Consider the following 144,179-nt stretch of genomic DNA (forward strand, 5'->3'; position numbering starts at 1 on the left):
CATAAAACTTTTAACACACACAGAAAAATAATATTTGAATAGCAAATAACAAGGTTCACACAGACAATTTATATAAGATACAAAGAGGTTCACAAAGGCGATCAACTCAGTGTATCCTTTATAAATCATTTGTGATGAGAAAATAAACACAGAATAGTTAAATACATATTTTCCATATATAAGTTTACAAAGAAGTTCACAAAGGCGATCAATTCTTTGTGCTCTTATATACTTTGATATGTATATAACTTTGAAAATAATATATAATCATATAAGTATGATATATTTGAGAATAATAAGTAAGTACACAAAGGCGTTCGATTCCTCATATTCCAAAATATATGACAATTATATGATCATACAAAACAATTTGTCACACCACACAATAATAAAAGATTTTAAAAATTTTTGAAAAGAAAAAAAATTCTAAGTATAGAAAACCAGAACGATCTAAATTAGATCGTTCTAGATTAGACTCAGTTGAAGAAATGAAACGGTCTAAATTTAGATCGTTTTGAAAACTTTAAAAAATAAAGTATGGAAAACTGAAAGTGAAACGATCTAAAAGAGATCGTGTTAAATCTTTATTTGAGAAAAAGTTTAAGTATAGGAAAAAGGAAGTAAAACGATCTAAAAGAGATCGTTTTAAGTTTCTCATGTGAGAGAGAGAAAAAAAATGTTAAGTATGGGAAAGAAAAAAAATAAAATAAAACGATCTAAAAGAGATCGTTTTAGGTTTTGTTGAAAACTTTTGAAGTAAAGAAAAATGAAACGATCTAAATTTAGATCGTTTTGGAAAATTTTGAGAAAAACTTCACTTCTATTTGAAAGGTTTTCTAATACTTAAAAGATATAAAGTGAAATCAAATTCATGATTTCTCCTTACACTTAAAAGTATCAGATTTAAGCAAACCGAATTTATAAGAATTCAGTTACCCATTACTCGAATTCCAAACTTCATTCTCAAACCACACAGCGTTCAGACCCAAGAACGATCCAAATTAGATCGTTTTAGTCTCAGTCTCAAGGGTTTAACAAATAACTATCACGAACAGAACATAAAAGGTGAATGGTAAACTTATTTTACTTCAAGTCGTTTTAGAAATCAAAACGATCTAAATTTAGATCGTTTTAGAATCAGAACAACTATAAAGTAGAATATTTTTTCCAAACACTTTTCAGTTAACCAAACACGCATCAATATTCACATTCAAAGGATCAAACTGCAACTCGAGCATGGCATAACATTCATCCCTAGTCAAACTAACAATATCATTACACAACTTATTTGAACAGAAACGTATCAATCCATTTAAACACTCTCTGATCAACTTTATTTTCAAGAACAGGGTGGGAAGGGTTTTTGAATTTTCAAAAACATTAAACAAAGCATTTAAACATGTAGTAATTATTTACACCTATCCTGAACATGCTTCTAATTCACACACTTAACACAGAAGCACTAGCAGAATCGAGAAATTCAAGAAAAATTGTAAAACTAAAATCTACATTTAAACCGAGATAGTACCTGTGGATGTGATTGAAAGATGATGATGTTATAGAAAGAAATGATCACAGAATGATTTGGAACAAGACCCTTAATTTCTTTTGATGATCAGAAACAAAAATTTTTATGATGATTTTCGGTGAGAGAGTTAGAATTTTACTGGTAAATGTGAATAGGATAAGAAATAAAAAATCTTTCCCTCCTTAAAGAAAAAGAAAAGAAAGTGGGTCGGGTATGGTTGATTGGATCGGGTTTGGCTATCTGGGTCATCTATGGTTTGATTGGTATTGGGCTTGACTTGTTTTGGGTTTTTTCAATAACAGAATTCTAAACAAACAAAAATATTTTTCCTTGTGAATTTTCAAATTTTCTATTTTTATATTTTGTTTTTCTAAAATAACAATGAGTTTCTAATCAAATAGTGCAAATATACAAACTCCCCCTTACTTCATGAATTATCCTTTCTCTCCCCCTCAAACATTGCATGGTATAAAACATATTGCACGTAAACATAACATCAATGTTTGACAGATAATGAATAAAATTAGAGAGATAGAGGATTTGTACAAAACATGCAGAGGCAAGTTAGCGTATTGGAAATGAGCACTTATTTGAGATGGTTTCTTTGATCAGAAATTCATTCCAGGATCATGTGTTGAATATCTTCAAAGTGGAAATACGTAACACAGACCTTTATTTCCTACAAGAAAAATTAAGTTGTTTTTGGTACCCACTTTTGTATGGGTCCTGTTGGGTTAGAAAAATTGATCATGGTATTTTTTGAAGATTTGGGATTCTGTTTCTTTGGAGTTTTGACAGTGAACCATCCATATTGATCCCTATAAATAATTATACCCTTAGATGTGTCTTTTGTGAGAAAAACTTGACTAGTTTTTGACATCTTGGATATTGAACTATTTTTGGAGATAGTTTTAAAAGCAGAGGTTCTAGAAACAGATGAAGCATGAACCTTAATGGTGTCTTTTCCTTTGAAGTCATCTTTTCCTTTGACAATTGGTGTAAGCTGACTTTTGGGTGAGTAAAATGACGTTGGAGCAACCTTAGATTTAGATTCCTTCTTTGATTCAACTTTAGGCTTTTTGAAAGAAAGTTTTTTAACTCCTTTTTCAATTTTTGATTGACTTTTTGGTTGAGAACCAGTTTTGATAGTCATCTTTTCAACCAATGTTTTTGCTTTAGCCTTAAAATTTTCAGGAATCTCAATTTTATGCTCTAAAATCACTTTACTTTTGTCATTTGGTGTTATCACAGGGGTTTCAAAAGAAAGTACCTTTTTGACAGAAGCAAGACGTTTAGTCTTCAAAGCTTGAATTTTTTCTTCAATCTTGAAAAATGATGATAGCATTGTTGTGGACATATCTTGAATTTGTTTAGAAGAGATGCAATCATCCTGCAATAATTTTGTAGAATTCTCACCCCATTGGATGGAGTGGAGTAATCATCAGAATTATGATTAATCATCATATGGGTAGGGGTGGTCTCACTTACCTTTGGGGAATAATCTTGAGTTTTCAGATGTTCAATGACCTTTTGTTGAGACTCAACTTTTTGTTTTAGGTTTTCAATTTCTTTTTCCAATATGGTAGTTGGAATATAAGCTTTGTGAGAAATTGATTTGGAAGACTCTTGTTGAGACTTATTTTGTTTCACTGAAATGTTGTCTATTTCTTCTAACTCATAAATTGATATGTTATGAGTTTTCTTGTAAGAATCATTAAGAGCAACATAATCAATGTTTATTTGAGTTAGTTTTGGTCTTTCAACATCATCTGACTCAAAATCATCCTCAGATGGTCTGATGAATTCTTGTATCATGCCAAGGCGAAGAAATTTTTCATCATACAATGCACTAAGATCTTCTTTTTGAATTTTCTCTAAATGTGCTGGATTCTCACAACCTAAACCAAAAAGAAGTTCTGATTTATCAATCTTTGATTTGTTGTAATAAGCAGTGAAATCTAAGAAAGGATTTTGTTCTATTTTGTAAATTTTCTCTTGATAGAACAAATGTTTGCTTTCAAATCTTCAACTTGATTTTGAAGAGTTTCAATTTCAACTCCTTTGAGAAAACAAGAACTGTTTAAGTCAGAAATCTGTCTTTCATGTTTTTCACAATTTGGTCTCATATCTTTCATTTTGTTTGTGAGAAACTCAACATCTGCTTGTCTTGCATTTGCTCTTATCCATTCATTGGTTTTCTCAAGCTGTAAGGTCTCAATGGTTTGCTTGAGTGAATGGACAGTTTTTTCAAGGTCATGACATTTATTGGTTAAATGTGCATTGGGTGAAACAACTTGAGAACTGTTACTTGACAAATGCATTTCTTTTAAAGAGTCATAGTTAACTTTGAGAGCATCATGAGCTATTGAGAGTTGAGAAAAAGCTTCATTAAGTTTATTAAACTCTTGTTTAGCTATAGTCAAATTTGTCTTCAAAGTATGGTTTTGCATTGTCAAAGTATCAGCTGTTGTTTGAAGAGACAAGTAATCAGTTTGAGTGAACGCTTGTACCTCTCTTGATGAAATGTCTGAATTGATGTTGATTATTGTCATTTAAAATGATTGAATTAAAAATTTATTTAGAAAATGAAGTTAGAAATTTAGATCTTTTTAGTTTTTTGAAAAAAAATTCTAAGTAGAAAACAGAACGATCTAAATTAGATCGTTTTAGAACAGAAATTTTCTAAGTAATGAAGAATAAAGACGAAATAAAAAAGAAAAGAGAACAAATGAAAATGTTTTAAAAGAGATCGTTTTAAGGAATTGTAATGAAAAGTTAGAACGATCTAAATTTAGATCGTTTTAACAACTTGGGAGAAAAATTTTCTAAGTATGAAAACTTTGAAAATTTGGGCAGAGTAGCACAATGATTTGGATGTTTTTGAGCAAAACCAATCTCAAAGAGATCAGTTACCCAAGAAATTATGTGATTCCCAAACACTACAACTTCAGAATCACGATCCACACACCACACAATTCACACAGAATTATATAAGCTAGAACGATCTAAATTTAGATCGTTTTAGCTTCAAAATGGCCCAAAAACTAGAACGATCTAAAAGAGATCGTTTTAGTTCCTCCAACAAAGATCGTTTTGTAATACCTGCACATATAAACAGAACAGATAAAACTTATGGTTTTTGATACAAAATTGATCAATTCTCACTCAGTTTTGAGAATTAGAATGTGATCCAAACATCAAAATGCTCAGAAAATGATCGCGCACAATCCTAAAAACAATTCCATATCTAAAATCAACTTATTTGTGAAAATCAAATTTTGATCAAATTTTCGAAAATTTTGATTTTTACTCAAAACTTTGAATTTGATTCTGAAACTTAACAGAATGTTTTGAAATATGATTTGGAATGTATTAGTGAACAAAAACTTGAAAATTGAACAAAAATTGAATGTCTATTGTTGAAGAACAGAAATGGCGGCAAAAGCTTCTTAGAACACGAAGAAGAATAATTTGAACAGAATTCAATGAATATGTAATGAATCTGTTATGGATCGTCAACAGAACGTTGTTTTTGCTCTGATACCACATGTAATAAACCAGAAATCGTTCGTGTTCGGGTGCGGAAGTAAGGTGATTAACAATGGTGGATGTGTGTGTTTTAGTGTGTGTATTGAGAGAGACAGGGAAGTGTGTGTGGAAAGCTTGGAATTATATTTTGCAATTATGATCAAAGGGTTACAAAATGTTAAGGCTTTGAGGGGTATTTATACTCTAAGTAAATACATAAGCTCCGCCTCAACCTTATATTACATATACACATTTACAAAGATAATGAAATACAACTAAGCACTATTTTGAATTTCTAACACAAAATTATAATACCTGTTGCAGGAGGTGCCTGAACAACACTTGTGGTGGCTCCGGAAGCACTAACAACGGTTGTAGTTGCACCAGTCTCATCAACAACGGTTTGGTTTACAACCGTTGTAGTGGCACAAGTCTCATCAACTGGTTCTTTCCCAGGTATCCGTCCAGGGTCAGAAGTCCCAACTATAGACATACAAAAATAACATGTCAACAAAAGAGGAGGCATGTGAGAAGGAACAACAAAAAAAAAACCAAGAAGACACACCTTCGTGGGCACCAGCAGGTTAACGGACAAGGGGTGCATCAACATCATCCTGTAAAGGCGAATCCAGGATTATCACAGGGGTCTCATCACCCACAGAAACTCCCGCAGCAGAAGGGCCCTCGCCAACCCTTCGTCTTTTTGGAGATGGGCATATCTGGAAAACCTTCCCATGATGATATAATCCCGGCGAGATATAAGATTACGTCGGGATACGCAATCAAGGAGAAGGGAGTGACAAGAACTTAGCGGATCAACTCATTATCTAAAGAACGCCACGCTAGATCATTGTCTCCAAACGACACCCTTAGCACCAACCTATTCCTATCCAATATACCCCTAAACATCGGATGGACATACTCCTCACTAAAAAACAAAAACCCAGGCCTCCAGTTTAGCATGTCAGAATCCCCTATATCAAAAAATAGCCTACCGGGTCTCTCCTCCACCATAACCTACCCATCACGAATACCAAACTAAAAGAAGTAACCGAACAAACTTATTCGAGGCTCTAGATCGAACGCTCGACAAACAATAAAAAACGACACCATCACGGTGATCGCTAAAGGGTGCACCACAGATACATGCAGTTCATGGTAATCAAGTAGCCCTAATAACCAAGGGGAAAAGGGAAACCTAAGATTACCACCGAAAAAAGGAGCGGTGTACATACCAAAAAAGCCAGGGGTGCGTCGAGAATGGATTCTGATCGGTCCGGAACCCTAATTTCAGGATCATCAGGACGGCATAAACATTGACGAAACTAGGCGAGATAGCCCTCCGTTGCTTCAGAATAAATAGTACTGATGATGCGAAAATGGTTGGGATCCATAACAACAGAAAGGTGATATTAAGAAACAAAAAAGGAGAAAAAGATGATGATGATGTTTGATCAAAAAGGAAACGGAGAAGAGAATAATGATAGACGAAACCCTTGGGAAAGCAAAAAGAATAAGTAGGGGATATGACCAACGGTTTGAAAAAAACGGCGCACAAGTAACCCTAGCCGTCGATTAAGTCCCCCCTCGGGATATGCGTGTCCGTATTAAACCATCGAAGGGACAGTTACGCGGCAAGGTGTAAAGAACAATGTTACCCTCCGCTATAGGAGCTCGGAAGGAACAATTTATAGAACTAGCAAGTTCGGGAGCCCTCAACGAAGCCTCGAAGGTACGATTATATAATTTTCTTTTTTGAAGTCTAATGCAATGTTTTACAAATAAAACCTCCCATCAGACTGGGGGCTTAATGATATACCCATACGGAGCTCTAGCTCCGTACCCGAAGCAGAAGCAGAATACGAAGTTATCTTCGTACAAGTAAACCCATAACGGAGCCTAACCTCCGATTTATATGATCATCCCGGAGCTTCGAAGGTAATAAATACCGAGCTCCGAGGAGATATACAATAAAGGACGGATATAATCTATTACGCAATTAATCTTATTAAAGATATATACTAAAGCTCCGATATACTCGGACATAATTAGGTAACAAGATTACCACAAATCTCCTCAAGAAGGAAACAAGATATTTACAAAGGAGGAAGAGATTTACCCTAAATTCTTTTACCCTCCTCTCCAAGTTATCCACCTCTATATAAATAGAGGAGGAACCTCACGTCATATTCATTCTAATCATCCTTAAACCCTTAAGTCGAGCACAAATATAAACCCTAACAACTTATTCAACTTCCGAATAAGTCTTTTACATAATTCCAAAATCCTAACATACGGTTTATTCATCCTCCGAGTAAATCCTAAGTCGAACGAATCGACTTAGCCATCAAAACATCTGGCGTAAAGCGGTCTCTCGGACCCTCTGACCGTAAGGGAATCGCCGTTCAACACCCACAACCCATCTCACACCTCCGGTTGAGTCATAGTGCGATTATTTGATCAAACATCCATTTTAGCATTCAGGGTCCATTTTAAAGTTCATTTACAATGAGGGTCCTTTTTATGTTGTGTGAAAAGACGATTTTGCCCTTGTACGTGATGACCATGTGCAGACTTGACGACGCCCACTAACGGTCCTGTTAAAATAGGAGCAATCTGGCAAAAAATTCTCAAAATAGAGACTTCCATTGCACGATACTCGAAAAGGACCCCATTGCTAAAGTGCGTGGAAAGTTTTCTTTTACAATCAGCTCATATTTGGAATGGAAAACTTTTTACATTCTCAAATTTTAAATAGCAATAAGATAAAGTGAAAAAATATATAAAACAAAAAAAGTTATTTTAAGTCAAAGAAAAAAATTAAAGAAAGGAAAATTGAAAGAAGAAAAGATTAAACTCATATAGTTTTATAGTTATATTCGTATTATTGCCCCGTATTGAGTTTACAATGATATATTAATAAAAAATACAAGTTTTTTCTGCTTAATCCCTTCATATTTGGAAGGAAATTTTGGTATTACAAATTATCTTTTCTTTTAAATCTCTTTTCTTTTAAATAAAACTCAAGAATGTCTTTAAACATTTTTTTTCTTTGCTTTTCAATTAAAAACCAACTCAGAAACGCAATATAATGCATAAGTAGATATAACACACCTTTCAATGCTTTTGAGTCTGAACAAAAAATCTGATTTCTAAAATATTGTTAAACTTTACATACCTTATTATTTTTTGGGAAAAGATTCCCTAAAGGTATCTCAACTTAACTAGTCAAGTTGGGAAAATCAAGGGTCAATATTTAATATTAACCCTTGATTTTTATTCAAGGGTCAAGATCTTCCCAACTTGACTTTAGGGATAACTTTAGGGAACCCCCTCTCACATTTTTATGCATACGTCACTAAGTGGGTCTACCATAAATGTGAGCCACTAATTTTTTTATACTATTAATTAATTTTAAGTAACTAATGGTTGGGTAATAGGCATAATAATTATCTTTATTTATCCTTAATAAAGTAAACATCAATTTTTTTTTTCTTTTAACCCTTTGAAATATCTAAATTATCTTTACTTTTCCAAAAGCTTTATTTAATAATTAACCTATATACTTAGAATATTTTTAATAAAATAATTTTCAACATCTATCTATCAACTCTTAAAATAATCGTAATATCGTTTTTATATAAGTTGTCTTTATAACAATAAGCACTAAAGCACACCACCACCACCACCACCACCCGTCGCCGTCATTACCACATCATTCCCATTATTGCCATCACGGCCGCCGCAATGCGCGAGATTTATTTGGTTACAATATATAAAGCAAAGATATTATTAACAATTTGATAGAATATTGATGCATAAAAACTAAAGATGAGGATTCCCTCGAGTTAAGATCAAATTAGAATAACTTTAACTTTTGTATTAAACTCGGCCACAATTTAATGATAAATTTTGAATCTTAACCCCAGATTATAATACGAAGGTTATGATTATTTTAACTTTACCAATCAAATTATTTTTCAATTTAAGTGAATCAAGCGCCGGAAACCAATTTTGGCCCGGTTAAATCTTTCAATCCCAAATTGGCAAATTCCCACCAACAAAACCCCTCACCTCCCAAACCTTAAACCCTAATAAAACTACCTTTATTAAATAAAACAAATTACTAAAACATGTCACTAGTCCTTCCTAATCTCCGGCGAGCCATAACTATAATAAAACCACCTTTCTTTATCCCCTACAATCTCGTTCATACAGAAAACCTTGTCAATACTAAATCAGAAAAAGATCAAAACAAAAATGGGAAATGGTTTACTCTACCCCCTTTTAATGTCACAGTTAACGGTGCTTCATTAGGGAAACATATTGCCGGAAAACGGGAATTAGGTGACGTAAGCGATGATGTTACGGCGATCAAATGGGTGACGAAATGCTGCCCGGAGCTTCCGCGGTCTCTCGTGCAGAAGCTGTTTCGTTTGCGGCAGGTATTATGCTTGATTTTGTGAATTTAACTAAATTTGTGTAATATATAATATATAAATTTGTATATATATGCTGCAAAAGTAGCACATTTTTGAAGATGTATTAGAATAGTATTTTCATGTGATTTGGAAGGCGAAGAATAGTCAATGGTAGTTTAGAAAAGTTTAAATGAAATATCGAAACAAGAAATTGGGTCGAGTGGAGTTCGGATTATCCAATTAATGGTTGACCATGATTCGAGACGACCTATGCACCATAGTGAGAAAATCAAGATACCTCGAAATATGTTTTTTTTGCCAACTTTACCGTATTGGGTGTGCTATTAGTAAATTTGGTGCAAGACTTTATGTGATGAAAAAGATTGTATGATGCTCAGTTTGTACGAGCGACATCTTACATCTTAATTTTGCTTACTCGTTCATGCTTGATTTCTATAGCTTTAAATGTAAAGCTTTACATCTATCTTAGCAAATGCTCTAATGTCCATACCAGAGACATGTTTATAGTAATTAATTTGTTTTGCCATTCATCTGTGACATAATAAGACAGTGTCTATGTTTTTTGTCGGAATTTTATGTTCTGAGTGTGATACTTAGTCTCTGATGTAGTTGACTACATATTTAACTCAAACATGTGCTATTTACTTTGAATCTTTGATCTTGAGTACTTAATAGTGGATATTATAATTATAGGGATTATTACATGTGGATGTAACTAACTATGGCCAAATGTTTATGTAAAACTCTCCCAAAATGTCTATGTCATGTAATGAACTTCAAATTCCGGTTATTGAATGTAGCCGACCAATTTCAAACTTACAAGTGGCAGCTTATATGGTTGCCACATATGCCTAACACTTTTGATTACACCACAACCTTTACATCAAGCTAATAATCTAAAGATTTTCTTAGGTCATAAATGTAAAACAAGGTCTAATTGATCTAGAGCACTTTCTTACCTTTTGGACTCTTGACCTTCACATCTCCAGTCAGATATATGACAACATAGTTTACTTATGATAATAAGTGTTGGCTGATACAAATATGACTGTATTGCACACAAATCGTAAAAACTGTTATTGCTTTACATAAACAGATAATGTAAAACTGTTTAATAACCTTGATAAGTACCTATCAGTAGACTTTTCATTCAATAATTTGTGGATTTATACATCTCTCTTTCCATCATGATGCTGCTGCTATGCATCATGTAAATTGATACCTTACTCTAAGTTTGATTTCTTTTTTTGACAACTTGTTTGCCAACTCTACTGGTATCTTGATCTATATTGTGAAAGCATATAACAATATCATGCAACTCTTTTTGAATTGTTCCTACTTGAAATTTGGTAAGAAAATGTATGTATCATTATTTGCATAACATAAGCAAAAGCTTGCAGAACATGTATGTACGTACATAGGAATGTATGATCACAGGAAACTTACATTTCTGTGACCGTGCAAGTCTTTCAGATTAGTTTGCAACTCTTGCCTTCATAACTCACTATCACCGTTGGAAGTTATCTGGTTAAAAATTTTGTACTTTCCGGATGAGCTCATGATGAGCTCTTAAAATCTTAGGTGCATTACCCATCTAAGTAGTGAGCTCTGTTATTCAGTTAACCTTCTCATGGAGTCCTGTTGTAATGTTACATATCCAAATAATTCCGACATTGTGCCCTCGAGGAGGGTTGAAGAACACAAGGATAGGGAAAAAAGTTTGTTATTTTATTATGTGTTCTTGAGTTGAAAGGAAAGGGATTGGAGATTTAAAGAACGAGAGATTCTCTCTAAAGAATGGAGGAATGATGTATAAATATATAATATAAGTATTCTATGTGTTCTTTACCTTGGCCTTCCCTTTACCAAAACTTGTGTAGAGTATTTTTTTTTCCCCTGGATATCCCCTCACTTACTCTCCAATAACGAACTAAGAACACGATGTAAGGGTTGTATACTTGTTAATCACTTCATACTATCTGTTTAATTATTCAAATATATATTGTTCATGCAATGGGGGTTGATGACTCAGGTGTGAAATATTAGTTTGGATTAAATATCAATATCTCAATTCGAACCGACACACGTTGTGGTTTTTAGTTCCATTACAATAGAAGCGTTTAACGAAATTAAAGGATCAATGGATGTGATATGACGTTGTGTTTTAGGTTCGACGGAAAACTTTTGAAGGTTCAAATTCTGATCAAGATGTTCAAGCTCCAGAAAGCAAAGTGAAAAGAGTAAGTTTATCTGCATGTTTGCTATTGGAGTCAGTGGTGTCTGTTTGTAAGGGCTTGTCATGTCTTGAAACCATGCACATGTTCATACTTGATAGTCTGCCAGGTGTCAGCCAAAGACTCGATGAGATTGGGTGATACGATTTATCTTCCTATCACAGTACAAGCTTTACCAACTGAGAAATCAGAGTGCCTTTGCAGTGAAGATGAACTTAAGTTTCTTCATGATCTTGAGATATACAAGGTAATATTCATGACTTGTTAAGATAGTTTATTCATATTTTTTGACTTTTTTGTTCTGCAATTTATTTTCACTTTTTCTAGATAGGTGATCATGTTTCTCTTTATGTTCAGGATTCGGCAATTATTGTCCTCAATAAACCTCCTGGAATGCCCGTTCAGGTGAGCTATTCACATCTTGGTGAAGTTTCTCTATACACTCGATCATTTTCAGAACGCTGATTGTATTTTTATATTTCAGGGTGGTATTGGGATAAAAAGAAGCTTAGATGAATTAGCAGGAACTTATTTGAGACATGACTTCTCTGAACCACCCAGGCTGGTGAGTTTTTCCTACTTTACCATGACCTCTACATGGCTCCATCATTCTGTAATCCGTATTACTACAATTAGTTTGATAATATTCAGTTTGGAAGCATTAAATTACCAAAAACAATATTTTAGGAAATTTTTCACAGGTTTTGAAGAGAGTGGGTATGGTAGATTGATTAAAGGGCAAATTACATAAAAGCCAACGGATTTCTGAGTCATATTTGGAATAATCATTTAATCTTACCTTAAATATGTAACCAACATTTAAAAGTTTTTGAAAAAAACGTCAAGCTTTTTCCATTTCTCTTTAGGATGGTCTGAGCATTTTACCTAGAGTCCTAGATGAAATGCTTATTTGACAGTTCTGTGTCGGTAACTTTGGGTTTATTGTTTCAAGATTTTTTCTAGAAGCTTTAGTCAATAGTTTTTTTTGGTTAACCTAGGTTTATGACCCGCTCTCTGAGCCAACTATTCCCAGTGTAACCACCCCGTTTTGCGTGAAGCCCGGATTCGTCGCGGGTGAACCTCTGTGGCCACAAAAGGGATATATGTTTTTGCTTCTAGGATTCGAACTTGGGACCTCTAGGGTTTTTCACCCTTAGAAATCAAGCCTGTACTCACTAGGCCACCACCCTTTTGATTGTTTGTGCTAATAAAGCGATCTAACCAGAACGAAATTTGTTACCTTTGTGTCCATAGCATAGGAAGTCTTTATGTACACTACTGGATATGTTTATGTTATACGAGTATCATAAAGAAGAATGGTTAATCAGTTTTTTACTTTTATAATCATAAGTTATAAGGCTGGATAAAGAAACATGACCCATATTGATTACTTCCATGGCTTAATCTCATTTTTTCTCTATCTTGTGGTCAAACAAGCTTGTAATTTATTAGGTGCACAGACTTGATAGAGATAGTAGTGGCATATTGGTCTTGGGGAGATCACAGCTCAGTGCTACTGTTCTGCACTCTGTCTTTCGCGAGAAAACTTCTGGTGCTTCCAATATTGTGAGTAAATTTATTCTTTGATGACAACCTATAAAATAATGCATAGTAATGTTTAGTTTTACTGATACCAGTAACAAACCTATTACCATTTAATGCAACATACTTTACAATAACAAACATCATTTAAGGGAACATAATTACTGTTTCCTTACCGTCTAGTATAACAAAGTCATACTTTGGTAAGAAATGGTATGTGTCAGAAAGTGACAAAAACAAAGCATGTCACATTGTCAGTACACGTGAATATACATTTTTTTTTTCTTGCAGTTTTTCTTTTTGACAGGGCAAGTTGTTTTTATCAATCAAATGGATGATCCTAGCATTATCTATTGGCTGGAAACTCGGAATAGTTTGTGTTTTCTTACATAGTCTTTTTCCCTGTTTTCCAATAGGATTTAAAGAGTGAGAAAAAAATTCTACAAAGAAAGTATTGGGCACTTGTACTTGGATCACCAAGGCGTCCACAAGGGCTAATTTCTGTTCCGCTTGGAAAGGTAGAATTTATATAACTTGTTAACACTAGGATTTCTTCATTTTCCATGTTCTTATGGAGTATTTGAAAAATACTATTTACATTGTTTAATGTGAAGGTGGTCATGGATGATGGAAAATCAGAACGGATCACAGTTGTTGAAAATGTCTCAACGATGCCATCACAACACGCTATAACAGAATATCGAGTTCTTGATTCTTCTATTCATGGTCTGTACTTAACTTGCTGCAACATTTACCTCCATATTGTTTAAGCCAAATGAGCCTTTGGCTGGTAAAATGGGGAAAGCATGGCTATCTCAAATCATTTACTCATGAATGGGTTGATTATGTTTTGACACCAACTGCTCAAGCGGGATAAAAAAATGGAACGGACATTGGATAAAGTGTATGTTATTGCATAAAACCTCATAAATTTTTCTCTGTAACTGTCTAGAATCTTATTGAATTTAGATATATTTTTGTAGTTAAGTTATATGAAAGACACTAGTTATTTACTGATGATTAGAAGCTTGAACAGAAGTTTTTGGGAACCCATCTCAATATATCATGACCTGCACATCAAATATCCATCTCGACTTATTGAGCCTACTTGCATCTTGCCCCCACCCCATTTTGCCACCCTTAGGACGTGAAAAAAGATATAAACTAAGCATTATACTAATTCATCTCATTTTTTATTCTAGTTTAAGCCTATTACTCGATGAATATTTTGGCCATTGAATTTTAACTTGGTGTTCATAAATACGAACTGATATGAAGCTGGTGTTATTTATAATTATTTGAGCATTCCTTAAGCATCGTCTTAAATGTTGCAGGTCTCACATGGTTAGAGCTTTCTCCACTAACTGGTAGAAAACACCAGGTATTCATTATTATATCATATTCCTACAACTTTTATTTCTCTTGGGGTTCCTTGTAAATATGTACTCTTTTACTTTTCACATCAAACCTATTAGTAGAGGGTGGCAAAGTGGGCTGGTCTATCAGATTAAGTAATTGATCAGAACGAGTTTTGGTCAAAACATAGTTTTGTAAGGATTGAAGCGACACTTTTTGGTAGGTTTTCTATCATAAAAAGTTGGTGTGTCATGGATGCAATTGTTGTGTATTGCCATAAGTTCTGTATCTATCATCTCCTAATATCTATATAGATTCTGGATTTCTGGTATTTCATGTAATTTATCATGTTCCTCAGATTTGCCCAATTTGTTTGAGGTTGAAATATTTTGTTTGACCTCAAAAGTCAGAACAATACCCCTTCCTTTTACCATTTTATTTATGTACTCTTAATATCACCTTTCTCGTTGCAATTCTGTATAAACGCAGCTCCGAGTTCATTGTGCTGAGGTATTGGGAACACCAATAGTTGGAGACTACAAATACGGTTGGCAAGCTCACAAGAAATGGAATCAAATAGTTTCTTCTAATCTTGAAGAGAAAGTTGAGGCGAGTAACAGAAAGTCCCTTCCCTTTGGCCTTGATTTAGAGAGTGGGAGCATTACCGATAAGCAACCTAAACTTCATTTACATTGTAAGAAGATGGTGTTGCCCGACATTTCATCTGCTTTAAAGCAGGCCCGTATTTCTACTTCGGATTATGATTTTGAAGACATCAAAAGCCTTAAATTTTCAGCTCCATTGCCTCCCCACATGCAAAGGAGTTGGGACATCTTGTCCACTTGATTTGCTTTTAATGCAATATGCAGAGCTTCATCTTATTTGATTCTATAATATAGAATCTTTTAAAATGGGTTTCCGGCCTTGGAAGCGTTACCAGATATAGAGACATCTCGCTTATTTGCTTACAATAGTGTAATAGACTATTGTCGAAGGTAAAAAGCTAGATTCCCAAATTATTTCTGATCCTTTATTATTAAGTGGGATTATATTAGTCCGTAAGAAGATGTGGTCCACCACTCCGCAAGCCCATCTTCTAATCATCCAGGATTTAAAACATTAGCTGAATTGTTGTTTTTAAAAAAACTTTTTAAATTTTGAATCGCATACAATAAGTTATCGTTTAAAATTATATTTTATATCCGTAGTTAATCTAACATTATTTTGTGGTCACAATTTTTGTTACCATATTATTGGCTTATTGGCACATTATTTTCTATAATATTTGTGTTTCGAACATTACGTTTCATTAGTTTTGTTCGAAGATTAAATTACCATACAAGTTCACTTATTACTATTCCTCTTTATTGTCAAGTAATGCATGATTGATTAGAATGTTTTCATATATCATTTTTCGGGTTTTATTAATTATGCCTTTAAAAGCTACCTTTCTTACTACTTGGTATATACCCAATTTATTTTATTATTTATTTTTTCACTTTATTACTTTGCTAGTTAATCAATTCGGGTTTTACCTGGACATGTTAATCAAAATTTTAAAATTATAAAATATATTAAAAAAAATATATGTAATGTTTGTCATTAAAACATTATAACTTGATATAAATCTAATAATTCAACTAACACACTAAATATATAATAAATTAACTAAAACAATATTAATTTTTAAAATAAAAATGAATACTGCATTAAATTAATAAAAAAAGACATTTTATTTGTAATCTTATATAAGAGAGAATTTTTTTTCTATTTGTAATATTATATAAGAGAGAATTTATTTTCTTTAAATAAATAATTAATATTTTTGTTAAACATGTAAAGGGTTATTTCTATTTTATTTATATATGATATCATAATTAAATAAATTAAATTTAAAGTAAAATATAAATTTGCCACATTAAAAGCTTTCTAAAAATTCTTATAGAAAACAATCTTTTTTTATTATATATAAAGATACTTCTTCCGTCCCACTAAACTTGTCCACTTTTATATTTTCAAAGTCAAACTTTATGAACTTTGACCATAAATATTTTTGTTTGTATTATATAACATTTGATGAAAGTTATATGAATTGATTATGTTTTAGATGTGTGTTTCATTGGTATAACTTTCATCAACTATTATATAACACAAATAAAAATATTTATGGTCAAAGTTCGTAAAGTTTAACTTTGAAAATCAAAAAGTGGACAAATTTAGTGGAACGGAAGGAATATTAGAAATATGAGTTATCGACACGGATCGTACTTGTGGTTTACCCAGATATCCAAGTTTCGTCCCTAAGGATTAATAACCTTAAGAACGGTCCTTTATAGGAGGATAAGATTCACGTTTCGTCCTTTGACTGGTTGACCATCATCTCTCCTCCATTAACACCCTCACATGCCTCCCATGTGAAGGGTATTTCAATCTTTTCACCCCTTTCTTCAACCTCCAAACAAAAACGAAGAAAAAATTCCTTAACAAGAGCAACATAGCAATTAAAATCCAACTAATATCTTTTATCAAGATTTTTTGTTTTATCTTAAACTCAAATCAAACTGATACGATTCAAATCCAAATTCATCAAAACACAACAATAGCAAAACATGTGAAAATACCAACAACAAAAAAAACCCAAAATATAAAGGACTGTCTTTGATGATATGAAAAGTACCAAAATACCTTTCAGGTGGGAGGCACGTGAGGGTGTTAACGGAAGAGAGATGATTATTAACAAGTCAAAAGACGAAACGCGAACCTTATCCTCCTATAAAAGACTCTCCTTGAGGTTAGTAATCTTTAGGGACAAAACTTGACTATTTGGGTAAACCACAAGGACGATCCGTATCGATAACTCTTATCTATACCCCTTTATAAAACAAACTCCCTCTCCCCTCTTTAATTTTATGAACCTGAAATGACACATTTACCATTTATCTTAATATATCTTTAAATCTATAGACTACCTAAAATGCCTTTAAAAAACATCAACCTCTATCTCTCCCTCACGCAGAAACACATAGCAGAAACCTTAACTCAAAAATCGTCAACCTCCTCCCTCCCTTTCATATCTCACGCAACCAATCATCATAAAATTACACCGTCATCGTTACCGTCGCTGCATTGCGCGGACACCAATCTAGTAAATATTAATACGCTTCTAGTAAATTTTACTCCGTAATACATTGCTAATTTATGAATAGATTAAACATAAGAAAAAGAAAAACCAAAACATTAATAAAATAAAAAATAAAAAAAAGATTTAATGTGAGAACTCAAGGGCAGTATGTTTTATCCATGAGCCCATGTCGGTAGCATGTGGCGGTACCACTGGTTTCAGTTATCAGTGTATCTCACCTTTCTGTGCTTGGAAGAGTCGAAGATCTATACATCTACATATATACTCATAAAACCTTTCATACCAATTTAAATCCTTAAAAAAAACCCGATCAGCCATTTGTTTTTCCGAACAAATATTTTCAGTTATAGAAAAAGAAGAAGCATCAGCAGCTCATCAGATCCGCGGACCCTTTATAAAAAATCTATACGTGTAAATTCAGTATCTGTAATTATATTCAAGTAAAGATTTGTGGGTTGTGGAGAGTTGGTGGAAGCCATTGAATTTTATTTTTTTTTTGAAAGGTATTTGGCATAAAACAGAACATAGAAGCTAAGGGAGCTAAAAGGTTTGATCTCTTTTTTTTTTTTTTATTTGGGTCGTTGATATATTTCGAACATGAATTAATAAAGGTCTATATATAGATATTTATGCAACTAGAAAATAAAAAGTGTGTTAAGGCAGTAAAAAAATGAGCTCCAGTTAATGGATTGAACACATTAGAATAGTAGCACCCTTTTCTTTTCTGGTTTTTCCTTTTTTTTATTTTTAACTAAGAAATCAGTGCAGCTGTTGTTGCAGGAATTTAATTGTGAATTGCTTGAAAATGTTGAATCCAAGGATAAAAAAAATTTTACAAGAGTAATTGGTGTTGATAATGTGTTACAAACTTGAATTTATAACCAACAACAATATAAAATGAAGAAGGGGGAATAGACAAGTATTCTTATTTAGTAGCCATTACAATCAGTAGTGGCATGCTTATATGTAACTGATAATGAGGTGTAATATCATGAATATAGGATAAACGGAGGGAGTCTAGGTCTAGGATAAATTTGGTAATTACATATATATTTGTATATAACATGTCTTATATTGTATTTTACAATGAGTACTAATAATAAGCATAGTTGGTTTTGAAAATTGAAGATTACCCACTCACTCGTATAATGAATTGAATTGAGGGAAGAAAAAAAATCAATGAATCATAAATCGTGGGTCGATAGTGTAAAAGGAAGGGAAGTGGAGATGAAGAAGGGAGGACATCCAGGGGGCTTTAGTATTGACAACATTAGCAGGTATGTGTATACCTACATCTATATCTATATACTTAGCAAGAGGAGATCCCTACCCACCACTTCACTTTAATTTATGTAATAACCTTACTCCCATCCATTTTCTTTCTTTCATTTTTTTTTCCCTTCCTTTAATCATTTTTTTTAATTATTTTTGAACGGCAAACTATCCTACTTCTAAACTAACTTGAACGCAGAGGATTAAACCCAGGCAAACTACCTCAACTCATGACTTGAACCCTGGTTGGGTAGCCTAAGATACAAGTACCTTTCATCATGTGTGTGTGTGTGTCCACAACAAGTACCTTTCATCATAAACAGCATATGTGTGTGTGTGTGTGTGTGTGTGTCCACAACAAGTACCCTTCATATAATTAGATTAGATTAGATAAAGTTTGATTAGATAGTTATAATTGGATTTGATTGATTTGGTATTGGTAGCAGTAACAACAAGAGGAAAATCCATGATGAAATACTGGAGGAGGGTCTCCCCGTCCCAAAACATGTTTGTTTGGATAACAAAGATCATCGTCCACTCTTCCAAATCCAAGATACCACCACCACCACCTGCTTCATGTCCCAATCTTATGATTCGAAACATGATCATGATGTTTCTTCCTCCTCATCTGTTAATTGGAGTGGTGCCACAACACTACCAGATTCTGTTTATCAATTTGATTACCCCTCTCCAAGTTTTGACCAAGAGTCACCATTGGATTGTGTGATGAGTATCCCCGAATACTACAAAACCAGCCACCAAATACAGGATCATGGAGATGGAGATGGAGGTTTGATGTTTTGCTCAAATGCTGGTGAAGAAGCCTCTTCAACTAATTATGTACTTTCTTCAGGAAGATGGAATGTCGTCAACAACCAAGGTAACATCATCTTCCAATTTCTTTTTCTTTGTATAACTCTGAAAATACAATCGGTATTTCCCCCGACTTTCTTATCAAAGTAATAATATGATAATAAAAAGTAAAAGAATAAAAACTCACACAAGATTATACATTTAAAAATTGACAAATCACAACTCTCTTACACCGCCGCCACCACCACTTGCCATCTCAGCAGTACGTCGCTACAACAGCATCACAAAACACTACTCTGGTAGTAAATAATTTGGACTCCACAAGTGATGACAGTATCATGTTATGACTTAGATATATTACTATGTAATTATCATCCTCACATACTTCAATATACTACCCACTTGCACAGTGGGCAAATTTTGCACACCATCATCTTATATTTGGTTTTGTTTTCTTATACTAGGTTGTGGTTTCTAATAATCTAACTTAATGCCAATGAATGAATACAGATACTGAACAAATAGGTGAGAAGCTGACGATTGATAAAGAGTTTGAGCAATATTTTTCGATGCTTATGCTATAGCATAGTTGATCAAGTACGAACCAGCGATAATAAATGTATATAAGTGTTGCCTTTGTCATATGTAAAATCTTGCAAACAATGAACAAATTTATCTTTGGGTTATGATTGTTTCCTGAAAGCAATCTATGTGAAAGGTATATATAACTTGATGGATGATGGAAATATCAGAACGGATCACAGTTGTTTAAAATGTCTCAATGATGCCATCACAGCGCTTTATAACATAAATATCGAGTTTTTGATTCTTCTATTCTTGGTCTGTACTTAGCTTGCTGCAACATTTACTTCTATCTCGTTTAAGCAAAATGAGCCTTTGATTGATTATAGAGAAAGCACGGGTATTAGGACATAGTAGAGATGACAATTTCAAATTATTTACTCATTAACACTAAATGCTCAACTGGGCAAAACAAAAAAAATAAGAAAAAAAATGGAACGAACGTTGCATAAAGTGTTTGCTATAGCAGAAAACCTCGTAAATATTTCTTTTAACTGTTTAAAATCTTATTCAAATTAGATAAACATTTGTAGTTATATTAGAGACACTAGTTATTTACTGAAGATTAAAATCTTAAATAGAGATCTTCGGGTCAACCCGACTCAATATATTATGACCATTCATCTCATTTTTCAATCTATAAGCCTATAACTCAATGAATGATTTTGGCCATTGGATTTTAACTTGGTTGATTTTAATAAATCTGAAATGATATTGATACGGATTCAAGCCCAATAGAAGAACCCCCGGGAAGCTCGGCAAGCCCTAAAGGGCCGATTGAAAGTGGCTAGCTCGACGCCAATATTAAAAGACCCAATCCAACCTATTTTGATTAAGTTGTTTAATATTTCTTGAAGTTATTATGGAACGAACGTTGCATAAAGTGTTTGCTATAGCAGAAAACCTCGTAAATATTTCTCTTTTAACTGTTTAAAATCTTATTCAAATTAGATAAACCTTTGTAGTTATATTAGAGACACTAGTTATTTACTGAAGATTAAAATCTTAAATAGAGATCTTTGGGTCAACCCGACTCAATATATTATGACCATTCATCTCATTTTTCAATCTATAAGCCTATAACTCAATGAATGATTTTGGCCATTGGATTTTAACTTGGTTGATTTTAATAAATCTGAAATGATATTGATACGGATTCAAGCCCAATAGAAGAACCCCCGGAAGCTTGGCAAGCCCTAAAGGGCCGATTAAAAGTGGCTAGCTCGACGCCAATATTAAAAGACCCAATCCAACCTATTTTGATTAAGTTGTTTAATATTTCTTGAAGTTATTATGGAACGAACGTTGCATAAAGTGTTTGCTATAGCAGAAAACCTCGTAAATATTTCTCTTTTAACTATTTAAAATCTTATTCAAATTAGATAAACCTTTGTAGTTATATTAGAGACACTAGTTATTTACTGAAGATTAAAATCTTAAATAGAGATCTTTGGGTCAACCCGACTCAATATATTATGACCATTCATCTCATTTTTCAATCTATAAGCCTATAACTCAATGAATGATTTTGGCCATTGGATTTTAACTTGGTTGATTTTAATAAATCTGAAATGATATTGATACGGATTCAAGCCCAATAGAAGAACCCCCGGGAAGCTTGGCAAGCCCTAAAGGGCCGATTAAAAGTGGCTAGCTCGACGCCAATATTAAAAGACCCAATCCAACCTATTTTGATTAAGTTGTTTAATATTTCTTGAAGTTATTATGGAACGAACGTTGCATAAAGTGTTTGCTATAGCAGAAAACCTCGTAAATATTTCTCTTTTAACTGTTTAAAATCTTATTCAAATTAGATAAACCTTTGTAGTTATATTAGAGACACTAGTTATTTACTGAAGATTAAAATCTTAAATAGAGATCTTTGGGTCAACCCGACTCAATATATTATGACCATTCATCTCATTTTTCAATCTATAAGCCTATAACTCAATGAATGATTTTGGCCATTGGATTTTAACTTGGTTGATTTTAATAAATCTGAAATGATATTGATACGGATTCAAGCCCAATAGAAGAACCCCCGGGAAGCTCGACAAGCCCTAAAGGGCCGATTGAAAGTGGCTAGCTCGACGCCAATATTAAAAGACCCAATCCAACCTATTTTGATTAAGTTGTTTAATATTTCTTGAAGTTATTATGGAACGAACGTTGCATAAAGTGTTTGCTATAGCAGAAAACCTCGTAAATATTTCTCTTTTAACTGTTTAAAATCTTATTCAAATTAGATAAACCTTTGTAGTTATATTAGAGACACTAGTTATTTACTGAAGATTAAAATCTTAAATAGAGATCTTTGGGTCAACCCGACTCAATATATTATGACCATTCATCTCATTTTTCAATCTATAAGCCTATAACTCAATGAATGATTTTGGCCATTGGATTTTAACTTGGTTGATTTTAATAAATCTGAAATGATATTGATACGGATTCAAGCCCAATAGAAGAACCCCGGGAAGCTTGGCAAGCCCTAAAGGGCCGATTAAAAGTGGCTAGCTCGACGCCAATATTAAAAGACCCAATCCAACCTATTTTGATTAAGTTGTTTAATATTTCTTGAAGTTATTATGGAACGAACGTTGCATAAAGTGTTTGCTATAGCAGAAAACCTCGTAAATATTTCTCTTTTAACTGTTTAAAATCTTATTCAAATTAGATAAACCTTTGTAGTTATATTAGAGACACTAGTTATTTACTGAAGATTAAAATCTTAAATAGAGATCTTTGGGTCAACCCGACTCAATATATTATGACCATTCATCTCATTTTTCAATCTATAAGCCTATAACTCAATGAATGATTTTGGCCATTGGATTTTAACTTGGTTGATTTTAATAAATCTGAAATGATATTGATACGGATTCAAGCCCAATAGAAGAACCCCCGGGAAGCTTGGCAAGCCCTAAAGGGCCGATTAAAAGTGGCTAGCTCGACGCCAATATTAAAAGACCCAATCCAACCTATTTTGATTAAGTTGTTTAATATTTCTTGAAGTTATTATGGAACGAACGTTGCATAAAGTGTTTGCTATAGCAGAAAACCTCGTAAATATTTCTCTTTTAACTGTTTAAAATCTTATTCAAATTAGATAAACCTTTGTAGTTATATTAGAGACACTAGTTATTTACTGAAGATTAAAATCTTAAATAGAGATCTTTGGGTCAACCCGACTCAATATATTATGACCATTCATCTCATTTTTCAATCTATAAGCCTATAACTCAATGAATGATTTTGGCCATTGGATTTTAACTTGGTTGATTTTAATAAATCTGAAATGATATTGATACGGATTCAAGCCCAATAGAAGAACCTCCGGGAAGCTTGGCAAGCCCTAAAGGGCCGATTAAAAGTGGCTAGCTCGACGCCAATATTAAAAGACCCAATCCAACCTATTTTGATTAAGTTGTTTAATATTTCTTGAAGTTATTTGTTTCCTTATTTTGTGGCATGTTTCCTGTTTGTCGTTTCTTTCTTTACAAGTTGTTTGTTTATTTAAACTCATTGTGATCAGAGGTTGGATTGTTAAGTTTTTGAAATAAAGAAAATATCTTTTATTTTGTTAGACTCCAATTTGAGTTTAACAGAACATTCCGGTTGGCCGGAGTTCAACCGTCGATCGACGACTTGGTTGGCCAAGCGTCATCGCCGCTAGGTTTTACCCTAGGATATCCTGTACGCCCCATACGAATCCGTATCAGATATGAAACTGTTTCAATAATTGTTTGAGCATTCCATAATCATCGCTGCATTGTCTTAAATTGTTGCAGGTCTATCATGGAGTCATGGTTAGAACTTTCTCCACTATTACATCATACTCCTACAACTTATATTTTTTCCTGGGGTTCCTTATGGTCAGGCATTCACCTTCTTTCTTTAGTTACAGCATCGGATTGTAAATAGGTACTCTTCCACTTTTTTGTCAAAACCTATTAGTAGAGGGTGGCAAAATGGGCTGGTCTATCAGATTAAGTAATAGATTGGAACGAGTTTTATTCAAAACTTTTTTGTATGCAAGGATCGGAACAACAGTACAACACTTTTTTGTATGTAAAAAGTTGGTATTTCAACGATACAATTTTTGTGTATTTTCATAAGTTGTGCACAGATCATCCTTTTACTAATATTATTTTATGGGAGCTGATAATCGTACCATTGATTTTAGTACTTTTACCATAATATATAAGTATCACAATATACCGTACAAGTAGTCACTACACATGTGTAATTAAAAATATTGGTATGAATATCAATGGATTGAGATCCTTTCAAGTTAAGATTAACTTGAGGGGTAAAGTTAGATAATCTCGACCATTGATTTAAAATTAATGGGCAAAATCCAAAAATGATAAATGAATTTTGATCATTAATTTTAATCCAATAATCAATGACCATTCAACTTTACCTCTCAAATTATTTCTAACTTGAGAAAATCCCCACCTAATATTAATTCCCTTCTTTTATACAATCTACATATCATATTTCTTGTTGCAATTCTTTATATATGCAGCTCCAAGTTCATTGTGCATAGTTCAATAAATTGATAATAAGGTAATGGAACTGAGAATAGAATATAATGATTTAGTGTTGTAAAAATTGGTTGTATCGGGCGATATCTCGAGATCGGCCGGCAAAGGATACGATTCAGCTCAAATCAGCCAAGAAATCGGTCAATGGTATGGAATCGGGCCGGTCAACCATGGTAAAATCGCTTGCGGATCAGTCAAATCGGAAAATTTGGTCAATATCGGTTGGATCCGTCAAATACCGGTCAATGTCAACATAAGTCAAACTTTGTTAATTTTTAAAAAAGTTTAAATTGTTTTTAAACAATTATGTTTTCTTTTGAAAAACTTTGTTAATGTTTTCAGACAATTATGATTAAGTATTAAGTTTTTTAGATATTTTTAATTTGCTATTATTTTTATTTCCATAAATTTTTATCTTCATATATACATTACCCAATCCGAGATCTCTCTGAATTTTAAAAGATATTGTGTTTTCCCTACAAACCGATCCGATACCGATCCACAACTTCTACAACCTTGATTACATATTCCTTTGTTTGTTTGTTATATCATTGGTTCTATTAGGCCAATCCTTATAGGGCGTCTTTTCCCGCGTCCGACGCCAAGGATGGGGAAGACGCTATTAGCACGTGGTGTGTCTTCGACGACGTCTAGGGGGTTTCTTCTAACTTTAGACGCACGTCTGAAATGTTTGTGAGGGGAAGAATAAGAGGTTATAAAGAGGGGGTGTTTTAAGAGAGAGAAAAAAGGTGATGAATAGTGGAAGAATAGGAGAAGAAGTGGGTTCCTATAAGGAGAGGCCTTAGGATTGACTGAAATATTTTTATAAAAAGACTTCTTTGACCTTACCATTTTATAACTTATAACACAATGATAGGGGTTTTAGGTAATTTTGATTCCGGTTCATAATAGAATGAAAGATTAATAGTCATTTATATGGAATGTTTTTAAAGAGATTCCTAAAGTAATATGTCATTCTATTTTAATCTGCTAACTAAACACATTACTCGCCGCCTTCAATAACCTACACTTACCACCAATCATTGTCGCTACCGCCACACCACCAATTGCCGCTACCACCATCGTCGCACGCCAACACCACTGTCACCGTCATTACATCGTTGTATCACGCGAGTACTGTTCTATTTATATTTAATAAATGGTCACTTAAACTATTAATAAATGGTCACCTAAACTATTGTACGCCGGACCTCCTCGGCCATAAAGGAGCCTCTTAATTATTGGACTAAAGAGCTAATGTGTTATTATATTTTTTTCGTTTAATACATATATTTTTCTAATTATGTTTTTATTTTAATTATTTAAAAAGAATCCATTTTTTTCCGATCCGGTTCAATAATATGTGTCATCATCACTACCAACCCCCATCTACGCCACCACCGTATCAATAAAGGGTTCTTCCACGACATATTTGGATAGGAGTCCATTTTTTTCCGACCCGCCCAACAATCTGTGTGATCGTTACCACCAACCCCCATCTATGCCACCACCATATGAAATGATTTTAAGGGTTCTTCCACGACATATTTGAAGCCGTTACATTGTTCGAGTTCTCTTTTAAAATAACTAAAAAATCTGCTAACATGATTTTTCAATGAATGGATAAGCAAAACTTGAATTGCCCATTTCTTGTGATAATAAATGATGGAGTTGTCCATTCGTTGTTTGGCTTCTTTTGTAAAAAGTCATTTCAAACTTTATGATTTATATAAGAAAAATGAAAATTGGGAACTCAAAACTATATGGGCATCAATATATAAGACCATATCAATATTCAACTTCAATATTATCTTGAATTGGTACTAATATCACAACGTACATGTGATATGGCATTGATATATAAAAAAGGAGGTGATATTCATACCATGATTTTTGATAAATATACCATAACGTACAGATTTTACTGCTAACTGTACAAACCAATAATGCACAGTTGTGATAAAATTATAAAAAAATGTGATACTAATATCAATTCCTATATAAAAACTTAGAGTTTTGATATGTGTAAAATAGGTGGGTTGTTTACAACATTTACAAAATAAAATTTATATATATATATATTTAGAAATGTCTGTATCATTTGAAAGATCTAAGACATTGACCATTTGTAACTTAAGTTATTGGTACCTGTGAGTTGCTAATTAATAATAGTGAACGAGGACATAATTAGGTGGGTTCATTGCATAAAACGTTGCCACTTTGCCATCTTTCTCTTTTTGTAGAATAAATTATAATTAATCAATTTCATACCTACAAAAACGTGGCCTACTTTAACTTAATAAGCTTAATCATCAAAGATTTAATGTACAATACTTATATAACTTTAGAACAAAAGAAATAAAAATCTCCAAGCTTCACCAACTATTTTTTTTTTGTCATCTTTTCTTTGGTCACTTTCATCATACTTCCACTCTTTCTAATATAGCAATTAATATCTCACTATATATAGATAGTTTGCATTGTGTGCATACATATAATAAGATTAACATATAAGTGTGAGTTGTAGAAGATATATAGTTGTATTATTTAGAAAAATGGGAAGTTTTAAAGAAGAGAGGAAAACTACAGGATGGGCTGCAAGAGATACTTCTGGCCTTCTTTCCCCTTATACCTTCACACTCAGGCATATATTCCTTTCTCTCTTATTTTTTTTGTTACATTTATGATAGATTCATAATATGTGACTTTTTCTTTTTTTTTATCAATTTGGAAACAAATTTAACAGGAAAACTGAGGCGGAAGACGTGTTTATTAAGGTCATATGTTGCGGCGTTTGCCATACTGATTATCATCAGATTAAAAACGACTTAGGGATGTCGAATTACCCCATGGTTCCAGGGTTAGTCACTCATTCTCATTCTATTCTTAAAGACCAAAACTGCCCAAAAAGAAATTATTGTACCCTTTTTTCAATAGGGAAATGATATAGGTACACTAAAATTTGAAAATCTACAACACCTGCATCATTCAGTTGTATAATGTGCTTTAATTTTATAAATTTTGTTGTAAATGGCTAATTTATGTTGTATAAATATCATCCTTCTTTTCAATATTTAACATGCCCTTATTACTCTTAGTATTTTAGTAAGTTAGGCCCCGAAATATAATACTCGTAACACGTGAAAAAGTTGTCTACGATAATCAGGAAAACGTTAAATTAATTTGCTTAAGGCCGCTCACTAAGCGGGTCGTCGACCACTCTTCGACCTCTCATCGACGAAGACTCCATAGGGAGCAAGGTCGCCGACGGCTCCTTCTTTCAATTCCTTTCGATCGATCGATGAGTGTTGACGAGGGGATTGGTCCGCAAAACGCCAAAAACAAAAAAAAAACAAACTTAAAAAAAAAAATGCCCAGTCCAATGTTTTTTTTTGTTTTTTTTTAATCCTCCTTCTATATATACCATCTTCACACTTCATTCAATACATCATTCATCAAACTATTTCAAAAAACCATTCCATAACCATTCCATAAAGCCATTCCATAAAACCATTCCATTTCAAAATGCCGAGGCAATTGTGGACTGAAGCCGAACTTCATTTGGTGGTCATGTGTTGGATATGGACGATTGAAATGCCTAACCTAAGCGAGTCCAATGTGTCCATGTGGACCTTAATATGTGAAAGGTTCAATGCGAACACGTCTGAACCTCTAAGGTCCAAAAGTCAACTAGTAGGTAAATTCAACAAAATTCGCACCGAATGTAAGCAGTTTGAGGCAATCTATTCGAGGTTGAAGGCACAGGGGACTTTATCGGCTGAGATGGTTTATGTAATGGCCCATTAAGAGTACCGGGAGAATTATGGGAGGGACTTCAAATACGAGCGGTGTTTCTAGGAGCTTATGAATGTTCCCAACTTTTATAATAATTGAGTGTGTTTTCGTATTTTATTTGTGTTTTAGCACTTTGAATTGTGTATTGTCTTTTACTATTGTAATGTTTTTAAGTATTTGAATAAAATAAGTCTACTTAAAGAACATAAGTTTATTCATAATTTTAAAATATTAGAAACTTAATAAAGAAAAACATACAACATAATATTAAAAGAGGCTACTTATTTCTTTTGGGCATAAACTGCTTTGGCATTGTTGATCAACTCATTCAAGGTGATGACCGCACAAGCAATTTCTTCCACAGTTTCTTGAATCTTGTCAAACTTCCCCTGCAAATAAGTAAAGTATTGACACTCAAGCTCAGTACAATAGCCCGTTTGTATATATTTGATTTGTTCTTGACACCATTTCTTTTTCGCTTGAAGTTTTTGACCAATTTGAACAAGGTTGTCTTTGCACATTTGGTGGTTGAGGATATTAGCCAAATACTGTCATTCGACAGTCATTCGTGGTTTTTGGTTAGGTGCATTTGATGAAGAAGCCATTGCAGATGTATAAAAGTGTGAGTTTTGAAATGAAATATCTGGTAATGAGACAGTCTTTATAGCTGAAGTCACAGACACTCCTCCAACGTTCAAAGTTCAAAAATATTTACATTTACAGTCCCTCAAACAGCCAAAAAATAGTTACATTTACAGTCCCTCAAACGGCCAAAATATATTTACATTTACAGTCCCTTAACGGCTAGCTACATTATCACTCTATAAATAACTACCCAGAACCTTAACCAGTTTCATCACCATTTCACTTGTTTCTAATCTTCAAACTTGTTTCATCTACTAACTCACTTACCATTCCAAATGGCTTCATCATCATCATCATTATCATCATCAAATAAGAACGTTCACCGACTTTGTCTCACCGAAGATGAGATGAAAGCACGAATCATGGAAGATGTCAAAGAGGACACCCTCCTTCAAAATGAACTCTTTGGGGTTTTGCTTTACCTAAGGAAGAAGAGACACCAATGCGACCAACACGTTCAGGAAATAGAAGCACCAGGCTGAAAGGTCTCGAAACACGAAGAGACATATTCTTATTTTCTGTAGGATGAGAGCAAAAGAGTGAAGAGGGTGATCGAAAATGTTTTTAAGGTCGGTCACACGTTAACCGACCAATGCACTTGGGCCGAATCGTAGCACGACAACTGCGGAGAAGGCAAATCAACGTGGGAAGTCAAATGCCCAAAACACGACAAGTGGTGGGCAAACGAAACTGCTAACCGGGTTTAGGAAAAATGTCAATAAAAGATGATGAAGAGTAATCGTAGCTTTATTATCTATTTCGTGTTTTAATCATGTACTGTATTTTTTAATTATGTATTGTAATGTTTAATTTTAAATAAATGTTGAATTATTTATATTTTGTTTAAATATAAAATAAAATAAATAAAAAGTGTGGAAGAGGGGTTATAGGGAGTGATTGTGGAAGAGGTGGATGAAGAGAGAGAAAATCTGAAGTGACAGTGTGGAAGATGTGTAGAAGAGGTGGATAAAGTTTTAGCTTAAGGAGAGGCCTAAGAAAAAAAAAAGAAAGTGCTAATAGTAATATAATTGCCACACTACCTCACATGACCCATGTTTGGTCGGTTAGCATAATTAGTTTGTAGAAAACAAGTAATGTGTGCCCTTAAGCGTTATGTACTGTTTTTGATACTCAAAGTGCATACCGTTAAAAGTTATGTTTGGTAGTGCATACCGTTAAAAGTTCTGTTTGGTAAGTCATCATCTGTATACATTGATAACAAAATATAGTTTCTTCATTTGCTTTTGTCAAGTTTTGAACCTGTACTTCTGGTTTTTATGCATGATCCCTATAGTCATATGATAGCGAGGATCGCCCTCACAGCAAAACCAATAGCCGAAATAATAAAACCAGAACACCCGACGATATCATTATAAGATGCATATATTTTTGTTTATGCAGAAATATTTTATATAAGGATCATTATCTTATATTATTATGTTGATATAACTTTATAAACAAATGAAAAGGAATTATATATGTTAGATTCTCTGACACTTGGTACAATTACAAAATGAGATTACTTGACCTTTTTGTATATTCTGATATAGATATACTAATTTGGTTCCATTTTGTTGGTGAATGTAGGCATGAAGTAGTTGGTGAAGTGGTAGAATTGGGAACAAATGTTAGTAAATTTAATGTTGGTGACATCGTCGGAGTTGGGCTTCTAGTCGGGTGCTGCAACCAGTGTCGTCCTTGTCAGGCGGAGGTGGAGCAGTATTGCAATAAAAAGATATGGACTTACAACGACGTTTACACCGATGGTAAACCCACTCAAGGCGGATTTTCTAGCTCCATGGTCGTCCATCAAAAGTAATATACGTACCTTTCTCATTGCATCACACACCATATTTTTTAACACGGCACTCCTAAATTACACGAATATCTGGGATGTAATACAAGATTTCTTGAAAAACCCCTTATTAATCCACCCTACAAATGTGGAAATTGGGACTCGAACACACGCGGATCCCCAAAGATTAAAGACTTTACCAGTGGGCCACCAACCCGTCAACCCGGCCATTTGTGCATCACATACAGTTTTGCTATTCGTTGTGCCAACTTATACATTTAAAGATGAATTTATAAGTTATGTGTTTATGTTTTTGTTAATTGATAGATTTGTTGTCAAGATACCGGATGGGATGTCACCAGAGCAAGCAGCCCCATTACTATGTGCTGGAGTAACTGTCTACAGTCCATTGAGCCACTTTGGTCTCAAAGGTAGCGGGTTGAAAGGAGGTATACTTGGGCTAGGTGGAGTTGGACATATGGGTGTTTTATTTGCGAAAGCAATGGGTCATCATGTGACCGTTATTAGCTCTTCTGACAAGAAGAGAGAAGAGGCTATAAACGTTCTTGGAGCTGACGAGTATCTCATCAGCTCTGATATAGATAAACTTAAAGAAGCCGTTGACTCACTTGACTATATTATAGACACAGTCCCAGCACCCCACCCTCTTGATGAATACCTTTCATTGCTTAAACTCGATGGGAAATTAATTATATTGGGTGTCATCAATGCCCCTTTACAGTTTATCTCTCCTTTGCTTATGTCTGGTTAGTCTTCTTTTTTTTTCTAAGAAAAACTTTTGTGCCTTGACTTGTAACATATAAGATAATTGTTATCAGATATTGCTAAAATATGACTTGCATTTCTGTTGTTTATTTTGAAGGAAGGAAAACGATCACGGGAACATTTATAGGAAGTATGAAAGAAATCGAAGAGATGTTGGAGTTTTGCAGGGATAACGAGGTAAAATCGACAATCGAGATGGTTAAGATGGAGTATATAAACACCGCAATGGAAAGGCTAGCCAAGAATGATGTTCGATATCGATTTGTGGTAGATGTGGCTGGTAGCAAACTTGAAGATGAGTAAGTGAAAATTGATGTATATAGGGTGTATTTGGTTTATAGGCGTGAGAATAAAAGAATGCATTGAAAGTGTTTGGTTGATTGTTTTAGGATTAGACATTGGAGATCAAATCCGTTAAATAGTTATAGTTATATTATATAAACCCACCAAGAGTGGTACGTTTCAAAATCCATTCTCATTCACACTCTACAACCTATAGTATTCCATGTTAAAAACCGAACCACCCTTTGAATCTTTCATGATCACTAAATTTTATAGGTAGAAAAATAAGATGGATTTATATATGTGTTTTATTTTGGGGGCATAAACGAGAAAGTGTTATGTAGTCACGAAATCTTAATTTATGAGTAGTTTTTGAGTATGAAATGGTGAACGATATTTTTATAGAACGAAACCATTTGCAATTGTCTTAACTTTAATAAAATTGCTAGACAAAGTCAGAATATGTATCCAGGCATATATCCATTGTGATGTGACATAGAGTCAATGAGTCATACACTCGATGACTCGAATTACGTAGAAAGTTTTTATGAGGAAAAGTCATTAAGCAATCATATTGAGCAAGACCATTTTTTTAAAATGTCAAAAAAAAAAAAAAAATTAAGGCCCCGCTCGATCGAGAATAAAAATGACCTTCGAAAATATTAAGTCAATGATAAGATATATAAACATAATAATATTATGGCGATAAATGTTTTCTAACATTATATATATATAACAATTCAAAAGGGGCGGCCATGTGAGGAGAGCTACAGTAAATAGCCCTTCCAATCATGGTTTGCCACATCTGCTTTTCTTAATATATATATATAGTAACTAAAAGTACACTGTTTAATGCCACAACTCCTCCAGCAACAATTCTATATAATACTGGTAAAGGTAAAAATCAGTCAACAAACATCTCTCACACACATATACAAACAAGATTCAATCGGCATAATATATAAATACTAAAAATCATCTTACATCTTCATTAATTAACATCATTCAGGAGTAGTTCAACGCTTGAACCGGATAAACAGTGTTTGGCCGGGAAAATTTTTTGGAAAACCTCACAAGTCTTCATCAACCACCATCGGGTGCTACAGTACCGGGTCGGGTTGCCGGGTACTGTTGCAACTCGCTGTACCAACTCGCTACTGTTGTAACTCACTGAACCAACTCGCTACTGTTGTAACTCACTGAACCAACTCGCTGCTGTTGTAACTTGTACTATAATAACTTTACAGTTTCTAATGCACAAAGTACAACTTCTAAATCATATAATATACCCTCAAAATATACGCATACATAAACAAATCTTCCGTCACCACCGCCGGTAACAACCACCTCCGGCAACACCTAACGCACCGACGGCTGCGGATCTGATGAACCACTTTTATAACAGCATCATTATAATGAGCATCCCACAAAGCATGTAGATATAGAAAGAGAGAATGAGATTCTTTTGAATTTCATTTCCCGATTATTGATGCTTGTGCAAAAAAGATTACTAAAAAAAATGTGGTGACATAGAGTTAGAGAAACCTGCCCATAGTATTTGCATTGATGTAGAATTGATCTAGCCTCTAAGCACGTGGAACACTTACAAAAAGTTCTCTTTTTGTTAAAAGGCTGCACAACTCTTTTTCTTTTAAAACTTTGCTACAAAATAATTTATCTTTCCTTTTACATTTTAAACGAAAAATTATATATTCTATTCATAAACTACAAATAAAACTAAAAAAAAAATAATAAATTCTTCTAACAAAATAACTTAATAATCTTCTTAATGTATTAAGAAGGTGACATGTGGTATCTGTTAATTCTCTTTTCTAATCTTGTCTTCTAATTTTCCACATATCATCATCCTATAGTTAGGAGGATAATTAGACAATTTAATTAGGAAGATTAATCATTTCCCCTAAATTAAATTATCCCAATACTAGATTTTATAATTTCTATTAAAGATTACAATTTCATCTATACTACAAGAGTCAATAGCCTAATTAATTGAGCTATACCTACATTAAGCTCCATCGCAACATAAATTAGCTATACTCCCTTATAAAACACATTGGACATCTATTTTAGGAAATTAAACACTTTTTACAGTATTTCCATAATACCCCTTACACCCCTACTTAAACATAAAATCTATACACGCTCTCATAAACCTTCTATCACTCTGCACCGCTCTCTTTTTCCGCCGCTCTCCCTTTTATGTTGCCATTTAGCCGCTGCAACGCACGGGGTATTCCAAAAGCATATGTACATTGCAACCCCGGGCAAAGCCGGGGGTATCGAACTAGTTAGTTTACATTTATAAACAATAAATTGTGCGGATGGCCCAATGATTGAAATTGGTTATTTTCTTTTAGACCTTGTGATACAATGTTGTACAAAAATAAAAATTAGTCCAAATATTAAGATGTTTTAAGAAGGCTAGCTTTAAGTCCAAACAACTAGAGGACACTGGACACCACAATACCACATTGTATATCTTGGATAAGTAACCCAATACAATTTCCATTCGTTGTGTCTTCGTATGTTGAATACGGGTATGGGTTTGGGCGATTTTTAAGATCGACCAAATGTTTGCTTATGATTTTCAAGATCGACCCAATACATTCCATATGAATTCAATGTCCAAATTTGTTTTACTTATGATTGTGACCTATTTAGAGTCTGTATTAGATACCTGGTATTGGAACCTACACTGTAAGAAAAATCATCCAGTTTTTTCTTTTTCAAACTATATATGAGGCAAATCTTAATTTTATACAACCTTTTTCTGTTCCATGAGCTCTTGATCTTCACATGAAACCTTCAAAATCTATGATCAAGCCAGATTCGATGTATCCAGAGCTCTAAACTTGTGGCAAATTTGGCACAGTAAATGGCTTCAGATTAAGCTTCATTTGCTATAAAAGACGGTTCAGACTGTGCATGGCATTTAAAGAACAACGGTCTTTCTTAGATATTAATTACCTAAAAAATTGTTCGTCTTTGATTTTGGCAGTTTAACCTTGTAAGCTATTTTTGTGGACAGTTGGGCACAAAGGTCAAGTCTTCGTGCTAGAGGTGGGATATATCATCATCGCTTAGCGCATGTTGAAAACAATTCAGAGATAAAATAATGAATCGTTGATAAGACGAATAGGTCCAAAGTCCCCGATATAAATCTATAAATCCTCTTGGTGCACCACTTTCCCCGGCCACTAAGAAATTTTCCAATGTTTATGCTGCCTTTTGACTTCAAATCCCTGCTATGATTCTCATGGTGCACCACTTTCAACCTTGTATATAAACCCAATTGTCCCAACCCCACATAAAACATAAGCAACATTACTACAAAATGGCTAACAATATATCTTCAATAGTCCCCTTTCTTGCAATTCTAGCAATCCTGCAAATAACCGCAGCAGTGGACTACAAGGTCACCAACTCGGCTGCAACCACCCCCGGCGGTGTCAGGTTCAACAATGACATCGGGGCTGCATACACCACCCAAACTGTAGCTTCTGCTACAAGATTTATATGGAGGACATTTCGACAAAACACGAACAGTGACAGAAAGAGCGTGGCACGAGTAAGTGTGTTCATTGATGACATGGATGGCGTTGCCTATGCGTCCAGCAATGAGATACATGTTAGTGCAAGGTACATTCAAGGGTACTCTCGTAATGTCAAGACTGAGATCACTGGAGTACTTTATCATGAAATGGCACATATATGGCAATGGAACGGTAATGGTGAAGCTCCAGGGGGACTAATTGAAGGAATTGCGGATTACGTGAGGTTGAAGGCTGGTTATGCACCTAGCCATTGGGTTCAGCCTGGGGCCGGTGATAGATGGGATCAAGGATATGATGTGACGGCTCGGTTCCTAGACTATTGTAATGGTCTTAGAAATGGATTCGTAGCCGAACTCAATAAGAAGATGAGGGGTGGTTATAACGATAGCTTTTTTGTGGACTTGCTAGGAAAGACTGTTGATCAACTGTGGGCTGAATACAAAGGTTAACAATACTGTTCAGCTACAGTATTTGATTCATACACAATGTAAATAGCTATAATAATCGACCATACCCAATCCCGTCTTCCATACGTGAAATATAGATGGTCTTACTCTACATGGAGATTAAAAGGCTACTTTCCAAAAAAACTATGGCCATTATTACACAGAATAAAGCTGAACCCAGTTGATATCAAATCCAACTTGTTTAATATAAATGGCTCTAAGCATTGTATACCAAAATAAAATTAGAACAAGAATAAAATAAATAATAGTAAATGTTCCTGAAATCGGTTTTGGATGAAAGTTGGCTCATCTTAGTGGTTCAGCAGTGAATAAGGATGCGTCCATCATATTGAAAATATGAATGACAGTAACTTATTGTTACGTTTTAGCTTTTACTTTTAACCCGAAATCACGAAAATAGCAAAACCTTATAAAATTTAGAGGGATATTCGCATAATGCGGCGGTGGTGGCGGAAGTGTGGTGGCGGTGGCGGATTTGAAAGGTTGCATATCCATATGAAATCTTAACTATGAACATTTATGACCATAAACCTTCTATACAAACTCCAACCGGGTAAAGTTTTTAAGTAAATTGGGTATGAAGTATGAACTTACAATGGACAATCACACCATTCAAAGATAAAACTGTTGACTCATATTATCTGCTATTAAGTAGTTACAACTCATCAAACTCTACAGATTTTTTTAACCAAGATATCAGACTCTACTATTTGTTACAGGATAACCGCATCACTAACTTTGCTCAATTTCAGCAATTGACTCTGTGTAAACTACCTGCTATTCTCTCATTTTATGCAAAGTTTATCATAATCTAAACTGTCTCCAGTATTGTAGTCTCTATGCAAATGGAACACATCCTAACTTGATATATGTTCAACCCCTTAGAAGAAGATTCCTAATATGAAATATGATGGATCAGTGACTTCAACGTGGCGAGTGACGTCAATCACATACAAGTATACAACTATAAAGTTGTATCTTAATCACTTAATCAGATAATCTAAAAACTAAATAAGACAATATATTAGCCATAAGAAGCTGATAATCACCTTTTGGTTGTGTAAATCTACCAGTTGCATTACAATCAAAAGTATGCTTTCATAAGCACAAGATAAATTGATGTGCAAGGTGTTCTAAAAATTTAACTACATGCCACATTGATCTCTTAGACAGCTTGATTCTAAACGCCCCAAACAACATCAATTCAAAGTTCACGGGTAACTAACTAAGCATTTCTAAACATTACAGGGAGTTAATGAAGCCAGGCAAATAAGGTTTACCCTATAAACCGAGGGAATTTTATCTTTTGCCGCAAATTTGAACTGTCACATGCAGTCATGAAACATCATAGTTACTTACATTTATGATCCCTGACTACAATGTGAACTTTATTCCATAACAAACTAATGCTATTACCCTCTCTGTCCAGGAAGAAGTACAATACTTTTTATATTAGCAGAGCTTTTACCCCAAATGTACTCATTAACAACGGCTTTACTTTATTAGACAACTTGGCACATCATTTCCTTAGCAATCAATATCTTACACTAAATATAGTTTCGTGTGAACATAGACATGAAAACTAGAAAAAAAAAAAAAAATGTTCACAACAACAAAGTCATACCTTCCCGCAACTACAGCAGCGTCATCATCTTCTCTTTATGATTCTCCAAAATCTCCATCACAGCTTCACGATACGCAGCCTCTTCTTCTTCAAAACCATCAACATCACCGTTGACAAAACCATCATTTTTTCCGTTTCCACTCATATGCATTACAACAAACGTCACCCCCTTCATCACATACCCAGAAACCGGCAGTTCCAAAGTCGGCAAAAAACACTGACTCACACTAACAGGAACCTCAATACGACTCAAATGCGGTTTCACATCCGAATTCACCCATTCCCTAACATCACTAACTTTCCTCCCACTCAAACACAACTTCCCCCGTTTTCCAGAATCCGTAATACAAACGTTTTCCAACAACGGAAAATCCTTAATGAAATATAACATCATCCTATGTCTCACAATCACATCTTTTAAACATTGAAACGCTATGTGAACTTTTTTCTTAAACATATCATTACTTATTTCATTATTATCATTATTTCCTAATTCATGATTATTACTAACGAAATTCGGGGATAAAAACATAAAAGATTGAATCCGATTACTAAAAACGACATTCCATTTAAATAAAAGATTTTCAATACCTTTATGGCTTGAATACGGAAGCTCAATTTGTAACGATTTCACCGTTTTGAAATTGGTTAAAAACGAAACGGCGGAGCGAAAGGAATCGCCGTAAAATGAGGAGATGATGGGTGGCAGGGGTCTGGTAGCTGGGAGGAAAAAGAAGAAACGGCGGAGGAGATTAAGGGGTTTGAAAACGACACCGTTTAAGAATGTTTGGAAGAGGTTGTTTTGAGGTGATGTGTCGGTAACAGGAGTGTTTGAAAGAAGACGAGGGGCAGTAAAGGAAATAGTGTGGATTTGAAGGACGATTAGTGAAAAACGTTTGGAAACTTGGTGGCAGAAAAATAAGGTTTTTAGATCGTTGGTTAATTTGTTAAATATTTGGAGAATGATGTCGTCTGGTAAATCATTGAATGAAGAAGAAGAATTCTGGATGGTGTTCATTTTTTTTAGTGAGAGAGAGAGAGATGGGAATTTGATGATTGTTAAAAGAATGGAAATATGAAATGGTCATTAGAGTCGTGAATTGACTTTTCAACCCGTTGACTTCAACAAATATAGTTGACTTTTCCCCTTCCTTTCTTGAGAAGCTCTGCTAAAATAATCCTATCATTTTTTTTTACTCACCAGACTACTAGCAGTAACTTTGTTTTTCTAACAACCACCTTTAGCAGCCACATCTTTACAGCGATGTCGATGCTACAAAGTTGCCGGAAAATAAAGGCCAACTTAACATTTTTGATGGCGGAATCAAATTTTAAGGTCTTTATTTGAAAGTCTCTAACAAAGTTACCTGATATCAATAAATTATTATTATAAAATAGAATATTTACAAGTTACCTTTAAATTTCAAACTGAAAGACTGCCTTTTCGATTTCTTAAGAGAAAAAATGTATAATACTCTAAAAGCCTAGTTATATTTTATTAGATAGTTTATAAGCCTAGAACAAGTATAAGATGCCTAATGAAAGAGTATTTTATTGATATTAAAAGCAATGATAAGTCCAAACATAAGCCCAAGGCTAATTATATTTAAGCATAAAAGTTCAAAAATTTTGAGGACATTCACATTTGGTGGCCTCAAGTCATTGTCTAGTCCAGTATATATATATTGTAACATTTAAAAATTTGACTTTTGTTGACCCGTTAGTTTTGTGTACATTTGATTAATGATGATCGTTTACTTAATATATGATCGAGTTTGGCTATGATTTAATTGTGTTCAAGGTGAATATGCATTTATATATATATATATATATATATATAATGATCGTTTTTAGTCAAGTTGTGTTTGCATGATATTCAAGGTGTTTTATGAGATCGAATGGTCGTTAATGTAATGGTCGATTGCTAACTTGTGGTGTAACTAGATTGATTAAGTAAATGAACTATCCATAGGTCAACCCATATCCTAGACCCATACCCATGACCCAACCCTATCCCAACCAAAGTCTTACACCTCTCTACCACCCATTCATTCATTTTCCTTATCTCTCTCCCTCTCTCTATTTTAAATGCAAGAGCAATTAACTCTCTTGCACTCTTACTCTCTCTCTAAAAATTAATACACTAAATTGAATGTTCAAGTAAGATTTTGTTAGGGCTTTACATCATCAACATCATTTTAACAACATAGCAAGGGTTGGAGTTTCATAGTGCAAGAAATCTTCCAAATTGGGTCAAATTCGGATTTAGCCTTTGGTGGAAGATTTGGTATGTGAACCTCATCCTTTATTCATCATTTCATACTTATAAACATGTTTCTAGTTGTAACCAAGTGTTTTCGGGTCACAAATTGAGCCAAACTAGATTTGATGTTTTGAAGTGAAATCTTGGAATGGCTTGTGTTCATTTGAGTTTGTTTATGTCAAAATGTGTGCATTTAAGCTTGAAATCAGGTCCTAGATCCTCCTAAGTCGTCTATGGAGTCAAAATGAGTGTTTTGGGGGTGTTTGGCTCGTGCCGGTGCTGAACTGGGTGGGTTGCGGCGCAACTATACAAGTTGCGGCACAGCTAAAGTGTTCTGTTTTTGGGCTGCGGCGCAATTGGGGTCTTTAATCACCTAACTTTTTCCTAGCTTTGGTTCTAGAATCCTAGGATCGTCCCAACCCTTCCGGAATGTCCTTTTATGACCTTATTGGTGCCCTACAAAAGACAAACCATTCGTTCAAAGTCGTGGGTCACTTTTGAAACCAAACTTGAGACATTAACTCAAACTATGCATACATATATACATATAACTTTTGATCCGTAGGTCCGTTTTAGACGTGTGACCTATCGATGGAATTATGAGAGAGTCTACTTTCTCATGGTATCATCCTTTCTAAGTCAATCCTTTCCCATTTCTAAAAATTCCTTGTCAAAGTGTCTTGTTTATACTCAGGAGGGTTGTTTAAGCGTTAGTGGGTTTGTGGCTCGACTTAAACTTGCTAGACCAACTTGTTAGGGTTATTAGAGTTGAATTTGATTCTATTGAGATGTACATTGATAGGTTGCGATCGTATGGCTTGTAGATTAATCTAAACTTTTTGTAGCCGCTCAAGGTGAGTTCGTAGCCCCTTTTCTTTACATGATTTTGGGGTGAAAAGTGTACAACTTGTTTCATTGGTTCGTTTGATCGTTATGTGTTCGTTTATGTAAGTAATCGAGGTTATGTGTTCGTTTGCTTTGTGAATCAAGGTTTTATGATTGTTTGCCTAGTTTATCAAGGTTATATGTTCGTTTGCTTTATGAATGAAGGTTGAATGGTTGTTTGACTAGTTTATCAAGGTTATGTGTTCGTTGGCTTTGTGAATCAAGGTTGAATGATTGTTTGGCTATGTTATCAAGGTTATGTGTTCGATTAATTTGTAAATCAAGTTGTATGATTGTTATGCGTTCATATCAAGGTTATGAGGTTCATTAAATGATCCAATCAAGGTTTCAAGGCTTGGTGATCGTTTAACGATCCCAATTATGAGATCATTTAATGACCCAATCAAGGTTTCAAGATTATATGATCATTTAATGATCTAATTATGTTCGTATCAAGATTAAACGGTTGTTATCCCGACACTTGTTTCTTATAGTCAAAACCTACGAACTCACCAACTTTATGTTGACGCATTTTAGTACACTTTTCAGGTAATCAAGTGAATCAAAGACGTGATGGATGATTATATTGCATGTGATGGGATTGGGCTTGGACTTTTGTGAATCCGTGATTCATTGCACCCGTTTATGGGTTATGCCTAGGATCGTTAGCTATCATTTGGACTATCTCTTTTGAAAACTATTGATGGTGTTGTGTTCATTGTGCATTATTTGATCCGTAACTTGTAATTGCACTTGAATTATGTATGGATTGCTCAATCCTTGAATGCATTTAGCACCTCTACTTAATTTTCATGTCACGCTGAGCTTTTTTATTAATGCCCTAAATTTCCGCCTTTTTGGGGTGTTACATATATATATATATATATATATATTAGGCCGGTTCTGCGGAAAAGTGGTCGTAAATGAACGTGAATATAAAGAGAGGTGATTTGCTTAAAGAATGTGTGGCTGGTAAACAAAGATTGGTTTTTTCGGATGGTACAAAATGTATCGTCAAATATCCAATATGATTCCACATTATTGAGTTTTGTTCAAGTGATTTTAGCGACTTTTTATGAAATCGAGATAACCCTTTAATAGTGATATTGTTGTTAAAGGTGGGATTTAAAGTCAAAAAGCATTTTAGTACATGTTAGTTGTGTCGTTACGTACTAAATTTTTAGCAGTAATATCATTACTAAAAGGTAAGTGGTCGGATAAGTATAAATAAATGGTGGGATTAGAATTCCCATTTTCCAATTATGCTAATCAAATAGTGTAATTGATACAAACATATTATTTCATTATTAATTATATAATGTTTCTGTAAAATTTATTATTTTTTATATGATTGTATAAAATGAACGTTATATCTCTTGAAATCTTCAAATTCTTTGACAACACGAAACAAAACAAAAGAACAACCCGTACACGAAGTTCGTAATTGGATACCAAATTGTTTAGTAAACGTCCAAATGATACAACACAACTAGTTTTTTATTTAATTTTTTTTTATATAGTTGCGGATCTAATATCACTATCTTAAATGTTTTTGAAAAGGGAAATGATTAATCCTCCTAATTAAATAACTTAAAAATGCTCTTAACGATGAGATGGTAATATGTGAAAAAATCAGAAGATAATATCAGAAAAGAAAATTAGTGGATTCTTATAATTTTTTTTGAGAAATTTTAGGCAATCTTTAGGAGGTTTTATAAAATTACTAATGGGCTGGGTTGGCCCAATAATCTAAATGAGCCAATTGGACAAATTCATTTAAATTCACCGTAAATTTCTTCCGGTACCGTAATCCGGCTTGTATACATACACACTGACTAATATACCTATACATTATCTAGGGTTTTATAATTTCCGTCCAAAAAAATGTCCAGTTCAGGACGCCCGTCGACGGCAACTGGAAGAGAGTTACAGATTGTATCTTCAGCCACTGCGCCGGCAGCGTCAGATAGGACGGCGATTTCCGCACTTCCGCCACGTCATCCGAATAATTCGTCTGCAATCGTTGAATATACAGCTCCTGTAGCTAGTCAAGAAGATGAAGATCTAGAAGTGAAACTACGTCGTATTATAGATTTGGTACCTGTTCGTGTTAACAATACTTCCGGCAGTTCCGCTGGTTCTGGCTCCGGTGACTTCCATCAGGTATTTATTTCTATTTTATCATTATTTTAATTGAAAATCTGAAATTTATTTACTTGTATGTTGTAAGAATTAGAAAGCTGCCCTGAGTGAAATGTATATATAGTACATATATGGTTGGTTGCATTTAGGATTTGTTCGCCTGAATTTAGGTCTCGACTGCCTGTATATTGAGTAGTTCACTCGAAAGTGCCCACTTTTCGTCCAAGGGTTGCCTTATCTTAATGTGTTTGAATTAGGGTTTGATTAACCAATCCTCAACTCTCCAGGGCCTGATTGTTATGCAAATATTGTTTTCAGTTTGAAATGTGGGCCACATGGCCGATAAAGAAATTGGAAAATAAAAAGATTATAAGGCTGATATCTCTAATTCGCTATGGCATAGTTCAATAATGTCGTTGGTCCCAAAACATTGTGGTTTATGTATCTTTTCACAAAATGATTTTATCTTATGTCGTTCTAGATATGGTTAGTGGCTTTGCTGGCAGTTGGTCAGAAATTCCAAATGTGTATCTCATATAGTCGTATCATTCTTATAAACCAGATTTTGAACGTCGATGTTCAAGATCCTTGTGTTAATTTGGTTATGTTTGGCCGGATTTTAATCAAAATATGCATGTCTTTTTCTTGTGTTACTTCTATAAACCAATTTTAATACATACATGTAATGTAGGGGAAACCACATACAAGGGATCAAGAATACGTAACTTTTTTATTGTAGGATTACTAATAATGTTTGTACTACAATAATTTGTGCAGAGACTGCTTGCTATCTTTTAGATTGAGATGATAATTTTATAGGTTTAAGTGCTATAAAATGTGTCGAACTATTGCCTGAAAGCTAGAGTATATTTCCAACTGAAATGTTGCTATTATGTGTATTCAAATTTCAACTACTGCTTTTCTGTGTATCAAGTGGTACTTTTGGAGTTTTGGTGACATTTGGAGTTTTGGTGACGTAATAACTTATATGGATGTCATGTGGCAACTTATATGAATGCCATATCACAAAAGTTCCATTGGATACCCACGACATTAGTATCTGAAATTTGGATACACACAATAGATAAATTTTAAGCTGGATACAAACAAGACTTTAGAATAAAAGATAAATACATTCCCAAACACATATATTGTTCATTACAAACCTCACGTGCTTCTGCAATCTGCATTCACTATAAACTTGTACGTACGCCTCCTTTTAGGATAACTATAACTTCACATGCAGTCACCAGTTTTTCTTCACAAAGTGGTTAATTTTGAATCAAGGAGAGCAAACAAAATTTCTTCTTTGAAGTCATTGGTTTGTTGTTTTGAGATTCCTTTCAATTTCAAATATATAATGTAGCCATAGAATGATTACTCATTGTAGTTGTATCTGTGTCACATGCTTTACCTATTATGTTCGATATTTGGTGTCACGAGATGCATTTATATTTCATTAACATTACCATCTGAAAACATTATTTTGAACAGTATCGACAAATGAGACGGAAAGAGCAAGATCGGCTTGCAAGAATGGACGTTGATTACCAAAAAAGGAAAGAAGCGGCAGAGTTCAATAAGAGGAGAGAAGAAAGATTAAAAGCAACAGAAGAGCGCACTGCTAAGAAGCGATTGAAACGCCAAAAGAAGAAGCAAAAGAAACAAGAAAAGAAAATGAAGTTGGAAGCAGGCAACCAGGAAGAAGATAGAAAAGAAGTTAAAACTTCAGATGAAGATCAAGATTCGGGCAATGATGAATGATCCAGAGTACATGTATCTGAATGCAGGTAGGATGTTTGTTTGTTGGCATCAGGTAGATTTAGAATGGTGGAAATGTTACTGAAAATAGTCATGGCCTGTGCTTATATGTTGTTTTGATTGGTCATTCTGAATACCACTGATGGTCTCTTCATGATGTGGTCATCAGTCTCTGAATTATAATTTTGTATTATGATAGAGATTTTGTAACATGTATTGGGCATATGTTAACAATTTTTAATGAAATTCAGTTTCATTTTCAGAAGATAATTCAATGGTGTTCTATGCTTCTATTTAATCATGAATCTAATAAATAGATGGTTCACAATATTCAGACGAGACTTGATCAAAGACCCTGGAAGCTAACCAGTAATCAAAGGTTTTGCACATTTGTATCCAGAGTCGATTTGCACACATACAAGTAGATCTGTGGATTTTGTTTCAGTTTGATCCGATTGGTTGATTTGGGTTAATTTAATGTAAAATATGTCAATTAGTAAAATGAATAGAGTTGGCTCAAAGTTTGCATCTTGCAACATGTAGTAAACCGACCTGTTTAACCACTACAGATGTAAATTGTACGCTAAAGCAAAGTGGTATTATTAAACCCCTTCAAAATGAAGTTGCAGTGACTGAAAAAGCTTTACACAACCAGATAACCAGTGATAATTGGTATGAGTTTTAGAGACTCAGATTATCGTCTCAGTAATTTAAATTTAATTCGTATACATTGACTTCAAAGCAGAACTCTACAATTTCAATGGTATTGTAAATCTCTACAAAAAAAAAAAAAGAAAGAGTTGCACATGGCTAACTAAAATATGATGTTGGTAGCTGAGAACAAATTTTCTAAAACCTGATTAACCAGAGTAGGTTAACAATGAAACAACGAACTTCACTCATACAAACTGTATGCTTTCTTTTCTCCAAACAAGTAACCCTGCTTGAAACACACCACACAGACCCAGAATGCGCCTTTCATGAAACAAGCTCTGGAATGTTTGACCATCTACGAAACAGCTTTTTTCTCAAAGTGGTAATGTGACTGAGCGTAGTAGTTCCAGTGAGAGAGCAAGTCCTACGAAATGTGATAGGATGATGTTTGTTGATGCCTACATGATTAACAAAATACAGTTCACAACAAGGAAATCAACAATAAACAATTTCCTCAGTTGAGGTAACCACAATGAATTATTATTAACTTAAAAATGGGGAACTCGCTAGAACAAAAAGCAATATTCGCAACTGTGAGTCCATTCATCTCATGAAAATTGCATTTATTTTGATTTCAGAATGTCCCAAAGAAGTTGCGAAACACCTACCAAAAGATTTCATGTCTGTTTGTCAATTGTCAATGAAAAAGTTAAAGATAATTGATTTCAGTCCTCAAGATACATAGTCTTACTGTTTTTAGATGGATATTCTCCACACTCTACATTTGACACAAGGTGCAACATTTTAATGAAACCATGTGCAAAGTTTAACAATGCATTTTTCATGAGATGCAAATAAGAATTTACGTGACCAATAGACATTTCTTATAACCAAGTGGCAATTCTGACCCATTTACAAACAAATGGGTGGATTTGGGTTATGTCTGAATCATTAACAGATCGAATGGGCTGAGCAGGTCAAAAGCGTCAAAAGTAATCTGATATGAATATAAAAGCAATAAAGCATACAAGCTTCTAAACCAATTTATTAAACAAGTTCAGATTATTATATTACTTGTATACTTTCTGTAAGCATATTCAACACATTATCAATAAACATAAACAATGATTAAAAAAGTGTTTGTGGGTCAGCACAACCCAACCCATACCTGTCAAATACATCCAAATTTTGCCACCCTAATGTAGATTTTGAACGTAGTAAATAGAATACCTGTACTAAGAAAACATCCAATGCAAGGACGGGGTTGCTCCCACTCCGGTAATATGAATTGGCTGATGAAGTAAGAGCCTTAGCCACTAGTGTTCCTACAGTGGCTTGCATCCCAAGTATAGCAGCACCCATGCCCAAAACGTTTAAGGTTATACAATTTTTCAAGCTCTTCTCAACATCAGCTCGAGGAGGTGCCTAAAAATAAGAGCATATTAATTAAGGTTGTGGATGAATTCTCTTCCAGAGAAAAATAAACATTTCAAGAGTATAAAACACCACGGATATTCCTGACAACCTGGCGATTCCAAGAAAAATGATCGAACCAAATCAATTATCTTTAACAATATTATTTAGCTGATAAGGAAGAACTTGCTTCTATCCTAATCTTTTGTATTTGCAAACAATGGAATTGTGCACAAGGTTAATCGAGCAGGAATGTATGAATAGTATTCAACTATTCTGAACTAATGAGTCAGTCTAATCAATAATTTAACATTTCATTATATAACTTCAAATTTTCAAAATGGTAAAATTGACTTCAGGGTAATTATTTAGTAATTTCTTTGAGGCTGTCTGTTTAGAGAATGTTCATGTGTGTAATGAGCTAGAATTTTCTTTAACAAAACGGATAAAATCAATGAGCAATTAATAACCCTGTTAGTTTTTTCAAAGTATGTGTTTATTTACTTTTATTGTACTTTTACCTTTTTTGTCCTCTTTAAAGACATATTTCATACAAGGTAACATAATCCCTAAATTTCCCATGCGGGGAACTATAGATGTTTCAACTGTATAAGGGATGGTCAGTTATATATATACTTATGTTTGGTCAATACTAAAAAACCTGGTTTTGGGGTGTCTGTTTAATTTCCTTCAGGTTTACTATGCTTAAGGTGTACATGTATGTTTTTGAGGGGGGGGGGGGGGGGGGGTGAGCTGTAGACAGTCTTATCTCTACAGCTCACCTCCCCCATACCCCACCCAGGGATTGGGTCTTGTTGTTTTTGTTGTTGTTGACTTTTACCAGGTAATATTCCAATCAGTTTGTCAGAGCACTATCAAATCAACTAATCAAGTAATTCCCAGCTGTTTCGGCCGCTTTACATATTCATAATTTTAAATAAATACCATTGGTATTGTGACATGTGTTCCCCTTAATTATGCCCCAAAACAGAACATTATGTTTGGAAAAAGAAGTTATAAAACCTTTGATGGGTTGTTGGCAGTTTTCCGAAGCGTATCAGAAAGGCGAATATGACCAAATGACCAAAACGCTGAGAGGAAAGCAGCTGCAATACCACCAGATGTGGCATAAAACGTAGCCGGTGAAGAGATCTTTCCGGTTATAACAACAGAAAATGAAAGTATGACTGCAGATGTAATGGTCAACACCAGCTGTATCCAAAATCCTAAGCCACCAAGCCTCTTGAAATACCTTGAAGTACTCTCTAATCTCTTTGAAACCTACAACATAATTCAAGCTAAACCATGAGTCGGAAAATCTGAAATACACGGAGAGACCAGGTCTTGTATTCTAAACCAAAATGATCATTGTCCCTTGGTTATACTAGTGATTTCAGAAAACTTACAAAGGTCCAATGGTCGGATAAATGCATATATGCTTTATTAAAATATATGCAAGATAAAGAGAAGCACATTTTCATAAATTTTCTAGACTAAACAAATAAATTATCTAGACTAAACTAAGAAAAAACTTTCATAACTCGCACTCAAGGACTAGTTGACTGATCCGACAGAGGACAAACATTCTTGACATTCTTAGGTGGCTGTCGCTCACATGGTGCATGCTGCCCAGTGAGAAGCAAAGCCTTGAAATATTACGAATCCCTTAAACTGTTCCGCAAACCACAATCCTCTTTCACATGTGGCCAGTGAGAGAAATTTGTAATTTACTAAAAACTATCAAACCAATAAAGTTGCTCACTTTAAATAAAACAATATGCTTCCATTTTGCAAAATGTTCGTTCTAATCAGCCATTATCAAAAAGAGACAAACATTGCATACACACTATACGATATCGTCTATTCAAGATGCATAACTAAAGGAAGCCAGTTAAGGAAATACACAGTTTCAGCATTCAAAAGTTTGGTGCTTTTCATGACTTACACTAACATTACCTAAAACAGTTTCACCGGTTTCAGCTATTCGCACTATACAATTTCAAATTCAAACTACAAATACACATATTCAAACATTTCATTCTTTTAAACACTCCAACGTGTAAAGCAAGTGAGATAACATTCGAATTTCCAAATGGTATACTTCACACCTAAAAACATCACTTGGTAACGCAGAAACAGCCGTTATATACATTTAATGACAATATACAAAAAGTTGTGCTCTTTCTTATATTTTGAATGGCCAATTTTGATCTTTTAGCCTAAAAAACGATACCCGTCTCAACTTAGCTCAATTACAACCCTAATATAAAAAATGTGATAGACCCTAAGACATACTAACAAAGCAAAAACCAAGCAAACAAATGACTAATATATAGTCAAAAATAAAATAATTAATTAAAAAATTCAAAAGTGAGTGCTTAGCAATTGGGAATACCTGGGCAAGATTGGAATTATTATTATAACTTGAATAAGTGGCAGAAGATATAAAATGTTTATTTGGGTTTTTGATTTGATAAGTTTGAAAATTATTATTATTACGACAATATAATGTTGAAAAAGATAGAGATTTGTGGGTTGAGAGTAATGGGTGATTTAAGTGTGAAAATGAGGGTTTTGCAACCGTCAATGACGGTGGTGCGATGGTTGTACGACCTGCCGGTAACAGTAGCGTTTGCATATTTTGGTTAGTTGGTAGGTAATACAAGTGTTCTGTTTGTTATCTCAAAGTGTGTCTCCGAGACTCCGATAATCTTTGTTGCAATGTGGCGGTAGTTGCGGGGTTATTGATGTAAAATAATTTAATTATATTTTTGATAAATTTTTCATGACTTTAAAAGAGATGGTTGTTTTATTTATTAAATAATATATAAGTATAAATTATGTATATAAGAGAATTAAGATTAAGAAATAAAGGTATTTTTGGTATAAAAAAGTTGTTGAATTTTAATAAAATAAGAGAGATCAATATATTTTATAAGGATTTATAGATAAATTTCAAATTTTTTCTTATGAAAAGTCAAATATATCACTTCAGAAAATACGAGTAGTCTAGTAATCTTTGTACCAACATTAATCATGACACGATCTAGAAGCAGATTAGTCGCAACACGATTTTTTAAAAATCTTTTTTAACGTGGTTCAACGGTTCTACTGTAAGTCAGGTTTTTTAATTCGCATTCGAGCAGCCAGAGCATGTAAGCCATAACATGTACTAAGGGTTCTACGGATTCTAAAATGTCGTTTTTCGCGGGTTTTGAACCCTAATATCTCGACGGTGTGTGGGAGAGGTTAAGATGTAGGCAGACCTTAACTTTATCTAAGTAGAGAGACTGCTTTCATTTTCTACCTAAATGGTAGAAAAGTCTCTCCAACCTTTGCATGAGATGAGGATTAAACACATAACCTCTGTTTCTAAAAGTCAGAGTGTTTACCGCTGATCCAACCATGCAGCTTATATATATTGATGATTGAAAGTATATAGTTGATGAAATGAATGTTGTTTGTTAATGTATTAATTTACAGGGATATAAAATTATAAATAGATTAAAAATGAAAATTTTCAATAGCCATTTGTTTCTAGCCTTTCGGAACCAAAATTAAAGCGTTTCTTTTTTGTTTTTTCTTCTTTTTATGTAATGTTAAAGTATATAAAGCACGACATCAACGATCTCGATTTCAATCCGGCAATGTCAGTATAGCGACCTCAATCTTATTTAGTTATAAACTCTGATCAACTTACAATTATAAGCGCAAATTTAAGCTTGATACATAGTTTTGTTATCAACATTAATTTCACAAATTCGCTAATTCCTAAATGGTGCGTAGATCCATGTGCATTACAATGATATTATTATATTAAAATCATTCGTCTATGAACGATAAAGACGGTATCAATTACGATGACCATAAACTAATAATATCATCAATAGTGTATATCAATTGCAGCGGATAAAATGACAATATATCATGATATTTGACATAAGTTCAATCCGACGACGTCAAGCTGGAATCCCAATCTTGTTTAATTAAACTAAAAGAGAATGATTAAAAAAAATAATATAAATGAGATTGGTATTTGTTTGATATCATTTTGTATCATTAGTAAAGAAAGGGACTTGAAGATCACTTACGTATAACACAAGGGTTTTTCCTCAAACAAGTTACAAAAAGTTTTCCTTTTGAGAACACAAATAGATAGATAGATATTGAGAGGTGAAACGAACTTCTTCAACTGTAACACACACACACACACACACACACTTTCTCAAACACACAAATGGCGGTAGCTCAAGTTTCTTTCTCTCCCTGTATCTCTACAGCCGGTAATCTCTCTTACATATATATACATATCTGTGTGTGTCAGGCCCTGTATAAGTATTACATTTAGGCTGTAAAATTCTTGAACAGTACTTATTTGTCATTCAAATATTTTACACTGTCCTTATATCCACAAGGGTATACAAATAAGAAATCTTGGAGACCCTTTACACAATTGCACATCTTGCATAGTTAAAATGTGTTTTTTTGGTGTAAATTTCAGCTAGAATCACTGATGTTACTCGGTTCAAATCGTCGAATTTGCCTCGGATTGGGACAACGTTTGTTTGCGGATCGCCCTTAGGTAAGTCTGTTCATTGTTATTGCTTCATTATGTTTACATAAGCAAATTTGTTAAAAAAATATGTTAGTTTCATAATTTGTGTATTTAAGCTGTTAAATGATGTGTTCAGATTCAATGTACATACTAGTTAAATGATGTGTATTTAAGGGTACGTGGGAGTAGATACCAATTAAATTATTGTTGTTGCAAAAGTTTATAGGTATACACTATATTGAAATATCTAACAATTTGTGTAGAGTTTGAGCACGAAGGGACTGAGTATAATGAATAAATCGTAGGTAATATGTATTTTATCATTAACTATGTATTAAGTACACGTTGTACAATTAGAAAATCTATTGGAGCTGTAGCCTATCTATGCAATCAGCCAATCAGGCTGAACCAATATGTGAGGACCTATTCTAATAATATATTCTCTAATACGCCTCTGCAATTGGAGAGAAATGAACTTGGATACTTAAAGTAGAGTGTAGATACATAAAAGGAATGTGGAAAAAAACATAGAGGTAAAATAGGGCCCTACGAAAGGGCTGCAAGGGAGAGAAGGAAAGCAAACCAAAAAAAAAAGTTACGACTATGGAGGCAATGGCGTATGGCCGGAGCACAATGGGTACGGGAACTACAATATTCAGTTTCCGTTAAAGGCTAACTTAGTCTTTTTGTATGACATCTATGGTAAGGACAGGAAGGAAAAAGGGGGGGGTGGGGGGTGGTTAAATGAATACAAACCACGGTGGCTTAGGAAAGAGGGCGGCAACATAAAATGGAGAAGGAAGGCTGGAGAGAGAAGGAAACAAGTACTTGAGGAAGGTGAAGGGCTTGGTAGGGGTTAGGTAACTCCATATGACCAATATTAATCATTGGAATAGATGAACCATTACCAAACAATAAGAGATGAAATGTTTCTCTTAATAATATGTGAGAGGTTTCCTTAGTGTCCATTCTGCATACACAATCCACTGTCATTAGAACCATCAATGAGTATAGTGATGATTTTCTGCAGAAGAATGAGGTCATGATCATTACAAATCAAAGGGTACCAAGTCCAAGGAGGGTAATTAAAACCACCAATACCTGCTGTAAATGCTTTCAAAGTGAGAAAGAACAGTGGCCCAAGGATCCCAGGTTACCCACCTGGATGGGGGTGCTGGTTTCTGGAGGCTGTATGACTGCCCACGATGACGAATAAAACTAACGGCTGTTGGAACGACCATTCATAGGCTTGCAGGCCAAACCTGAGAGGGTCTCGCAGGCTTGTGGTGGGTTTGCTTTATTCTGGCTGTTTAGGTCCTGAACCACAACCTCAACCACAATTCAATGACCCGCAACCTAGATTTTTCAGGTGGTCTTGGATTGCTAGGATATCCTGTATGCAAAATTGTTCGTAAAAAAGGATTATCACTATGTGCATTGTTTGGTTGATGAGGAGGGTGTTCATGCGATTTTCGTTAATATGGAGCATAGAATGGGTTTCAAAATAGATACGGAGAGGGCTATATGATGCTTGCAATGTGTTCATACTTTTCAAAGCGACCATTCATTGATCACTAGATGGATGCCCGCACGATCCTGCAGCGATGTGGTAATGGCGGCGGCGCTGCGGCAACAGGTGGTAGTGGTGATTTGTCGGTGGTGTGAGTAGTGTGCATAATTGATGTAAGAGGGTGTAACGTAGTTATTTAGGAGTTGAGGGATAGATATTTAATATTAATTCATTAAGGGTATTGTGGCAGACCATGTGTTTTAGTTGTTAGGAATGTAGAAAGTCTAGGGGCATTTTTGGGTTATCAAAATGTTAGTTGAAAAAGGGGGGTAAATGCTTTATAATTAGTATAGATATAAGTCATAGGATGCTTCTCGTCAATAGGAGAGTGAAAGTTGGCAAGAAAATACGATGTAGTTTTGACCATTGATCTTCTGATTGGTAATTAAAAGAGCACGATGACAGTGTTTCAAAGCTCGTTGCTCCACTTAATTACTTGTGCATCTTCATCTTTCAAAAAAGAAAGGTTTCAAGACTACCTGTACACTTCTGGCAACACTTTTATTCAAGAACATCAAGAAGGGACCTTTAGTTGATCCAGTAGATCCAGAACTTGTGAGAGAGTCAATGTAATCCCATACAGTATCATCAGTTCCTATGCGGATGAAGGTGCCATCAAGATGACTGACAAGCCCAAAATTCATGCAAGGAGGTTAAAGTATTGGAGTAGGGAGGGGAGGCTCTCTGATACCATGTGAAATATTGAATTAAATTTGTATGTGAGATATAGAATCCCTCCGATACTAATTCTTTGATATTTTTTATATAATGAATAAATGATCGGGCTCTCATGTTTTTATGGATTAAAATATTAAGATGTGAGGGTTTTCTATACCTAAGCTTAAGTAGAGAACAACAACATAGTCCCATTCCTCTCAGAAAAGTTAACATGTGGCTTTCATGTACCTTAACTTAGGTATAAAACCCCTCACATACTAATTTCTACTATTTATTATGTAATATATAATTGATTGGGCCCTCATGTTTTTTATGGATTAAAATATTAAGATGTGAGTGGTTCTATACCTAAGCTTAGGATACAATTATATATCCTAATGGACTTCCAAGTGTACAAATTTTGCTAGGTCACTAAAACATAATCTATATTCTTTAAATTATGGGGCTATATGGGGGTACAAATCGTGCTAGATATATTTGATCATACCAAAATTTAGGAAGGTGAGTAACAAGTACTTAAATTTTTCAGTGAGATGTGGAACTTATCCTCAGAAAGCTATAGCTCGTAAGCCAGCCGCATTTTCCGTAAGATGTGAGCAAAGTAGCAAGGATGGAAGTGGTTTAGATGTGTGGCTTGGTCGCACAGCAATGATGGGCTTTGCAGCGGCAATCACTGTTGAAGTATCAACAGGCAAGGGGCTTCTTGAGGTATGGCAGATTATATTTTACTTCTTTTGATTTTACTTAGGGCCCTGCTCTTGTACAATATTACACTATGTGTTGGTACTGAAGAAATATAACTTTACTTTGTTCATTTACCTAACTTTTGTGCTTACAAATGTCTATTTAGTTTTCTATGGTACACCCTTCTTCCCGAAACACATACACACGCAGACACACCCCTTTTCCCACCTTAGAGTGTAGAAACTTTAACATCAATATACAAACATTCTGGAGATTAAAAAGCTCATTAAGTGGTTCATAAATAATGTATCTCTATTCAAATAGTTATCTGCCAAGTCAATGAATAAACTTAAAATCTAAGGTGGCCTAGTGGTCATCCGATCAGGTGTCCTCAGAGGAGATCCCAGGTTCGAACCTCCCTAGGTAAGATCTTTGGGGTGGCCAGAGAAATGGTTCTGGAACAGCTACGTAGATATCTCGGTTAGGCAGTGTACATATGATCCAAGAGACCCGCCCTCACTGGGTAATCTGAACGGGGAAAACCAACTCCTTTCGTTTGATTTTAATCCTAAAAGTTACCCATTAGGCCGTGGAAGTGAAAATGTATATGCATTGTGCTTTAGAAAGAGGAAGAAGATGATTCTGTATTGACTGTTTGTATTAACTTCATTTAACCCATATTTGTGAATTGTGACAATCTAACCCAAGCCTGACACTCATCTACAATTTCATAACTCTTTGTACTCTTTGTACATTATTTATGGTTGTTACTTTAAATGATATTTAAGTTCCTGGATTAACATCCTGCATCATGTTGGTTTTGCAGAACTTTGGGCTCACATCACCCTTGCCAACAGTGGCCTTGGCAGTAACTGCACTCGTTGGCGTGCTTACAGCAATTTTCATCTTCCAGTCTGCTTCTGAAAGTTGATCATACTCAAACATAACTCGGTGTTTGTAAAGCTTGTGTATTTATTTATAAAGAATAACATTTATTTGTTTTCTGTAACGTAGTTTTCAATTTTTGATTCTAAAAACAATGAAGCACTTGAGAATCAATAAGTAATGAGAACTTTCTTCACCATGAGAGCATAATAGGAGTTCAACTAGCGTTTATTTGGTTGGTAATCAAATTCTAAGTTATGTAAGTGTGGATTTATGAGCTCAGACAGACAGAATATATACCTTGGTGTTTAAAGCTTTGTCATAGTTAACTTCCTGAAGACATTTAATCACTGGTTGAAAGTTTCCAGTTACGTACAGAATTTTAAGAGAAGGTCCAGAAAGCGATTTCCTTTATGATTGTCTACTCATGGCAAGATTCTTATTCTGCATTACCTTTTACTCCAGTCTGTGTAATAGCTTGAAGAACAATATCTTTTGTTCCTTTTTGACATACCTTTGCGAGCCCTTACTCGTTCATACAGAGAAAGAATCTTTTTACTATTACCAGATTGGCAATACCATGTGTGTATTTTCCCTGAATAAATACAAGACTTCTTTGTAGTTTCTTCTGCTAAGTTCTAATTATATATCCACATGGGTTCAAAAATTTCTCGAGTCAAGCAATTTGCAAAACGTGACATGAAGATTCTAATGTTAGGTCTTGATGATTCTGGAAAGACAATGATTCTGTATAAGCTAAAGTTGGGGGATTTTGTTGCAACTGTGCCCACCATAGGTATTTTCTTAACTTTCACTCTCTATTTTTCTTCCACTTATCTACACCCTAATTTGTGCACTGATTGAAGTTTCATAGACTTATATTTTTGAAGGTTTTAACGTGGAAGCTCTGGAGTACAAGAACATCAGATTCACTGTGTGGGATGTAGGAGGGCAAGATAAGGTATGAACATGCAATGCATTACTTTTTGCTTTAATCTATATATGCAAGTATTGATTTTTTTTTTAATAATATTACTGGTTTTTTTTAAAAGGTGGGTATGTCTATGCTAGAAAATTAATAGTCCAACAATAAAGTGAGCATAGAATGTAGAGGTGTTACTTTTACCAATCTCAAAGGCGTCCTTGGGTTCGAGTTAGGAATTAACTAATGACTATGCCAGTGGAAATATGGAATAATATTGAAGTTCGACTGAGCACCAAGTTAACATTTCAACACTTCGTAGTAATTGTGAAGTGTAATGTTTATTATGAAGGGTCAAAGAGTAAACTAATTTCTTTTAGTTAAAAGGAAGAACAGGTTAATGAGTCAGGCTGAAAGTTCCCCAACATTTTCATTGGATACAACATCTTAATTCACCTTTTTAAAAAAAATTAGATTACTTTTTAAATGACGTGGTTTTTAAAAGTAAAACAAGTGGGGGATTATTGTTTGTGGGTGAACCCAACCCGGCCCAGTTTTACCCGCACAAAAATCTACCTGTTTCAACTCGTTACCCAACCCGTCCACTTTGTCACACATAATAGAAATATTCCTCTGGTTTTTGGATACTGAATTTTGGATTTCGTATGTAAACAGATACGGCCTCTATGGAGACATTACTACCAGAATACGCAGGCACTTATCTTTGTAGTGGATAGCAATAACAAACGAAGAATTTACCAAGCCCGGAATGAATTGCATCGCCTCTTAAATGAGGTTTGTGAAACTCTGAGTGTTACAAGAGCCTTCACGTATCTGTTCTCCTAAATATATCCCCGTAATATCTTTTCTTGCAGGATGAACTGAGTGATGCGACAATACTTATTTTTGCCAATAAGAAAGACTTGCCAAATGCTATGCATGTTTCTGAGGTTGCTGACAAACTAAAGTTGCACACTATCTCTAAATGCCATTGGTAAATGATAATACTCTTGTAAATTACTCGCATTTATCTTTCTTTTGGAGTCAAAGCATCAACCAAGTGCTTTTATATAGCATCATCGAGCCCCCCAGCTGCCTCTTTTAGTACTTTCTATAAATAAGTGCTATTTATGATTGCAAAACAAAGTAGGGCTAAGTTGAATCCTTGAAAGTTTTTTGGAGTTTGCATACATTAGAGAGAAACTTTGGAGTTTGGACTACTTTTAACCCTGTTGATCCATTACCCTATTGACTAAATATTTTGCTGTAATCATTTGACCTGTTTGAGATAAAACATTTGACTGAATCGATTCCTTCTTAAGCAAATGCTTCAAATTTGCCACACCTCTATTTATAACATTGGTTCAAACAACAATTGTAGTTATTCAACATGCAATGACCTTTTGTTAACGTCATAACATGCAACACCTGATTCTAACCGAGCAACCCCTAGATGCTGGAAGTCCATTTCCATGTTTAAATGATGGTTTCTCAATCTTGTAATATATTTCTTATCAAAAGTTTTGCTGAATGTGTACAAAGCTAATTAGAATCTCACATTCTATATAAATAGTAGTTCATCTGATATTTGTACAGGCTGCAATCTCGCTTAATTATTTGCATGCTGTTTGCATAGTTGAATGACACGACACTTCTTAGAGTACCTCAAAACCTAGAACTTTGATACTTGGTCAATGACATTAATTATATATCAGGCACATACAGAGTACTTCTGCAACCACCGGTGAAGGACTATATGAAGGTCAACCTGGCTGAGCAAGAATATTCCCATCAAAGTAGCACAAGCCGGCTCATGCATCTCTATGCCAACCTGTAGAATCAGGGAGCCTAGGCTCACATAACTTCCAAGAAGAGACGGGTGGGGTGGCGGATGGGCTCCTCGCTCTTAGTCAGGCAGAAATCTATACAAGAGCTTGATGCGTGATTTTTAATGAGCTTAGAGAACTATTCTCTATTATTTAATCTTCATTTTTAGTTATAAACTTGAGTAAGTTGAGCCTACACCATCTCCATTAAAATCTATTAGCTAATGCCCACATTGCAAAATAGCTAGGACAAAAATGGAACAAATGGTCTGATAAATGTTAAAGATTGTTAAAGTTTTTTCAAGGACGGAATGAAATTATAATCAACACCCTAGCAAGGAGGAAGAGGAAATAGAATATAGAATATAACAATGGTTCCAAGCAAGCCAAGCTTGGCTTACCTGACCGTCTGTTTCGACTTTCAATATAGATTCTTATTCTTTCTCCTACTCAGAAATCCGCATAACTAAACACTTTACTTTCATCAACAGATCTGTCTTCCCAATCCATCGTTAAAAGAAAAACTAATAAGAATTATTATTCTAGTAAGCTCTTAAAAACATTAGAGTTAATTACAGAAATCGTCCCTATCGTGGACTGCCACTTGTAGCTTTCGTCCCTAAGTTTATTAAATTACAGTTTTAGTCCAAAAAACTTTATTCCATCAACACTTTTGGTCCTGACTAGTAACCTCCGTTAAAAAACCCATCACGTGCCAGCCACGTGATGGGTAGTTTCGTCATTTTCTTTTTCATAACCCATGTCTAGATCACCATCCTCTTGAACATCACGTTGTCTAAATTTCTTATTATAAAACTTAGATCATCATCATCATCAAATATCATCCAACTAAAACATCAGGATCCATTTTTTTTAAGATGAAATTAAGATTAAAATACAAAATCAAAACTACAACCAACTAAATCCAAAGAACAACAAATCTCATCCAAAAGTTTTATAATCATATATTAATCCAAATCTAAATCAATATCTAATATAAAAATCACCTTTCTTTAACACCAATTAAACCAAAGAGATCCTATATTCATAAAAGGGAGATGAAACATTTGAAGATGAAGATCCGAGAGATGGTTCCGGTGGTCAAACACGTCATCAGTCAACGGCGGTCAACAGAGGTATCTAACAATCCAACCACCACCCACGTCTACCTCTGAAATCCTAAAATCCGACCACAACCCACGGCCACCTCTGAAACCCTTAGATCTAGACACCACCTACCATGAAAACCTTAAGATCCGGCTAGCCGCCACCCATACCCACCATCTGAAACCCTAATATCTTGACTCTCGCCGTTCACGATCTTGACCGGTATTTTAGAAATCTCTACTGCTAGTGTTTTCCAAATATCAGTTTAGTAATGATGATGTAACTAAAAGAACAAATTTTATGGACTCAGAGCACATTCTGATGATGATGATGATGTTAGATGACGATGTTTAGTTTTTAGTGGTGAATATGATGTTCATTTGTTTTCTGATGATGTAACTTTATTGGTCAGTGTTTTGTTAGGAGCATATATGTGATAGGTTTTAGATGATGATGATGATGATGGTTGCAGTTATAAGAAAGGGAAAGATTTGGGAAAGAAAAAGAAGTAGGGCTATTAAGATGTGTTTTTCCCTTTAATATATTTGTTGGGAGTTAATTATGAAAATATCCATCACGTGGCTAGCACATGATGGGTTTTTAACGGAAGTTACTACCCAGGACCAAAAGTGTTGAGGGTGTAAAGTTTTTTGGACTAAAACTGTAATTTATTAAACTTATGGATGAAAGTTGCAAGTCAGTGTCCACAACAAGGACGATTTCTGTAATTAACTCAAAACATTATGATATTTTATAATTTAGTACTCTTCTATCTTATTAGATTAAATATTCTTGAAAACGCACACTTTTTGAAAAATGGCAGATTCTACCTTTGTCACTGTTTGATCAAATTTTGCTTACCAAAAAATTATTCGATTTTCGGTTACCAAACTACTCAGTTTATTATATTGTAATTGTAATTTAATCTGTCCAGCTCCAAAACACATATATTCTTTCAGTGTACTAATTATTTGAATATATATTCTCTATACAGTTGTATATAGAACCATTGTCAAATGTACTTTAAATATTGTTTTCCAAACTATATCCAAGGCATCTCGATATATTGTTGGTAGCAATGGCTTTGATAGTTATCTAATTAAACAACTATATGCTCACTTATCGACCAAATATTCGGCCATTTTATAATTTATAAGATAATAATATGCATACAACCCATTTTTATCATACATAATAAGTATATAATTGTTATATAAATTATTATTTTTTAACACCAAAAGAATTTTATGAAAATGTAACAAACGCCGGTTGAAAATACTTGAAGCATATGAAAATGAGCTTACATAAAAAGTAGTGGGTTTTTTAACCACTACGGAAAAGAATGGAAAGTAATAATTATTAGTCATTTACAACAAATGTACATGTTTTTTTTTTCAGAACAGCATTCTAATCTATTCCTACTGCTAAATTACACGCATGTCTGGGATGAAACTCGGGTTTCTTGAAAAATTCCTATTAATCCACTCACAAATGTTTTGTTGTACAGTATACAACTGTATAAAACAGACATTGTTGTAGATACCTAAAACTTGTTGTAGCTTTATCATTTCTCAAAAAGAATACACATCAATGATCAATGGAATATAAAATGACAATATTGTTTATACAATACAATCACTTATATGTCTATATTGTGTATGATAGAAATTATGTTGTGTTATTATACCCAATTAATGACAGAATCGGATATCTAGTATAAACATATGTTGTGTTCTAATTACTTGAATATTTTTGTTTTATAGACTATTTTTAATAGGGTGTCGTTGGCTGTCCTTAGTTGTTTATGGATATTTTTTGCCGTTGAACTTTGTTCAAAGATATTTTTGATATATGTCATTACCTAAGGGTATGTCATTACCTAAGGGCATGCCCTTAGGCCATCTTCAATACTATTTTTTTTGTTTGTATATAGATATAAGGATATGTAGGATGTTTGTATGATTGGAGATAAAACTAAAAGATTTTAAAGATGTGTAAGGATTTTAAGGATTTGTAAGGATATGATGTGACAACTCAAGTACGCCTAAAAACGTCATTAGTATTGGAGATAGTCTTATGTTACCAAAGTTATTGATGTGAAATAACATATATTGATTTGACTATTCGATCTCTTTTTTCAAATGGAGATTTAGGGATCTGTCTTGTTCAAATGAAGAACCAACACTTAAAGGGTGTAAGCAACAGAAGGTCTCACGTTATCCCCGACATTGTTCTCCGACGATGCCCCCTGGGTGAAGGGGACACCATTCTCTTTCTTCTTCAATCGTTCCGATCAGGACAAGTGGGTTGGTTCATTTCGTCCTCCTATCTACGCAATTATCTGTCTTCATTCGTGATCATGTTAGGCGAAACCTTGATTAGATAAACTTCTTTTTGTGTCAAAGAGTGGTTTCTCGATCAACTAGCTCATAGTTGGGGAGTGATAGGCCAAGCTCTACACATAGATATCAAAACTATTGATTCAATTCATCTACACCCTCGTACGAAGACAAAAGACAGACCTAGAAGCCAGAAAGCTGTATTTCTGAAAATTCTCTCGAGGCTTCAAACCCATCCAAACAATTAGACTAAAAGGAGTGGGAAGAAAGGGAGTTTGAGACGACTTGCGCCATGTGTCATGTGGTGTAAGAAGAGTTGCCCTTTAAAAAAAGGTGAAAATGAGTGAATTTTGGAGAGTGGGGCGAGTTACGCCATGTGACATGTGGGGTAAGAAAGTGTTGTATACATATAGAGGGGAAGAGAAAAATAATAATAATAAAAAAGCAATATTCCTTGTCCTTTTCTTGATCCACGCAAAAGTCAAAGAAGGAAGGAGCGACTTGTAGGAGTCGGTAAGGGGGTGGTGTTCATGGCGACTTTTGGCAAGGAATGGTGTAGGAGTCGCCCACTTTTTTTAGTCTTAGTATCCAATTCAAGTATAAATATAGAGTCCTGACACTTACTTGCTGAAAGCACAATTGAAATGGCCGATGAATTCAATGAAGTTTAAACAAACATTCAAAGTAGCTTATTATGTTTTTTTTGTTTTTTTGTTTTTGTATTATATTTTTTCCATTTTTAAAATAGTTGTCTACTATTATTTATTTTGGAACAAAAGTAGATGTTTGGATCACGATTTGATGAGGAAAAAAACTAGCATCTAAATAAGAATCAATATTGTTCAAAGGAAGATAACAATGTAGTACTAACTATATGATCGATTGATCATGGTGGACCTAAGTAACCAACTAACCATGATTGTTGAGTGTTAACTTAGTGACTGACCTCATTATTGAAATGACCATTAAATGGGATGAAAATGAGATCTTCCTTTTACATCATGCAAACTTGAATCATAAAAGGTTTGTTAAACGTTTGGAATGCAAGTTCTTATTTAGGTGCCGTTTGTAATTGGGTTGTAAGTTAATTATTTGATTATTCCGTTTGTAAAACGCAGATGATAAAAAAAAATATTTGACAAAATAATTAATTATTCACGTCTATATAGAGTGAAGACCCGGTTTTTAAAAAACAAGTTAGTACATGCTTTTCCAAAATACATTTTTTTAAAAATGCATGATCTATTTTCCAAATGAGATACCAAACACAGTTTAATAAGTAGAGTCAAATAAGCTTATATTGAAATGCATCAAAAGCTCAATGAGGCAAATAAAATATCGAATTTATCACTGAATAAAGACTAAAATGTCTTTTTGACAACTTCGGATAAAGCTCTAAAGATGAGAAAAAGAAAAAGACAGAAACAAACACGTAGCTACCAAAATGCTTGTTTATCCAATAGATTTAATTTATTTAATTATTAACTTTTGAAATATAAATAAGATATTTTCAAAGCTTTGGAAATTTTTTATTTTAATTTAATTTATAAACAAGATAGAAACTGCACATTGTTGCGGGGTTTTCATATGATATTACATATCTATTTCATTTTAGTTTTATTGAAAAATTAATTTATATATATCAAATGTGCGATTTTCAACCATATAATGAAATGAGGAAAAATTTATTAATAATAGAGTAGTGATATATATATATGCCTATAAAATATCTATACTATATTCTAAAGTAAATTTTCTCTGTTTAAATTTTAAGTTTCAACATTTACTTTCTAAAAATGTCTCATATCTATTCAATTATTACCTAAAATAATTATATTACCCTTTATATATATCTCTTCTCAAATCTCAACTAATCATTTTTTTTTCTTTCCTCCATAAATCATTTATTCCTCCAATTCATTCAAAATCTTTTATCTCAAAAACCGTACATCGATAAATTATAAAAATCATATGGGTGTTCTTAAAATTTCATTTTCTTTCATTAGATCATTCGATATACTTTCGACGAATTTTTAAATCCGATGGCGAACCCGTACGGTTAAGGCATTTGGTTATCACCCTTTATGACCTATCATACTTTATGACCTATCACCCTTACCATCTCACCGTCGTAATGCAAGTGTACTTGCTCTCGTGCTTAATAACATGCGTAGTCCATTCATCTTTTGACATATGGATGGTACTTTTTTTCTTTCTTAATCTTCACCATTTATTTTGACATGTGTCTACTCCTCCTCATTAGGCACACTCTAAACCCGTGCTTTTGATCTGAGCATCAGGTTTCCTAATTTGTTATGCTGAGTTTGCAAATACTTTTTTTTTTTTTGAACATCAATTTTATAAACTAACGCACTTTCGGCGAATTACCGAAATGACACTAAAATTACATGAAATATTTGGGGCAGATTTGCCATAAGTTCCAGACTATACTATATTTTCTACTACGACATTTAATCCAAAAATAAGAAAAAGAAACAATTTCACGAAAAATCTCTATGCTGGGCATAGTCACTCCTTTGAAAACAATATTGTTCCGATACTTCCATATTACCCACCACCAAATAGATAAAATGGCTTCAACAATATTCTTGGCTTTCTTTGTTAGTTGCGTCCCCAATATTTTGTCCAAACACTCACTTGGGTCCCCATCTGGTATTGCGATTTGAAGCCATGTCGACATCATTATACGTATCTCGGTTGACACAATGCAATCTTTGAAAATATGACTCACTGTTTCTGCACCCATATTACAAAGAGGATACTTTTATTGATAACGCTTTCTACAAAAGTGTGTTGAGAGCATACTAGTTCTTCGTAAATATTTCTTATAAATTCAGTCGATCGAAGTTCAAGAAAAGTAAACTAGCATCGTTACATTGATCTAAATCGATCTTTTCTAATAAAGGAACATTGATGTGTCATATTTTATACCATTTCCCACGTGATTTTAGAACCAATTATTCGTTACTTTTAATATTTTTATCCAACTTTCGATGCTTTGAAGGTGTGTTAAGTGTTTTCAGGTTGGAAATTGATTAGACGAATGAATTGGTCGATTTTGATGAGTTATGGAAGAAATGAGAGAAGGATTCGGTTGAAATCAAGCGAAAGACGAAGGAAATGAAATCTGGAAGTTGTAACTGCCGTTACTAGAGTAACGGCCGTTATAGAGGGAGTTTGTGGTTTCTCCTATAACTGGCAGTTACTTCACAAATGGCCGTTAGTAATTAACTAGCGAGTAACGGCCGTTACTGGGGTAACGCCCGTTAGTGATCTAGTACAAATGTAACGACAGTTAGCCCACTAACGGGCGTTACACGCGTATTTTGTATAAAGGTTCAGTTAGGGTTCTGCACTTGTGACGAATCGTGGATATAATTTTCATAGTTCTCATACAGTTTTTAACTTTTTGGAGCAAACAATTGGTTAGGGTTTTACATCTTTTTAGCCTTGGATTGTAATCATCATTGCTACCGGATTTTCGTCAATCATTTGGTATAATATGATTTCTTCTCTATTTGTTTGTTCTTTTGTTCTTAATATGAGTAGCTAAATCCTTAGCACCCGCTTGGGTAGTAATCATGTCATAGGGTCGAATTAATATTGCTTGTGAATGTTGGACAAGGTTTATATGTTTAATCGAAGATCCACATTTATTTGGATTTAAATATTGTTTTCAACTTTTATATTAATTGATTGATAAATGTAATTAGAAGTTCGGGAGAAATCTCTGTCATTGTCAATTGATTTAGAAATGGTTAATCGGTCTATAATTAACCTAAAATCGTTGGAGTTCGGGAGAAATCAACGATAAAGATTAAGAACAATTAAATTCATTTTTGAATGTGTAAATGCTTATGATAGAGGGATCTGATTAGGCGAATAAGCAGTTCGAGAGAAAGCTTTCAAAAGATTAAATCATAAAATCAACTCAGGTATTTAATGCTTAACTGTTTAGAGTAGAAATTAAGTGCGGGAGCAATAATTATGTTTTGAGCAGTTAAAGTTTCAAGGGTAATGGGAGTTCATCTTGTCTATATTTTGAGTCGTTCAACAAATGCAAGTAATATTTAGATCCGGTGATTGGCATGTGAGCTGATCCAAGTAGGTGTTCCTTTTAAATCAGTGTTAAGATTCAACCATCAAATATTCTTTTGCGATTAATCCTACGGGATTACTAACTTTCTTCACTAACTTTTGCAACGTGACAATTCGGTCACAAAACCCCCCCTTTTAATCTGAATCATTTTATTGTAACAATTGCTTATTAAGTCCTTGTGTTCGACCTCGGTTTACCAAGTCAACTATACTACATACGAACGGGTTCACTACCCGCAAGTGTGTAGTAGTCGGTAGCTAGGTATTTCGTGTTTATAAATTTAAGACTAGAAAATACACATCAAACATCGATGATGTTAACAATCAGAAAACTTTGTATATAATAAATTAAGAAATCTCTATATTAAATAAAAAATGATTGTTTTGATATCATATTTTTCAAAAAATAACTTAGTTGTCATCTCTTTTTTTTCTTAAAGTTTATTTCTTTTTTATTTAATTTATTTATGATGTTATAAACAATTTCCTTTTAAAAACTTATTTCATTTTTATTTTTATTATTTATGATGTTGTTTTTAAAAAAAAATGTATTTATCCAAACTTTAATAATATATACATGTTTTTAAAAAAATTCATCATTTAAATAATTTTATCATAACAGATTTTTAAATTACCCGCATATTATGTTGTTAATAAGCTAATAATATTATTTGAAACATAAAATATATTGTTCCGAGATCACGAGTAATATATTTATGTTTGTTTATGCACATTAAGAATATTTGATAAATAAAAACTTGAAGATAGCTATATGTATCTTGTTTATCAAAAGTAAAAAATGTTTAATAAATTATCACATAGATATTTTGGGAATAGGCTCAATCTTGTGTGACGAAAATACGTTTTTATAAAACTTTTGTTAATATCTCTGGGTTGAATTCAGGTTAATTAGCTATTTATTAATTAATAAATAAAAGGAAAATAATAAAATGCTAGGATATTAAATCCTTATACGCTTAAAACTACGTGTGTAGCCGTTTAATTCCATCGACAAAAAGAATAAAATACTAGCATTGCTATAAAATAATAAGGTTATGCTATCTTAGTCCAAGATACCACAAATAAAAATATACGATCTGAAATATGATTCTATTAATATGATATACGTACAAAATAACGTCCACTTAAAGTAAAAATATACTATACAATACATTAAAACCTATTACTAAAAAAATTAATAAAAAAAATATTATATAGCTATATCATATATGTTACAAAAAAAATTAAAATTTAACAAACTAACATTTCATATTTTCATGACTTTGGTTTCTGTTTCCCACGATATGCTTGTTGGCAAATAGACCAAGGTTTCTGTGATTTCAAGCAAAGTCCCGAAGATATCGGACAACTTTTTAAACAATTGTCTCCTAGGCTGCCGGAAATTATATTCTTGCCGGAAAAAAATTCTTTTGGTGGCAATCCAATTAAAAAGTTTCCATCAAGAAACAATCTACTTAACGTTGTTGTTTTTGTGTACTCCCATGGGATTCTGCCACGTAGCTTGTTGTACCTTAAAGTCAAAGATGCCAACATTGGGTATATCGAAAAGTTGACCGGCGGGTAGCCGGAAATTTTGTTGTATCCAAGGTCAACGGCGATGAGGTTGGAGTTGACCGAGGGTTTTGACACTTGGATGGATGTGAATGTGTTGTTTGATAGATTTATTTGTTGTATAGATGGAATGAGGAAAACCCAGGCAGGAATCGTTCCGGTGAGTGAGTTTTCGCTTAGTTCGAGAACTTCTAACTGAGTTAACTCGGTGAATGATGGTTTTTGGAGATACCCAGATAAGGAATTTGATTTAAGAGCTAGTTGGATGATGTTTTTAGGTAGTTTTGGAATGGGTCCAGTGAGTTTGTTGTAGCTTAAATCGAGTCGAGTTAACTCAGTGAGTTGGGTTAGTGAGTTGGGTGGAAGTGACCCGGATAGTGAATTGTGTGAAATGTCTAAAGTTTGTAGCTTTTTGAGGTTTTGGATTGATGGTGGAATTGTTCCTGAAAATGAATTTGATCCAAGAATTAGTGTTTGGAGATTAGGAAGTGAAAAGATAGAATTTGGAATTGGGCCAAAAAATTTGTTATCGGAAAGATCAATTGTAATGAGTTGAGTGAGTTGTGAAACGAGGGGAGAGAGTGTGCCAGTGTAACCAGCTGGATCAAGGGTGAGTTGAGTGACTCGGTTTTTAGTACATGTTAATCCACAAAGGAAATGTGTGACATGAGGTGGTGAACACGGATCAGAAGTGAAGTCCCAAGAATGTAGACAAGTATAGGAAGGGATTGTTTTCGGGTTAATATACGATTTTAGCGATTTTAAGGCCGTGATATCGGACGAGACGGTCGTGATCGCGGTAGTGATGGTGGTGGAGAGGAGGAGGAAGAGGGAAATGATGGTGGTGGTTTTAGACATTTTGGTGATCAAATGGTGAAAGTGTGTGTTTGATTTTGTTGTGTGTATTTTGGGGGGTTTTATTGGAGGGGTTTTGGTTTGTGACAGCAGGAAGGCATTAGGAGGAGATATGAAGGAATATTATGTAAAAGCATGCTTGGTTTGTTTTTGTTTTAGGTAGCTAAAATGTCTCTATATCAGCCTTATAGTTTCCAGTTGGAAGTTTGGTACTGTCTAATATTTGTATTTATATGTATTTTATACAACTCAAACATAGACTAAAACTAATATATTGACAAAATTTTGTTGATATGGTGGCCTAGAATGGCAAAGGATAGGAAGGATAGAATACCAACAAACCTATATTATATTCTCAGTGTTTTTTCTTAAGAGCTCGAAACTAGAAAATTTTAAAATCTGTATAAAGTATAACTTCTTCTTAAACATAGCCGTATACTCTAAGGACATAGCGTTGTTTAAAGTTAAGTTTTGTTTCTAAGATGGTTAATTTGTAAAAAGGAAGAATTGAATTTGCAGTTAAACTCACTACATAACTATGTTTTTAGTTTGTTAAACACTCATCTTATTAATGTGCCGTTGAATTAGTTTAAACATCGTATTTCACTTACGTTATTGTGACAAGACATGTAGGCCAATTACTAGTGTTATTAATTACCAACATTTTATGAATAACTACGTTTTACATAACTATTTTTGTAGGCCAACTGATGAACACAAAAAGGAAACATGATGCGACATTTTTAACCAAACTTCCTTTTCCCCACTCTTGAACATGTGAACTAATTGTTACTCTGTAATCTGTATTTTTATTTTATTTTTTTGGGTCCATTTTCATTTTTCTTTACAGTGAACCACCAATACGATATATAAAAAAATTAGAAGATGGACGTATAGAGTTGAAAAAACTCGCACATAAAATTAGGATTGGGGTCTACTCACAAATTTACAATAATGATTAGAGTTGACAGTTGATATATCGCATTCTACCTTTTCATCCACAACTTGGTTATTTTCCCAAAGGCGCAAGTTCCCTTATTTACATGACATATTACAAGGGCAAATACAACATCGACGAATGAATTTTCTGATTTTTGGATATTCGGGCACCGGCCCAATGAACCAAATTATATATGTCTACGTGAAAAAATTACTATCTAAGAGAAAACAAACCTTAAAAGCTCAAAATTGAAAAACGAAACCAAATTTTTGAATGTAGTGATTAAGTAAAAAGGTAAATAGTAAAATATTTTTCTTTATATAAATCTGTAAGATTGAATTAAGCGTAACACTCTTGTCTTTGGAAACAGAGGTTAAGAGTTCCATGATTACCTTTTGCAAAGTCGCAAGTCTTTTTATCTTAAATAGAACCTGAAAGTACCATCTTTATCTTAAGCAGAGATAATACTCTGTCTACATCGAATCTCAACCATCCTCATACATTTTTGTGGTGTTCGGACCCAAAACTCATGTAAGATGACATTGGATGTTACTTATTAAATTACCTTTTCTTTCTTCATAATCTTAGAAAGTTCACAACACATGATCCATTAAAACTAAAAAAATCATATTTTTTTATTTTATGCATTCATTTTTTTTAACCACTGCATCCATTTTTAATGCTTGTGTTAATAGAAAAGTTTAAATCTTTTTTAAAAATATAGAAGTTTGAAATAAAATTAAATATAAATATTTTAAAACCAATATACCTATGAGGTGAGGGTTCGATTTTCATTAATTTCATTTGATAGTAGTTTTTGTGAAGATTTTTCTTGTATGTCTATCCTGTAACAGCATAACGAAATCCCGATATTACAACTATTATTATGATCTGAGCGACCCACATCCTTATATAATAAGGGAAGAGATCCCCTCAAGTTGTTTTCAACTTGATAGATTAAGTTGAAAACATCTTGGCATTTAAATGAAAATCAAAAGTCAATATTCAAAGATGAACTTTGAATCTTGATCTTTGATTAAAATCTGAGGGTGAAGATGTTCTCTATTGACTATCTACTGTTTAGAAAAATTACTCTGCTTCTTTAATTTGGATAAAAAATCATAAAAATAGTTGTTTCACGTAACTAAATATTTGCACTCTTTTTACGTGGATGAAGATGATATCGGGCTTAAAATTATTTGATATCAACTTCATTAACCCTGCTGGCTACGATGTGACTCATATCCAAATATATGTTTTTACATGACTGCATGGGTGTATATTTTCGGCCACAAAACCCTTTTTGTGGCTCACAATTTTCCGTACTCTCAAGCGTCGGTATCAAACCCAAAGCACCCGATCGACCATTCGACCCATCCATCTCACACAAAGTCAAAAGTTGACTACGTTTCGCTGCGACCCTGCCTCTCATATAAATGGCTAAAAGGAAATTAAGACACAACTTTTGATGTAGTTTTTGGATTTTAATATCGTCTCAACAATAATACAATGTTTGAATAATAACAAATCAAATTTTAATCTTAATAGATAATGACGTCAGATTATTTATTTTTATAATAATATTTGAATTTATAAAGAATTGTAGTAATTGGTCATCTCTCTATATATAACAACCATCATCAATTGATGTATGATACTTGATGTGGAAGCTTGAGAATGAAAGCTTTGGGTTTTAAATTTTAGTATGAACAAAATGTTAACAATAACGGAGACGGTGTTTTATTTAACTAATACTCGTAGTAACTATCGAACGAATATATTATTGAACGTTACATAAATTAAATGAACGAATAGTAATTATATATATTCATGTTGATTTATTTAACTAAGCAAATAATTTCTTGTGTTCATGTTTGCTTAATTAACTAAACAAAAAAACACGAGTGAACTTCAATTCCAGTCAAACAAGTTCATCAACTATTCACTAAACGTCCAATTCGTTTACAACCCTTTATAGATAAGTTCCAACTTAGGTAACGTAGCTTTAAGTAAAACGCAAAATTAATCATTGTCATGTATATATGCGCTTATTCTGTAAAGTAATGGCACTTGCTTTATGACATGCTTCCATTGTCAATGGTAGGAGTTGATTACATATCTCTGGCAGTAGGTCCAAAGGCATTGAGATAATGAATTGTTATTTTATACACCAAATTCTCTTGTAGTGGCAGTGTAAAGTTTTATGCCTTCTATTGTTATGTATATATATACATACTTTCTACTTTGGGACAAAATGTTTATATCCCTTAATGTATTAGAGTCTCCAATCAAAGACCAAAAGATACTAGTACTAGTGACATTCAATAGGTTTATACGTGTCGTTCTAAGAACAAGATGGTATATGCCTGTATGGATTCGACATGCTCAAATATGCGTTGTTCATAGAAAGAACTTCCAAAATTGAAGGTTATATAAAATCGGTCTATTTTTAGATATATTTTACTTTGAGCAGAATATTTAACTTCTCCTCTTTATCGTATTTTAAATAAGTAATATAGGATCATGGTTTGCTGTTAAAAAAATGACAGAGAGCTGCTAAATGGATCTTAATTATTATCATGGTTTCATCAAAGCAGACTTTTTGAAGCTCAAAGAACCTATTGGCGCGTTTGATTATAGAAAATGTTTCTAGTTTTTCATTTCTAATTTTTCTATAGAATGAACAGAGTTTTTATTTTCTAAAATACAAATAAAAATTTTGAAAACGCGTTCTAATTAAAAAACTAGAAAACATGTTAGAGATGTGAGGGGAGGGGCATGAATGAAATGGAAAATGAAAATGAATAATGGAAAACAAGAAAAAGATGTTTTCAAGTTATCTATGCAAAAATGGAAAACATTGTTTATGTTTCCTTGGAAAACATTCTTATAAAACTATTATTAGAATGCGTTTTCTGTTTTTTATATTTTTTTAGAAAACAGAAATGGAAAACATGGGGTATTTTCTGCAACCAAACGCCCCCTAATTCTCTCAAAAGTTTCAGATAACATATTGTCAAAAGATGCTATATGTGAATAAAACTCCAGAAGCATGGCAAATTTAGGCCACTTGCCTTGTCCATTTGGTCACCATGCATGCCTCATTAGGCAGGTCACTAAGGATTCGTCAACAGCCCCTTCGAAGATCCGTCGACGAACGATGCCATTGGTAGCATTCCGTCGACCAGCTTCTTCATCCGGTGTTTTCGTTGGGTCAATGGGATTTGTAAAAATGCTACCTCGATTGATTATTGAGAATAAGACCTAAGATCTATTACAACTCGATGACAATGATCTGTCCACAAATGTGTGCAGATCTAAAGTTGGGTTGTCTACAAATGTGTGCAACCCTAAACAATAAAGTAAACTTACAGACTCACAATGAAAAGAAGAATAATAACCACAATATTGTGATGAAGAACGAATTCAGAAAGAATGGAACATACAGAACCGAATACAGATAAAGACTCGAAGACATAAACCCTAAATCACATATGTCTTGTATTTATACTGATCATCTTCCCAGGCTTGACATTATTGGTACCTGCAGAATACAAAGATAATAGAAAATACCCTCGGTCTTACCTTCTTACCTGTAGTAGCAGAATGAGTCCCTAAAGAATATCAAACTTAGAAGTTTGACACTCGGCATGATAGTAAAAATAACATCCTCCCTCAAACTTATAAGTTTGAAAAGAACAAAAAGATTAAACCTTTTTAAACATGTCATGCATATTGAGTTTTTTGTATAGATCACGAAAGTGAGCATCACCTAAACCTTTTGTAAAGATATCTGCTACTTGATCATAAGAATCAATTTTGATAGTAGAGATCATACCTGAACTTACCTTCTCTCTTACAACATGAAGGTCTATCTCAAAATGTTTTGATTTCTCATGAAACACGGGATTGACAGCTAGTTGAATGGCAGAATTATTATCACAGTACAAGCTTACAGGAAGTAAGTTTGTCACACCCAATTCAGACAAAATATTTGAAATCCAAATAATTTCACAAGTAGCAGATGCCATGCATCTATATTCAGCTTCTGTAGAAGATCTGGATATAGTAGCTTGCTTCTTGATTTTCCATGACACTAAAGATTTTCCAAAGTAAACACAAAAACCAGAGACAGATTTTCCAGTACTAGGACATTTTGCCCAGTCTGCATCAGCATACACACTAAGCTTCAAATCACAATTTTTTTCAAACTGAATACCGAAACCAGGACTGTTTTTTAAATATCTAAGAACTCTTAAAGCAACTTTGACATGAGACTGCAAGGGTGCATGCATATGTTGGCTAAGACAGTGAACTGAATAAGATATATTAGGCCTAGTGTTGGTGAAGTAAATAAGTTTTCCAACCAACTTCTGATATTGAGTGACATCTTTAATATACTTATCATCGTGTCTTTCTTTATCATTTAAAACAACATTTGCAGGCAAAGGGGTAGCCACAGGTTTGGCTGCCAATAACCCAAACTCATGCAAAAGTTCCAAACAATACTTTCTTTGAATCATACAAACACCTTTATCATTCTCCAAAACTTCAATCCCCAAAAAATATTTTAAAAAACCTAAATCTTTAATTAAGAATTTATTGCTCAAAAACTGTTTAAATTTTTCAATTTCACCAGTGTTATCTCTAGTTATAACAACGTCATCTACATAAACTAATAAAGCAATAAATCCAAAATCACTCCTTTTAGTATAGAGAGAATAATCATACTTACTTTGAATGAAGCCATGTTCAGTTAAAGCACAAGTAAGCTTAGCATTCCATGGTCTAGGAGCTTGTTTGAAACCATAAAGAAACTTGACAAGTTTGCAAACTTTGTTAGATCCATACTCAGAACAACCAAGAGGAAGATCCATATAAACATCTTCTTCCAAATCACCATACAAAAAGGCATTGTTAACATCAAGTTGAAACAATTTCCAACCTTTATTAATAGCTAAACTAATCAAACATCTCACAGTAACCATTTTAACTACAGGACTAAAAGTCTGCTCATAATCAAAGCCCACTCTTTGACTGTAACCTTTAGCAACTAACCTAGCTTTATATCTTTCAACCTCCCCTGAAGCTTTATATTTGATTTTGTAAATCCATTTGCATCCAATAGTTTTTCTGTCACTAGGTAAATCAGTAATTTCCCAGGTATTGTTTCTATATAAAGCTTCAAGTTCATTATTCATAGCCTCAATCCATTTTGGGTCTTGAATAGCTTGATTATAGGTTTTTGGTTCAACAGATTTATTGAGGTTGGTAGCAAAACAGTAATTAATATTGCTCAACTTGGAATAACAAACAAACTTATCTAACCCATATTTAATACTGGACCCCACAATATAGTCATTCAGTCTAATAGAAGGTTTTGAAGATCTTTCAGATCGTCTTAGACTAGTACTAATCTCATTAAGTCTTGAAGAGTCATCCATATGAACTTGACCTTGATTTAAAGCCTGAACATGAATACCCTCAGGGATCACATTGTCATCTATCGGTGTTGCAGTGTCATTAGGTAACTGTGGTGCACCCTGGCCACCGTTAGAACCAAGATGACTATTGCCGTCACCATAAGATGTACTAGTGCCAGAACTAAAAGTGTCTTTCCCTTCATCATTGGGTTTATTTTGACTGTCATCATTAATAATATTAAAAAAATTAAGTTGATCATTTTCAGTAGACATATCAAAACCAGAAATAACCTCAGTTTGAGAAGAAGTATTTTCATTTTAAAAGGATAAATTGTCTCATAAAACTTTACATCCCTAGAAAAAATAATAATTTTGGTTTCAAGACTGAATAATTTGTAAGCTTTTTTGACACTAGAAAAACCAATTAAGACACATTTTTCACTTCTTGGAGTGAATTTATCAGAATTATTTAAGACAGCGAAAAAACATAGACAGCCAAAATTTCTTATATGGGAAAGACTTGGTTTTTTATTGTAGACAAGTTTATATGGAGATTTGCCTTTTAAGACAGAGGAGGGCAACCTGTTCACAAGATAAGTAGCAGTTAGCACACATTCAGACCAAAAACTAAGAGGAAATCCTCCCTGAAACATTAAACTTCTGGCAACATTAAGTAAATGCCTGTGTTTTCTCTCAGCAATACCATTCTGCTGTGGAGTGTAAGCCACATTAGTTTGGTGAATAATACCATTTGAATCCAGAAAGATACTTAGTTTGTTGTTTACAAATTCTGTTCCATTATCCGTTCTAATTATTTTTACTTTTATATCAAACTGATTTTGTATTAGGTTTACAAAGGAAACAATCATATCAGTTACTTCGTCTTTGGTTTTTATTAAGTAAACTCATACAGCCCTTGAATAATCATCAACTATAGTTAAAAAATATTTAAAACCATCCCTGCTATTAACTTTATAGGGTCCCCATAAGTCTAAATGAACAAGTTCACCAATTCTATATGTTTTATGATCACTTAATGGAAATGGTTCTCTTGTTTGTTTAGCTTTGTGACAGATTTCACAAGGTGAGATATAAGAATTTCTCCCTAGACTTAAATCATCTTTTAAAACAGCAAGAACAGGGTCAGCAGGATGACCAAACCTACTATGCCACAAAGACTTGGAAACATGGTAAGACTGACTAATCACAAAATTATTAGACTTACCAACAATATTAGTATCATGATCAAGCAAGTATAATCCACCTTTTTCACTACTAGTCCCCAATACTTTCTCCTTTTTCAAATCTTGTATATAACATTTATTCTCATCAAAACCAACAAAGAATTTGTTATCTTTAATCAACTTATGGACAGACAGTAGACTGACACGGTATTCTGGGACAACTAAAACATCATACAAAATCACATTTTCAGTAATTTTAATATTACCAACTTGAGTTACTTTAGCAAGTGTACCATTAGGATGTCCTACCGTTAAATTTAACTCAGACACATCAATAACATTGAACAAATTAACAGAGCAAACAGTCATGTGATGATTAGCTCCCGAGTCAATAATCCAACCAATACTCACATGATCCCATTTTTTACCAGAAGAAGCACAAAAATATTTATCAAAATTCAAATTAAACATCACACTATTATTAAAAAAGTTAGGCATATCTGCCATGTTTGCATGCATACTTGTAGAGGGTTTCTCACTAATCAGACTTATCAGCTTTTGCACCTGTTCATTTGTAAAAGGTAGCACAGAACCAGAAGTACTAGAAGAAGTATGCATACTTGAGGAAGCATTATCAAACTTAGAATTAGCAATACAGCCACTTTGTCTTATTGGATTAGGATGTTTCTTAAAACCAGGTGGATATCCAACAATTTCATAGCATCTTTCTATAGTATGACCAATCATTCCACATTTTTTGCAACTTAGATTGGGATTTGGACCTCTATTATTGTTAAATTTTTTTTTATTATCAAAAAATTTTGCAACAAAAGCAGTAACTTGAGGTTTTTCAGAACCATTAGCAGTAAAAGATGTATGCATATTATTAACAGAATTAGGATGACCACCCCTATGAGATTCTTATCTAGACAGAATAGCAAAAGCACTTTTAGCATCAGGCAATGGATCTTTAGTTAACAGAGTACTTCTAATTGGTATATAGACATCATCCAGACCCATCAAGAATTGCATTAACTTCATAAGTTTATCATGGGTTTGAACTTCAGCTCTAGCCTCACATGTGCATGCAGGTAGTTTTGTTAAAGTATCAAATTCTCTCCAAAGTGCATTCATTTTATGATAATAGTCAGACAAAGAGGCACCATTTTGTTTCAAATTATTAATTTTTTGCATACAGTTAAACACAATAGAGCCATCAGTCTTATCATAAGTTTCCTTTAACTCTTTCCATACTTCAAAAGCATTTTCAGAAAACACAGAAGCCAGATACAGTTCTTGGGAAATAGTTCCTAATATCCAAGACAATACAACTGCATTACATCTCTCCCACTGTTGAGACAAGACAATACTAGTAGCATAAGCAGTTTTAACCACAGTTCCATAAACAAAACCCATTTTATTTTTAGTTTGTAACGCTAACTTCATTGCACTAGCCCATACTTTATAATTTTCAGTTCCAAGCAATTTGAAAGATATTAAAGGTGTACCAAGAGTATCATTAGCATGCAGATGCAGAGGATTGCTAGGATCTAAACTACTAACCAAAGTATTATCAGCCATTAACAAAGAAAAATTAACAAGTATTTCACAAAAAACACACAAGCAAATAAGCAGATAATTCAAGTAATAAACAAACAAAAAAACAGTAAAATAGTAAAGACTCGAGTTTCTAGATCACACAATGATTCACACAATAATGAGATCAAACTACTACCAGGATTCCTGACTTCTCAAGAAGTAGGTCAAGGCAGCCGTAAAATCCTATGTGCAAAACCAAGGTAATCAACTAGTAATATGAATGAAAGACGACTTACAGAGATTGATTAGAAATAATCAATCAATATCAGCGGAAACGATTTTGACGAGTTCAGGGTTTGTAAGGCAAAACCCTAAGCTTATAATAGCAGCAACAGAAACGATCAACAAGATAGCGATCACCAGCCAAATAACCCAAATTTCTAAGACAGAAACCGAAATATCAAAAAACTTATTTTTTTTTATTATTATTATACAAAACCATGATTTCTTCGATCGGAACCTCGCCGCTCTGATACCATGTAAAAATGCTACCTCAATTGATTATTGAGAATAAGACCTAAGATCTATTACAACTCGATGACAATGATTTGTCCACAAATGTGTGCAGATCTAAAGTTGGGCTGTCCATAAATGTGTGCAACCCTAAACAATAAAGTAAACTTACAGACTCACAATGAAAAAAAGAATAATAACCACAATATTGTGATGAAGAACGAATTCAGAAAGAATGGAACATACAGAACCGAATACAGATAAAGACTCGAAGACATAAACCCTAAATCACATATGTCTTGTATTTATACTGATCATCTTTCCAGACTTGACATTATTGGTACCTGCAGAATACAAAGATAATAGAAAATACCCTCGGTCTTACCTTCTTACCTGTAGTAGCAGAATGAGTCCCTAAAGAATATCAAACTTAGAAGTTTGACACTCGGCATGATAGTAAAAATAATAGGATTGGACGAGAGGGAGAGAAGTGAAAGTGGGGCAGCCTTTTCTTTTTCTTTTTTTTTATTTGATTTTTTATGTTAAAGTCGACCAGTTTCTTTTTTTTTATTATTTATTTGATTTTTATGTGTGTGTGTGGCTGTCTTTGCAGGTGAACAAAGAAGAAGGAGATAGATTTTAATAAATTAACATTATTAGTCCGTCATTTTTTACATATACAGATTTAAGTAAAGGAGACCTGTTTTTTATGGCTATAGAAACCAGTTTTTCAATCGGTCTCCATGAAAGGGATAACTATTGCATTGTAAAAACAGGTTTCCTTGTAAAAGTATAGAGACCTCTTTTAGTCACGAAACTGGTTTTTATAGCATGTTTAGACACCATTTTTATTGACAAAAATGGTTTCTTAGTATTTTGAGACACCCTTTTTATTAATAAAACCGGTTTCTTTAATATGTTTAAACACCATTTTTTAACTCAAAAACTGGTCCCCTTGTAATACATACAAACCTTTTCGTAATCAAAAACTGGTTTCTTTATGATTATGTTGCAGAGTGCATACCATTTAATTGACATATACGTATATATAAATATATAGCCTTTCTGGAAACTTAAACATGGAAAAGTGAACCTTAAAAGATTTATATATTAATCGACATTAAAACTTGATAATTGTCTATCTCGGTCACAAATATCATATAGCTAAATATACATAGCTTTAAGTATATAAAACATGACAATCTCAAAGGCTAAAGACCCCATACATAATGTTTTTTCTACTATTAATCTATATCTTGACTTTATAGATCTTCCACCGTGCACTTCGGTTCTGCATTTTAGACAGGTGCTCCCTAGCAATATATCTTGCATTAGGATTCCTAAAAGAGCAAGAAATATCAAATAATACAAAAGGCAATACATTTCAGCACTGAAATAGGTAAAGGGCCAATATAGATTTGTGTAGACTTAACTGGTCAAAAAAAAAAGATGTGGGTTACTAGAGCTACAACATGAGTAATTATTCTTTTCCTGGGATTTTAGAATACTTATAGTTTTTATGCTGATTACAAAACTATTTTTCCCAAAGTTCAAATCTTTCTGTAAACAAATATTTCTCTACAAAGTTGGTATGTTTTGCCCAAGGTCAAACTTTTTACCCAAATATCAAATCTTACCATGCTGCCTAATTAACATACATAGAGATCATATTTATTTTGCTAAATATCCCACTAAAAGAGAATACAGAAATTTGTCGAAATGGGGGCAAAGAACTTACTTGATGATTGATAAGCATCATAATCGCCATTAAACAGCAGCAAAAAGAAGTTCTAAAACTGTAACGAAATAGCTTCAAAATAGCATCAAAACAACCACGAAATTCTGCACATTAAAACAACAATGCAGCTTAAAAACTATAGTAAAAAAAGAGATTAAAACAAATAATCTAACAACATCTAATTTACTACAAAATCAGCAGCAAAACGAAGTAGCAAAAACTAGCATTAAAACATAAAAAAACCTAACTAAAGAACCAATATAGTGAACTTGTTACTGTTAATATAAAGATACATAAAAAGCTCAGAAGCTCCCATAGATTCATCATATTTCTTGGAAGTTGGAACCACTTCTTACTGTTAGATCAGGTGTGTTTCATTAACAATGTAAGTCTTGTTAGAGGTGTTACACTTCAAAATAGACTGGACCGTAGTAAAACAAGTTTCGGTTGTTAAGAAAAAAAACTAAAATGTATAAAGCACGAAAGGAGATTATTACCTAACCGTAAATCTCTGCAAAATGACCAATCCATTCGCCAACTATGCTGTCAATTTCCTTTTGAGTATATGGTCTCCTATTTTTCCAAGGAACCTATATGAAAAGCATAACCGTTACTTAACACACCAACATACATAAGAAAAAAAAAATGTGTAGTGACTACATACTGATGTTGACAAGTCATATGGTCGACTAATCACAAATTTATACATCCAACGCATTATGTAGAACCCGCATTCCCAAGTTCCATCTTGTTGGTTGCACTAAATATTATATGCATGGTAAATATACTTTTTAAACAAATTCAACAATCTAAATCAAATTTGTTTACATGCGTATAAACAAGGCAAGAGAACATACATCAACAAGAGTCCATTTTAACCTATCTCCAACACATCTAGAATTAAAAGAACCAGCAGTTAGTATATAATGAGCAAACCTGCTTACATACAAATCAGTAGTATATAACGAGCAAATAAAATAGATCTTACTCATGAATGATTTTTGTAAGTTTTTAGCTCAAGTGGTTCTTTTGGATTTTGTTATTTAAGGAATCCAAAATGAAAACCAATCCTCTACCCGGTGCCAATATAAAGAGTGACCAGTGTTTCTTAAAAAAAATAACCCTTTTTTAGTACACAAAATGAAGATTATATATATGTGTATATAGAGAAAGTAGATAGCAACATATAATTCTTACTCTTGTAAAGTAAGCAAGATAAGATAAATTTGTTTGTTATGAATGTAAGGAAGGATCAATTTCATGACATTTACTGGCTCGATAGTACAAGCTTGATCTTGAATCATGTACGGGTTCAAAAAGACACAATGGTTAAGTTGACTTTGACTTGTTTGACGAGTTATCAACTAATTATGTAGGAACCTAACAAATTGACATTCATAAGTATATGAATTACTTTAACATATTAAATGAATATGGTAAATACTAACATACTTATATTGCATAGAAAGTTATAATCCCATAATCAAGCCACCCATTTGTCATCATCAACAAAATATTGTCGTGTTGAATGCCAAAATTGAATGGTTCATTGGTGAAGAAGAAATCAGGATTCACTGCCTGTATTAAGTAATATATGTATCAGTTAGGCTCAAGTTGTTAACTGCCTGTATTGCCGCTTCTGGAATAGCTAGCTGCTGCTCGGATTCTTCATCACACTCTATATGCTCTCGGTCATGATCCTGCACAATGAAATATGAGAGTGTTTATCAGTACAATCACTACAAAATAGTAGTATATCATAATTTCAGGCATTTTAAGTAAAGCGACATTACTGATAATCGATATTACAAGCTAGAACTCATAACTAAAATAAAGTCCGATATTTAGTTATTTAAAGCTAGTAATAAAGTAATATATGTATCAGTTAGGCTCAAGTTGTTAACTGCCGGTATTGCCACTTCTGGTACAGCTAGCTGCTGTTGTTCGGTTTTTAGGCAAAAACAAGTATAACTACTGTTACTGCTGGTATAGTTACTGCTGTTCGTTATTGATTTTGGTAACTCGGGTCAAAACTCAAAACCTACGTGATGGTTTTCTAATCAAAATATTTGATTTAGTAGTCCATTCGAGAATTCCATTAAACCCATCTTTCGGTTAAGTTTATGTTCTTTTTATTCATCAATATACTAATTTTTTAGAGATTATAAATTCAAAATACTAAGATAACTAAGTCAATAGAATCAGTGACACGCCAAAAAAAAAAAAAAAAGAATTGCAACCCAATAAAGTGGCTCTTTCAATCTCCCATTCACAATTTATTAATACATTTCATACTATATATATTTGTGATTACTTGTAAACTAGCACAGAGACTCAATTAGCATTTCAACCGCAAACTCTATATAGTTGACTAATCAAGAGTATGCAAATATGTAGACTTACGAAATTAAAACAGACAAATCAATAATAATAATAATAATAATAATAATAATAATAATAATAATAATAATAATAATAATAATAATAATAATAATAATATGTGTATATTTATAGAGTGGGATGAGTGCCATAACCCTAAAATTAAATTCAATATAACTTACCATCTTGTGAGTGAAGATATGCTCCTGGTGCTTGTGGTCTCAGTGACGGCGGTTATGAGAATGAAGAGAGAATAGGTCGTGAATGAGTTTTAACCAGAGGAATGGGGGTTGTTCAAAATTTAAAAAAAAAAGAAGAAAGGAATGGGGGATTTTGTTCCTGAAAAACGAGGGAATTTCAATTTTTTCACGCCCGGGTAAAGTTAATTAAAATATCTGAAAGCTAGTTAGTGCCAAAACAGAAGGGAAATATACAATTTAAAAGTGGCTCGGAATATGAGTTTAGAGAAGTGTTGAGAAGTGTCTTTCTAAAATTTGTCTCTATTTAATGAATTTAGAAAAGTGTTATTAACTAAAACCGGTCTTAACAAATAGGAATCGGTTATTGCTCTAAAACCGGTCTCCATTATCAGTGAAAGAGACCTGTTTGTTACTTTAAACTCCTTTCCATGTATAGAAACCATTTTTTTTTGTTTAAAATAGGTCTCCCTAATTTTTTATAAACCAGTTTTATCAAGTTTTTTCAAAACACCTTTCTATAAGGGGTCTCTATTTGGAATTTTGTAGTAGTATATGTTTATATATATATATATTTATATAAATTTTAGTTTAGACCCTAAAGTATTATTTTATTTATAATTTAGTTTTGAAAATTTTCAAAAGTTTTAAGGTTAATTATATTATGTGAAAATTAATATCATATTTTTTTATTAATAAAAATGTTTAATTTATTGTTTAGATAAATTTAAAATAAAATAAATAAAAGTTGTGGAGGAGGGGTTATAGGGAGTGAGTGTGGAAGAAGTGGATGAAGAGAGAGAGAAAAAGCTGACGTGGCAGTGTGAAAGAGGTGTTGAGTGTTCTAGCTTAGGGAGAGGCCTTATAACTATACTAAAATGAATGCATCGTTTTGCGTGCCACTTCTTTTAATTTCTTTTCCTCATTTTACTACTTATGCCCCTATACTCTAATACTCTTACAATAAAGGTCCTCAACAACTAACGATTGTTAAATTATGCTCGAATGTTTAACGGTAAAAACTTATGCAAATTAGGTCCTTTTTCTCTAACAGGGAGTTAGGTCCTTTTCTCTAACAAGTCCTTTTCTCTACAGTTTTGTAACTAACATCAAACATTACTTATAACTTAATAAAGTCTAATTATAGCATGTCTGAGTTTTTCCACTTTTAGAATGTATGACAACTACAATTCAGTGACAAATCAGTAGCATTTTTGTAAATAATCCTAAATATACGTTATAAATCTTACGTATAATCGTACATAATAAACGTCTGAAATACACTATTAATTTTACATGCTACAATATACATAAACGTTATGTCTCCCGAGGCAACGTTCGGGTAACATGTCTCGTTCATGCTACAATCAGCTTTTGATTGATGGTTTTAATAAAAAGTCTTGCTACAGAAAAAAGGCAGAAATAATTTGTTGTTTAGAAAAGTAATAGGACAAGATATGGTTGGATTAAAGATAATGTGACTAATAATCTAATGTAATAGTTATAAACTATGTACTTGGGATTTAGCCCAACTGGACATTTAATACCTTTATGTCTTTCAGCCAAATATTGGTTACGGGTTTGAAACTTTTGAAAGGCATATTGGGAAGTCCTTTCCAATGAGGTGGGGCATGGGGGTTTTTTCTAGCATTTAGCTGGTTTCCTCCAGAACGGTAGTAGGACTTCCATCGCCAGTCATGCCCTCGGATTGACTATGCTGGTGACGTGGTCGATCTCTACCGGACGATGAAGAAGTACGCCGCTGAGTCCAATCACTACTGCTGTTAAAAAATAAAATAGTTATAGACCATAATACAGTGATTAGGGTTGTCAATCTCGACCCAACCCGAAACCAAACCCGAACCCAACCCGAAAAAAGTCAGGTTAGGATTAGGGATTTTCAACCCACCAACCCGTCAATCCATCAACCCGCCAACCTGAATTTCTTTGGGTTGGGTCTGGGTTGGGTTGTTCGGTTGTAAGGTCGACCCGCCAACCTGATATCTTAAAATATATATTTGATTTATATATAATATCTTATACTCCACAATTTATTATTCATACGCCTCATTCTCATTTTCTATTTATCTTATCTAACCTAACTTCACATCTAAAATAAGAGGATGATTCAAAATTTTGTGAGATACTAACTTATGTTAGGTGAGACACTAAGTTAGTAAGTTTATTAACTTTATGTCGAGTTCTAATAATACCCTCAAATTTCCTTTTTTTTTTGGTACTTTTGTTTTCAGTCTACACATCAATGATAGAGTTTTATATTAGTTGATTTATTCCGTTATATATTTATATATATTTGCTTATCAGGTCATATGGGTTGGGTCATGGGTTGACGGGTTGTGAGTCAGGGTTGAAATTTCTGACCTAAAATTTTTAATAGGTTAGGTTAGGATCAGAGTTTTTCAACCCACCAACTCAAGCAAACCCATGACCCAACCCATTGACAACCCTAACAGTGATCATAGTAAAGGCAAATATATATATATATTCTTCCTAAACATGGATAGCAATCTATGTCTAGTTTATTGTGTTTCAAATCTTTAATCCTTATCTATAGATTTTGACCGCAATCAGTTGGTTTAGGACATGATCCCAAGTTCGCAATAGTCCCTATAAATAAGCCCAAAGATGTCAATTCAAGAGCCCAAGTATAATTTATTTTATGGCCCAAACAGCAATATAATAAACAAATTTTATTTTTAGAGATTTTAGATATCAAACACTGAAACACTAGGATGGCAATCCATCAAGTTTAGATTGGGAGAACTCATATTTATATCACGTAATTGTAATTTGTTCATTCATATCAGATTTTAGGCCCGTATATGATATACGGAGCTTATAAAATTATCAATGTTAGATGTTAATTTATTATAGTTTAAGATTTAATATACTACTTTAAGTAATAAAAAATTGATCTATATCTCAAAACTTTGAGTTTTATATTGAAAAATTTTTAAAAAAATGTTTTCATCGTAATTGTTTATTATATTTTATGATATCACATAATATAATATGTCTATCAAAATTGTAAACTATGACATACATAGCGATATTTGACCATTGAAAAATCATAATAAGTCACTATCATTGTATTTGCTTTATTGTTACACATGTTGTATTAAATTCTTATTTTACACTTATAGAAATGGGTAATGATAAATCAACCTAGTTGGTGTGCCTAAAGACATGCCTAATAGTAAGATGATGACATGTGGAAAAATCAGGGGGCAAGATTAGGAAAGAGAATTAGCGGAATCCACATGTCAAATTCTTAAGGTTTTAAGTTGACTTTTAGGCATATGGGTTAGGTTGATTAATCATTTCCATAGAAACGAGCAGGGTACCCGGGCAATGCGGCGACGATGACATTAGTTGCGATGTGGTGGCGTCGATGGATGGTGATGGCGTCGATGTCAAGTGTGTATGTAAATGATACAAATATATTTGATTTTTAGGGATAGTGAACATCTTTTAAAAATTTATGGAATGATTGTGTAAGTTAATTAATTAAGGGTACAATGGTAATTTCGCATGTTCCAAAATTATAAACTTTTCAACATAGTGCTATAATTTTTATATAGTAGTATAGAAGTATAGATAGTATAGTTAATGTTATATTTCAATTCAAATATGACAATGTTATATGTTTTTCCTATAATTAATTATATTTATATATGTTTTATTTTTTTTATATGCATCATGACAATTACTAAATATTTTTTAAAAAATAGTATAGTTACTATATAAGTTTTAGTATGTTTACATTAAATTTTATTTTAAATTAATTAATTTTTTACTTATATTATAAAACATATTATTGGATTTTATATTACTTATTATTCTATTAGGTATATATCAGTTATTATTCTAGTGTATAAATATAAGCTACTATTCTATCACATGTATATTAGGTATTATTATTTATTTATTATATTAGAGTTATTGGGTAAAAAGTGTATATTTATGATAGAAAACAAAAAAGTGTAAATTAAAATCAAAATTAAAAACAAAAGTTAACTTTAATAAATCGAAAGCTGTAATTGGTCAATGAATTATTAGACCAACTGTGATTTAGTATAATAAAAAAAATTATACACATGAAGCGGGTAAATAAATATTAGTTGGATATTATAATCAAAATTTATTATTAACAAAATATTGCATTAATTTCAATGAAATCAAAAGATAGTTTGCGGTTTTCCACAAGTGAAATTCGACATTAAGCTTAACCTATAATACTTCACATATGTTTGTTTGTATATATTTATCATTTAAATGAACAAACAAACATAAACACAAAATACAACAATTATCCGTTTGTATATATTTATTAGTTAAATTTCTTTGATTCATATCTAGCACTAACTTTCGGGTTGCTTCAAACACAATCTTTACTTAAGGGGACTTAGGCTCTCTTTCTATTTATATAATAAATTTAATAATTAATAATTTAATCATTTAGTCAAATTTCATGTTTAAGACTTTAGGTCACAAATACTTCTTCCCCCTTTTCATACTTGAATTTCGACTACCCACACATACACAATCAAACCCTCACTTTGAAATTTTATGAGATGTTAAAAGATAATTATTATTGTTCTTGATGTAAGATTGTTTAACTGAATTGAATATAGGATTTGATTTGCAAAGAATTAAGAGAAGAATATACAAGAAGTTTGAAGATGAACTAGTGGAGTGTGACTAAGGGAGGGAAAGGTGGGTTGGCAATTTCTTGAGATGCCACGCCCCAATTCTTTTTATATTTACCCGTTATCCGTTAAAGTTTTAACTAAAAATTAATGTCATATCCAAAAATAAAATACTTGAAAATTATTTTAATGTCAAAACTATAAAAAAAGTTAATTTCTTTACTTTAAAAACTTTGGGGTGTTATACTAGATAGGCTCATGTACTAACATATTAATCAATATCAATCAAATACATATTCAATCAAACACAACTCAGCAATATTAATTAATATCAATGATAAATACAAAATCCAATCTCCTCCTCCACTACCGTCAGAGTAGGAATAAGTACGACTCATTATATCTATTCCTACTCGCAAGCACTAGTGGTTACAAATGTATTTAATCATACAAGAAATTGCCATCTCTTAATAATGATGCAACACACAATGTATTGAATGGCTTTTAGTACGTAGTGGAGTAGTGGACTCAGAACACGAGTTCTTCAAGAAGATACCGGCCAAACTCGTCGTCGGGTTGGAAAAGATGATCATCAGCTGGAATATATATATCATCAAGAACATCGCAAGAATCGATAGCAGCCACCCAATCAAAATCATCATCATCCAAAAACATGTCTACTGGGAGGGGCGGACATGACGATGGAGGCGTAGTAGTAGTAGTAGTAGTAACTATCATGCTAGAAGGTGTCGTTTGTTGATGATCATCGTTTGGAGTAGTAGTAGAAGTTGAAGCAGTAGCGTTATAAGTTGATGCGGTAATTGATGATGACATTTGCTTCACTTGATTTTGTTGATAATGATGATAACCATCCGCCGTTAACATGCTCTCATGATCATCGTTTGGAGTACTAGTAACTATCATGCTAGAAGGTGTTTGTTGATGATCATCATTTGGAGTAGTAGAAGAAGTTGAAGCACTAGTGTTATAATTTGTTGATGCGTTCATGAATATTGATGACATCTGCTTCTGATTTTGTTGACAATGATAACCATCGGCTGTAGTAGTTAACATGCTCTCATGATTGTAATAATATTGCTGTGAAGTAGGGTCAGTACTCTGCTGCTGTTGGTTGTAGTCGACGTCTGATGCTAGTCTTGTTCGTTTGGGTGACGGTTCATCTTTAAGAATATTGTGTAGTTGTTGGTTTTGTTCATCGCGCACACTTCCCTGATTTTCTTGATCATTATTCTTTCTCTTGCCTACAAATTGTTGTTGTTTCGCCTGATTAACGTTTCCAGTAGTTCCGTTCTTTTCTTCCTTCAGCTTATAAATTTTGCACAGCACCCAATTGCTCAACTACATACATGAACAAATATATAATGAAAAAATTTGGTTAGTGTATATGCATATGATGATGATTGAATATATACAACAATATAGGCTATATATATAGAAATAGATACCAAATTTATCATACCATGGTTTGTGGTCCGGTTCCAATGGGGAGATTAGGATGGGTGGTGGTATACTCTTGCATTAGCCATGACGTCTTGATCCCATTTTCATCCATGAAGTTCAAACTTCTTTTCCTTCCAACTTCTTGGCCCTTCACATCCAACACTGCCGCGTCTTTCTGTGCTGCCTTCCATTTCCCAAAGTTGCCCACCTTTCTATTCGGCCGACTCCCCTTTGGGCACTGTCGTTCTCTCGGGGTCAAGAAGTACCACTTGTTATCACACGATCGGTATTCATCTGTAATTAATTAAGACATGCACGTTACTTATATATATCTCAAATGATTTATTAACCATATATCAAGAATAATAATAAGTACATATCACAAGATCTATGTAATAGACACACGTACCCGCACACATATACATATAACAAATACGTACGGACGACTAACACATAGATTATTTGATCATAGATATAGATACATGGTACGTACGTACGACGAGTAACAAATAGATTATCATGATGCATGGTATCGTTTCAATTAATTAATTAATTAATTAGCTAGTATGATCAAATTAACCATCAAGCATGCCTTATAAGTAATCAATATATATATATATATATATATATATATATATATATAGAATAAATCAATCAAATAATATTTATTATATAGATTATAAAGTACTTACTTGCAAGATCATCGGGATTGTAGTTATAGATATTGACTTCATGTATGCGGCAAGGGGGATACACATCTTTCTCGATCTTTGCTTTCAAGTAGCAGACGATAAGTTCTGCATCGGTTGGACAAAAGCGATACCCAGGGGCAAGACCATCTTCATAATCGTGGTAATTCTTGTTAACAAATTGTTGTTGTTGTTGTACTCCCTCCATAACGTAATTCTGTAACTAGGTTAAGTTGATTGATGATGATTAATCAAGAACTTCGAACGAACCTTAATTTGTGTGGAAATCTTGAAAAAGAAAAAGTTGATATCGAATATTGAGAATTATTGTAGGACGGCGTGGATATGATGCACGTATCTACGTATATATATGCATGTATGCATGAATTCAGGGATTACCAAAAGGTGTCCAGGTTTATCACAATTTCCTACTTGGCACGAAATAATCGGGATAAATCAACCAATTATTGAAATAAAACGTAATTATATTATATACAAAAATACATAACAAATAAAGTAATTTAACAAAATGTATATAAAACCGACTTAAACTATTAAAACAGATAAATCATTATTACAACTAATTACATGCTTATCGAGTTCTAACATTTAAAAAGAAAATTTATTTTCTACTTAGATATGACAGATGATCACTACCAAAAAAAAAAACATTTAATGACTAAAAAAGTGTCACTAAATCTCTATAATCAGTCACTAAATGCATTTTGGTCTTCTCCTTCTCATAAAAAAACTGTCACTATGGAACGGTGGTTAAAAGACTATTTTTACACTAAATTTCAGTCATTAAAGGTCAAATACTATATTGTCTAAAACTTTCTGTCACTAAAAATAGTAAAAACACTTTGATCAGAACCCATTTAGTAACAGAATTTTCAGTCATTAAAACTCTTTTTTACACACTTCAAATTTTCTTTTCTGATTTAATTAAAAATGAAAGTTTTGGTCACTAGCTAGTTGGTACCTAATTGTACTAGGTTAAAACCGCAGCGGGATTCCGAAGTCTTTCAATGATGTTTGGATACTGTGGGACCAGGGTTCGTGTCTGAGCAGACGAGGTTTAACTACAATTTAAAGTCGTGTCTTCTGTAGCGGTTAAATTGTTGGGTTTTCCACCCCCTGTGATCCCTGACTTCGTGGATCGGTCGCTAGTAACTACCTGCCCGTATGGATGTAAGGGCTAACAGTGTCGTGACACGAACGTTAAAAAAAAAAAGTTGGCACCTAATTAATTAGCTAGCAGGCCGGGCCCTTTTGCACTTATTGATGAAATGAACGTAGGCATAAATGATAAATGGTGTCTAAGGTTTTAGCTGAAATTGCAAGTCCATTCTTGTGGTCAGGGAAAATATATGGTCACTATTTATGTAAAGTAATTTTCTACATCTTATAATTATAGAAAACAATTAAATTAATAATATAATTATTATAAAAATAATTTCTAAACTTTATATTTTATTTTAAAACAACTTTTTGATTTATTTTAGTTGTCAAATTATAATTTTATATATCTTTTTATCATATAACGTAATAAATATTGGTTATATTTATAAATATTTTTTTACATCGTTAATAACTTTTAATTTTGAAATAAAAGATATTTATTATCTGTATATGATATCTAAAATAATAATGGCTTGCGGCTGAAGTGTAAAACGAGGTTCCCTTGGCAACGGAATCACTCTAGTAGGCGGCCCAATCGCCCCCTTTGAGTAATGAAACATGGAAAACTGGATGTATTTGAGCTTCCTCGGGCAAATCCAACTTATATTGAACTGACCCTACCTTCTCCACAATTAGAAATGGCCCGAAATACTTAGGCGTTAGTTTGGAATGCTTATGAACCCTCAAAGAATTCTGCATGTATGACTGTAACTTAAGGTAAACCCACATACCAGGTTCAAAGCTTCTTTCTAATCGATGTTTATCTGCTTGTTGTTTCATGCGGTACTGAGCCTTCAACATTGATTGTTTCATCAGCTTTATAGCAGCCTCCCGGTCTTTCATGCATCATCTCATCCACCTCCTTATTTACTGCATCTTTTGGGATATATGGAATATGTAAAGGAGGGTGATAACCATAAAGAGCTTCAAATGGAGTTCGCCCCAATGATGAATGGAACGTGGTATTATACCACCATTTTGCTAGTGATACCCACTTAACCCACGTGTGTGGCATTTCCATCACCATGCACCTGAGGTACCCCTCCAAACACCTATTCACCACCTCAGTTTGGCCATATGTTTGTGGGTGGTAAGCCGTAGACAACTTAGCATCCACACCTTGAAGCTGTAAAAACTCAGTCCAAAAAGAGCTCAAGAACAGTGGGTCGCGATCTGAAATGATAGAGTTGGGACACCCATGGGTACACATTATCTAGAAAGACCTGAGCTACATCTTTAGCAGAATAAGGATGACCCAGTATCATAAAGTGTCCATATTTTGTGAGTCGATCCACCACCACAAAAATGGTGTCTTTACCCTTAACCTTTGGTAACCCGCCAAAGAAATCCATCGATATGTCTGTAAAGATTGTGCCCGGGATTAGTAACGGCTGTAAAAGACCCACAAATCCACCCCTTGTACCCGGGACAAGGCGTCCGCCGCTACATTCTCTTTACCTTTCTTGTACTCTATACAATAATCATACCCCATGAGTTTTGCGAGCCACTTATGTTGCAAGGGAGTAGTCACCTTTTGAGTAAGGAGGTGTTTGAAACTTCTTTGATCGGTACGAATAACAAAAGAACCTATGATGAGGTAGTAGTGCCACTGCTTAACAGCCATCATGATTGCTAGCAATTATTTTTCGTACACTGATAGGGCGTTTTGTCTTGGTGATAAAGCTCAACTCAAGAATGCTATCGGGTGACAATCTTGCATCAAAACAGCTCCTACTCCCCCTGCCGATGCATCTGTCTCAACCACAAACTGTTTAGAATAATCTGGTAGCGCAAGGACTGGGGCCGATGAAAGCGCCCCTTTAAGCTGTTCAAATTCTTCCTGGGCCTCGTGATTCCACTGAAACGCATCCTTTTTTAACAGATCCGTGAGTGGTTTAGCAATTATCCCAAAGGACCTAATAAACCTACGGTAGTACCCGCTAAGCCCAAAAAACCACGAAGTTGTTTAATCGTTTTTGGAGCCGGCCATTGTTGCACTGCTTCAATCTTTGTTAGATATGTCTTAACACCTTCTTTTGATATAATATGTCCTAAATATTCCACTGCTCGACCCCCAAAAACACATTTTGACTCATTAGCAAATAGCTTGTTTTCTTGCATTATCGACAGAACCCGCTCCAAGTGAATCATATGGTCTTCCCTGTTTCGGCTATATACAAAGATATCATCAAAAAATACCAGCACCCCTTTTCTAAGCATAGGTATAAAAACATGATTCATCAGAGCCTGAAACGTTGCTGGTGCATTAGTAAGCCCAAATGGCATAACAAGAAATTCATAGTGACCCTCGTGAGTGCGAAATGTTGTTTTATGAACATCCTCGGGTGCCATCCGAACCTGGTGATACCCGAACCTTAAATCCAGTTTAGAGAAAAAAGACGCACCACCTAATTCATCCAACAGTTCTTCAATTAGAGGAATGAGAAACTTGTCTTTTACCGTTGCTTCATTGAGACGACGATAATCCATACACTTTCGCCATTGACCATCTTTTTTCTTCACTAACACAACTGGAGCTGCAAATGAACTCTGACTGTTTTGAATTACCCCCGATTCTAACAACTCTCGGTTGGTTTTCTCTATTATGTCTTTTTGAATAGTCGGGTACCTATAGGGCCGTTGGCTAATAGATTCTGTTCCTTCTTTCAATACTATTTTATGGTCAAAAGCCCGTGCTGGGGGAAGCCCAGTCGGCACCTGGAAAACTCCCATATATTTCGACACTAAAGACTTCCAGGATAGAAAGTCATGCGGTTGATCTGGGACATCAACTACTCTTGATTGATAAATTTTTCTGGGCTCTTCATTCGTCAACTGTAAACCAAATAATTGCAACTCTCCACCCTTGGCATGTTTGTTTAACAACTCCCCCATTTTTTCAATTGAACAAGTTGAAAGTAAGTTATTTTCTAGGCCCTTTAGTTCGTATGATCTACCTTCAACATCAAATTTCATGGTCATATTTTGGAAATTCCATAGAATATCATTTAAGGGCAAAAGCCATTGCACCCCTAATATCATATCGTAACTCTCCAGAGATAATAAAAGTACCTGAGTTGTGAACCAGTTTCCCTGCATACTCCACCTGAAGTCGTAACATATTTGATTGCTAATGAGGCGTTCTCCATTAGCCACACCCACATTAAGTGGTGAAACTTCCCTGACATTACATAGTAACTTCTTGGCTAACTTATCTTTTAGGAAATTGTGGGTCGATCCAGAGTCAATAAGTATATGTAGTTGCTATTACCTATAGACCCGAGTACTCGCATTGTTGAATATGACGGAATGCCTGTCAAGGCAAGTATCGAAATCTGTGGTTGCTGCTCTTCCTCCTCTACCTTTAAAAATTCCTCTACCCCATCCCTATCATCTTCCTCGGCTTCAATAATGTATAACTAATTACGGGGGCGTGCACACTTATGGTCGGGTACAAACTTTTCTGTGCACCGGAAACACTCCCCTTTTGCACGTTTCTGTTCCAACTCTTTACTAGTAAGGCGACATGTGTTGCTAGCTGGTTTAGAGACAGAGGCAGTGGTTCAGTTAGGGGTGGGTAGAAGTGGCAGTTTAGTTGCATTGGTAGGGGGCGTAATTTTTGAGTTGTTATTGACCCGAGACCCTCTTGTATCTTCCTTTCCTGTTTTGAATTTATTCGCCAAATTCTCATTGTTAAGATCCTAAATCTTTGCCAGCCCATATGCTTCATGTAGGGTACTAGGTTTAAACATCTTAACTGGACCCCGAATTTCTGGTTTGAGGGCTTTCAAATAAAAGCTAATAGCTTGTGAGTCAGTTAGGGTTACCTTGTTCAGCAACGAGTCAAAAATGGTGTTGAGTTCATGAAGTGAAGCTGTTTGATTAGGCGAAGCCAATTCTTCCAATGGGTCCTCAAACATGGCATTGGAGAAACGGGTTTTGATGGATCGAACATAGTCATTCCATGAAATCTCAGCTACAGTTGCCCCGCGTGTCTGCATAAATGCCCTATGCCTACAGTTGCCCCGCGTGTCTGCATAAATGCCCTATGCCATTCAATGGCATAGGGCATTTATGCAGACACGCGGGGCAACTGTAGACATCCCCTTCCAGATGAATAAAGGCATACCTGAGCTTTATTGCTTATGGTGTCTCATCAATAGTGAAAAAATGCTCGCATCGATAAACCCACGCATCAACATCATCACCCGAGAACTTTGGAAACTCAACCTTCCCAATCCGCATAGGTCGGTTACCCCGCGACTCTGCATCACTGGAAAAGACTGACCCAGAACCAGTACCGCTGCCACTAGATGAACTCGATTTCTCCTGTACCGCTTTCAAAATCTCCTGTTGTTGCAAAACTGATTCTTCTTGCTGCTTCATTAGGGCTGCCAAGGCTGCTTGAATCTCAGTAATTGCCTTATCATGGTTCTTGACGGTGTTGTCTAGATCTTGGTTACGTGTGGTTGTCATGTTGACAAGAGGCTCCGATTGAAGATCGGAACGGCTCTGGTACCCTTGATAGGGTTAGAAGAAACTAAGAGATATAAGAATATGATTCTCTGGTTGCTAAGACCAGGAACCGAAATCGATATTTAACCGAAACCAATTATAACCAAGTTTACAAAGTCACCCCTCAAAAATAGAAAGAAAACCGCAATGGTCCATATAAAGTAAATAGATAAAACTAAATAAATAAATGAAACATAACAACATATTAGTCTTATTCTGTTTTCTAAGCAATGCTATATAGGTAATAACCAATTTTTTTTTTTTTAAAGTGAGATTTACATAATGTGGGATATTATAAGATTAAAAAATAAGTACGAGTAAATTTTTTTTTCCATTTATAATAAAAAAGAAATATTAAATTTTTTACCTCAGCCGCTACGTCACATAAAAATCCCCAATCTCTCACTGTCTTCCAAAAGAGAGGGTTTTACACAAACAAAAACAGGGTTTCCACCAAACCCTAAAAAACACACACACACACACTCACCAAAACAATGGAAACCGGACTCCAATCATACCAACGTTTCCCCAAAATCAAAATCCGCGAACTCAAAGACGACTACGCGAAATTCGAGCTACGAAACACCGACGCCTCAATGGCAAACGCGCTCCGGCGCGTGATGATTTCCGAAGTCCCAACAATCGCAATCGATTTAGTCGAAATCGAAGTCAACTCCTCCGTCCTTAACGACGAGTTTATCGCGCATCGTTTAGGTTTAATCCCATTGACAAGTGAGAGAGCAATGAGCATGCGGTTCTCACGTGACTGCGACGCGTGTGACGGAGACGGGCAGTGTGAGTTTTGTTCAGTTGAGTTTCATTTGAGAGCAAAATGTATTAATGATCAGACTCTTGATGTTACTAGTAAGGATTTGTATAGCTCTGATCATACTGTTGTCCCTGTCGATTTTTCGGAGTCCGGTGGCTCGGCTTTCGAAAACGCCGAAGATTCGAGGTTTGTGTATCTCTTTCTCTCTCTTTTTATTTTTTCTGTATAATTATATCTGTATCTATATTTGTATTTCTGTATATATGTGTATGTATGTTTGTGAAAATAATGAAAAAGGGCCTAAAAATGTGTTAAAGTTAAATCGGAGTTGTGCGTTGTTAACGATGTGTTTGGCTTTAGGTTATTTTGGTTTATTTGCAATTGATGAGCTTTGTTTTTGTGAAGTTATGAGCTTATCGTGATTTGTAACTGCGAAATAAAAGTTTATAAAGAAGCCACACAAATGGAGCTTATCGAAAATAAGTTAAACTCAAACTAAACACCCCCTAAATAATGTTTGTGAATCATAAAAGTCGGTATTCAAGTTGAAAAACATGTTTTTTACATTGCGCATCCTATTGTTGGGTAAATGTGATGCGTGTGTGGTTTTGGGGAAAAACGTGAATGATAAAAAGGGGCATACTAAACCTTTTTTCTTTTGGAAACGGAATTTCCAAACAAAGATAAACAACTAGGAAAAACGAAAAATTTCTTTTTGATGGTTGAATTTGCCTTCTCACGAATTACATCCTTTACATTTGATTCCAACTATACATATTTGTATATTAATGTTTTTGTTTATGTGGCGACGCGGTGTTTAGTAATTTGTGGTGTTGATGTTTAGTTTATGAAGTTGTTAGAATATGAAAATTTGGTTAGTTGAGTTTAAGACAGTGTTCTTCTGGGCTTATCGGGTTATTAAATTAATGAGAAACTAATTATGAGCTTAATAACTTGATCTTATTGAGGGAAAAAGAAAAAAAGAACTTACTCGTCTTTTGAATTCGCTATGAGCTGATAAGCCCAGAAAGTAACTTATCCATACGCCCTAGAGTGTAGTAGCTAATATTGTTGTTTGTGATGTTATTGAAGGAATGGCATAAAGGTAGGAATTTTTTTAGCATGCAAGTTATATGCTTGTAGTCTACATATATATGCTACGTTTACATTGGGTTTTTGTAATTATGATATTGAATGCTTAGATTTGTGAAATTGTTATACTTTGAAACTATGATTATGCTGATATTAAAGTGTCTCGATTATATTATTTGATGTTAAAACTTTTAAGTTTGCATTTTGCAAATGTTATTTTTACGGCTTATAGGAGATTTTGGGGGACATGTTTGGTAGTAGCTTGAACTGACTTATTGAATCTTTCAGAAAGCTTACATGTAATTTATATGGTTGTTTCGGCTTATTGACTTAACTTGTAATAAATTAATATACTCAGCTCTCAAACTGCCAATATGTATACAAATTAAGCTAATTCAGATACCCCCTAACTTGAGGTTAATACTTAAATAGTCAGTAAAGTTAAGCGGTTAAATTCTTAAGCCAGGAAAAACGAAGAACTTGTATGACACTATGACCACAGATAATCCATACCCTCTGGTGTATGGTAGCCAGTGACATTTTGAATACTGAAGAAGTGACTGAGAGTTAGCATTTTTCAGGATGAAAACTTGGATGTTTGTAGACTAAAAGGATACATTTTGGAGGTTTGATTATTTGGCTATGGTGTTTGTAAAAGTGTGAATAAATCAGAAAGTATTGTTTTCGCAACAATTTTGAAAATTTGGCCGTCTGCTAAGGTAACACGGTTTTGAAGTAGTATGAGGTGGTGTTTGGACTTTGGGTTCGCAGAACATTCTTTTAAAAAGCTAATGTGGACGGATCTTTGTAAACTGTGTTTTTTCTTAATCAAAATGGGAAAAGGTAGTCACTTTTCTAGATGTTTTGCCAATCACTATTTTTTATTAAGATAATCTCCACCAAATCGTAATCCCAAGCATACTGTGAGACATTTCAGCCATGTGATTCCCAAACAAAAAATCTGTTCTGCAAACGCAGTCCCAAATGTTCTCTTGCTTTTGGCTTCTGATACCTTTAGGAATAATTTTATTGCTATCCAGTTTTTTTTTGGTCTTTCAATTGTCTTTGGTGCTAGCTCCTTTAATATATAGGACTAGGGAGAGATGAAAGGATATGTAAGTGACTGGGGGTCTTTTTTGTTAGCTTAAGATTGAAAATATTTGCTCACATCAAACCAAGGACAAGGTTTTTTTTAATTAATGTGAGATATTCAAATAAATGGAATATCCATGATTGCAGTGAAGGACCAAGGTTACTTCTATTGGTTGGTTAGTGACTTAGAGACATAATCATTTATGTCTATTTCAAAAGCATGAATTGGTTAATCCTTCTAAAGATTCATTGTTAAAACATTTGGCTATCATCACAAGTCTAGCAGTCTATGACAAAAAGCTTGTATCACAAGGTAGCAACGTTTTGTCGGTTTAGCAGGATTTACTGAGCTCACTCATTTAAGATTAGCGAGAAACTATTATTCCTAAATGATTATGTAAACAAACAATCTCTATGCTCTTTACGCTGGTTTCTTAGCCTGGGTCAATACTTTTTAAGGTTTTTGGTTACCTTCTGTGGCTCTAAATTTATTGGTTTAGAGTTTAGACCATGTCTCTATGTCACAAGTAAAACTACATGCATTAGACTCGTTGGCTATGACCGGACCCTTGTACAAGCATTGTATGTTTCTTACCTGTTTTTACACTATGCTAGTAATTTAAGTGCTAGAATTTTTTTTGATTCCTTTAGTATTTTTAGTGTTCCCCATTACTGGCCAATGTTTAGCATTCTTGGATTGTAGTGCCCAAAGATGTAATAGTGTTTCTTTCTGCATTCAATTTTTTGGTTTAACTTGATTCATATACGGACGTTTAGCAAGCACATATTCTTTGCACATTACAATCTGTGTTCATATATGGAACTCCAGCTAGTTCTAGGTATTTGTGGTCATCTTGAAAGGAATTAAGCTTTTTCTGTCCAATATATTTGCTATCAATAAAGATGTCAGCAAGTTAATGATGGTTTGCTGTGTTTAGGGGCATCACAATTGTAAAGCTGCGCAAAGGGCAAGAACTGAGGCTAAGAGCAATTGCTCGTAAGGGAATTGGAAAAGATCATGCCAAATGGTCACCTGCTGCAACTGTCACTTTCATGTATGAGCCTGAGATCCACATTAATGAAGAAATGATGGAAACTCTATCACTTGAGGAGAAGACCAGTATCGTGGATAGTAGCCCTACCAAAGTCTTTGGCATAAATCCCCAAACCGGGCAGGTTGGTTCATCTTTACCTTGTAATATATGTATATAGGGAGTTAGGGACAACCGACAATATCATACATTTGCAATCTGGTTTTTTCAATATTCCATCTTGGTTATGATTGTCCGGTCACTAACTATGCAAACCTGTTTCACCTTGGTCACTTTAGGATGAAATATTTCTGACCCCAATGCCCCCAACTTTATTAGGCTTTCTTGTTGCAAAAGTTAAAAAGTTTAACTTGATATGTATTATTGTTTTGTGAAATAACTCAGGGGTATTGTACTCAATTTTGAGATATAATGATTAAGATAGTCCTTTTTTTCTTTCAAAGGTGACTAGAATTGAACATTTGAACACATTTCTAATGTTTTGTGACTGACTAGATATTAGAAACAGTACGTTCATGGATATAATTGGTAGTGCATAGATAGACTTGTCAGTAGACTGTGTGAGTTGTGCGCGTCAATATTTCAGAGAGTAAGTGCGTGTTCGTGTCTAAGCTATAAGAATGCCAACCAACCAAGTATTATAGTGTCTTTGCATTACCAGCGTTACAAAATTCATATGAATCCGACATGAGATTTATAAGGAGATTAAATTTGTGATCATTTGTTTCATTTGATGTTTCTTATGATCAGGTCGTAGTGGTGGATCCTGAGGCATACACATATGATGATGAAGTGCTGAAGAAAGTGGAAGCCATGGGGAAACCAGGTCTTGTGGAAATCTATGCTAAAGAAGATAGTTTTATCTTCACTGTCGAATCCACTGGTGCTGTCAAGGCATCTCAGTTGGTGCTTAATGCAATTGACGTCCTAAAACAGAAGCTTGATGCAGTTCGCCTGTTGGAGGAATCTCTGGAAGCTGATGACCAGTTTGGGGAATTAGGTGCTCATATGCGAGGAGGTTGACCATTTTGTTGTGTTAAGTGTGGTTATCCTGTGCGAAAACTTTCAAGAAAGCACTTTTATCTGCTTGCAATTCTGTTGTCTGCTAAATTATTCTGTTAGTGGTAGGTTTAATGTACTCACTAATTATCTAGAATGAATGAATGATGACTGTTTCTCATGCTTTTTGGGTGTGAGTAGCTCTTTGGTATGGAATGTAGATTTTATCTTTAATCTGGGTTTTGCACCTTAAGGGTGCCTGAATTTACTTCTGAATGAGTCGCATTCCAAGTCTTTGCGGGAAACTGGACACAACCTTTTTTTTTTGAACCCAAAACTGGACATAACCGAGTTGCTGACCAATTTGGCTGCCTTCAATCTTTGGAGGAATTTATGCTGGTAATAAACCAATATGTACGCACGCACACAAAAAGCCCCTATGATGAAGTACATGTAAAAATTGGTCAAAACAATACCCATCCCTCAAACTAGGCAAACCAAAGTCAATTTATTTGTGATCGTATTGAAACCACCTTGTCGGTTTCGTTTCTACGAGTTCAGTTGTCTGTGCGAGTGTTTTTAACCATGATACTTGAAACTATTCTCTATAAAAGCACTAATTATTTCTCTCAAAGCAAGTAGGCTGTGAGGACAATCTCTTACCTAAAAACTTCTCCTTTATATGTTGTGAGTTGATAAAAGATTAACGGGCTGAAAAAGAAAGAAAATCTCGATCTCCGAAAGCCTTTTCCTTCCCCCGCCGCATCTCCCTCCCTTCGTCGAGCCTTTCCTGCTCTTCTTTTAGCTTAACCTCTTTGTAAATTGAGGGTCTTAGAGTAAAATAAGCGTACTTTTTAAATTTTAAAGCAATATAGATGCAACAATTATAATTATATAAATTAAGATATAAAAATACGACAAGTGTTATATATAAACTTAGCAAAAGTTATTGTTAAAAAAATTAAGAAAATAATGACTAATCTATTTATTGAAATAACATTCGTTCTTTTAGAACAAATTGATAATAGCTATCAGATGATTTGTGTAGTTCTCTTAGCATTTTTCATAGCAAATTGGTTATCAACTTTTCATTGTCTATAATAATACAATTGATCGCAGATTCGCAGGCTTTAATTAGCAGACAACAACAGCGCAAGTTTACTTTTTTTTAAGAGGCGTAATAAGATATGTAAATGGACTTTTTTTGGTTAAGTACCACAGTATAATTTTTGGATAATTGTTAAGATTTTTAATGAGCTTAGTTAATAACATATATAAATTGGAGTATATATAAAAAAAAAATAGAAAATGACCTCGGCCTGTCGGCCACCTTGTCCCATGTCTAAGCGGTACTTGCCATTTTATCGGATGTTCTTAAGGGGCCGGAAGGGTTGTCAGACGTGATATTTTAATATCTTAAAGAAATATACAACTAATTTGTTGAAAGGTTATAGATTGTCGAATGCTAATGCATGGATCGTCATGTTAAATTACAAGTCGATGTTCGTACTCCTCTTGCCGATCCAGAATAGTATAGAAGATTTGTTTGGAAATTTTGTAACTATTAATAATAAATAAATCTATCTACCGATATACTTAAACATGATTGAAGTGTTTTCTAATCAACATTTGGCTCGTTTTTTAAACAACATGTGTCCTTTTAAACTCCTAATTTGAGTTACCTTATGAATATTAAGTATTAATATAATGTTTAATCATTAAAAAATACGAAGTATACTATTGTTAATTTATTTCATTTTTAAATCTCTATCTATAATATAATTAAAAGAGGGGGTTGAAGTACATTTGACACCCCTAATCCCCTTCCTAAAGTCTAATCCTCCATTCTTATTAATCCTCTAATTTTTTTAATATTAATCTAAATTAATTTACACTTTTTGGTTTTTCATCATCAATTTACACTTTAACCCCAATCTAAAATAATTAATTTACATTTTTTGGTTTTACATTACCAATTTACACTTTAACCCAATTTAAAATTTACACTTTTTGATTTCCATCACTAATTTACACTTTAACCCAATTTATAAATATTTACTTATACTTCTCAAACATAAAAAAAAAAAACCTACGTCCTATCAAACAAAAAAACAGTCGACTACTAGGGCTTTTTTTAATATACTGTTTGTAGTAAGTTTAGATTTAACAAATTGTAAATTTTTTTACTAAAGTTGGAAAAAAAAAGGTAAACTGAAATCATATTTGTATTGATTAAATTGTGATATTGGTCATAGAGATTTAATATACTTAAATTCTAATTTTTTAGTTTTGATTAATATATTTTAAGACTACTAATATCGCCTATTTTATATATATATATATATTTATTTTACGCGATATTGTTTCTTTTATTTATTTTTTTACTTGAATTGTTATCACTTTATAGACTTTTATACTTAATATGTGATTTTATTGGGTTATAGGTGTATAAGATAAAAAATGGCGAAAATAGACTAAATGAAGATTATTTGTCAATAAGGAGTAAGGATGAAATATCTATTACTTGAACCATGAACTTGAAGAATAAAAGTCCATCACTTTTATACGGACTCGGCTAGATGGAGGATCATACTACAAGAGGAAGTCAAACAAAGTCAAAATTAATGTGCAAGTGTGTGAAGCTGTCGAACAAAATCAACCACATTTATGAAATTGAGAATAAGATGTGGTGGTGGTCTCGTATGTGTTTCCAGCCGAAAAGAACAAGTCAAGGCTTTGGGCCTAGTATAGTTGTGAGGTGCAGCAGCCCACAAGAGAAAAGAAGAAGTATCGGCCCAACAGAATTAAAAGGGAGAAGGAAGTGGGCCGAAGCCTTTTGAAGGTGAAGTCGGTTTGTAAGGTCGGCGTGCGCAGCAAACAACATCAATAACTATATATATTATATAATTTAGGGAGAATTAATTCGTAAGTTTTAGAAAAAGGTGTACGTGGGTTTTTGGTTGTCTTCGGAGAGGGAGCCGCAAAAAGGGATTTACGAGAGTTTGTGGTCGGCTAGTAGGGGATACAATCAATCTATTAGTCGAATAAAGAGGGTTATTAAATTTTGAGTTGGTACGTAAGAATTGGAGGTCATCAAGCAGCCGCAAAGTTTTGTTCGACTTCTAACATCTGTGCACTCCAATTTCTCGTTCGATTCGTTAAACTCTTTAACAACTATTTAGTTGCTTAGTTGCAAGACTTAATCACTATACATTATTATTATGGATTATATTTATTTGATGATTGTTAGTTTAATTTATCTTGCCATGAATAGCTAATTTTCTTTACACCCATTTGAATAATGTGAGCATGTCATAAAGTTGTCACTTTGTTACTTATAATTGTTGAACACGGTTTTTACGTTTAGTCGAAGATCTATGTTTGTCCAAGTTTATATATTGTTTTGATTTCTTATATAGATTAATTAGTAATTAATTATAGAAGTTCGAGAGAAATCTATAGGTTTGCTAACTGGTTTATGAAAGAATTAATCGGTCTTTAATTAATTCAAAGTCATTCGAGTTCGAGAGAAACTAGTGATAGGGATTAAAACAATCGAATTTGGATGAATGTGTTAGTCGTTTATGATAGAGAGATCTAATTAGACGATTAATAAGCAGTTCGAGAGAGCTTTTTTAAATTAAATCGTAAAACCAACTTAGGACTTAATGCTTGATTGCTAGGGTATAAATTATTCGCGAGAGCGATAACTATACTTTTGACAATTAAAGATTTGAGTATAACGAGAATTCATCTTAATTACATATTAAGTAGTTCAACAATAAAAAGTGACATTGTGATAATTTGACATGTGAGCTATTCCAAGTGGGTGTGCCTTTTAATATTATTGTTTCACAAAATCTCTTTTCAATTAATTCTACAGAATTACTAACTTTTTCACATTAACTAACTGTTTTCAAAACCAATATGACGGGAGTCTTTAAAATCCAAAACTCTTTCTAAAACTACTTAAAACTCGCTTACTCTTAATTAGTCTATGTGGATTCGACCAGGACTTACCTTTAAACTATACTGCATATGAACGGGTCCACTGCCCGAAAGTGTGTGGTAGTCGGTTCTAGGGTATTTCTTGTTTTTAAATTTTTAAACTCGATTTTACACATCAACTATTCGTTCATTGGACGTGCCTAAGCATTTGTGTGTATATATATATATAACTAGGTTTTTGTCCCGTGCGTTGCACGAATTAACACAAATTTCTTTCAAATAATTTAATAAAACTTAATATGAAAAAAACAACTTTCATTGAAGAAGTAATATAATTTTTGTAAAATTTAAGTAAAATGTCAATAAAACACAAGTTATTAAACATTATTAGAAGAAATATTATAAATATCAATAGTGGGCGGAGTGTTTACTCACTCCTCATCACTTTTTTTATTCTTCCTTAACCCCCCCCCCCCCCCCCCCACCATTTAAATACCTAGGTACCATTTAAGAAACACGATATTACATCTTTACCCCTCACGTGCAAGTCACGTGGGGGTGGGGGGTGGAGGTTAACGGCCATGTGACGGCGTTAGCTTCAAGTATGGTCCGAGTGGAGATTTGCATACGTTGGGTATGATCAGCGTAATTTCGAAAGGAAAAATATGAAACCGGTAATATGACGCAAACGTTAGGTACCATTTCAATAATTAACTCTATTTATCTATAAGATCGTCATAAATTAAGATCCATATTAAATATAAGTCGTCAAACATCAATATTTCTCCAAGTTTTCACTTTAAATGATTAATACATCATAAGAAGGCGCTGAGTTCATGTCACGGGGGTTACACTGATGCCGACGGCCTCTGCAAAGGTTGTGCCCCTAACATAGACCATCAACAGTCTGATCGACCAAAATGCTCATTTTTCTCGCAAACGGCCTATCTGCATTCAATGTCTAAGCTTCAAACTTTACCACACTCGCTACAAGTATAGACAAGTGTAAAATTCAACTCATTTCACAAACTCACTTCTTAAATCAAAAACCACTCTTTCGAAAACTTGAGTTAACTAGTTTTAACAAAAAACTCAGAATTCGACAAAGTTGCATGGAATTCTAGCCACCCAACACATAATCTAACTATGAAGGAAGTGAACTTACTTACAGATCGTTACCTTGAACTTAAAATTCGGATTTTGAAACAAAAAGGAAGATGAACACTTTTTCTTGGATTTGAAATGTAAGAATTCTTGGGCACTTTGAAAGTTGTTATTATCATTACACAATTGATTCGTTGTTTATTTGCCTTAATCTTGTTCTTGGACTAGATTTGAGGATAGGAAAAGAGGAAGAAAGTTTTGTCTTCCATTTTGGAGAGAAAAAGGATAAGAGAGAAACTGTAGAGGGAGAGAGAGAGAGAGGGGTTAGGAAGTTTTTGAATTATCTTCTAACTTCTATTGCATAATAGCGTCTACTTTTTTTTTTTCTCCATTAAAGTTACTTTATCAAAATTTGACTCGTTCCAAATTTAATAGTCTCGGAAGTTGACCGGCCCAAACGGTGGGTGTTAGGCATTTTATTAACGGCTTGAAAAAAGAACAAAGATGAAGAAGAAGTGGAATGAGAAGACTTAAATGTCCATCATGTAATTTGCACATGAGGGGAGTTAACGACAAGAATGAATGAATTTAATAGAAGTCGTATCGCGGGAGTGAAAGACACTCAAAGTTAACAATAGGGATGAAAAATCCTTTTCTAAATGTGTAACAACACCCACCAAAAACAACCCCAAAATACACCGCCTCTTTTTTTTTTTTTGAACGGTATTGAAGATTTTCTTGAACAATGGAGCCATCATCATCATCATCGATTTTCCGATTACTGGCACTCTTAATTTTCACACTCACATCATTGTCATCTTTCAAAGTAATCGAATCCGTCTACGTTACGCCAGATCTTTACACTCACCGATCAAGAAACACTTAAAAAGAGAAGCTGCCAAGAATCAAACCCTTGAGCGGCCAATAAAAAGGCAATGGCCAACACCAATCTCTCCAATTTGTTTTATAATTGCAAAGTATAATATTAATGGTGTATTGTTCATAAACACGAGCATTGATTATATTACAATATGTTCAAATGTTATAAAAAGAAAAAGAGAAGCTCCAAAAATCAAACCCCTGAGCGGCCAATAAAAAAGCAAAAGCCAACACCAAAGCTCCAATTTGTTTTATAATTGCAAAGTATAAACTTAATGGTGCTTATGAACAGATTACTGTTCATAAGCCCGCAATTAATGATATTACACTATGAATTCACTGTCTGTTCATAAGCACGAACATTAACGATATGACAATGTCCTTCGATGGCTTCTTGTTTAGACTTTAGACCTTCTGGGATCATAACGTGTAAGTGGCCCAACCAGTTTATTCATGCCAACTATATGCAACCCCTGCCGTCTTGGTTAACCATCCATGTTGATGACATGCATGGATAGTGGAAATGGATGAGAATGCAACACAAAGTTAAAAAAAGGAAAATGTAGGTGGATTGAGAGAATGGTAAAGACATGTTTGACACAAAATAAAAAAAGTAATGTTGATTTGTTAATTTAAATAAGGTTTTGGTTTGTTAGACATTTAGCAGTGGATTCACTGATTTAGAAAGTCACGAATAGTTTTTCTTTTTCAATTTTTTTTTAAGGCTTTTACTTAATGAATTAAATGTTGAATATTGTGACTAATCTTTCCAAATAAGAAAAAACGTAAAAAGAAAGACTTTGTGAGTTGTTATTATGTTTGTAGAATTTGCATAATTGTTATCATAGGTTTACTATATGAAATGTAGAATCTTGTTTTGATATTTGTTTCCAAATGACGGTCGTTAAGTCAGTTAATCATGTTGGATGCTTTAGAGGCTTGTATGTTATGTTAAAGGAGAAGTACTTTTAGCTACATTAACTTCCCATCACAAACCAAAGTTGACTTTTAGTATTATATATATAATTCCAACTAGCCTCAAATTATATATATATATATATATATATATATGGCGCTACTTGATTTTCGTGCTACACAACTTTTCAACAATATTAGTCCCTATCGTTAAATACTTTACACTCATAGTCCTTATGGTTAAAGAAGCCTTAAAGTTCTGAAGCAGTAATAGTCCCTATCGTTAAGTAGTTTACAATAATAGTCCTTATCATTAAATAGTCCATGTCGTCAAATACTTTGCAATAATGGTCCTCATCAGCTAACGATCGCCTATGTTCTATTAAGGTGTTTAAAGGAAGTTACAAAAGATGCTCACATTTTAAACTTTAATATTTCTAACTTTTGCCACGAAAGTTTTATTCTCTTAACATTCTACCACAAAACTTTCGTGCTTTTTTTGCTTCTCCTTTTCTAAACTTTCGACACGTAAGTTTCATTTTCCTTACTTTTCACCAAATAATTTTTCAGTTTTTGTCAACAAAGGTTCTCATTCATACTTTTTATCACATAGTTCAATTTCTTTAACTTTTGACACGAAAGTTCTATTTGTTTATTTTTTCTAACTTTTGTCACCGAAACTTTTTATGTACTTTTTATCACATAAATTTAGTAAAGTTTTCACCCTTTTACTTTTTGCCACATCACTTTCATTTCTTTTACTTTTCGCACGACAAACTTCTTTTATTTAATTTTTATACTTTTATTTTTTTCGCTTTTTGCATGAAAGTTTTGTTTTCGTTACTTTTTATACCTTTTTAATTCTAAATTTTGACACAAAAGTTTTATCTTCTTTACTTTTTACCACATAACTTTTAGATTTCTAACTTTTGTCAACAAAGTTTCATTTTCTTAACTTTTTAGCACATAGCTTTAGGTTTTTCAAGTTCAGCCACCAAAGTTTCGTTTTTTTTACTTTTTACCATATAATCTTGAGTTTTCGCCACATAACTTTCGATTTTATAACTTTTGGCACGAAACTTTTCTTTTCGTTGCTTTTTATCATTTTATTTCTTAACTTTCGACACGAAAGTTTCATTTTCCTTATTTTTCACCACTGTTGGATTTTAAACTTTTGTCAACAGAGTTTCATATTTTTAACTTTTTACCATATAACTTTAACTTTTTCAACTTCAGCCACGAAAGTTTATTTTCTTTCCTTAATATGTTTTATGTAGCGTTATCTGTCGGGGCAATGCCCGGGTAAAAATACTAGTTTACCATTAAATGTAGTGTCATTTTTCATAAAATAAAAAGGGTAAATTGCAACACAATTTTCTAAAGAGTTAGTATTTCGGGTTTAAGTAACTTTTACATTTTTTTTATTATGTAAATTTAACTTTCATTTGGTTTATTATATATAACTAACTTGCTAAATTGAACTATTAATGTAAAAGTGTATACGTGACACATCATATGAGTTGTCACGTAGAAGTTTTTGATTGGTTTACATACAATGAACCAATTAAACTAGACATTTAATGCCCTTTATGTCTTTCAGCAAGATGTTGGTCACCGGTTCAAAACCTTTGAAATGCATATTGGGAAGTCCTTGCCAATGAGGCGAGGCATGGGGGTTTTCTCTAGCATTTAGCTGGTTTCCTCTAGAATGGTAGTGGGACTTCCACCGCTAGTCATGCCCTCGAATTGACTATGTTGGTGATGTGGTCGATCTCTACCGGTTGATGAAGAGGCAATGCCTTTGAGTCCAAGCACCATTGCTGTTCAAAAAAATAAAAGTTACATTTATACAATAAGAAAAATGTAAAAGTTACTTACACTCTGAGATACTTAACCCTTTTTTTAAAAGATCTTAATCTTAATATATACTATAAGACAGTTGAACTAATGACTTATTAACCAATCAGATCTCTTAATTTTATCAAATTGGTTATCGCTTATGTCATCATTTAGATTAACTATAAATTATAAATAAAAATAATCATTATCCAAATATATTATTATATTAATATTTATATTAATTTATAGAAAAAATCTCATTAATTTATACTTTTTTGTTTTCCATCAATAATTTACACATGTTAACCCTGAATATTTAATTTATAATTATTTTCAGCCATCAACTTGAGATGATTTTTTTTAAAATTTTCATCATTTAATTATTTAAAAAATATTTCAAAATATAAAATATTGTCTACAAAAAATTAATTAAAAGATGAAACACAATATATGTGTTCAATGTCTTAGAGGTATATTCTTTTAAAAAATGTTTTTTACTTATATTTAAATTTTTAATCTAATTAATATGAACTCCATTTAAGATTCATTGTATTTGTTCAATCAAGAAGGTACATAATTTTTACCTTTTTATCTATTAGTTTTGCATATTAATATTTAAAGTTACAAGTGTCACTCAGATATAGAGTCATAATTATTATCAAATAGTATGAAAACAATCCTAATTGTTATCTAATTATCAGATTACAAGTGATTGAAAATAAACATATAATTGAATGTCAAGTAAAAGATCACAATTATGTTTATTTATTAATTCTTAATTATTTTTCATATTAATATCACATTATGAGTACAACTAGGTTAAAAAAAATTATATAATTGAAAAATTATTATAGCATGTCCCTTGTGTGGAATGTCTACGGTACACAATTTCATCAATATATCTCAGATAATAATAATAATGATAAACCTGTGATTATTCTAATACAATTTACAAAGTATAACACTTAAGATTCCTTTTATTAATAAATTATTTAAAATAAAATCCTTTAAATAGACGAAGACAAGATAGATAATCTTTAATAAAAAATTTATGTAAAACTAAATTTCTTTAAAGTGAAATATCCTCAGTAACCTAACCGCCCCAACTCAATTGATAATAAAGGGTTCGGAAAAGAAAAGGTAAAACATATTAACAAAATAACCATCTCCTTGTTCGCTCAACTCTGCTGTCGCCTCTCGTCGATTTAATTCCTAAAACACAGACCCGTTACTCATCAAGGTAAGTGTGGGTATTTTCTTTCTTCTTCTTATTATTTTTTATTATTACTATTATTTTTTGTTATGTTATTACTTTTATACTATTTATGGTAGTTGCTTTAATCAGTTTGTGATCTTTACTTTTATGTTTAATACGGAGTAGTTAATGTTATCTTGTAGGTCAGTATTTATTTAGACTAGGCAAATACCCGCGCGGTGCGTCGGTGAAATAGTGGGGATGATCGATCATAGAGGGTGATAGGTCATAGAGTGTGATAGCTAAATGCCTTAACCGTACGGGCGCCGACCTCGAATTTAAAAATTCGTCGAAAGTATATCGAATGACATCTTTAATAAAAGAGCACGAAATTTTAAGAACACCCATATAATTTTTATAATTTATCGATATACGGGTTTTAAGATAAAAGATTTTGAATGAATTAGAGAAATAAATGATTTATGGAGGAGAGAAAGAAAATGATTGGTTGAGATTTGAGGAAAGAGAAAGAAAATGATTAGTTGAGATTTAATGGTATTATAGGAATATTAGGTTATGATATTCAAAGTAAGATAAAAAAGAGGGGTAAATTAGGTAGTTCAAGTTCTTTTTTGATAAAAAAAGAGGTAAATGTTTTATATAGTAGTATAGATATTATATGCAATAGATATAACCGTTGATTATCTAGTTTGTTTTTTTAATTACTTTGCTCGAAATTATATTTGATTTCACTTTGTTGCTATGTAAAAATGATTTAGCAAAATTCAGGACATTTAGACCATCCCCATCGCAGAAGAATTAGTTGGTCGGTCGGTTTAAAAGTACACAACAACAACAACAGGATCCACTCAGAGATAGAGAGACTGCTTCCATGACCTCCGGCCATCAAGATGTAAAAGTTGGCAAGAGTGATTGTTTAGATACCATACCTGTCAGTCGATAAGATCATAAGGCCGGCTTAAAAGTGAAAAGTAGAATTGTTTAAAAAAATTCATACAACCTATAGGGACATAATGCAATGCTATCATGTCAGATTTTGTATATGTATAATTTTTTTTTATCTTTTATTCTTTAAAATTATAATCTAAGTTATTGGGAGAGGGGGTTTCGAGAGTCCTGGATTTCATTCCAGGCATGCATGGTTCAAGTTCTGTATACTGCTCAATTGAATGTCACTGTGGTGTCTGGAATGAATGCTAACTACTAACTCGCTATTTTATAAAAATAAGATATAAAAATTATTATTAAATTTATATGTAGTATAAAATAGTATTTCTAGTTTTTTAAAAAATTTTAAATAATAAAAACATTACTTGTAAACCAACTGGGTTGGATCAGTGGTTGGAGCCCTTGCCCCTGGAGACAGAGGTCAAGGGTTCAATCCTCATGCCTAGCAAGGCTGGAGGTCCTTTTAGCCTCTCTACCTTTGATAGGGCTAAGGTTATCAATATCTCAACCTCCCTCATACACCGTCAAAGACGGTATTTGGGACCTAAAACCCATGGAAGATATCATTGGGAGTTACTTTACTTTTCTATTACTTGTAATTTGTAAGACATTATGTCTATATTACATTATAAAGCATTTAGTTTCATTTATTTATTTTTCAACTGAGTTGTCGATAACCTTAAAGTGGCCCTCCCTTTTATTCAATATTTTAAAAATCACTACTTGAAATACCTATAATATCTATTTAAAATATGATAATAGCCTTAATGAACTTAATATATAACATTTACCCTTAACTCTTAAATAACTACCCCCTTTACATCATTTATTTTTACATTAATAATCACACTGCTACCACCGCAGTCGTCACCACTGTCACCACCGCTTCCGCCAACGCCGTATTGCGCGTACATATGACTAGTTTATTAAAAAGTAATTTGGTTGAGTTGTTAATGGGAGTGTAAAAATTGAGTTTAGTTAGATTGGTTAAGTGTAAGAGAGAGAAATTAGTTATTTAATGAATACTGTCGGGTTGGTTTGGGTTATAATGAGGGTGGTCTTAGGTCAATTTAGAAATAATTATTTTGTTCATACATAATAATAATATATAGATGATTGTAGATCGTTAACTTGGTTCAAAGGCTTCATCAGTTTGTTAATAATCTTTAGATTATTGTAGGAAGTTAACATGGTTTTGATGGTTTTAAGTTGTAACTTGCATAGCCAGGAATTCACATGTAGAATGTTTTGTTGGTGGAATTAGAAATCACTTTCCCCATCCCCACCTGGTGGAGCCCAGGATTGAACTGGGCTATGTTAAAAGGGAGTTATCTCTACACAAAAATATATACAGTATATCGTTCTACTCTACAGCTATATGATGTACTTGTACACATTTTTTTGTATGGTAAAAAAGTTGTGTGTAGGGAAAGGGATCATTACCCTTGTTAACAAGTGTATGTATATGGCTTTCTCGATTTTTCTGATGTATACTTTTGAAATATTAATATCGTTTTGGACTTTTCAAATCTGGTTGTTACTTTTATCTATATCTTAAATTTTGTGTTTTTCTTAGTGTAACAGCCTGATCATTATATATAGTTTTACATTTCTTTACGGATGTCAAAAACATTTGCAAATGCACTTATTTAAGGCGTACTATAGTTAATAATCATAAACTAAAATGCAGATGTATCCATGGATGGAGGGTGTGTTGGTGTCTGTGCTGTGTCTTTTAGAGATTATATTTCTTTTTGCATTGCCGTTGCTGCCTGGGTATCTTTCCCGTCTTATTACTAGCAGGTTTGTTATGTGTTCTTAATTTGGAAACAAACATGAGTCGATCAAACATTATTAGTACGTAGTCATTGATTATTAATTGTTATTATCTGATTGATTTGCAGCAATGCTCGTCAAGCTCACGTACATGAGGTCTTCCCTAGTCTATTGAAAAGGGAATCATATTTACGGCCCTTGGTGAATTATGTTTAGTAGGCATTGGATTAGGGACCCAATATCTTGAAGAGGATCCTGAAACGCTCTATGAAATCGGATGCCTGCTTACCCTCGGTTTCTTGACGTTCTATATTGCCAGCATGCTCTCATCTGGCCCCCTTTTCCATTTCCTTACGTTTGTCGGGGTTTCAGCATGTATGGCCATCATGGGGACCATAACTTTTCATTTCGCCTTCCCAACTTTCGAGCTGCTTCCAATTGTTGTTGCTCCTATATTCACTTTTATCTTGCTCGTGTTGCACCATATTAAACGCTTCATGGTATATATATAGTAGTATTATCTTCCTCTCTTCCTATCTTAACTATAATATGAAAAAATTATACAGGTTTTATTAATCTTTGTAGTAAAGATTATAGGATATGTAAGTTAGGTTTTGTATACTGGCCAACTATATATGGGTCAGGGTTCTATTAGTACTCTACTGCTCTTTAGGTAATTCGTAGCCCATTGTATATAATCTATAAAATAAATAGTTGTACGCAAACCAAATTCACAGTTAAATGACTATATGAGCTTTAATCATGTTCTACATTTTGCAGGTGACTTGTGGGATTATTAAGAATCCTAATTTTGGAGCGAATGTGTTATGTCCTTCTCATCATGAATGCCTAGAGAATGTTTTAGAAATTGGTCTTCGGTTAACAGTATTCGGTGCAGGTTTGCTTGGAGTTGTGACGTGGGCGAATTTGACAGAGAAGTATCCAAACATACAAGCTATGGTAGCCATCTACGCTGGCGCCTCGTTTTGGCTCTTCTATGGCGCAAAACTATTAGGAAAGGGCGTGGTATTTGAGTTATTTGTGTGGGCAGGTACTGTAATGCAGCTGTGTATGTTTGTAACCAGCATCTTGTATGTCCTTTTGCCCGTGTTTGTTTACGACTTGCCCATTCTTTTGCTTTCCGCGCTGTTAGTGACCTTGCCATTGGAGTGGTGTAGGCTTGAGCTACTCTTGGAAGATTTGATTGAAGCTCATCTACGATTTGAAAAGTACCTCCGATCGAATGGTAATTTAGTAGATAACTAGAAGTATACCCGCACAGGATAATTCTACCTAGTAACTTTTAAATTCTCATTGGTACAAGTTTCATTGGTATCAAGTGTTTTTTAACGTTATCTTGTGCTTTTTAATGTTGATTAGTATAATAGTGGGAAAAGTATGATTTCATAAAGAGTTAAATGTACAAAATTGTCCCTGTGGTTTACATATAACATCACCTTTCATCCCTGTGCTTTCATATTATCAGCCGTCTCTAAGTCCCTATGCCACCGGATCAAACGAGATTAAGTATCTAATGTATAAGTGCGGAAATTCTTATACACTAGCAATCAACAATAAGAACACGAATATGAATAAAAACTTGAACCGTATATTACTTCAGTAAATGCAATTACAAGTAACACACCAAGTTCGAAATACGAATATATGCAAAACAAACGACTGGAAGATTCCACAAGTTGCAACCAAAAACTCTCTCTCTCTCTCGAAACCTAAACCTTACATCTATATATATAGGCTTAAACATGGATCGGACCGGGCCGACGTCTGATTAGTCGACCTCGTGTAGGTCGAGCTCGACCAAGTCAACACAAGTTTGACCGGGTCAACACGAGTTTGACTGACATAGTTCAACTTATTACATGCGAAAACTTAACGTTCACTACAAGTACATATTCAATAGACTCAAGACAAACTTCTATAATGATGTTGTCACCCGGAAATGTACCAACAGACTCCCCTTGACATCAGCATTTAGAAGTTTTCATCGATCTTCAAAGTCTTCACTTGTAATGCATGAAATAGTAACAGAAATGCCCAATCAAGCACTCATTGACTATTGCTATCAATTCTGACAATCATAAGTTAAAAAATCTGCAATCAACAAATTTTTGTTAACTAATAATATTATGTCTTGTTTTGGTAAGACTTGATCTTTATGCGCTGCACACTGATTATCAAACTGCAAAATCTCTATATCCTTAAGACAATTAACAAATCCAATACTCAGATTGTAATTCTCCCCCTGAACAATAACATCCAAATTAAGCTCCAAGCAATATTATCATGCTAAACATCATCACTTCAAAGTAATATAGACATCATTGCCTCCTCATGCAATTCGGATATCATCACTCCAGACATTATGCAAAATAACATCGCTCAATCTATTTTGATCTTCAAGCTTAACGGACATATGATAAAGAAGTTGAATCTCCAACAATCAGCATCGAATTTAATCAGCTCTCACAACGATAAGAAATTCTCTAACTTGAATTTCAGATATGCAACACTCACAAGATCTATGTCTTCAACCAACAGTGTCTGACTTTGTCTTGTATCTTCATGAATCCACCAATCACCTGAAGTCTTTCATAATAAATCTCCCCCCCCCCCCCCCAAGGTAAGCATCTCCAAAATACATAGAGAACCACTTAATCTGCAACCTCTTCACTAGTTACCGGATTAATCATCTCTACATCATTGGCATTAAATAAAGGTTTGATTTTCAATTACTCGTCTACAAATGATTAACTTTATAACAAAAGCTTTTCGACAAAATCTCAAACACATGTTAAGCAAAGATCATGAACAGTTTACTCGGATTTTCAATCACGGTCTTCAATCTTCATTTGATTCATTTGAATCACCTAATCTTAAATCAGGCGCTTTTGATCCAAAAACTAGGTCGGACACATGTCACACAAATTCAAAACCAAAAAGATACCATGACTAAACCCTGTTGAAACACCATGACCTTCATTGCTACAAACATCCAAGAATTTTGCATAGAAAACATGGAAGCTTTAAATTTTTATCCCCCACTTTTCTCTACAAAATTCTTAAAACAACCTATATGTATGTTTTTGGTTACAACACATCTCCAATTCTCATCTTCATCCAACGGTTGTTCACATATGCAATCCAGAGATAACACAGTAGCTCATTGCCATAACAACATCATGACACAATTGTTCAAATATACAATCAAGAGATAACCCAGTAGCTCCTTGCAAAAACAACATCATGACACAATTGTTTATATATACAGTCAAGAGACAACCCAGTAGCTCCTTGTCAGAATAACCTTTTTGGCCTAGTCTTGAATTCCCTCTAAGATTTCTCGAAATTTTTTATAAAGGATAGACCTTTAGCCGTCATTGATTCGAGTTGTCTAAATTTAGAACCTAAAGTTGATCAAGTTTTCAAGTCTATTGCTTTATTACAAAAATCGAACCAAAACTCAAAGAGTTTACAAGTTCAATATTCCAACAAGCTTAGGCCAAGACTAAATCAAAATTACAAGTTCTTGACAATTCGAAAAGTGATAAATTAGAATCCAAAGTTGATCAATTTTACAAGTCCAAAACTCGATTGACAGATATCAAACCAAAACTCAAAACAAGTTCAATATTCAGACAAGTTCAGAACCTAAACATAATCAATATTGCAAATTCTAAAAACCAATCACTTGGAGCACAAAATTTGATTATATAGTCTAACAAGAAAAATTGGAACCTAGTCATTCGAGCCAGAATAGGTTGAGCTAGGATAGGTCGAGCTCCAGATGGTCGAGCTAGGTTAGGTCGAGCTTGACTAGGTTGAGTTTGACTAGGTCAAGCTTGATTAGGTCGAGCTTGACTAGGTCGAGTTTGACTAGGTCGAGCTTGAATAAGTCGAGCTTGACTAGGTCGATTTAACACCCCGACTACGGCGGAAAACTCAGGATGCAAGATAAAGCACACGCGCACATGGATGTTACATAGGAAAACTAAATGAGTGCATAGGATAGGCATAAATAGTCGGTTACATAGTTCCAATAAACAAAATAGAAGTCATCACACATAAAATCAATGAAACATTTAGATAAATGCAAGATAGGTTCCCACGCAGGGGAAACAGATTGGCATATTGCCGACTAGCAAATACGAAAGCATGCAAACTCCAAAACCTAGCCTGGAGTCTGCTAAGTGTCCCATGCTACCAACCCTAGCCACGATTTGCTTGAATACCTGAAACGAATACTTAAACGAGTCAACACAAAGGTTGGTGAGTTCGTAGGTTTGAAAACATTAGTAATTTTTTATGAGTATGATTTATGCCGTCAATAGAATACGAGGATGAATTAGTATGATGTGGCTAGAGACCAACTTTGCACATAAGTATGAGTATGTGTATAATCGCGCACTTACAGTACTTGGCTAGAATAAATCAATCGTGCACTCATAGTCATAAACATGACATGGCTAGTATGTATCAATCGTACACTCATAGTCATAAACATGACATGGCTAGTATGTATCAATCGTGCACGCACAGTCATAAACATGACATGGCTAGTATGTCACAAAGTAGTCTAACAGCCATAGAATAACAATGAAAACAGTTACGACATATATAAAAGCATATTTTGTATTCCTTTCACCCCAAAACATAAGTAAAGAAAAAGGGGCTACGAAGACTCACAGTGATCTGGTACAAGCACAGTTTGTAAGTACAGAGAACAAGCACATAGATAGAAAGGTTTTATCTATTGAAACCCAAGTACGTCTTGTTGGAAACCTATATACAAGTCATTGATCATAAATAAACACACGTATTAGTTCTTGTGATTAATTACCATTGGAGTGTCCTTGATGAACTGATGATTTGGTCCTTAAAGATCCTTGAACGTTTTGACTCAAAAAGAGTTTGAATGATCACAGACACATATGTAGTTATAATGGTAATGTGTTGAACATGTCGTTACTAATGATTTTCTTGTCTTAAGAACTTAGTTTGATCGACCATAGAACTTGTGCTTTAAATGATTTAGATGAATTATGAGTTTTAATGTACTGGTCTAGTGGTTAAGTACAAGATCTAGTTGATTTAAGTTCAAGCATGCCAAGTTATAAAACAAGATCGTTTTGTGTCAAGATCTTCCTGGCAAGATCTTCCTGGCAAGATCGTCCTGGCAAGATCGTCCTGGCAAGATCGTCCTAGCAAGATCTTCCTAGCAAGATCTTCCTAGTGCCAAGAACAATTGTTTGAGCAAAACCAATCTAGAAGATTAGTTACCCAAGAAGTGTCATCACAACATCACAACACAACCTTCACACGAGATCAAACGAGCAATCAAGAGAGAACAAAGGCTGCCCTAGGAAGATCTTGGCCTCAAGATCGTCCCATCTGGGCTGTTTCAAAAGCAAGAACAAGTACAAGATCAACAACAAGGTCTAGATCGATTTCAGGACATGTTAGAACATGGCTCTAGTACGTATATGCACAATAACACTAACCAACAACACTTTTACTGAATACAAGATCAAATATAACCTAAACAAGTCGTGGTACATCAAGAACAAGTTGTACCTTCATATTCATAAATTGGGTTTTGTAGATTAAAGCATGTTATGACTCAAATTTGTTCATAAAAATGTTACTAAACACATTTAGACACAAACCCATTAACTATTAACACGATTTTCATTCAAAAATTGGACCAAATCATCAAGAACATAAACTTGAAAAAGTACATTTTTAATTTGATCAAAAACTCATCAAATGTTGTTGTTACCTGTAAAATGATTCAAGAAGTGTGTTTTGATTATCACAAGGATGCTAAAAGTACAAATGATTTTGATTTAACAATCCAAAATCAAGAGATGCTTTTGTGTGTGTTTTTTGGTGGCTGCAGTGTGTGTTTTTAGTGAGAGAAGTGGAAGAAGAAGAAGATGAAGGTTGCTGCTTTCTCTCTCTAAACCCTCTATTTATAGTTTTCCAATATTATATGAACTTAATAAATGTAGGGACCATTTGTGAACATTTTGGACTAGAAGTTTTATGAACACGAACGTTTACGACCCGGGCTTTAGTATTCTATCGTATTAAATCATAAATTCGTCATTTAAATCAAGATTTAAGATCAAATTGACCTTCATGTAAACACATAATTGGGTCCAAATATATCAAGAACTTAAATTAAATTGAACTGTGTAATTGTTCTAATGGCGAATGTACGATTCGAGGAACTTATTTAGTACATTTCTAAGTTGGTTGTTACAGTCGAGCTTGAGAGGTTGAGGTCGTGCTTGATAGGTTGAGGTTGAGCTTGTTAGGTCGAGGTCGAGCTTTTTAGGTTGAGGTCGAGCTTGTTAGGTCGAGGTCGAGCTTGATAGGTCGAGCTCGACTAGGTCGAGCTCGAGTGGAGCGTGTGAGTCTTGACCGAACTGGAAACCTTGGAGAATCGAGTGTAAACACTTTAATCATTATTGAAACCTTAAACCCGTACCTAAGGAATACCTCTAGTGGCTCTGCTACCAATTGAAGTCCCTATGCCATCGGATCAAACGAGATTAATTATCTAATGTATAAGTGCGGAAATTCTTATACACTAGCAATCAACAATAAGAACACGAATATGAATATAAACTTGAACCATATATTACTTCAGTAAATGCAATTACAAGTAACACACCAAGTTTGAAATACGAAAATATGCAAAACGAACGACTGGAAGATTCCACAAGTTGCAACCAAAAACTCTCTCTCTCTCTCTCTCAACCTAAACCTTACATCTATATATATAGGCTTAAACATGGACCGGACCGGGCCGACGTCTGATCAGTCGACCTCGTGTAGGTCGAGCTCAACCAAGTCAACACAAGTTTGACCAATTCGAGCTCGTGTAGGTCGAGCTCGACCAAGTCAACACAAGTTTGACCGGGTCAACACGAGTTTGACGGACATGAGTTCAACTTATTACATGCGAAAACTTAACGTTCACTACAAGTACATATTCAATAGACTCAAGACAAACTTCTATAATGATGTTGTCACCCGGAAACACACCAACACCGTCGCCTTTTACAGGCGGATAAGGGTCAAGGTTAGTTCTTTAATTTGACGGCCGTTTATTTTATTCCATTAAGCCTTACACGTGACCTACACGTGAGGGTATTTTGGTCTTTTAATATATATAAAGCACCATTAATGATGATTTGAAAAAACAAAGTGAATTTTCTACTAAAGATTTTACTTTCTCTTCCATGACTAATTTGCCCTTGAAAATTTTTAACCCTTTTATTTATATGATTTTTCTACAGTAATTTTACATACATACACATTCTTAATAGTCCGTTTACTCATCTTCTCTGTGTCTCTTTCTTCATGGAAATTAATTTGTTTTTTTGTTTTATTTTCCATTCAAGAAAATTTGTAAATGTTTGTCCATTATTTCAATCTTTCAACAATTATAACTTTCTGTTATGATTATCCCTTTTTATTTCATTTTCTTGACTCAAATATTTTGGTTTGAATGATACAGCTATTATGTTACATGAAAAAAGATTGTTTCCTTTTGGTGGAAATTATGAATTAATGAGAAACGATTGATACGATCAATAAAAATGTTATAGAAAATGCATTATATAATATAAAATAAATATTTTAATTGCAATTGTGCCGCTAGCAAAAGATTGGGAAAATTTTAACAAGAAACGGAACAGGGTATAAGATTTGTATGCGGAAGAAATATCAAATAAATAAGAGAGTTAAAAGATATTGTCAAGGGTAAAAGAGTCATAAAAAATTAGTTGTATTAAGAAAAGTAAAATCTTAACACTAAGAAAAAGGGCTTTTTAGGACTTTTTTCTATGACGCTATTAAAAGAGCGTCGTAAAAAACTATGTTATAGGACAGATGGGTGATTGAGGTTATATTATAATATAAGCAATGAAACAAGTGTCCTAAAAAGCTATATAATATGACGGATAAGTGTTTGGGGTCCTATTATAATAGAATTTAATAGGACACTTAAAATATGCGTCCTAATAAAATACTACTTTATAAGATGTTTAATTATTGGGGTCTCGTCATGTTGTAATGTATTAGGACACTTGATTACTGGGGTCCTATTAAGATAACATAATAGGACACTCGGTATTCAAGTCATAGGACACTCGGTATTCAAGTCATAAGAGATCATGTTATAGTACCCTTATTTGTGAAAGTCGTATCATAACATACCTTATTATACACTTGACACTTATGTCTTATAGGTATAACCTTGATCAAATGTTTTTTTTTCCAGTATTTATTATACAACTTATTAGAATACTTGATATTTAAGTCATAAAACATCAATTTTATATGCTTATTTGTTAAAGTTTTATTATAAGATAACATAATAGGCCAATTTATACTTATAATGTTAAAATTATTTAATTAGTGATGAATATTAAATATGTGTATGATCGAACACCTTATTGTAGATGACAAATATATTTAAATAACAACATCATGTAACTATTTTAATATGTTAGCTACTTTACGGTATCCAATAAAAAGGTATAACAAATACAACTATACTCAATCCCGGCATGAGGCGGGGTTAGTGGGGGTTTCGAGTAAAGAAATATAAGTCGTTAATTTTCAAATCTATGAAGTGTTTGGTGATTATTCAACAACATTGTAAGTATAGCATTTTCAATGATATGTTGATGTGCGTTTTGTTTCTATCTATAAATTTATAAGCTTAGTCAAAATCCGTCCTTCGGCTACCTTGGATCAAGGGTAGAGATAGGAAGTAAGTAAAAATGTTGTACAAGTAATTATCTTAAAACTAAAGCACACTAACGCGCAGAGAACCCGGTCTATGCAGTATAGTCTAGTGATAAGCTAGGATCGTTCGTAGAGTCTCGTTGCTTTACCTGATCTAGTAATGTGTGTAATTCTAGTTGATTTGGGGGTTTGTCACTGACTCCTAATTAACTACTACTTTAAAGTAAATATCCAGTATTACCGGCGCAGGCCGTTTCTGAAGAAATAACGTAAAATTGTGGAAAACCTAATAACAGTAATTAAATTAAAATACTTGTTTGGCATCTCCGATCTCATGGTACGACCAAATACTATCCTACTGGTTTGCTAGACTGTTGGAAACTTAATCGCAGCTCAGATTCTCGTTAGATTCACTTCGCCTAATTACTAGTGCTGTCGCTAGACTCACACTACCCTATAAACAAATTCTCGATAGATTCATTATTTAAGCATTATTAACCTAAAGTTTGTGTTACTAGTTCATATTTTAATTACCCGGTTCTTAAGCCATGACCAGATATAATTATCTCCGGTGACCGCAGTGCTCGTTTCCAAGTCAAAGGATCGCGTCTGACATTGTTAAGCATCACATTCAGTTCATCCTAATTACTATGGTTTTGGATCCCTCGGTTACAAATGAATCACTTTTTACTTCTAATTATCGACCGACTAGTCGTGTTCTGTCCTAGCATATTAGTCCTAGTGAATGATCATAGACAACCATCAGAATTAAACTAATATGTTCAGATATAGAACCGATAATAATATGGATTACTAATAAACATGGATCTACGATAAACAGTAAAACACACTCCAATAGATTCTAAGCAAACACGGTAAAGCAATAAAGGTCTACATGATCACATTGATCCAAACAGTGGACAGTTGCCAGTTCTTCATGTGGTTCAAAAAGTGATTCTGGTGGTGGTGCTGTTGTTGTTTCTGGTGGAAGTGTTGTGTTTGTTGTTTCTGGTGGAGGTGAACCTGGTGGTGGTGGTGGTGGCATATCTGATAAACAGACTCGGTGGTGGCATATCAGAAAATCCATATTTACATCAAAATCATTCCCCTCGGATAATGGGGAATCAACCATATCCCAATCCGGGTCGGTTCCTCCTGTCTGGTCATCTACTTGTGTAATCACCACCTCTCTATTTAAATCAATCTGAAACTCAAGCTCCAGATTTTCACCTTCAACCCTTTGTTCAATATTATAAACACCTTGTTCCCCTCAACTTCAACATTTCCTGCCTCCTTTACAGTTAAAGTCCCATCCGCCGTCATTATATCACTAGCCGAAGAAGTTGAGATTGGAATAACTAGAGGTGAGGCTCCAATCATCCCAGCCTGTGCAAGAGTTGTGTCAAAAGTATGGCTATCAAGAATTTGTGCAGACACCTACAATAATTTCGGAAGTGGTTGCTTATGGGTTTCCCAGATTGACATCTCCAGAATCCTGTTGGGAGGATTCTGGATGGCTGGCTTGGGTACTATGAGATGAGACCAAAACTCTATCTCTCCTAAGACGACATGTTGCAATTCTTGGTCTGGTGGGTTTTGGTGGAATATTTACATTAGGCTGTGGGTCAGGTGACACCTGGGTGATTGGTGGTACCCTTTCAGCCTGGAGGACTTTAGTGGGTCCCTCATTATTTTTAGGCCCGCCTGCAGCCTCTTCCAATTCATCTGGTGATGATGTATTGGTTTCTTGTATTCTAAACTGGTAAATCATCACAGATGGAATATCAACTTCATTGGAGGATGAAGTTAACTGGTTAAGGCCCCTTAAATATTCACACATTGAAAAGTGGTTTGTGTTCATATCATATTGATTTCTGAGGGACCTCTTAAAAATAATAGACAAAAAGCGAATAAAGGGAATAAAAGCGAATTGGCAGCCAACAGATTTTTCGAAGAGGGTTTGGGAGCCATTTGTGTATACGGATATGAAAACTGAAATTAGGGTTTTTGGAGGATGATTTATGAAGAAAGAGAGTGATGATTGGAAAATGAATGAAAGAGAAATTAAATGGAAGAATTTTGGGAGTAAATGATTTTCGAAGTAATGCAAATGAAGGTGAAAATGGAAGTTATATAGCGGAGAGAGAAAATGAAATTCAAAACGGTTAATTTGAAATTATTCAAAGTAATTTTGATTGGTTTTGACACCCGCATTTAATGTTTCCCATCATACATAAATGTTTTGACGTTTGACAGCCTCCAAATACACCAACTTGCACTTTTTATCTTCCCAAGGTAACAAAACCCACTTTTTATTTGAAAAACTCATGCCATGTAGGATATAAGATAAAAGTTATTGAAAAGACTTGTTTACGTGGCACGCACTAACATCAGTTAGACACATGTTATGTCTGACAACCATGACTATTTCAATGCATCTGGAGGATGACTGGTCACTCCAGTGTTACTGGTGGATTAGGCCAGTAAGATATGCATTGATGGTACACTGGAGGGTCACTCCAGTAAAGTACCCTGGAGATCTCAAACATGCACATTAAAAATATAAAGACCAGTGAGAGGGACATATTTACAAGGCGACTATCGTTACCTCAAACGTGCACATCAACTATCTAAATATTAATTAGAGGGACATATTTACAAAATTCCAGTGGATTTTTTTTTCCAGAAAAGATTTATCAAAGGGAAAATAAATTAATAAATTCCCCATGATATTAAGACATTTTAAGGACAAAAATCTGGTCTGAGTCTGAGTCTTCCCCTGGAATGGTGATCCATAAATCTATCAGTGCAAAGATAGTATCACAAAGGTGTTCGATAGCTTTACTGGCATAGATTTACAAATCTGGAATCAAAGAATCCTGTCAGTGTCACAAAGGCATTCATAACAAGGTTCCAGATTATGGGTTCAACATTCCCAACTCACCGACAAGATATTGAAAAGTTTTCTCATCCAAAGGTTTTGTAAAAATGTCAGCAAGTTGTTTGCCAGTGGGAATAAAATGGATTTCAACATCATTTTTCATAACATGATCACAAATAAAATGATACCTGACATCAATGTGCTTCGTCGTGGAGTGCATGAATGGATTGTTTGAGATAGCAATGGCACTGGTATTATCACAAAATATTGGAGTCTTTGTATACTTAGTACGATAATCAAGCAACTGATTCTTCATCCAGAGTATCTGAGCACAACAACTGGCTGCAAATACGTATTCTGCTTCAGCAGTGGACAAGGAAACTAAAGTCTGCTTCTTACTGTTCCAACTGACCAGTTTGCCACCAAGGAAATGACATCCACCAGTAGTGGATTTCTTGTCTATCTTACACCCTGCATGATCTGAATCTGAATAACCCATTAGATCTAAGCCTGAGCCTTTGGGATACCAAAGACCCAAACTAGGAGCACCCTTAAGGTACTTCAGTATGCGCTTTACATCAGCCAGATGAGATTCTTTTGGGTTAGACTGATATCTGGCATAAAGGTATGTTGCAAACATTATATCTGGTCTACTGGTAGTTAAATAAATTAGTGAACCAATCATGCCTCTGTAGGCAGTGGTGTTCACTGATTTCCCATTAGGATCTGAATCTATAGTTAAAGGTGCAGAAATTGGAGTTGTTTTTGATGGTGAAGAGTTCATATCGAATTTTCTTAAAATATCTCTAACATATTTTTCTTGATTAATAAAGATACCATCACTGGTTTGTTTAATCTGAAGTGCTAGAAAAAATGTTAATTCACCCATCAAACTCATTTCAAATTTAGAAACATAATTTTGAAGATTTCTTGCACAAAGATTCATCAGTAGAGCCAAAAATAATATCATCAACAAAAACTTGTACTAGCAGAAGGTTACCTCTTTCACGAAGAATAAATAAGGTATTGTCAATTGCATCTCTTTTGAAACCGTTTTCATATAAATGTTTAGTCAGAGTGTCATACCAGGCTCGTGGGGCTTGTCTGAGGCCATACAGTGCCTTGTCCAGATGATATACCCAGTGTGGATGCTTTTCATTGATAAAGCCCGGTGGTTGCTTGACATAAACTTCTTCATCCAATTCTCCATTCAAAAATGCACTCTTTACGTCCATCTGGTAGACTTTGAACTTATGATCAGCAGCAAATGCTAAGAACATTCTGATAGCTTCAAGTCTAGCCACTGGAGCGAATGATTCTTCAAAATCAAGATCTGCCTAGACGTACCCTTGTGCTACTAATCTGGCCTTATTTCTGACAACATGGCCATCTTCATCAACCTTATTTCTAAAGACCCATCTGGTTCCAATTGGTTCTTTCTTGCCAACTGGAAAGGGAACCAGATTCGAAACTTTGTTTCTTTCAAACTAGTGAAGCTCTTCTTGCATAGCAATCACCCAACTTGGGTCTTTCATTGCCTCGTCAATCTTCTTCAGTTCTATCAGTGATAAGAAGATGACATACAAACATTGTTCACTGGAGGCACTTCTGGTCCGAACCCCTCTAGATGGATCACCAATGATTTGATCAATTGGGTGATTTCTGGTCCATTTAGAGTATTGACCAGGATTGTTAGTAACAACAAAATCAGTGCAAGGGTTCTGTAGATTTGAGGCTGAAGTTGCTACAGGTTCTGGAGCATGCCAGACAACCTCAACATCTTCATCAGAGTCAGTAAGATCACGATGGGCATCATAAATTCTTCATTAAAAGGATTTTCTTGAATTACTAGCTCAAAATCAACGGGAACTGATACTAGAGACATGGTACGTACATCAGATCCAATAACAAGTTCAGAGGGTAGTTTGAAACTTATTGAAGGATAAAATGGAGTATCACTGAGAGGTTTTTCACTTTGTACTGGTCCCAAGTCAGGATGACTAGAAACATCTCCAGGTGAATCTTTATTATAGTTGATAGGATCTGATTCACAGAAGATAATTGGATTTTCTGGGGAGAAATTAGGGTTGGCTTTTTATTGATTGCTTCATTTGTTTCATCGAAAGTGACGTGTATACTCTGAAAGCTTTTGTTGTATACTCTGAAAGCTTTGCGAATGGCTGAATATCCTAAGAAATATCTTTCATCAGCTTTGGCATCAAATTTGCCTAGCTGACTGGAGTCGTTCAGGATGTAAACTGGACATCCAAAAACGTGAAAATAACCAATATTTGGTTTTCTATTTCTTAATACTCTAGGATGTCTTCTTGTGTCACTTCACGTACACTGAACGATTCTGGGTGTGGCAGGCAGTTGAAATTGCCTCAACCTAGAACATTTTTGGAAGACCAGATTCAACAAGCATACTTCTGGCAGCTTCTATCAGTGTTCTGTTCTTTCTTTCAACAACTCCATTCTGCTTTGCAGTCGTGCTGATGAGAAGTTCTGAGAGATGCTGTGTCAGTACAAAAGTTCTCGAGAGTTGCATTCTGGAATTTTGTTCCATTATCACTTCTTAACTGACACACTTTTCGCTTATACTTGAGTTCAATTTGCTTGATAAGAGCGATGACTTCAGCAGCAGTTTCACTTTTTGATTTGAGAAATATTACCCAACAAAATCTGGAGTATTCATCAACAACTACCAGGGTATATTTCTTACCAGCACGAGTCTGAACATTCACTGGACCAAAAAGATCCATATGAAGCATATGAAGAGGTTCAGATATGCTAAAATTCTGCTTGGTTTTGAAACTGGCACGTTTCTGCTTTCCCATCTGACATCCTGGACATGGTCTTTCCTTTTTGAAGGAAACAGAAGGTATCCCATCTGCAAGTTGTTTGCTGGACAAGTTATTAATATTTTTAAAATTTAAATGAGATAACCTTTTATGCCATAACCAGTTTCTGTCTTCATCAACCTTGGTATAAAAACACTGCTCTAAAGGAGAGCTTTCCATATCCATCACATACACATTCCCTTTTCTGGGAGCAATCTGTATTACCTTCCAATCCTTATTAAATACCACTACAACAAAATTGCCTTGACCGGACGCCTAAAAGTGTCCTATAAAGTTACTTTATAGGACGCATGAGATGATAGGATCACTAGTAAAAGCGTCCTTTCTAAGAGGGTCCTATAAAGTTTAAGCGTCCTAATAAACCACAAAATATGACACTTTAGGTTATATTTCAAACCAACACCCGGTAGCCATCATCACACAGTTGGCTCACACTTATTAGGTTATATTTCAAACCATTAACATAAGCCACCCGTCTGAATTTGACTTGACCATTATTCAGGACACCATATCCCCCAGTCTTTCCAGAGCCATCATTTCCAAAAGTAATGGAGGGTCCGTCAGAAACCACGAACTCCTCCAGCAGGGTCTTACATCCGGTCATTGTCCTGCCAGCTGCACTGTCAAGATACCCAATATATTACTTTCAATCACCCTGCACATCCACCAGATTTATAGTTTTGGGAACCCATCGACTGATGGGTTCTCTGGATACAGCTGGGTGGATCCCTGTAGGTATCTGGTTGATTTCTCTTTCTTCCATGATTGGTTTTGCTTCAAAAATTACTGGAACAGAAAATTTTGAAATCTTTTTCATTTTCTAAACTGATGTGACAATTTTGTCTTTCTTAAAAATAGATTTAGAATTTTGTTTTGGGGCAGATGAAGTACCCTCAAAGTTATTCAGTCTTGCATTGTAACTTTGAACTTGATGAGCCAGTAGTTGAAACTGGCTCTCTAACCTTAACAAAATTGATTCTTTAGATGACACCTGATCCTTTCCAGATGACTGGACTTTTGGCTTAGGTGGGGCAACATTCTTCTTTTTCTGAACTTGGGGTTCTTTAGAAGTGGATTGAGGCAAAGGTTTATTCTGCTTAACCTTTTTGACTGGAGCATTCATCTAGTGTGCTCCAATTTTGACCTTAGACAAGATAACTGGTGGAATAACACTAGCTTTTGGGATCAATGGTTCATCATAAATGGTACTTGGTTTGATTACTTCTAGCAATCGGTCAATGATTGGAATTAATGCAGCAACATGGGTATTTCCATCCAGATAGGCACGTTTTTGGGATGGAAATTGATTAACTCCAGCATCATATGGCTTTCTAGTTTCAAGTCAAGAAGTAATAACCATTTTCTCTTTTTCTAAAACTTTTTCAAGATCTTGTTTTTCTTGTACCAATTGTTCAGTGACCAAAACCTGTGCTTTAAATGCCAGTTCAATGTCTTGAAGTTCTTTTAATTGTGATCTTAAGATAGACATTTCAGAAAAATCAGTTTCAAAGTTTGTTGACGTTTCAGACCGAACTGTTTCCACAAAAAGTAAATCAGCATTAAGAGCTTCAGCAATGTCCAATTTTAGTTCAGGATCGACTTCTTTGTCGTAATCAATTACCTTTTTAATGATGATATCCACCCATTTTCCAGATGTAACATCTTCCTTCATTAGATGCTCTTGATCAGCCAGAGCCATATAACAACAATCTCTTTCCTCTTCCTCATCAACTGATGAGTCATCAGAGGGAACCCACTTCTCTTCAGCTACCATACATTGATTCTTTTCTTTTTCTGCAGTCAAGAGAGCAATTTGTGCCTTAAGCTTCAACTTGTAGCTATCATTAGGCTTGTTATCAGAAGTAGATTGACCAGACTGGGAGACAAAATGATTGGACTTGCACTCCTTCATGAAATGACCTTTTCTGCCACACTTAAAGCATGTCAGATTGGCCTTGTCAGTAGAGGAACTGGGTGCATGTTGTCCAGTGGGTCTGTTTGCTCTTGCTTTGAAACGGTTAAATGTTTTAGCAATAATAGCAACCAGATCATCACTATCAGCTTCATCACAGTCTGGAGAGATGTTATTAGTGACTCCAGAATCCATTAATTCAGATACCATCTTTTTCATAGAAAATACATTCTCGGAAGACATCAGTGCTGTACATGGTGGTTCAGTAGGACTGACCACAGTGGAATTACTGGAAGCATGATTGATGGCATCTTTTTCTGCCTTAATTCTCTGGGCTTGATTCTCTTCAGTGAATGTGAAGGCTCCATACAAAGTTGATAGAGTGTGAGAATGCAAGGTTTTACCTTGTCTCAAGACCACGATCATATGAGACGATTTAGATGGAAGAATATCACAAAACGTTTCCAACAAAATATCTTTGTCTTTTTCAACACCCAACCCTGTTAACTGATTTATAATGCTCATAAATCTGGTATAGGTACTAGTTAGAGACTCATTGGGTAGGGCAAAGAAACTTTTATATTTCTTGTTCAAAGACACTTTTCTGGTAACAATAGTGTCATCACCTCCTTCATACTGGTTTACCAGTTCATCCCACATGCTTTTAGCACTGGGATAAAGAACCAGTGTGGGAATAAGAGTTTCTGGAACGGCTGCAAGTATCATATTTTTAAAATTTGTGTCAATATTAACAAGCCTTTTGTCTTCTTCAGACCAGTGTTCCTCTATCTTTTCCCTTCCATTTCTAGAACTAGCTGGATCTAGAAGTTGGTTGAGAGGACTTCTAGGAACATATGGTCCTTCATTAAGAACCTTAATCATATTTCTCTCAATAGCAGTAATGTGTAAAATCATTCTAGCTTTCCATGTACCAAATTCATCACCATTCCCACTGAATTTGGGAACGGGAGTAATTGAATAATGCACGTGCACATGAGGAGAAACAGGATTAGCAGGGGGTGGTGGTGGGGGATTGTTATTAACAATGGGTGTAGTAGTCTCATTAGTCTGATTAGTTTCATTATTGAGAGGGTCATTAGTTAAAGGATTTCCTTGTGTATTCTCCAGAGTGGCCATCAAGAAAAACGGATCTAGGCAATTATGTTAGCCTTCCGTTCTGATACCAATTGTGGGTCTCCTCACTTGATGGTTTAACCCACAAGTGTAGAATAACAAGTCAAGTATGAACTAGAAATGGACTAGTATTGCAATAAATATAAATGCAAGAATATAAGTAAAGCAATAAAGAACTCTGAGCAATAAATAAACAAGTAAATAAATTGGTGAGACACAATGTAATTTTTCAATCATATTTTATTTATTGATGTTTAAATAAAATACAAGGTTGTTGCGGAACAAGATATTACAAAGTAAGTATCTAAACAACATTATGAATTACAAGTGATCTAATATTTGCCAAATACACTCTTTTGATCGAAATACTTAAAGATGTGAAGTATAACCGTTTAGATTGAGAATATTTAGGCAAAGGCACCAAATTGCAAAAAGCTAATTTGGACGGGGTAAATGACTTGGTATTTATAGGCAAAATGAATTAATATTTATTTCATTTTGCCGTACAAATAAGGTAAGTGACTTGTCATCTATTTAACCAACCACCTTTACATGCATGTAAGACTTTTAACAAATGACAAAAGGATTGTCCGAATAAAAGCATGTAAAGGCAAAAGTCAAATTCCTCGTAATCCGCGTTCAGACTGATAAGGTCTAGAACACAGATAAGGTCTCCAGTCATGAGATCTGATAAGTCTGCCAGTGAGCTCTGCAGTTTGCCAGACTTCTTTCTTCAGGCTTCAGTCTTCGACTTCAGTGAAATTGTTCTTCAGTGGAATGATCTTTGATTGGAGTGAAGTCCAGTGAACCAATCTGGTGGAATCTGTACAAGTAAATGGTTCACTAGTCTTCTCATAATTTCTGGAAAAATCTTCAAAAGGTTCCAGACTTCTTGTCTGAAGCGAGTCCAGTAAATCTGGACCTAACAGTATTGCGCTAGCATAAGTCTAGTTTTTAAATGTAAATAGCCTCTTAAATCTTATCTTAATATATATTAAAAGGCAACTTACCGAACCTCAATTAACCAATCACAACCCTCAATTTCTCACACTTAATTAAATGAACACATGTTTAAATTAATTAATACTTTTAGGTTTTTCATCACCAATTTGCACTTTAATCCAATTTAAAAAATAATTAATTTACACTTTTTGGTTTTCTATCACCAATTTACACTTTAACCAATCTAAAATTATTAATTTACACTTTTGGTTTTCCATTACCAATTTACACTTTAACACAATTTAAAAATTATTAATTTTTTACACTTTATTTTATATCCACATTTAATTTTATATTAATCTTATTGTAACACTTATCGACAATACGGATGGACATGAGACTGATTCTGTCCTGTATCGATTCCGGCACCAAAAATCTCAAAAAAGGGGTACTGATAGTCATTAAAGGAAAAATGATTGCAGCAGTTTTGTACTGCGTCGTTGTATTGGTGATGGCGATGACCGGTAGTGACGGCGGTGAGTGTTGATGGTAAATGATGTAAAACTAATTTATTCAAAAGGTTAGTAGAGATATTTAAAAATATAAATGATTGATGGTGCGAATTCATTTATTAAAGATAAGAATCATAAGATAAGATGATTGTTTCACATATTCATTCTTCTAACTTTTCAACGTATAATATAAAAGTTTGACTTTATTAAATACACAATAAGTGATATCCGCATCCATTAGTAAAACCCAAAACCATTGACTATATACATGGGACAATTGGCTCATATAATTTAGTCTAGTGACATAAATTTACTACTTTAATGTTAAGTCATGGTGTAAATGTTCTTTGGCTTTTAACCTTTTATAAATCGGGACTATGACTCTCTATTTTTTTACCAAAAATCTTCACAATGGAAAGCTTATTCATCGTGATGGCTATCTTTTTCATCCCAACATTTTCAAGTGCGAATTCAACTAATTGCTTTTTAACTCATGATTGGCATGTTGTTGTATGCCTGACATCAAGATTGACATCCATGATGATGATATTGCGTATCCATATAACCTTTGTAAGGATGTAATTAAGTATGGGGAATCTTGTGATTGGCGTTTTTATCCTCCTGCTGATAATTACATTGGTCACTTGGGATTCGAAGGAAATAACTTTTCAAGTGTTTAATAAACACTATGCTGATATTTGTTACAAAAAGAAAGGTATCTTTTCAACACAGCATTGCTATTGGTTGTTAAGAACAGAGGGATTTTATGTTTCAAGGAATTACAATCCGTTTCCAAACCCCGATTGGCAGTTTGATAGGGCTTGGCCAGAATAGATTATTATGTAACAATTTTTTAATTACAAGTTGTGTACCTTGAAAGTTTGAGTGAACTAAAGCTTTCCTTCGTTCATTTCTTAAATCCTCCTATATAATAAACTAGTGTTATACCTTTGCGCTTTGTAGCGGAAATCAATTTTTTTTAATGTAATAACATAACTACATCATATTAGATATGTGTGTATAAATATAAAGGGGATTGAGTATTCTAAAACAAGTATTAAAGTAAAACAAAAAATGAGAAGATTTTGACCCTTAGATCATGGTTAAAATGATGCATGAAGATTTACGAACCAATTGATGCATAATGATTTTCATGATGCACGGTGATTTTCAGTGTAGAAAAACTTATTGTTTTATTTGTTTTACACATACTTTAATACTTGTTATATTTTTATCTAAAACCTATATATAAATAATAGATTTTATAACACAAACAAAACTATTTATTGTAAAAGGTTAAAAGTAATACAATATCAAATTTAGACATTTAAAATGAAATTGAGAAAGTATCTAATAGTTAAATCTACTATTCATATAAGTGTTTTAAAAATACTATTAACAAGTGTCTTGCCGCCCATACATTATACTGTGACGGAGAGGTTTAATCTTTGAAAGGGTCCTAGATTCCAACTTTTTCAAAGAGTTTCTATTTTAGTCTTTCCCTTGGGGTTGGTAATGAAGGAACGTGGATCGGAGTCTGCATACGACCCGTTTACATGTCACTGTGGATAGTCAATCACTAACAATTAACTCGTCGTCTTAAACTTTTATTATTATTATTATTATAACAATAATAAATAGAATTAAAATAAAATACTCTCATTTTTTTTATTAATTGGAACAAATGAAACTTCAACTTTTCACTCCTTTCCGTTCTTTTCATTTTTTAAAATCATATCTCCCAATAAAACTAAGAAATATGTTATTATTCTCTCCTCTCTACAAATCAACTTTTTGCATGCGTGGTAACTTATGTATTTTCCATTTAATCGTATTCCAACTTATTTCATTTTAATTATAGTCATCAATAAATAATTACGATTACAACTAACCATTTTTAAATCCATTTGCATAGATCATCTTCCACATAAACATCTAATTGTGTAACATTTAATATTTAACATAAATCTATAAAAATGCCAGAAGATGGCATAGAACTCATGACCATGGTAGAACACGAGTACCACATTACCAACTGAACCACTATGGTTTTGTTTGTTTTTAGCAAAAACAAAATAAACTATCTTCCGCTAAAGCAAGTTTAAATTTTTATCCTCTCCCTTCCTTATCAGATTTTTAACATCAGCATGTTTAGCACCTAACTTTTACTCGCTTAGTTGTTAATCTCTAAAGAAATTTTAATGGTAAATTTTGTTTTCAAGTTCAATGATATCAAACTTTATGTTTGAGTATCAAACTGTTCATACATTTTTAAAAAAATTTATATGTATTTCAAAATTTATCATATTTTAAATAATAAATAAGATTATTTATCATATTTGTAAGTATCAACTCAAGAGATTATTTAAATAAGATTATTGATTTGACATTTCTTTATATTGTTGTTTGCTCTCAATGAAGATAAACGACTAGCTTTTTTCCCAAGCATATTGTTTCCCAAGCTGCAAATATTCTATTTTATTTTCTTAATTTACTTTCCTTACTTTGTACAGCCTCTGGCTTATATATAGTGATAGAAGAAACATTATTTAAAGTATTCTTTTCATGTACCAATAAACACTGATTTTCATTGACAAAAGATGTGTAGGTGAGTTTTATTTTTTATGGGTTGAGGTATATGATTTATTTTATAAATGATTAATAGGTTTTTAACTTGTTTAATGACCTGATAATTATATATTATATATTTATATATAAAAGTTTAAAATTTTGAGCCCCAAAAAGTCAGACCTCAAACGGTCACTCGCTTTGTCCCATGCTAAAGCCGGCGATGGAAAATCCATCTTCGAATTTAACCGTACATCGTTATTGATAGAACATACATATGATAAATAAGCATGAAAAGATTTATCATCTTCGTTCTTCCCAAATACGACAGAAGAAATTTACAAGGTTATATAAAATTATATGTATACAACTAAGGTAAAGTAGTCTGAATGTATAAAATTAATGAGAGATGAACAATGCTCTCTGACCATCTATCCTTCGTATGTTATACGATGAACAAAATCATAAGCTAAGTGGACCAAAGAAGTAACATGATTCTTGCCTTTTACGTACGGAGTAAAACTTTAAAACGGCAATTGTTACCTTGGCATGCTGCCATAAAATTTTGTATTTGTCCAAATTTGTTAATTGAAGATGCATGTGGAGGTCTTGAGGAAATATGAACTTCTTTGGCAACCGTGACTATTTTCTCTTAGACAAGTCTCACCCACTCGGTCAGTACCCATTTATATATGACTACTACTACAACAACAACAACAACAAGGTACCCAATTCCGACATAGGCCGGGCTATGGGGGAGGTATGATGTAGACAGACCTTACCCCTACACAATGGTAGAGAGGCTGCTTTCGGATCCACCGAAGTGGAAGGGACCTCCGGCCCGAGGTGAAATATAGGGTTAGATCCACCGGAGTGGAAGCTTAACCGGAATCCTCTCGATCTCAAACTCTCAATCTCAACCTCTCAATCACAATCGCAGCCTCAATCGGATCTAGATTTGGATCTTAGAGAGAATGAGCCGTTGGAGAGGAGAGAGGGCAGAGAGAAAGAGAGCCGTTAATCCCAAATAAGATGATATGGTATATGGTTAATGTTGTGAAAATATCGAACGATTGCTAATACCCTGCTAGTCGCTCCATTAATTTTCAGATTCTTTTAACTATTGTGGGTTTTCAAATAACAAACGAAACCAATGGTAATTCAAGTGACAAATATGTACCATCAAACCTGGAGGTTGTAGGTTCTATCCTCACCTCCTGTATTTTTATAAAAATTTAACTAAAAATGATTGATCGAGTCCCATAAATGCCTAAGTTGATTTTGGCATAATCACATTAGTTGACAACGTGGAAGCTGACATGTCACCAGTCTCGTTATGGATCCGCCACGTATGAAAACGTTTTAGGTGGCATGCTGAGAGAGTACCACTTGAGCACTTTCTCATAGCCTTACATATACCGTCATTTGACGGAACGTCATGTAATATTAAAAAACAAATGAATAATACTAAAAACGAATAAAGAAAATCACAAGTGTTGTAATGAAATAAACAATGCTAAAATAATAATAAGGGGAAAATTTAAATGATTCTACCTTAGTAATTACAAAATCAGGTAAAAATTGTTTTTCTCGGATTTAATACAAAAGTTTTATAAATGTACATGGTTTGGTCTGTAGGTGACATGTTTACTCTCAGGTTAATTTCTTTTGAATCCGGGGAAAGCTAGGTACAAATTTAACTTTGAAGAATGTATTAAAAAGAATTTTACTGCATTAGTTCCCCTTTTATGTGTCCTTTGGGGCACAAATGAAAATCTCGTATAATATATAAGCTTTTGTTAAACAAAGTCTTAAAGGCTGTTGTTAAAGTCATTTAGATGGTTATACATTTTCATTACGAACATTCAGCCGGGATACGACATTAGAAAAACATCATTGTATAATTGTGGAGCTTTGCACGTACCTATAATAAAATTCAAGGAGCAAAACTTACAATATTAGGCTGCATTTAGTATTTTTCAATATATAATTACAACTTTTAAATAGCCAACATTTAATGAACCTATTTAGATGTATTTAATGTATTAAGACATAATTAATGTTCTATATAGATCTAATTTTTTGAATGGTAACGTATTTTTTATGTTAAAAAAACTAGAAAGATATCTACATATTGCACGACGGTGATGCGACATTATAGTGGTAATGACGGCGATTAGTAGTGAAAGCGGCGAGTAATGATGATAGTTGATGTAAAGTAAATCTATCCAAAGGGCGAAACCCAAATCCATTGACAGTTTACAACGGACAATTGGCTCATAAAATTTAAAGTCTAGTGACATAAATATACTACTTTAATGTTAAGTCATGGGGTAAATGTTGACTTTTAATCTTTTATAAATGGGGACTATAATTCTTCGTTTTATTTTACCAAAAACTTTCACAATGGAAATCCTATTGATCATGATGGCTCTCCTTTTCATCCCATCATTTTCAATTGCGAATTCAACTAATTGCTTTTTATCTCATGATTGGCATGTTGTTGTCACGAGTGACATGCCTGACATCAAAATTGACATCCATGATGAAGCTAATCCGTTTCCATACAACCTTTGTAAGGATGAAATTTCTTTTGGGGAATCTTGTGATTGGCGTTTTTGTCCTCCTGCTGGTAATTACATTGGTCACTTTACTTGGGATTCAAAGGATATAACTTTTGAAGTGTTTAATAAACACTATACTGATATTTGTTACAAAAAGAAAGATATATTTTCAACACAACATTGCTATTGGTTGTTAAGAACAGACGGATTTTATGTATCAAGGAATAACAATCCGTTTCCAAACTCCGATTGGCAATTTGATAGGGCTTGGCCATCATAAATTATTATATAACAATATTTTAATTATAAGTTGTGTACGTTGAAAGTTTGAGTGAACTAAAGCTTTCCTTTGTTCATTCCCTAATCCTTCCATATAATAAACTAGTATTATACCTCCGCTTTTTGTAGCAGAAATCAATTTTTATTAGTGTAATACCATAACTACATCATATTAGATATGTGTATAGATATAAAGTGGTTGAGTATTGTAAAAAACGTATTAAAGTAAATCAAAAAAAGACAAGATATTGACCCTTAAATCATGGTTAAATTGATGTACGAAGATTCACGAACCAATTAATGCAAAATGATTTTCATAACGCACGATGATTTTCCTTGTAAAAAACTGTTGTTTTATTTGTTTTACTTTAATGCTTATTATATTTTATCTAAAACCTAAATATAAATAATAGAAGTTATAACACACACAAAATTATTTATTGTAAAAGGTTAAAAGTAACACAAAGTCAAATTTAGACATTTAAATAGTTAGTTTAAATCTACTATTCATATAAGTGTTTTAAATCTAGGAACAATCCATACATAACCACTATCAAAATTACATATATCCCCAATCAAAATTTTAAATAACAAATATACCCAACTTTGTTATTTAAATATACAAATTTACCCATTTACATCTATTTTGTCAAATACATATTATATCATGACCATTATATCCTTTTTTTAAGTTTGAAAACTTCAATTCATGCCATGTCTCCTGCAAATAAAATCAAATCTAACAAATATTAACTTTTAAAAGCCAAAACTCTCTTAAAAATCGATTATCACTGTTTCTTTTAAGTTTTAATTTCATATTCACCCAGTTTTTAAAATCAAATAAGAAACAAAGGACTGGTAATATGTTACGTATTTGTATATGTAATTGGAGTTTAATAGCTTTATATATACCGTCATTGGACGTCACGTCACGTAATACTAGCCGTTCTCCAAAAAAAAACGTCACATAATACTAAAGAACAAATGAATAATACTAAAAACGAATAAAGAAAATCACAAGTGTTGTAAAGCAGCATGGTTGGATCAGTGGTAAACACTCTTGCCTTTGGAGACAGAGGTCATGGGTTCAATCCTCATCTCATGCAAAGGTTGGAGGGCTTTTTCTACCATTTAGGTAGAAACTGGAAGCAGTCTCTACTTAGGTAGAGGTAAGGTCTGCCTACATCTTAACCTCCTCCATACACCGTCGAGGTATTGGGGCTCAAAACCCGCAGAACGCCGCACTGAGCAGTTACTTACTTATTTGCAAGTGTTGTAATGAAAAAAAAGATGCTAAAAAAATAATATAAACGATTCTACCGTAGTAATTACAAAATCAGTTGAGAATTGTTTATCTCGGGCACAGTTTGTATAAATATAAGGACTTTGTCGATAAGTGGAGCAACAAGGGATGTGGTTGTTCTTACGACTAACAAAAGGCATGTCCCCAAATCCATTATTTCTTGTAGTGTGGTTTAGACACGGGCTCAATTCAAGTCATAGTCGACTTTGCTTGATCAAATCCTTTACTAGGTTAACCTAAAACACAGTTTGATCCATATAAGAGTAACCTAAAATACAGTTGGATCAAATTGTTGAGAGGACATTGTGCATGATTCTCCCGTGTTTTTCTTCATCTTCTTCGTTTGGGGCGTAGTCAAGGGGACCAACTTGGTTCAATCCATGTATGAGCGGAAAGATAGGCTGTTTTGACGACATCCCCTGATTTTTCTTGAATGCTTTTGCCATTGAATGTGTAATACGTGCAAGTTTCAAGTGAATAAAACACAATCTTCTTGTTTGCCGTTTGTGCAAGGTAGATCTTGTTCTCCATTTCGGGTAATTTAGCTTCAATGCAGAGACATGTAGTATCACTAATATAAATGATGTGCTTTCCTACATCATTTACTTTCTCCCATTCTCCTAAATCGATCAGCTTGAATACCTCTATGGGTTCTCCTACACCGACCATGACGACTAGTAAAAGATGTTGGCCACATTTGACCAAAAAATATTGTGCTGGAGTCTGGAGATCCGCTACAGCTTCTTGGGACTTCAATTTTGATACGTTGCCAAGAGATATCCGCTTCACCTAAATTTTTGAAAACCGCGAAATGTTTCTTTCCATACTAAGTATACAGGTCTCCACCGTGGAACGTTGGAAAACAAATGGTACGTAGTATGTAATGATCTGCATTTAAATCAAACTCTCGCCATCTTGTTTCTAGAGCTACATTAAGGATGAGAATTTTCATAGTTGAAAATCCAACGACCAGACATTCTTCAGAAGTAGGCGGCGCTGAGAACCATAAGGTTGATAACCAGTAAAACATGAATGGAAGCTCGCGGAAATCATTTGTGAAGGGGTTAAAAAACGTTGGGCATGAATCACTGTTCATAAATAACAACCAACCAAACCTGGAACAACATATTGTTCCATCAGCAATCGATAATTTTGAACATCTCATAAAGTATCTTGAACCATCGGCCAAGGTGAAACTAATGTATAATGATGTAGACTCCTTAATGTTGTTTGTTTGCGCCATTGTATCAAAGGTGCTGCCAGGTGACAACGTTTACATGTAGCACAGAAGTTCATGTATTCAACGCCAACACAAAGTTTCATAATCATCTCCAGGACATCAAACGGCATATCAAGCAGCCAAGATTCACTAGCTTCAACAGAATTGTCTACAACGATCATCTCATCCTCTTCTTGTTTAGAATCAAATTATGAAGTTGGCTTCTCTATGGTCATCTTCTAACCTACACAAATTATTACGTATGATTTTAAGAAACATTTTTTCCAAAACAGAACAGATCATAGATTAAATAGAAAAATCAGGAGACGGACAAGCATTACCAGCATTCCCACATCAACATGTGGCTTGTTGGCAGGACTGAAGAAGGCATGGGAGATGAAACAATGGTTTTATCATTGAGGTGATACGAATATATTACTTTGTCCGTTTTGTCACGAATATGTATATAACCCCCTAACTCCGAGGCAATTGCAGGGTTGTAAAATTCCAAGTTATCACGAGCACGATCCACAACATATATGGTGTCATCAAGGTCTTTCACTTCTTCCCATAAATTTTCAGTAATTTTCAAGTAATGAAAATATTCTGCTGTATCCTCCAATTCTTTACAACCACTCATGTCCCAGTTTTTCAGGCATTCCAAATCTTTCCAATTAATACTATTCATGTCTAATTTAAACAAATACACATCACCAGATATTTTGTCCGTTTCTGTACGAAAACCAACTGCAATGTAGAACAACCCGTTACTAGTTCCTGTCAAAAAACTAAGGTCTTCGGGACAACGACTGGAAGGAAGATCAGGATGTGGCCCAATCGATATCAGTTTTATCACAACTTCTCTATCCTTGACTACAATTTCGACCCGTATGACAAATGTAGTTATATAACTGTCACTACATAAAGCATATATTTGACCATTGCAACAAGTTAGGCTATGTAATACCTGACCATTCCAAGTAACTCTCTTGAGTTGGTAAGCATACGACATCTCGGTCCATCTTGGCTTTTTTCTAAGGCTTTTCTTTCTTTTAGGGGATAGTTGACAAAATACAAAGGTACACTTACTGGAAATCATTAAGAGGAGAACTGAAAAGGGATTATCTGGAGGAGCAGACAAACAGCATTCGGAGATAGAATCATAATCTCCGTCTTTTAAAATCAAAGGAGGGAGTGATACGATGTTACTAGTTGATGGGTTCCAAAGAGACCAGATATCGTTGTGTGGATGGTTGGAGAGAATCAGCCACCCGTGGAAACAGCCTCGGACACGTTCCCCAGACAACTCGGGGATTCGACATTGATAATTAAGTAACGGGTTGTGTAAGGTGGAGAAATACTGGTGAGTAAGGTCTTCCAGATTCTGAAGGATAAACCATGGATATTTAGGAGATAAAGGAGGCAACTTATCATTACTATTGTAACCACTAGATACACCCTCCTCATCATCATTCGTATTCTGCTTCATAATAATAATCTACAAGAAAAAATATTTGATTTTTACTTGAAAAAAAAATAATATGGTCAACCTAAATTAACTGCTAAAATAATAATAATAATAATAATAATAATAATAATAATAATAATAATAACTAGCATGGTACCCGCGCGTTGCAGCGGATACCATTGACGATGCGTTCGATGTCGTGATTACCAAAAACAGTATCAGTGAACAATTAATTAAGCGAGATACCACGATGAAACCGTAGCTTCAATATCGACCAACAGTAACAAAAAATACACGTATTAACAATATAAGTGGATATTCAATTGAAGTGAAATTGTGAAAATAGTTTAAATAGAAATGCATTTTAATTGAAATAAAGGAAGGGCATTTTTGTACATTCGCATGGTTACATTTCAACATTTGATGAGAGAGAGTGCTATTTGTTTTATATAATAATAATAATAAGGCTTAATGGGTTAAGTCTTATAATCTGTGTACTTTATAATTAACTTGCTAGTGGTTGCACCTGACTCCTCATCAGTCAGCTCACGATGCAGAGCATCCGTTGTTGCCAAACCATCAAGTAAGTCATCGATATCGTAAGCCAAATGGTGGAGACTATTGAGCCATGTTTTGACAGCTTTATCAGCAGTTTCTTTGTCATATAGGAGATCTTGGATCCTGGTCAATGTCTTGTCCAAGTTCTTGATCTCGGATTGGATTCCCTGCACCCGAACGATCTGCTTCAAGGCTTCGTCTCCCAGTTTCTGAAAAACGGTTGCAATTATTTCAGCCATTGGTATGGTAGGATTTGAGAATGAAGTTATGCAGATATGATGAACTCAACCTCTGTTTAATTATAGTCACTTAATTTCTTTCTTCAATTGTGTTATGGTCAATAATTTTTAATATTCTATTGAATTAAAAATTTTAATTAGCCGGCAAATGAGAACAAGTATACCAAGAGTTAGTGGTGTTAATTAAATATTAGAAAGAAGACTTGTTACTCTTTAATTTAATTACATAGTGTATTTTTTATAATTGTTAGATTAGAAGAGTAGATGAGATGTATTAGGACAATAATATGGACATTATGCAAAATCTTAAAATAGTATCAATTTAAATTAAAAGGAAGTTGTGTTACTTATCATTATATTAGACTGTCGAAATGAGTTGGTTGCGATCATCAAGGAGCCGATACATAGGAAATCCATAGGATTATGGGTATGTGGGGGTCATTTCAGCAAAGAAAATCACCCGCCTACATTGTTATTCAACCTTTCGTCTATTGATTATGGTCCCAGTTTCTAAAAAACTGCTTTGACAAGCTCAGCAGCAACCAATTCAGTCAGTGTATTGTAGGATTTGAGAAGGAGATTAATTACCACTTGTCCCCTAATAAGCTGGTCTGATAGTATTTTCAGTTTGGAGTTTTGGTTGAGCAGTATTGTCATAGTCCACAACCACAGCCTGTTCTTGAAACCGGGGAGAAGGAAATTCCTCTGAAAATAATTATTAGAAGTTTAGCAGAAGCACCAGAAATACAAGAACAAGTGCCATCTATAATTGATCATTCCAAATTCGAAATTTTCAAAAAATAGAAAGAAATTGATTCTCGCATGACATTTTCTGGGATATAATAGATTGAAAGTTTCCTTGCCCTCTAGTTGATCCATATATGGACTCCTTTTTCTCTCTTCTAATGTGCAAGTAATGTCTATAGCTTCACATTCCACCTAACCATGGATTATATTCATGGATTCTATTGCTAATGGTCGTAGTAACTATGTAGGCGGCGTGGGTATTTGTTTGTGCACCGGATCACGCTAAGGATGAATGGGGGAGGTTTTTGACTCTGATTACTAGCGATTCCCTTTAGGACAATAATTTGGATGAGTAGATTGGATGTATTAGGACAATAATTTGGAAGTTATGCAAAATTTCAAAATGGCATCAATCTAAATTTAATGGAAGTTGGGTTACTTATCATTATATTAGACTGTCATTTACATCATTGTTATTCAATCACTTGATACGAAAATAGACGCGTAGAAATGAGTTGGTTGCGATCATCAAGGAGCCAATACATAGGAAATCCATAGGATTATGGGTATGTGGGCGTCATTTCAGCAAAGAAAGTCACCCGCCTACATTGTTATTCAACCTTTCGTCTACTGATTATGGTCCCAGTTTCTAAAAAGCTACTTTGACAGGCTCAGCAGCAACCAATTCAGTCAGTGTATTGTAGGATTTGAGAAGGAAATTAATTACAACTTGTCCCCTAATAAGCTGGTCTGATAGTATTTTCAGTTTGGAGTTTTGGTTGAGCAGCATTGTCATAGTCCACAACCACAGCCTCTTCTTGAAACCGGGGAGAAGGAAATTTACTCTACTTGATCATATATTCCAAATTCGAAATTTTCAAAAAGTGGAAAGAAATTGATTCTCGCATGACATTTTCTGGGATATAACACTTTAAAGATATGTAATAGATTGAAAGTTTCCTTGCCCACTAGTTGGTCATATATAGGTTGTCTCCCATATATGGGCTCCTTTTTCTCTCTTCTATAAACATGTGCAGGTAATTAAAAAGTCCATAGCTTCACATTCCACCTGACCATGGACTTCATTCATATATGGACTCTATTCCTAATGCTCTTAGTAACTACCTAGGGCGCGTCACACGTGTGGATTTGCTTATTTTACTGCTTATTTGCTTATTTTTTTATTTTTTTTTAAGCATATAAGCAATATCAAAACACTTTCTAAAAAGCACTGTCTATCTATTTATTTTAGTAGCAATTAGCACTTTTTCATAAACAGGTAGGTATCTGCTTTATTTTTTTATAACAGAAAAGCACATATAAATAAGCATTTCCAAACATCCACGTACAAAAACCAGATTAATCTGTCAAGATGACATATTCTCCCCAATCTACACCGAACGACACGAGTCTCACCTTAAGATAGCTGATTACATAAGCAAGCAGTTGACCAACAATACAAGCATATATAGCTCCATTAAAAAAAAAGAAGCAAAAAGAGCACCTTACAAATACGAGTATTAACTAAAATTTACAGCAACATCCAAAAAAATATTTGTATTTCAGATGATTCCAAGTTTTCAACATTCAGTTTAAGTTACTAAACAAACTTTACGCACTAACCATTAAACAAAAAATGAAAGAATTTGACGACTGGTTATACTAATTATCAAATAAATGGTGAGTAATTAGAAACAGCCTACAGAAGTTATGTTCTCCTTACATCGACTGGCCTCGCGCTGACTGAGGCAAGTGATCTGTCTTAAACAAGCCTCAACTAAGTAAAGAAAATATGATATCCAACAAGAAACTATCCGCCTGCCTAATTGTATCAGCCAAATATATACAGCGCCTCACTGCATCATCTTTTCATTGGAAAGCACTTTACTCAGTACATTGGAGGGTAACCCCCTGTATATGAAGAACCTGAAAATAAGAGATTAGATTAGTCCATAATGAAGTCA

General features: G+C 33.9%; 12 protein-coding genes and 1 long non-coding RNA gene across 15 annotated transcripts; 8 read left to right on the top strand and 5 right to left on the bottom strand.

The window, feature by feature from the left end:
- Nucleotides 1-9,090: 9,090 nt before the first annotated feature.
- On the top strand, nt 9,091-15,863 carry LOC122600752 (RNA pseudouridine synthase 4, mitochondrial). Its single transcript, XM_043773509.1, has 10 exons — nt 9,091-9,501; nt 11,667-11,738; nt 11,842-11,979; nt 12,090-12,137; nt 12,217-12,297; nt 13,185-13,298; nt 13,691-13,792; nt 13,889-14,000; nt 14,609-14,655; nt 15,120-15,863. Exons 1-10 carry the CDS (start codon nt 9,190-9,192, stop codon nt 15,474-15,476), a joined length of 1,383 nt encoding a protein of 460 aa, XP_043629444.1. The 5' UTR covers nt 9,091-9,189; the 3' UTR covers nt 15,477-15,863.
- Nucleotides 15,864-17,922: 2,059 nt separating this feature from the next.
- On the top strand, nt 17,923-20,691 carry LOC122600256 (protein FAR-RED-ELONGATED HYPOCOTYL 1-LIKE-like). Of its 2 annotated transcripts, XM_043772950.1 has the most exons (4): nt 17,923-18,319; nt 18,901-19,049; nt 19,491-19,924; nt 20,368-20,691. In XM_043772950.1, the coding sequence occupies exons 2-4, from the start codon at nt 18,952-18,954 to the stop codon at nt 20,439-20,441; spliced, it is 606 nt and encodes a 201-aa protein (XP_043628885.1). In that variant the 5' UTR covers nt 17,923-18,319; nt 18,901-18,951; the 3' UTR covers nt 20,442-20,691. The 2 variants fall into 2 exon arrangements, with proteins under 2 accessions (XP_043628885.1, XP_043628884.1); XM_043772949.1 differs by lacking the exon at nt 17,923-18,319 and having other exon boundaries at nt 18,380-19,049.
- Nucleotides 20,692-27,469: 6,778 nt separating this feature from the next.
- LOC122599065 (probable cinnamyl alcohol dehydrogenase 1) lies at nt 27,470-32,478 on the top strand. The gene is made up of 5 exons (XM_043771511.1): nt 27,470-27,633; nt 27,736-27,849; nt 31,017-31,244; nt 31,552-31,991; nt 32,108-32,478. Exons 1-5 carry the CDS (start codon nt 27,545-27,547, stop codon nt 32,311-32,313), a joined length of 1,077 nt encoding a protein of 358 aa, XP_043627446.1. The 5' UTR covers nt 27,470-27,544; the 3' UTR covers nt 32,314-32,478.
- Nucleotides 32,479-35,403: 2,925 nt separating this feature from the next.
- LOC122602391 lies at nt 35,404-38,991 on the bottom strand. 2 transcript variants are annotated; one of them, XM_043775082.1, is made up of 2 exons: nt 37,959-38,991; nt 35,404-35,916 (listed from the first exon to the last, which is right to left on the bottom strand). In XM_043775082.1, the coding sequence occupies exon 1, from the start codon at nt 38,974-38,976 to the stop codon at nt 37,969-37,971; it is 1,008 nt and encodes a 335-aa protein (XP_043631017.1). In that variant the 5' UTR covers nt 38,977-38,991; the 3' UTR covers nt 35,404-35,916; nt 37,959-37,968. The 2 variants fall into 2 exon arrangements, with proteins under 2 accessions (XP_043631017.1, XP_043631016.1); XM_043775081.1 differs by lacking the exon at nt 35,404-35,916 and adding an exon at nt 36,900-37,229.
- On the top strand, nt 35,640-36,646 carry LOC122602392. Its single transcript, XM_043775083.1, has one exon. It carries the CDS (start codon nt 35,648-35,650, stop codon nt 36,314-36,316), a length of 669 nt encoding a protein of 222 aa, XP_043631018.1. The 5' UTR covers nt 35,640-35,647; the 3' UTR covers nt 36,317-36,646.
- Nucleotides 38,992-42,927: 3,936 nt separating the features above from the next.
- Nucleotides 42,928-45,279, top strand: LOC122600815 (PRKR-interacting protein 1). Its single transcript, XM_043773584.1, has 2 exons — nt 42,928-43,269; nt 44,743-45,279. The coding sequence occupies exons 1-2, from the start codon at nt 42,991-42,993 to the stop codon at nt 45,010-45,012; spliced, it is 549 nt and encodes a 182-aa protein (XP_043629519.1). The 5' UTR covers nt 42,928-42,990; the 3' UTR covers nt 45,013-45,279.
- A 306-nt stretch (nt 45,280-45,585) lies between these two features.
- LOC122600492 (protein TIC 21, chloroplastic-like) lies at nt 45,586-49,798 on the bottom strand. The gene is made up of 4 exons (XM_043773214.1): nt 49,472-49,798; nt 48,100-48,357; nt 46,894-47,088; nt 45,586-46,121 (listed from the first exon to the last, which is right to left on the bottom strand). Exons 1-4 carry the CDS (start codon nt 49,712-49,714, stop codon nt 46,038-46,040), a joined length of 780 nt encoding a protein of 259 aa, XP_043629149.1. The 5' UTR covers nt 49,715-49,798; the 3' UTR covers nt 45,586-46,037.
- A 1,445-nt stretch (nt 49,799-51,243) lies between these two features.
- Nucleotides 51,244-55,644, top strand: LOC122599273 (stress enhanced protein 1, chloroplastic). Its single transcript, XM_043771758.1, has 4 exons — nt 51,244-51,359; nt 51,578-51,658; nt 54,409-54,587; nt 55,390-55,644. The coding sequence occupies exons 1-4, from the start codon at nt 51,314-51,316 to the stop codon at nt 55,492-55,494; spliced, it is 411 nt and encodes a 136-aa protein (XP_043627693.1). The 5' UTR covers nt 51,244-51,313; the 3' UTR covers nt 55,495-55,644.
- Nucleotides 55,645-55,746: 102 nt separating this feature from the next.
- Nucleotides 55,747-58,392, top strand: LOC122599272 (ADP-ribosylation factor 1-like). Its single transcript, XM_043771757.1, has 5 exons — nt 55,747-56,244; nt 56,339-56,409; nt 57,046-57,165; nt 57,246-57,364; nt 58,086-58,392. Exons 1-5 carry the CDS (start codon nt 56,103-56,105, stop codon nt 58,144-58,146), a joined length of 513 nt encoding a protein of 170 aa, XP_043627692.1. The 5' UTR covers nt 55,747-56,102; the 3' UTR covers nt 58,147-58,392.
- Nucleotides 58,393-66,852: 8,460 nt separating this feature from the next.
- LOC122600122 (LRR receptor-like serine/threonine-protein kinase RGI5) lies at nt 66,853-68,350 on the bottom strand. The gene has a single exon (XM_043772786.1). The coding sequence runs from the start codon at nt 68,189-68,191 to the stop codon at nt 67,037-67,039; it is 1,155 nt and encodes a 384-aa protein (XP_043628721.1). The 5' UTR covers nt 68,192-68,350; the 3' UTR covers nt 66,853-67,036.
- Nucleotides 68,351-78,935: 10,585 nt separating this feature from the next.
- Nucleotides 78,936-80,734, bottom strand: LOC122599000. Its single transcript, XR_006323821.1, has 4 exons — nt 80,723-80,734; nt 80,023-80,115; nt 79,526-79,583; nt 78,936-79,127 (listed from the first exon to the last, which is right to left on the bottom strand). It is a non-coding gene; the product is annotated as an uncharacterized LOC122599000 (long non-coding RNA).
- Nucleotides 80,735-87,299: 6,565 nt separating this feature from the next.
- On the bottom strand, nt 87,300-89,129 carry LOC122601448 (NAC domain-containing protein 2-like). Its single transcript, XM_043774206.1, has 3 exons — nt 88,925-89,129; nt 88,252-88,526; nt 87,300-88,130 (listed from the first exon to the last, which is right to left on the bottom strand). The coding sequence occupies exons 1-3, from the start codon at nt 89,127-89,129 to the stop codon at nt 87,300-87,302; spliced, it is 1,311 nt and encodes a 436-aa protein (XP_043630141.1).
- Nucleotides 89,130-95,024: 5,895 nt separating this feature from the next.
- LOC122599669 (DNA-directed RNA polymerases II, IV and V subunit 3-like) lies at nt 95,025-99,856 on the top strand. Its single transcript, XM_043772212.1, has 3 exons — nt 95,025-95,573; nt 98,510-98,747; nt 99,374-99,856. The coding sequence occupies exons 1-3, from the start codon at nt 95,113-95,115 to the stop codon at nt 99,644-99,646; spliced, it is 972 nt and encodes a 323-aa protein (XP_043628147.1). The 5' UTR covers nt 95,025-95,112; the 3' UTR covers nt 99,647-99,856.
- Nucleotides 99,857-144,179: the final 44,323 nt, after the last annotated feature.

The sequence above is a fragment of the Erigeron canadensis genome, chromosome 5 (genome assembly GCF_010389155.1).
Source record: "Erigeron canadensis isolate Cc75 chromosome 5, C_canadensis_v1, whole genome shotgun sequence".
Taxonomy (NCBI): Eukaryota; Viridiplantae; Streptophyta; class Magnoliopsida; order Asterales; family Asteraceae; genus Erigeron; species Erigeron canadensis.

Bases quoted from the DNA above. Each gene is read 5' to 3' on its own strand.
- LOC122600752 (XM_043773509.1), top strand. From the start codon at position 9,190: ATGTCACTAGTCCTTCCTAATCTCCGGCGAGCCATAACTATAATAAAA. The intron at 12,138-12,216 runs GTGAGCTATTCA...TTTATATTTCAG, and splicing joins CTCCTGGAATGCCCGTTCAG to GGTGGTATTGGGATAAAAAG. The intron at 14,001-14,608 runs GTCTGTACTTAA...TAAATGTTGCAG, and splicing joins TCTTGATTCTTCTATTCATG to GTCTCACATGGTTAGAGCTT.
- LOC122600256 (XM_043772950.1), top strand. From the start codon at position 18,952: ATGAATCATAAATCGTGGGTCGATAGTGTAAAAGGAAGGGAAGTGGAG. The intron at 19,050-19,490 runs GTATGTGTATAC...TATTGGTAGCAG, and splicing joins AGTATTGACAACATTAGCAG to TAACAACAAGAGGAAAATCC. The intron at 19,925-20,367 runs GTAACATCATCT...GAATGAATACAG, and splicing joins GAATGTCGTCAACAACCAAG to ATACTGAACAAATAGGTGAG.
- LOC122599065 (XM_043771511.1), top strand. From the start codon at position 27,545: ATGGGAAGTTTTAAAGAAGAGAGGAAAACTACAGGATGGGCTGCAAGA. The intron at 27,634-27,735 runs GCATATATTCCT...CAAATTTAACAG, and splicing joins CCTTATACCTTCACACTCAG to GAAAACTGAGGCGGAAGACG. The intron at 31,245-31,551 runs GTAATATACGTA...GTTAATTGATAG, and splicing joins TCCATGGTCGTCCATCAAAA to ATTTGTTGTCAAGATACCGG.
- LOC122602392 (XM_043775083.1), top strand. From the start codon at position 35,648: ATGGCTAACAATATATCTTCAATAGTCCCCTTTCTTGCAATTCTAGCA.
- LOC122602391 (XM_043775082.1), bottom strand. From the start codon at position 38,976: ATGAACACCATCCAGAATTCTTCTTCTTCATTCAATGATTTACCAGAC.
- LOC122600815 (XM_043773584.1), top strand. From the start codon at position 42,991: ATGTCCAGTTCAGGACGCCCGTCGACGGCAACTGGAAGAGAGTTACAG. The intron at 43,270-44,742 runs GTATTTATTTCT...TATTTTGAACAG, and splicing joins GCTCCGGTGACTTCCATCAG to TATCGACAAATGAGACGGAA.
- LOC122600492 (XM_043773214.1), bottom strand. From the start codon at position 49,714: ATGCAAACGCTACTGTTACCGGCAGGTCGTACAACCATCGCACCACCG. The intron at 48,358-49,471 runs GTATTCCCAATT...ATTATGTTGTAG, and splicing joins ATAATTCCAATCTTGCCCAG to GTTTCAAAGAGATTAGAGAG. The intron at 46,122-46,893 runs GTATTCTATTTA...TTAATCATGTAG, and splicing joins TGGATGTTTTCTTAGTACAG to GCATCAACAAACATCATCCT.
- LOC122599273 (XM_043771758.1), top strand. From the start codon at position 51,314: ATGGCGGTAGCTCAAGTTTCTTTCTCTCCCTGTATCTCTACAGCCG. The intron at 51,360-51,577 runs GTAATCTCTCTT...TGTAAATTTCAG, and splicing joins TCCCTGTATCTCTACAGCCG to CTAGAATCACTGATGTTACT. The intron at 54,588-55,389 runs GTATGGCAGATT...TTGGTTTTGCAG, and splicing joins CAGGCAAGGGGCTTCTTGAG to AACTTTGGGCTCACATCACC.
- LOC122599272 (XM_043771757.1), top strand. From the start codon at position 56,103: ATGGGTTCAAAAATTTCTCGAGTCAAGCAATTTGCAAAACGTGACATG. The intron at 56,245-56,338 runs GTATTTTCTTAA...ATATTTTTGAAG, and splicing joins TGCAACTGTGCCCACCATAG to GTTTTAACGTGGAAGCTCTG. The intron at 57,166-57,245 runs GTTTGTGAAACT...CTTTTCTTGCAG, and splicing joins TGCATCGCCTCTTAAATGAG to GATGAACTGAGTGATGCGAC.
- LOC122600122 (XM_043772786.1), bottom strand. From the start codon at position 68,191: ATGTCTAAAACCACCACCATCATTTCCCTCTTCCTCCTCCTCTCCACC.
- LOC122601448 (XM_043774206.1), bottom strand. From the start codon at position 89,129: ATGGAGGGAGTACAACAACAACAACAATTTGTTAACAAGAATTACCAC. The intron at 88,527-88,924 runs GTAAGTACTTTA...AATTAATTACAG, and splicing joins CAATCCCGATGATCTTGCAA to ATGAATACCGATCGTGTGAT. The intron at 88,131-88,251 runs GTATGATAAATT...TCATGTATGTAG, and splicing joins GAACCGGACCACAAACCATG to TTGAGCAATTGGGTGCTGTG.
- LOC122599669 (XM_043772212.1), top strand. From the start codon at position 95,113: ATGGAAACCGGACTCCAATCATACCAACGTTTCCCCAAAATCAAAATC. The intron at 95,574-98,509 runs GTTTGTGTATCT...TGCTGTGTTTAG, and splicing joins GAAAACGCCGAAGATTCGAG to GGGCATCACAATTGTAAAGC. The intron at 98,748-99,373 runs GTTGGTTCATCT...TCTTATGATCAG, and splicing joins TAAATCCCCAAACCGGGCAG to GTCGTAGTGGTGGATCCTGA.